Source organism: Onychostoma macrolepis, chromosome 19 (genome assembly GCF_012432095.1).
Source record: "Onychostoma macrolepis isolate SWU-2019 chromosome 19, ASM1243209v1, whole genome shotgun sequence".
In the NCBI taxonomy this organism is placed as follows: domain Eukaryota; kingdom Metazoa; phylum Chordata; class Actinopteri; order Cypriniformes; family Cyprinidae; genus Onychostoma; species Onychostoma macrolepis.
The window spans coordinates 9,717,255-9,853,466 of NC_081173.1; the positions used below are offsets into that span (position 1 = coordinate 9,717,255).

At 37.0% G+C, this 136,212-nt stretch overlaps 6 protein-coding genes across 10 annotated transcripts; 3 read left to right on the forward strand and 3 right to left on the reverse strand.

The window, feature by feature from the left end:
• The first annotated feature begins 67,425 nt into the window (after positions 1 to 67,425).
• Positions 67,426 to 70,192, forward strand: marcksl1b (MARCKS-like 1b). The gene is made up of 2 exons (XM_058752583.1): positions 67,426 to 67,721; positions 68,890 to 70,192. The coding sequence occupies exons 1-2, from the start codon at positions 67,635 to 67,637 to the stop codon at positions 69,424 to 69,426; spliced, it is 624 nt and encodes a 207-aa protein (XP_058608566.1). The 5' UTR covers positions 67,426 to 67,634; the 3' UTR covers positions 69,427 to 70,192.
• Positions 70,193 to 74,201: 4,009 nt separating this feature from the next.
• hdac1 (histone deacetylase 1) lies at positions 74,202 to 80,541 on the forward strand. Of its 2 annotated transcripts, none has more exons than XM_058754450.1 (14): positions 74,202 to 74,346; positions 75,124 to 75,236; positions 75,320 to 75,437; positions 75,600 to 75,674; positions 75,789 to 75,927; positions 76,272 to 76,413; positions 76,500 to 76,592; positions 76,697 to 76,805; positions 76,887 to 77,027; positions 77,111 to 77,219; positions 77,493 to 77,620; positions 77,781 to 77,939; positions 78,085 to 78,133; positions 79,775 to 80,541. In XM_058754450.1, the coding sequence occupies exons 1-14, from the start codon at positions 74,295 to 74,297 to the stop codon at positions 79,800 to 79,802; spliced, it is 1,455 nt and encodes a 484-aa protein (XP_058610433.1). In that variant the 5' UTR covers positions 74,202 to 74,294; the 3' UTR covers positions 79,803 to 80,541. The 2 variants fall into 2 exon arrangements, with proteins under 2 accessions (XP_058610433.1, XP_058610434.1); XM_058754451.1 differs by having other exon boundaries at positions 77,781 to 77,927.
• Positions 80,542 to 82,086: 1,545 nt separating this feature from the next.
• Positions 82,087 to 86,033, reverse strand: eif3i (eukaryotic translation initiation factor 3, subunit I). Its single transcript, XM_058753656.1, has 11 exons — positions 85,875 to 86,033; positions 85,482 to 85,574; positions 85,304 to 85,391; positions 85,072 to 85,137; positions 83,843 to 83,992; positions 83,631 to 83,758; positions 83,031 to 83,141; positions 82,858 to 82,947; positions 82,678 to 82,751; positions 82,482 to 82,574; positions 82,087 to 82,371 (listed from the first exon to the last, which is right to left on the reverse strand). The coding sequence occupies exons 1-11, from the start codon at positions 85,875 to 85,877 to the stop codon at positions 82,290 to 82,292; spliced, it is 978 nt and encodes a 325-aa protein (XP_058609639.1). The 5' UTR covers positions 85,878 to 86,033; the 3' UTR covers positions 82,087 to 82,289.
• A 760-nt stretch (positions 86,034 to 86,793) lies between these two features.
• txlna (taxilin alpha) lies at positions 86,794 to 97,300 on the reverse strand. 4 transcript variants are annotated; one of them, XM_058754517.1, is made up of 12 exons: positions 97,141 to 97,284; positions 96,475 to 96,638; positions 96,129 to 96,398; positions 95,114 to 95,205; positions 92,418 to 92,588; positions 91,952 to 92,146; positions 91,520 to 91,639; positions 91,271 to 91,345; positions 88,611 to 88,703; positions 88,338 to 88,433; positions 88,209 to 88,244; positions 86,794 to 88,120 (listed from the first exon to the last, which is right to left on the reverse strand). In XM_058754517.1, the coding sequence occupies exons 2-12, from the start codon at positions 96,623 to 96,625 to the stop codon at positions 87,980 to 87,982; spliced, it is 1,440 nt and encodes a 479-aa protein (XP_058610500.1). In that variant the 5' UTR covers positions 96,626 to 96,638; positions 97,141 to 97,284; the 3' UTR covers positions 86,794 to 87,979. The 4 variants fall into 4 exon arrangements, with proteins under 4 accessions (XP_058610500.1, XP_058610501.1, XP_058610498.1 ...); XM_058754518.1 differs by having other exon boundaries at positions 86,794 to 88,244; positions 97,126 to 97,300; XM_058754515.1 differs by having other exon boundaries at positions 86,794 to 88,244.
• Positions 97,301 to 97,687: 387 nt separating this feature from the next.
• Positions 97,688 to 99,800, forward strand: si:ch73-130a3.4 (uncharacterized protein LOC664763 homolog). Its single transcript, XM_058753965.1, has 4 exons — positions 97,688 to 97,846; positions 98,664 to 98,856; positions 98,934 to 99,035; positions 99,130 to 99,800. Exons 1-4 carry the CDS (start codon positions 97,767 to 97,769, stop codon positions 99,361 to 99,363), a joined length of 609 nt encoding a protein of 202 aa, XP_058609948.1. The 5' UTR covers positions 97,688 to 97,766; the 3' UTR covers positions 99,364 to 99,800.
• Positions 99,801 to 101,125: 1,325 nt separating this feature from the next.
• On the reverse strand, positions 101,126 to 119,730 carry kpna6 (karyopherin alpha 6 (importin alpha 7)). Its single transcript, XM_058753670.1, has 14 exons — positions 119,596 to 119,730; positions 115,162 to 115,295; positions 114,780 to 114,875; positions 114,475 to 114,574; positions 114,302 to 114,396; positions 114,090 to 114,221; positions 113,905 to 113,993; positions 113,650 to 113,749; positions 112,496 to 112,659; positions 111,538 to 111,616; positions 111,304 to 111,429; positions 110,961 to 111,088; positions 105,310 to 105,488; positions 101,126 to 104,756 (listed from the first exon to the last, which is right to left on the reverse strand). The coding sequence occupies exons 1-14, from the start codon at positions 119,597 to 119,599 to the stop codon at positions 104,569 to 104,571; spliced, it is 1,614 nt and encodes a 537-aa protein (XP_058609653.1). The 5' UTR covers positions 119,600 to 119,730; the 3' UTR covers positions 101,126 to 104,568.
• Between the last annotated feature and the right edge of the window lie 16,482 nt (positions 119,731 to 136,212).

Below are 136,212 nucleotides of genomic sequence, written 5' to 3' on the forward strand. Positions count from 1 at the left end.
TCATTCACAAATGTAAACCGTCCAAACCAGTTCTAAACAAATATGTTGGTGGATTTTGATGTGAGAGGACAATAAGGGATGTTTTTTTTTTTTTCACTGTAGGAAGCATTATTATGGATTATGGACTCATACTGTATATTGGCCAGAAATGACAGTTTAAAGTTAAAATGCCTTGATGGATTTGTTTCTTACAAACACGCAAGAAATTAATTGATGGACTAGAGTGATTACTTGTGGATTATTGTGATGGTTTTGTCAGTTGTTTGGACTCTCATTCTGACGGCACCCATTCACTGCAGAGGATCCATTGATGAGTAAATGATGTAATGCTAAATTTCTCTAAATTTGTTGTGGTGAAGAAACTCTTGAGGGTGAGTAAATTTCAGCAAATTTTCCTTTTGGATGTTTAGTTATTAGACTATAGTTAGAAACATTTTAAATCAGTATGCACACAGTCCCTCTGAACATATTAGTGCAGAGCACTGCACAGCATCTGCTGAATTACAGTCTGACAAACGTAATTATGGTCTACTTGCTTTCACAGGCTTGCATAGATTGTGTTGTAGAATGAAGAAAATGTTATCAACTTCAGCAAGGTTTTGTTGGTGTGTGTTTTGCGAGCGCTAGATATCCTGTGATTCTCCTATATCCTCTGTTTCACCAGGCTTACTGTTACAGCTTGGCACCGTTGCATTGTCTAAAGTTTGTCTCCACTGCAATGCAGCTCTGCATTTTGGCCCTGGGGGAAGATATATCTGGAGAAAGTGGTGACAGTGTTAGATTTAAACGAGGCTCAACAAGTTGTAGTGAGCTCTGAAACATTGATGAAGCACCACCTAAAAATCCCTGAATAATTCAGAGTGATTAGACAGGAATGGAATGCTTGTAGAGCTTTAGAGGTGCAAATCAGAACATCCAATTAGGTTCCTGCACTCACAACGCTGATAAAGCCAGGTGTGAATGAGTGGCGTTTTATAACCAGTGTTAATTGTACGAGGCAAACGACCCTGATGAACTGTGACTGCATTAACGTTACACTCCTGCTAGACTGTAACTATTATGAAGGTGTTATCTGATCTGCCAGATATGCAATAGCATGTGTGTGTAAGTGTGTGTGTGTGTGTGTGTGTGCGTGTGTGTGTGTGTGTGTTAATGTTCTCAGATTCATTCAGCACTTCTCTTGTAGTAACCTGAATATCGCACCCACATCTCCATCTACAACAACTGCAGCATAAACAACTGTGACTTTCACTCATTTGGCAGTGCTGACAGACATATTTGAACGGAAGACAGAAATTGTGTTTGGCATGCGGCTCAGTTGTCACAGTCACTGCAGGCTTCGCTGTTTTCTAAATAATAGCCGGTCAGTCAAGAAAGTGTGTGTCTGCTGCACTGCTCAAAGCTTGTCCTGCAGGAGGGAAAATCATGTATGTCTCTGTAAGATGACGATTGTTTCTTCTAGGGAGCAGTAAGATTAAATGGATACCTTAGCTGAAAATTAGCTGCCAAATAAATACATGTAAATGTAGCCTACTGTAAGTCTCTTAATTCACGGTTTTTCCTCCTGAGACAAAATGTCACTCTACAGTGAAATTTGATGTAAAGTGTGTCATCACAAGTATTTATTTATTCCTTATTTTAAAACACTTTTAACAGTAAAAGTTAGGATCTTTATTGTTAAACTATTTTATAAATACAGTATCAGATATTTATTTTTAAAAGCTTTAAAAATATTTTATTAATTCATTTATTGTTTTAAATTAATTTTACAGTAAATGTCAGAGATTGTTAGGAAGATATTTTCACAAATATTTGTAATAAAAATAAAAATACAAAGTCAGGTTTCCTTTTTAAACTTTTTAATTATTTTTAAGTAGTTTGTTTTTATAGTAAAAGTTTGATATTTTTCAAAATTATTTTATTTATAAACTTTTTGTTTCTTTAAAACTGAAAAAATATTTTTTTAAGTGTTTTTTTTTTTTCTTTTACTTAAAAAAAAATATATATTTTACTGTTATTTTTAGTCATTTTACCTGGTTTTTGTTTGTTTGCTTTACAGTAAAATTCTGAATTTCTTTTTTAAAAACACATTATTATTATGATTATTTTTTTATTTTTTTTACAGTTGAAGGTTTCCTTTTACTCTTTTAACATTGAATATCAGATATTTCTTCTTTCAAACATGTTTATTTAAAACAGTTATTTTAATTAAAGTTAAATTATTTAATTAAATTATTCTAAATGACATTAAATATTAAGTTAAATTACTTTTTGAACTTGTTTTCTATTATTTTTATTTGTTAATTTTTTTTTCCAATATTTTATAGTATAATATATTTAAATTGTTTTATTTTACTAATGTTTTGACTATATATGTAAAATTAATTGAAAACTTCCAAAACAAAATTATGTGACATCTGCATGCATTTTTAAAGAAACAAGGTTGATACATAAACAAAACAAAACCGAGAACCCCATTATTTCAGTTCAGCTATGAAAGAGAAAACTGAGCAATAAAACTTTTCTCTGAGTCTTCAATACACCAATTTAGTGTCAATCCCTCAAAAACACACTTTCCCCATCGCAGTTAAATTACACTTCCTCGCTGGACCATTTCCGGCCTGATTTAGTCAGCTTAGTCCCTGATTAAAGTTACAATCCCAAACAACTTTTTCATCGTTGTCTTTCTCAAGCTTAACTCTCTATTGGGCCACAGCATAAATTGGTTTCCCTGCTGGATTTCGTCCTCTAATTTTGGAAGTGTTTGACTTGTATTTGAGTGAGTGTGAGCGTCGGAGCGTGTGGGTTGCGAACACACCCTCCTCCTCCCTGCAGGCCTGAAGCTCAGCACCTGTTTGACATCAGCAGCTGTCATTGTTCCGCTCCCAGATGTAAGCGATACACAAGATCACCTTCTCCATCCCTCTGTCTCGCTGGCCCCTTCTCCATCTCCCCGCCTCGGGTCCCGATCGGTCTATATCTGAGAGGGGAGGAGACGGAGAGAGGGGCGGGCAAATGAAGGAGCGTGATAGATGGGAAAGGAAATTGAAAAAGGAAGAGAGGGAAACAGAAAACAAGAAAGAAAAGCAAAGAAAGTGGTGGCACATATGTGCATGTGTGACTGTGTGTGTAGTGGCCTCCTTGCTGAGTGAAAGCTGGGTCACAGCTCATGCTCCAGATGGCTAAGAGACGTGTGTGTGTGTGTGTGTGTGTGTGTGTGTATTATCTCCTCTACAAAAGCCAAGTGCTTCAGGCCCTGAGCCTCAGGTTACATTCACAAGCCTCTGACAAGAGCTCATCCTCAAAAATGCCCCTCTTTTCTCTCTCATTTTATGTCGCTCTGTATAATCAGGGGCTTTAGTAGTTATGAGATCCAAATGGAGTGTGTAGCTGAACTGTAATGACTCTCATTATTAACCAGGACTGAGCGAGAGAGAGCATCACGTAATGACTGCTATAAAATCAGCAGTAATAACAGCACGTCACACCACATAAAGCCATGTCGCCTTTTCCTCGCCTCCCAAAGTACGGCCGACCAACTTTTATACCCTTGTATCCGTTCTGACAGGCAGTCAGTGGAGGGTTGTAGTGTCTGCAGCACCGCTAGTGCTAGCCGTTCCAGACAGTGCCCGTGAGAGCTCGCTGGATGTGGTTTAGGGTGTTTTTGTCCCTTGTTCTCCAGTAGATTGATTCTTAATGAAATCCTGTCAGGCTGATATGATTATGGTACCTGAGGGTGGCGGCTGGGCAAAGATGGCTAATTAAGTCTATGAAAGCTGCTCTGTAGCAGAGCTAGCATGCTACGCTAACCGACAGGTTGAAATTCCATCCCTGTCAGTTTATCTTTTGGGACATCATCCCATTTGTTGACATTTAACCAAGTTAACTCTGGGCTTATGTTTTATGGGTTATTAGGGTGACCGTATGTCCTCTTTCCAGGACATGTCTTGGTCAGGATCTCTAAATTGCCTAAAATGTCCGGGTTTTGGCTTTGTTTTCCTGTTGCTTGCTGATGGTAATGACTGAAAAGTATTTTGTCCAGTAGTGTGCAAAATACATGATCGACCAATCGTGGTGTGTGAGAAGATGGGATCAACAGAGAACATTCAAAGGAATGCAAATATGCATATATTTATAAATGTAGACTCTAGAAAACATGCCAATAGGAAGTCAAAAACAAACACCCAGACAATTAAGGCAATTCAGAAACCCCAGCCAGGACATGTCATTGAAAAATAATATGTATAGTCACCATATGGGTTATTTATTTTCAAGACTACGCATCCTTGTTGAAAAAATAAAATTACAATTAAACCAGCTTTAGCAAGTTTACTGGTCTTTAGGTGATCAACCTGGATTTGAAGCTTGGCCTAGTTGTTTAGATGGTTTAGCTGGGTGGACAGTTGGTCCTCCATCCTGACCAGCTGAAAAGTGTCCAAAACTAGAGCTGCACAATTTGGGGGGAACATTTTTTAATTGTGATTCCCCCCTACACACATAAAAATTAGGAACAAATTGTAGGTTTTTGATACTGTTGATACTAAAATGCGAGAGCTGTGAGGATCAAAACTAAGTCTTCTGAGCTTAGGAAGAGCAAACTCTGAGCAATATTTTTTTTTCACTGGGATATTGATCAAATTCTAACATTATTACCCAATTTGTAGATTAATGAGATTTACTAACTTTAAATACAGTAGAGCGTTCACATTGACAGGAGCAGTGTACCAAACCAGTAAAAGTATAAGTAAGTGTGGTTATGTGAATATCCTGTAAATATATCAGGGTTTTTTTTGTTGTTGTTGTTGTTTTTTTTTTTTTTTAGATGAGCAAATCTGGGTTATTATTATAGTTAACTAAAATAACAGATTAAAACTTTTTTTGTTGATTAAAATATAAATACTGGATAAAAAAATCAAACTGAAATAAGTTGAAGTTGAAGCTCTAAAATTGATTACATGAAAAAAATAAAACTAAAACTAAAAACTGAAATAAAATAAATGTAAACCTAATTAGTAATTTGTTCAATCAAAACATGAATGAAAAAATAAAAAAATGAATGAATGAATGAACGACGATTGCAAATAGCAAAATCTAATCTATTTTTATAATCTAAAATTATTTAAAAAAAAATATATATAATAGTATATAAAAAATACTAAAACAACACTGGTATCAATACTTAAAAAAGTGTTATACAAAAATTTTAATCGAATTGAATCATTTTTAGTAACATGTTAGCTAAATATTGTGTTTTAATGACAATGGTTGGGCTTTAACATTTTTTGGGGGTGTAAAATAAACTGGTCTGTAACAAGCAAATCTACAGCCAGAAGCAAAGAGACAAAAACATTTATTATACTGCTGGCTGAAAAAGTAATGTACAGTGCTAATGAAAGAGTTCCTAAATAAGTTTTTCCTAAATTCTGGGCTGGTGGTTTGACGTCAGAGGGCTGCACTGAGAGCTGTAGTCTAGAGAATGGCAGATGTTAGAGTGTAACAAGTATCCAACCCTAAACAGAGGAGACAGGTGATGTTCGCTGGGCTGAGATCATATTCAGGGTGTGTGTGTGTGTGTGTGTGTGAGTGAGTGTGTGTGTGAGAGAGAGAGGGAAGAGGGTGTTGTGCAGATGGTATCTGAAGATGTGAATTAAAATACTCAAGCGTGTTGATGATCCAGCAGATGGGGCTTTGGTTTGCAAAAACAAAAGGAGTAAAAAGAGACAAACAAACAGTGACAACAGACAAACAACAGGGAGTGAGACGAGTCACGTTGGGCACAAGTGTTTATGTGTTTCTGCTCCAGACGCATATTAATCATCCTTTGAGGGAAAAGTCAAGAGTCGATTCAGAGCTCTGAGCAATGCCAGTGATTCACTGATGCATTGTGGCGGAGGTGTAGGAGATCGGATGGGGAAATATGTATGGGCGCTGCTGTGCAGTTGCTATGCGTTTGTGGATAGTTGCCAATGAGTTACTATGCAGATGCTATAGGGGGTTTTGGCTGGTTGTTAGAGCGTTACTGTGCGGTTGCTGGGGGGGGGGGGGTTGTCAGGGTATTACTCCAGGGTTTTTGCTATGTGGTTACTAAGGAGTTGTGGGTGGTTGGCAGGGTGTTGCTTTGGCATTTGCCCTCTATGTTACTATGAGGTTGCTAGGGTGTTGTGGGTTGTTGCCAGGGTGTTTCTATGCAGTAGATGGTTCTGTGACAGTTTTAGCATAATGCTATGTGGTTACTAGGGTGTTTCAGGTGGTTACCAGGGCGTTGCTATACAGTTTCTAGGGTGTTGGTGGTTAGTTGACAGTAGGTTAATTTGGTATTCGATTTCTCAGGTATTCTAAGGCTGATGATACATTGGGCAACTTTTTTTGAGCAATGCTGCTTAGGCACTTTCCCTGAGAATGGGTAACAAATTTGTATCTGGATCCTTTAAATCGGTCATGGGCCCTGTGTCTCACCTGGTTGCCCATTGATGGCAATATTGCCCAAAGTTGCCCAGCAACATTGCTCAAAAAGTTGCCCCGTGTAACATCAGCCTAAAGGGGTAATTAGCCCCTATGTTGCTATGAGGTGTCAAGGGTGACGTGTTGTCGTCAGGGTGTTTCTATGCAGAGTGTAGTTCTAGTGATAGCATTAGCATGTTGCTATGGGGTATCTAGGGTGCTGTGGGTTGTTGTCAGGGTGTTTCTATGCAGAGTCTAGTTCTAGTGATTGCTTTAGCATGTTGTTATGGGGTATCTAGGGTGTCATAGGTTGTTATCAGGGTGTTTCTATGCAGAGTCTAGTTCTAGTGTCAGTTTTAACACGTTGCTATGGAGTATCTAGGGTGCTGTGGGTTGTTGTCGGGGTGTTTCTATACAGAGTCTAGTTCTAGTGATAGCACTAGCATGTTGCTATGGGGTATCTAGGTTGCTATGGGTTGTTGTCAGGGTGTTTCTATGCAGAGTCTAGTTCTAGTGTTAGTTTTGGCATGTTGCAATGGGGTATCTATGGTGATGTGGGTTGTTGGCAGGGTGTTTTTATGCAGAGTCTAGTTGTAGTGTTAGTTTAAGCATGTTGCTATGGGGTATCTGGAGTACTGTGGGTGGTTTCCAGGATTTTGCTATCTGAAAGTACTCTGTGATTTCATCATGTCACTATGTGGTTTCTAGGATGTTGTGAGTAATACTATTTTAGTATTAATTGTATTGTATCATAGTAGGCTATTTAATAGTGTTATAAATTAGCTAAAATTTTAATATATTATTTAGTATTAATATTTTAATATATTATTTTAATATTTAGTTACATTTTTAGTGATTTTGGTATGGGCTTTTTGTCATTTTCATTATTTGTTTGTTTGTTTTAATATTTGTGTTTAGCTTCATTTTAATTTTAAATTTAATTTTAGTAATTTGGTACTTCAGCTTATTTATTTTGGTTGTAAAGACTACACTTTTAATTGTCAACATTTTAAGTTTTTAATATTTAATATCTAATATTTATATTTAATTTATTTCAGCATGATTTAAATTAACAAACACGCTTTTTAGTAGTTGTAATGTGTAATTCAAGTATGAGAATATAATAGCAGTGATATTTGCAGTGGTGAGTTTGATGCTTGTTTAGGGTCCTGTCAAAGAACCCCAACATTCACCCTTCCGGCCTTTTGTGTGTGTGTGTGTAATAAGATCACCCATTAAACGTGAAAGTGCCTTGTGCCACTCAGTTAGGTTTCTCTGGTAGCGTTCAGTCAATACGGATTATCCCAGAGTGTTTCATGGCTAGACTCCTGCCCTATTGTCATCGCCCTAAAAGCCCATTTTGTATTTGAGTAAACATATTCACCCCAGACTCACTGACCAGCTGCCCAGATTTGAAGCTGTCTGTTGTTTTCTCTCTCTCATCTCTCTCTTTCTCTATCATGCTCTCTTTTATTCGAACTGTGTCCCTCTGTCTGTCCTGCTAGCGTCCATATGCTTGGAAAGATTAGCTGCTGTTCTTTCTCCAGTGCCTTGCCCCCTGTGACACAATGACCAACAATAGCATAATGTTTCTCCCACTCTTGTTCTCTCGTTTTCACCCTCTTTCCCTTGTTTCTGTCTCCTCCTCTCAGTGTGGCACGGTGCCAGGCAGGACAGCTGTGATGGAGGGTTTGGTTGGCAGACCGGCTCTGCCGGGTTAATGCCCCCTCTATCCGACCACCCGCTGCTGGCCAGCCCAGCCTTCCTCCAATCAACTCCCCCTCTTTTTTTCCCTTTTATCCGGGTGTTTATTCCAGTAAGGACACTCGACCCTGTGGAGTAGAAAATAAAATCCCTTAGAACATACTTTTCAATGTCCCACAGTGGAATTCTGTGATTTCTGTCTCTCTTTTTTTTTTTTTGCTGAACCGTCATAAACATTTACATCGCAATGTCATTTCAGTCACATCTCTAATGAAGCATTGTGTTTAATAGTATTCTGTGGTGGAAATAACATTTTAAACATTTTTGGAACTCATTTGAACTCATTTGTCTTGCTGAGGCAAATTTTATAGTATTTTATGTATCCTAACAACACCAATTAAAGTATGCATGAAACCAAAATTTACTTACTTTGTACTTTGACTTGCTAGTTTGAATATATAGTACATATCACATGTATCATATTTTATCTCAAGCTTTTTACTGATTGTTTTTTCCTCTCTATTTGGTATTAATTTACTGTATCATTCATTCATTCATCATTCATTCATTTAATCACTCAATATTTTTCATAATTTACAGTAAAACTTTATTTTACTGCGTGCAAATAGCCTGTCTTGTTGGCAGAGGTTATTTACACTAACTCCGGCCACCAGTGTGTGATTGGACTGGTCAACACTACTAAAGACGCTTATCAAACATCAGTTCCAGTGGTTTAGATGGCAAAGCGTGTGCTTTTTGACTTGATCGACCCAAGTTCGAATCCGCCTTTTGGCTAACTTTTTTTTCTCCCTTTTCAAATCTCATATCACATCGGAAAGGCATTTATTTTCAATAAAAATGAAGGAAATAATCAAAAAGTTGAAAATAAATTATAGGGTATGGTTAGGGTAGGTGTAGGGAGGGATTTATTGTCCCAGTAAGGTGGCCTCCATTTAATAACTTGAATTAAAATTATATAATTTACACTCAATACGTTATTGTGTACTGTTTTATAACGTACTACAATACTGAGGTGCAGATAATTGCCACTATTTCCTATAAGTAGAATCTATTGCTAAGAAAATATGCTATTTACACTTACAGCAAATAGCTGCTATTTTATTTTATTTTGGATTTTCATATTTTTAAATTAAACTTCTGTATCTGGAAGGATGGTAAAATAATACAATATGTATTTAAAAGGCATTTCAAATACAAAAAAAAAAAGAAGCATAGTAAAATGTTTCCAAGACAGTTTTAATGTGACCTCCATAAAGAAAAAAAAAAAAAAAAAAAAGCTGAAATCTGTTAGTTTTAATAAAAATCCACCCCTGGGAGATTAAAGTGCCTGAAGTTGAAAAAAAACACCCATTCCATATTTTTTACTTTCTTCTCTCCACTTTTCCCTGTACCTCACCCAACTTCACGTCATTATCGTTTAAATTATTCGTTCGGCCCTCTCTCGCTCATATCCTCCGAGGCCCAGCTGAATGTATTCCTCCTCTCTGCTTTCTCTCCATCTTTTCTCCTCTAGTCTTTCCTCATTCATATGTATTTCTTTGCTAACTCAGGAATATCTTTCCCTCTCTCGTTTTCTCGACATCCATCATTCACATTTCCATCTGTCTGGCCTTATGTTTCATAATTCGTTATCTCCCTCTCTCCCTCACTCTTTCTTTCTCTTATTGTGTAGCCCGCTTGACACATTTGTCTGGGGAATGATGGATAACCTTCTCCTCTGTGCTCCAGCCACTGTAAACTAATCACTCACTTTGCCAAAACACACACACATGCACATCCACATATATCGCTCCAGTAGTCTCTGTGTTTACGAGCTTCTGTGTGTTGTCATGTTTTATTGTGGACTTTATAGATAATTTGGGCTGTTTGTTTAGTTGAGGAATGAGTGGTGAGCTTGGGTGGTGTAATGTGGAGAGGACAGAATAACTGTGGTTGTGCTGAGGAGATGTGGGTGAGTGAGAACATCAGCATCGTTCAGATGTTTGCATCTAAAGACATTAAATGGCTGCATGCTTTGCTTGCTTGTAACTACAGGTTCTCTTTTGTTTCATTATGTCCTGCGCTGACCAGCCGACAGCTGCACTGGCCCCATCTGTCCAAGTCTGTCCAGTAAACACACACACACTGATTAACAGTTTTCAATTTCTTTCCTTGTATAAACAAAGACACTCTACAACATACTGAAAAGCATTTGCTTTCTTCTTCCTGTGCCACTATCACTTATCACTTTCATTTAAACACACACACACAAACACACATAATAGCATACTGTACATGCAGTGAGTGTGCATGTGTCTTAATGTTTAACAAAAGGCCAGTGTGTTTGAGATCTTGGGAATCATGCACAGCCGGAAAATAATGTTTAACGCCGGCTTTTGGAACACAGCAGTAAAGTGACAGAAGCTACTACTATGCATATGTTGTATATTGTATTTTATACTCAAGAGAAGATTCTAAGATTATTCACATCTGTGGAATTAATGCATTTGAAGATATTGCTTATATTGTACACTACCATTCAAAAGTTTGGGGTCAGTAAGATTTTAAAAATGTTTTTCAAAAGAAGATTCATATGCTTATCAAAGCTACATTTATTTGATCAAAAATACAATAAAATCAGTAATATTGTGAAATGTTATTACAATTTAAAATAACCATTTTCTATTTTAATTTAATTTGAAATATAATTTTTTCCTGTGATGGTAAAGCTGCATTTTTAGCATCATTACTCCAGTCTTCAGTGTCACATGATTGCTAGAAATCATTCTAATATGCTGATTTGCTACTCAAGAATATATATATATATATATATATATATATATATATATATATATATATATGTAATTTTTTCAACCAGGATTATTTAATGAATGTTCAAAAGAACAGCTTTTTAAAAATATTAATATTTTGTAACATTATAAATGTCTTTACTTTCATTATTAATACCCTTGTTGAATAAAAATATAAATTTCTTAAAAATAAAAAATAAAAAATAAAAACTCTTACTAACTGCAAACTTTTCAACAGTTGTTTATGTTTTGTTTTTAGAAAAATTCCGAATTTTACATTGTATCATTTGTGGGGTATACTAGCTGTAACAATATTATCCATAATAATAATAATAATAATTTATTATTATTATTATTCACAAAAATGAATTAATGAAATATTACCTATTCATAAAAAATAATGATCCAAAATAATAATTATTCTAATCCCATACTATAGTACAAATAGAAATACAAAAAATATATATAGTAAAATAGAAAGTTGATAGCTAGCGTCAGTGAAGTCAGTTCTGAGAAATGCTGAGTTCATTCTGAGAAAACAGTACCAAGTGTTGCATTGCAAATGTCACAATGGTCTTTTCTGTCTAATGCAATGATATTCAGACATTTAAAAGTAAGTGTCGAAAGTGTCTAAATAGTTTTTCAGTTCACTGTGTGCATTGAAAAGGGTGTTAAAGAAAAACCTGCTCTATTTGAGTGGCCAGAGGAACAGTTCTGATGAAATGTAATTAGGAAACCCAATCCTGTTCTGTAACAGAGATAGAGAGAGCGAGACAGAGAAAGAAAGAGAAGTCTCAGCACCAAGCATACGCAGCAGATCAAACATTAAAAATAAAGCCTTCAATAATTCACTCGTGCACTTAAGAAGCATATTATATGTGCAGATGAAGGCCTGTCAGACATTATTTAACATTTGCAGATGTGAGAGGCCTGTTGTGTGTGTGTGAGGTCAAGCTCTAGATGACCCTGACTATTCCCCAGCTGAGAGGGCTGAACCTGTAGTTTTCTATCCTGTTTACCCTACAGGAACTGAGAACTGTGTTCCTCATTTATCAACTTCAGGGTCTCTGACACTGTCTCTGAATCTAATCGCCACATGCGCGTGTGCGTTTACGTCCAGACGAGAGACAAGGACACAAACCCAGCCAATACTGTGTGTGTCCTCAAATTCCCTGCACCTGTGGTTATGCATAAATTCTATACAGATGTGTTCATAAATGTACATATCCTGAAAGAATCTTTCTTTTTATGCAGTAGTGTCCTGATGAAGCTATTACTGGAAGTGTATTCCACCAAATACTGAGGTAGCATATGTACTACTTATTTAATAACTGTTTGTAGTTTCTTGACTCATGTATGAGTCTCTGGTTTCGCTTTAAGCAGTGAAGCTTGCTCAGCTTCCCAGCATGCTCTGCACATTTGAATTCTTCCATGCAGTTGCTCAATAATGTTTAGATCCAGCGCTGCCATTCAGGACACTTCAGGGACTCAGGGCCGTAACCACCACAGACATGCAGTCTAGTACTCAAACAATATGGGCTTTTCAATGACCAGTTCTTCAAGTTTTACAATTGATCCCCCAATCTTCAGTATTTGTTTCATGCTTGTGCACAACTCTCACAAAAGACTACAAGCAGTCATTGATTCTGGAGGAGGAAACACACAATATTAACATCTAAGAGAAGGTGCCAGGAGAGTTTGTCATTTCACATATTACTTTGTCTTGTGGGATTTACTGTCTACTTTATATCTCACAACTGCAACTTTTTTCATAATTTGACCTATGATACTTGAGACTCATAAAGTCTAGAATAAACGTATGGGATCAGTATTTTTGATTTTGAAAGAAATTAATGCTTCTGTTCAGCAATATTGCATTGAATTGGGAAAAAAAAAAGTGGTTCTTTTGAACTTTCTATTCATTAAAAATACTTCAAAATCCAGAGTTTCCACAAAAAAAAAAAAAAAAAATACTAAACCGCATAACTGTTTAACGCTGATAATGATGAGAAATGTTTCTTAAAAATCAGCATATTAGAATCATTTCTGAAGGATCATGTGACATTGAAGACTGGAGTAATAATGCTGAAAATTCAGCTTTGCATCATAGAAATAAATTACACATTAAAATATGTTCCAATACAAAACAGTTATTTTAATTGTAATATTTTACAATATTTCTGTATGCTGTATTTTTTATCAAATAAATGCAGCCTGGGTGATCGCCAGACTCATTTCAATAACATTAAAAACTTTTAAACAGTTCATATCTCACAATGTGTATTTCATAGTTGTGATTTTCATTTAATTTCTTCCTTTCTTTCTTTATTGTCTCTGTAAGGAGAAATTTGTCTTGAGCAATCAAGAGAGCAGATCAACTTTACAAAAATTACAAAAAAGTGACTTCTGTATGTTTTGTGACATTATATCTCATAATGTGACTTTACATCTAACAATTGCAATTTAATTTCCTGCAACTGTATATCTGAAACACTGTTTTCTTTTTGTTGTTGTTGTTGTTGTTGTTTTGTTTTTTTAATGCAAATGACTTTATTTTAAATTTGATCTAATAATTAACCGTTTATTTTTACCTCTCAGGCAGAAACTGACTTCCATTGTTATGCAGCTTATTAAAGCCAGTAAAATAAATAAATAAATAAATTTCTTGTAGGCTTTGCAACTTTATTTCTCATATTACTTAAAATATATCTAACAATTATTATTTTATTTTTACTCCAATTCAGCTTATTAAAGCCAGTATAATAAATATATAAATAAATAAACTGAAACACTTGTATGATTTTATTTCATTATGGGGTATGTGAACTGCATATAATATATGTGGTGTATTTATAAGCACCTTATGTATGTGTATGTGGTGTTATTATTTACTGATCCTAGCTGGGATTAGTACACACATGCATTATAATATCACGTCTCTTGAGACCCTCTCCATGACCTTTCATACATTGTAGGTATGATTTGTGCATCTGTGTGCACTTGTTAAAATGCCTCTGTCCTTTTCATTAAACTATTAATAGTCGCACCCAGCAGGAAGCAGTAAATTGTGTCACAAGTGTGATATAATGAATATTCTGAACTCTTTTGGCTGCTCTGTACGGAGTTTTCGAGGGCATTTACGCAAGGTTACAGCTGTCCACAGGCACACCACAAGCAGCTTAATGGACCAGAATAAAGCTCCTATTCAATATGACTTGCAACAGCATTAACCAAATTAAATCGCCTTTATTCACTAAACTTTGATCTATAATCGAGAAACCCAATTTTCTCCTGGACTGGTCAGCGCGAGATGTCTGCTTCATGTTAGCGAGTGATAGACGGAGGCCTTCGCTCTCCTCTGAGGGGAGTGAAGATTATAGACTGAAAATATATCGCTGAGATATAATTGCTGCGATATAAATTCTGCAGCTCGCTGCTGCGGTATCAATCTGCCTAGTAAAATTATACCGTAAAGAGTTTAATAGACTGAAGTGTGTGATTGGTTGGTGTTTTTGGTCTCGGTTGCTTACCTGGTCAGTGCAAGTCACCAGCATATGTTGCATTTTGGACGCTGGTTGCTTAAGGCTAATACTGACCGGAAAACACTAAACCAGCACTTACCAGCTTGAACCAGCATAGACGTTTGTGCTGTTCTTAAGCGGTCTTTTCAGAGGGTGGCGACAAGTGTTATTTATAGGTTTTTGGAGTTTTACAATTTTCTGTTTTAATTTTTACTTTAAAGTTTTAGTAATTTTGTTTTATTCGTTTTTTTCCTGTGTAGTTTTTATTAATTTTCATTACAGTTTTAGTTATTTTAAATCTGTCTATATTGTTTTTATCTTTTTTTTTTCTTCAGTTTTAGTTATTTGTGACCCTGGACCACAAAACCAGTATATTTGTAGCAATAGCCAACAATACATTGTATGGGTCAAGATTATCGATTATTAATTTTATTTTATGCCAAAAATCAGGATATTAAGCAAAGGTCATTTTCCATGAAGATATTTTGTAAATATATCAAAACTTAATTGTTGATTAGTAATATGCATTGCTAAGATTTTCATTTCATTTTGACAACTTTAAAGGCGATTTTCTCAATATTATTATTATTATTTATTTATTTATTCATTTTTGTACCCTCAGACTCCAGATTTCAAATAGTTGGATCTCGGCCAAATATTGTCCTATCCTAACAAACCATACAATGGAAAGCTTATTTATTCAGCTTTCAGATGTATAAAAGTAAAACAACTGATCCTTATAACTGTTTTTTGTGGTAAAGGGTCACATTTTAGTTTGAGTTGAAGTAAATAAAAATGGGAACTGTTTCATTTGGCAACTAACTAAAAAAATAAGCTGACATTTCATTTTTTTTTTTTTTTTTTTTTGAGTGGCCAGAGGAATTTTTCAAGTATTTTTTATTTTATTTTTAATTCTTTTTTTATTTTTAGTTTGCACTCTAAATAAATAAATAAATTAATTCTTTAAAATTACTGGATAATGTCCTGGCAGAAAATTACCAGTACATACATTCATTTAGTTTCATTTTGTTTCGTTTCGTTTCGTTTCGTTTCGTTTCGTTTCATTTCATTTCATTTCATTTCATTTCGTTTTGTTTCATTTCATTTCATTTCATTTATTTTTTACAATGTACACTACTATAATCAGAACTCAACCTGGGGTTAAATGTCTTGCTTAAGGTCACAAAAAGATCTCATTAGCGTTCCACTTCCTGAATTACACATACTCAGCATTGCAGCTGTACTTGAGAACAAGAACATTAATTAGCAAAGTTTACTAAGACCACTAGCTTTGTTCATACTTAGAATGAAACTATAGGGCTCAATATTACTGGATCTTTCACTGTCATGTTCTGTGTGTCTTTCAGTTTGATGTGTGTGTGTTTGTGTGTGTTACATGAGGCAGGCTGGCAGCTGGCGAAGCTGGTCTGGCTGGTCGGGGATTGTGGGTATTTGGGTATTCCCACAGGCTCCTGCAGCTGAGCCAAAAGTAGTGGAGGACTTCCCTGAAGCGAGACAGAAAACACAGATGAGTAGCTGTAGAGAGGAGCAACATGAGCCACAGCGGTCAGTCTCAAACATCCAGAGCTTTGAATGCTTGTGAAGATATATGGTGCACTGAAATCTGCCCTCTGGTTTATAGCGTCTGTCATGTGTGATGTCAAATAAACCGTCTTGACTCTGATAAAGACTTTAAAACAACCAAACCCAACCAAAAGTGAATTTAAAAAACTGTGCATTTAATCATTGGAATCAGGTCTCATTTCAATTCATTTTAATGGTAAAAGTTCATTTCCATTCACACTATTGCTTTTGGAAACAATATAATAATTATTATTATTATTATTATTATTATTTATTTAATTTACTTTTGTCATACTACTACTACTAATAATAAACTGAGTATTAGAATATTTTTAATCTTATATTTGTTGTTCCTATATTCTTTTTTTATTTATTTTATTTTTAATACGCCTATCTCAGATTGTAATTAGTATAATTATACTACTACTATTACTACTACTAATAATAATAATAATAATAATAATAAATTCAGTATTAAAAAATATAAATCACTTGTAATTTTCTTTTGTTCTTTTTATTTTTAATATGACTAAATCTCTATTATAGATTGCTTTGGAAAACCACATATGCTAAATTTATTTATTTATTTATTTTTTTTTATTGGTTACTTTGTTTTATGTATTTGTTTATTTTATAACAATAATTTTATATATACTTTTTTTTTTTTAAGTATGCCTGAGTAGCCTCTGTTGTAAGTTGCTTTGATAACAGAGTCTGCTAAATGCATAAATATAAATGTAATGCAAATGTAATCTCCATAACTTTAGAATAAGTGGATCCTCTTTGAGTGAGACGTCAGTGTTGTCGAGTATCATTATCTGTGTGGGAATCAGTAGCAGTCAAACAGTATCTAGAATGATGAGAATCTGACAATAAAATGAACATGGAGTGCTGTGCATACCCAAATCATAAATAAAACACATTGCAGACTGAACTCAAACTGAACTCAAACCAAGTCAGAGTTCATTTGAAGTGTTCAAATAAACAAAATTCACAAAATTGAGTGTGTGAGATCAGTGTTGACTTTCTATGAATTGAATTCTCACAATAAGCATCTGTCTCTCTGTGACTTTTAGTTTCAAAATGACACTCGTCCTGGATTTTCCAGCCGTTCAAGGCCGAGGCAGATGTGTGTGCTGGTATGCATGTGTGTGTATGCATGTATGTTTATTATCTCACTGACCCTGATTCCTGTCTCATAGTTGATGGATTCTTCCCTCCTAACACAGGAAGTGCTTCGAAGCCACCTCCCCCTTTCCCAGACTCCCATGCTGCCACATTCCTGACCCTGCTCCCTTGCTTTCCTTTCTCTCTACTCACATCCGCAATATTCCACTTCCCACTTCGAGTGTGTGTGTGTGTGTGTGTGTGTGTGTGAGAGAGAGAGAGAGAGACAGAGAGAGGTTGATAGAGGGTCAGGATGTTCTGGGTCTTTGCCGAGGTCAAAGAAACGCTTGAGTTTAACTCTGTCCTCACGTACCTGCTCCAGTTCTACAGTTCATTATGTTCGCGAATCAGTATCTTTGGATACTAATTTTTTTACAGGAAAAAAAAAAAAGAGATGAGATGAGATGAATTGAAAACACTTTCAAAATGAAGAAAAAAATTTGAGGAATTTTACCAGCAGTGACGGTTAGTTGAACATCAAGATAAACAATCTTATTTCAATATCAAAACATACTTGATTCAGAATGCACACAATGTGTACAAATGTCATTACTCCAGTCTTCAGTGTCACATGATTTTTCAGAAATCATTCTAACATGCTGATTTGCTGATTTACCAATGTCAAAAAAACAGTTTTTACCAGCTTCAGCAGATTTTTGAGTTTGCTCAACTTGTTTTTGTGGGAGATTCTCAAATTTTTGTTGTATAAACTTAAAACAATAAGTTGAGAAAACTCAAAAATCTGCTGAAGTTTGTTGCCTTAAAATTTTAAGTTGGCTCAACTTTTTTTTTTTTTACAGTGTGGAAACTGTGATGCATTTTTCCAAGATTCTCTGAATAGAAAGATTATTTTAAATAGAAATATAACTTGTCTTTCCTGGCACTTCATTTTAATGCATCCTTGCTGAATAAGTATTATTTTTTTTAAGAAACTGTAAAAATACTGAAATTATCATGAGTTTTGAAGACTTTAAATCAATTGTAAGTCATTTGAATCTGTAAAAATAATACAAGTTAAATAGTCAGAGGTTAAATTAAACACATAAAATAGAAGCCTACAACTGAATAAATGACACTGACAGCATTGTCGATGAAAGAAAGAAATGAAAGAAAGCCTTCTTTGGGATGTATTTGCTTAAATCATTGTTGTCTGCTCACGCTTATGCTAATACATTCATATCCACTGCATCACATGGTTGATAATATTGAAAAGTAAAACAGCACATTCCTCAAAGGAAAAATTGTCAAGTATGAGGAACAAAAGACCTGTATTCACCACTAGAGCACAATACGTCAAAGACTCAATCAGAAATGAAAATCTCGTTTGTTTCTTCCAGTGACTCATTCGCTATCTCAAAATCTCTATCCGAAGAAGATTTATGAGCCAATTTTTCTTCATTATGTCTGTGTCAGATTTATGAATGAAAGAGTGAGACGCTAAAGAGCTATTTAGGGGGAAAGCCACCTTCCTGTTCGGAAATGCATCACTTCCTGTTAGATTCGCAGCTGGGCCCTGGGGACACCGTGGTGATTATTCATTGTGAGTAGTTACGATGGTGCTATCTCATTTGCTAAGTACACAGACATCTTAAGTGGTGGCATCCCTTTATTTGCTCAAGGTGTCAAGTGAAAGTGAATGTAGAAATCTCTGATTTTTTTTTTTTCAGTTTCTGTTTTACAATATGTTGGACCTGTTCCAAAGCAGGGACCACTGAATGACTGACTGAAGGATTGAATAAATGAACAAAAGAACAGTGGAGAGTGCAGTCTGAAGAATGGATTGACATTTAGTTCACATACTTTCAGTTCTTTTCATTCATGGAATTATCAACAGCGTATAGTACAAGGTCTTGTGCTATACAGAGGCCCCAAAGAAACAAGGAAAGCACCCAGAAACCTCCATTAAATATGCCTGTGAATAAAATGTCATTTAGGTCTTTGAATGGTTATTTTCTGCCATATATGCCACACAATCATAACTGAAATGTCTGTATGACGTGTCAACCATTTATCACCTATTGCACGCAAGCAACGTGTAAAAAAACAAATATGATTACGAGTGTGTTCACATGCAGAGTACAGGTCCATTGGCCATGGATGTGACGTTGCAAAAGCTAATTATGTTTGTGTGCATGCATATGTTTGCATTGTGCAAGACAGAGCTTGTTTGTGCAAGACTAATGACACATGACACGGATGCATGCCATTCATTCAGTCAGGCAGCGGACGCACTTTTTACAGATGGCATTTTGGCTGCCGTCCTCCAATTCACCTAATCACAATGCACCAGTGCAGACAAACAAACAAGAACCAATGCAGGAACCGAAGCTCGGACAATAGTGCTTGTGATTCAAATCCAGTCCCGGACCAGTGAGCCAAGCTGAATCTGCACTATTGTCTGTGTATTCCAAAAAAAATCCTTAATCGGTATTTTTGGTGTCTTTTCTGGTAGAAATATTTAAATATCCTTAAAGGGATAGTTCACCCAAAAATGAAAATTCTGTCATCATTTACTCACTCTCAAGTAGTTCCAAACCTGTATGAATTTCTTTGTTCTGCTGAACACAAAGGAAGATATTTTGAAGAAAGTTTGTAACCAGGCTGTTTTGGGGCACCATTGACTTCCATAGTAGGAAGAAGAAAAAAAATACTATGGAAGTCAATGGTGCCCCAGAACTGCTCTGTTTCCCACATTCTCCAGAATATCTTCCTTTGTGTTCAGCAAAACAAAGACATTCATACAGGTTTGGAACTTACTTGAGGGTGAGTAAAAGATGACAGAATTTTCATTTTTGGGTGAACTATCCCTTTAATACAACAAATTCACTTGAGAAGTTAAATTACATTAAAAAAAATATATATGTATATGTTTTCAGAAAATATATCTTATAAAAAAAATGTATGCAATTTAATGGTGACTATTTGTTTTAAACCCAGTGGGGAAAAAAAGAAGAAAAAAATAAATAAATAAATTTTGTCCGTGCGATTAAAAAAAAAAAGTAAGACCTGTTCACACTAGGTTGAATATTTGGTGTGATAAACATTTTAATTTGAATGAACAGCTGGTAATGTATCTGTTCAGACCTGCATGAACATTCACGTGCCATCATGTGACACTTTTTTTTTTAAACAGCGAGGTGTTCTAATCTCTTTTCCATCTCACTGCACAGAAAACTGACTAACTAATAGAAGTCGTGTTTTTGGTCACATGACCAGAGCTGCTAAAACTACCACTTGGTGGTGCTCACAAACAGACTTTTCTAAAACTGCCACCTACTGTCAGAGAGCGATTCTGCATTTTCATTCAGCACATTTGCTGTTTTTACGAATTGGTCTGAAAAGACAAATCGTATGCAAAATCAGACCGCATTTTCATTCAGAACATTTGTATTGGCGTGAACAGGCCTTAAAGGAATAGTTGTTTCTCAAATATTTCAAATGAAAATTTGTTGAAAATGTACTCTGGCCAAGATGTAGATGCATTTGTTGACTACCTGGTCTCATGGCATAAATGCACTTTTTAGCGAGATGCGAAATATGTACCAATAAGTACATATCACTGCAGTTTCCAAAAGAAATTAACCCTGGAGGCAGTAAAACTCAGACACCTTTTATTCCTTTTCACACAAATTTACAGAGTTTCGATTAATAAAGCATAATTTTCGCACAATTACTTGAAGAATATCATGTTATGACTTCAAAACAATATTAATGTGTTGGGAGATTTGAAAACTGATGCTTTTGAACTTTAGCATCACACATATCCAGCTTCATATCTATGGGTGGTCACACTTTATATTAGGTGGCCTTAATTTCTATGTACTTACATCAAAAAATAAGTACAATGTACTTATTGTGTTCAAATTGTATTGCAAAACACTTCTGCTGCTATTGAGATGGGATACGGGTGAGGTTAGGGACAGGTTAAGTGGTATGGGTAGGTTTAAGAGTGGGTTAAGGTGTAAGGGTAACAGTGTAATTATAAATGTAATTACAGAAATTAATTACAGATGTAATTATAAAGTTATTATTAACAAAATAAGTACAATGTAAGAACATGTATGTACACAATACGTGAGGAGCTCCGATTCGAATCCCGTGTAACTACAGTTCGACAAAACAGTTCAAATCTGTATATAAGGAAGTTCAAATAGCATGGTTGCATCAACAAATGCGTTTTTATATCAGTTTTGCATTTGTCACCACTATCGGTTAGGTTTAGGGTTGGGTTTGGTGTAGGGCATATTTCCAACATGATAGATAGAGCATTAATTTTTAGTGACGGTTCCCGGATATTTGAATTTTGAACCGCCACAATACGTACCTGAAGCAACGTAATAAAAACACAGCAAAAATTGAACCCATGTTTTAGCGCCACTGAGTGGTCTCATGGCATACACGTACCTTGGTGCCATGAGACCAGGTTGGTTTGTTTGGGAAATTTGGAGAAGTTTAGCATTAAGCAATATCGAAAAAAAGTGCATCACCTGTTGTCCTGTCACATCAAAATTCACCATCATATTTATTTTGAACTGTTTTGGACTGTTTACTTGCTTGTAAACGGTGCTTGATCGGTGCATATTTATCTCCTGATTTAGACAAGGCGACTTTTCACTTGAGAAAGCAATATTATGGATATAGTACTCATAAGCAACGGTTTGAAGTAAAAAAAAAAAAAAAATGGTGGATTTGTTTATTACAAAGACACAACTTTTAACTTCTCAAGACATTAATTGATTGACTGGAGTTGGACTGGAAATGTTCAGTGAATTATTCCTTTAAGTTGTAATCATTCAATTATACTTCATTTTACTTGTTTTAGGATGTTTGAATATTTTTACACAAACGCAAGAGTGTTTATTTTGTGCTTCTTGTGAAGCATGTCAAGTAGTACAGTTTTTGATGATGCCGATGACCTTGGTTGAGTTAGTTAAAGTGGTGACAACAGCACACCCCATCCCATACTGAGGAACAAAGTATTAATAGCACAGCTATTACCATTACTAGTTATTATGAGTAATGTTTTATACATATGTTAGGGGTTTATTCTAATTTGGAGCAGAAGTAATGATCTGCTTGCCTTAGAAAGCACCACTTACAAGTAAGCAAATATTGACTTACTGTGACTCTGTCCTTAATAGCCTGTTGACCAAGTGCTATTATTCCTCTTTCTAGCATTTATGACACACCAGTTTCCTTCTAAAGTGTGTCATCTCTGGTTTTACTGGTGACCGATACATTTATGAGGCTTCCTTCCTCTTTCCTTTCCTTCTTCCTTTATCCATCCGTCCATTGGAGGAGTGTGTGAGTGAGTGAGTAACTGGCAGGGATACAGAGTGATGTTGAGGATAAATCTGAGTAGATGAGACGTGTTGACAAGACTGTGAATGAGTGTGTGAAAAGTCCTATGTGTGTTTTATGAGCACTCTGCTGAGCGCAATCTAAGGATCTGATTACTCTGAGAGGGAAAAAAGCCCTGCAGCCCCAGAATGACGGGTGCAAAGGGATCTGCGTTATCATTATCTACATCTGCTTTCTCTGACAGCCACACTCATTCATCCTAACTTTCCTCCGCCAGGCCCATGTATCAAATAACATAAACTCTATACCATCCACTAAGGTAAATTCAACAGCTGAGCTATTTAAAGGTGCTTTGTCTTGTGGTGGTCATGGACTAACACTTATTAGCATGGATGCAGCATCACACAAACGTTCTCAGTTGCCATTGCAGAAACACCCTATTGACATGTGTGCACTATAAAAGAAAAAAACATTTTTGTAAGTTGTAAATAAAACAGATTACTGGAGTACACTGTACAGTAAATATATATATATATATATATATATATATATATATATATATATATATATATATATATATATATTAAATCATGTTTAATTTAATGCTTTATTTCTTTATTCCATTTCTTTAAAATTGCTTCTGAAATTTATTAGCAATTTCGATTTCATTTTATTTTGATGGTCCCTTTAACACATTCTATTGACTATAACTAATGTTGCACCTACATTTCTACTAACTCTCATTAGAGTGTTAGTAGTGTATTAGTAGACTGGTAGGGTTAGGGTTAGATTAAGTTGACACATTCTTGCAAAGTTATTTATAGTCAGTAGAATATCTGTTGGGAGACCAACACAATAAGGAGTTAGTAGATATGAAGCAGACAGTCTACTGATACTCTTATGAGAGTTTGTTGACATGTAGTTGCAACATTACTTAGTGTCAACAGAATGTTTAAAAGGGACCATCAAAATAAAGTGTTACCGCAATTTCTGATTGAAAATTGAAAATAAATCACCCATGTACTATTATGCATCTATAGAGGGATAGTTCACCCAAATTTTTTATTCTGTCATAATTTTCTCACTCTCATGCCGTTCCAAAACTTGTATGACTTTCTTCTGCAGAATGCAAAAGAAAATATTTTGAAGAAAGTTTTTGTCCTTACAATAATATACTAATATTATTGTTTTGTACCCCATTGATATATATTTGGTTTTTACTGCTTGAGCTCTGTTGCTGCTTTATTAAATAACAGAAGTTGTTTAAAAAGTGTGGCTTATCATCAGTTTGAGCCAGTTGTACACTTCATTTATCTGTAACTTTCATGGATTCAGAGACTTAAAAATTATGCAATTACCAAGTTTTTGGGGTGTAATGTAACGTAATGTAACTTGTAGTGTAGCTATACAGTTGGCCATGAGTAATAAGTTAAGTAGTAACATTACTTTTGAAAGGAGTAGCTAGTAGTGATACACTTTTTGCACATATTTTAAAGCAGCTTTTCTAGGGCTAGATTTAAAAAGGAAAATCAAATATACTTCTTTTTTTTTTTTTTCCTGGTAGAAGATTGTGCGTTTCAGTGTTAGCTTCCCACTGTGTGTCGTGAGGGATGATGAGATTGCGATCATAAGGGCAGTGTACACTGAGGGTTGTGAAACTGCCATCGTGACATGGACAGGTCCCACCTCAGCTGGAGACAGAGAAAGACAGCAGGATGCATTATATGTAAGTGCCATATGGGAGAGAATGGACAGCTGTCACAGCTCTGAGAGAAGATGCCCAGAGGCTGAGAGGGTAAAGTTACATCAAATCACTGCCCTCCACCACCTTTTTGGACCTAGACTGAGATCATTCAAATGTAGCTGGTAGCAACCACCACGTTTTCACCATTTTTAATAGCCTCATAGGTTGTTTACAGTCTATTTGTATAAATATTCCAATCAAGATTTGATTAAAAAAAAAAAACACTTACTTCTGAAGAAATCTGAAGATCAGTTATTATTGTAAATACACTACTGTTGAAAGGTTTGGGGTCAATAAGATTTTCAGTCACACTTTATTTTAAGATCAAATTCATGCTATTAACAAACCTTTAACTATGACTTTTGCCTCAATAAACTCCTAATTTGCTGCTTATCAGTAGTAAGCTAGTTGTTAAGTTGAGGTATTTAGGGACGTAGAATATGGTCATGTGCTTCATAAGTACTAATAAACAACCAATATGTTAATAATAGGCATGCTAATAAGCAACTAGTTAATAGATATTTGTCCCTATACTAAAGTGTTACCAGATTTTTCTATGTTTTTGAAAGAAGACTCTTATGCTTGCTAAGTCTTCATTTATTTGATCAAAAATACAGCAAAAACTGTAATATTGTGAAATATTATTAGAATTTAATAATGTTTTCTTTTTTTGGTCACACTTTATATTAGGTGGCCTTAACTACTATGTACTTGCATCAAAAAATAAGTACAACGTAAAACACTTTTGCTGCTATTGAGGTGGGATATGGGTAAGGTTAGTGACAGGTTTGGTGGTCTGGGTAGGTTTAAGGGTGGGTTAAGGTGTAAGGGATGGGTCAACAGTGTAATTATAAATGTAATTACAGAACTTAATTACAGATGTAACTACATATAGGTATTTTTAAAAATATAAGTACAATGTAAAAACATGTATGTACACAACAAGTGCATTGTACCAAATGATTAATTTAAATGTAAGTACACAGTAGTTAAGGCCACCTAATATAAAGTGGGACCCTTTTTTTAATATATTTTAAAATGTAATTTATTCCTTAAGTTTTAAAATATATTAAAATGATGCAAAGCTGAATTTTACATTTGTGAGTGTCACATGATCCTTCATAAATCATTCTAATATGCTAATTTTGCTGTTTAAGAATTATTTCTTATCAGTGTTGAATAGTTCTTTGTTTATTTATTTATTTTTTTGGTCAGGATTTTTTGATGAATAAAAAAAATTCCAAACAACAACATTTATTTGAAATGGAAATATTCATTGTCACTTTTAATAAATTGAATGCATTCTTTAAGAAATGATTTCTTTAAGAAAATAAAAATAAAATCAAAAATCTTCCTGACCTCAATTTTTTGAACAGTAATGTAACTTTGCCATGGCATCAACTTCTTTAAAATCTGGAAGGATAAAGCTGTTAGCCTCAGCAAGTCATAAGATTTTAAATGATCTGTGCATGACAAAAGTTCAACTTGCTGTGTGACAGTGTGTGCGTCTGCATGTGTGTATGTGCATAAGCGTGTGTGTCTGAAACATTCTTTGGGGAAATGAAAGTTTAAGTAGGATAAACAGAGTCCATGACCCTCCCCATCCCAGAAAGAAGGAGATGGGGTGGAGAAAAACAGAAACAACGGATAGAAGACTCACAAAATTATAGGGGGAAAGAGAAAAGAAAATCTTGAAAGACAGGGCTAGAGGTCAGCTGAAGCACAAGAGGGAAGGAGAGAGAGAGAAATCCAGAGAGGGAGAGAAGAGGAGTGTCTTTTGACATTCGTGCCCAGTGAAGCTCACCATGACAGCTGGCATCTACACCAAGTGACACTGTCATTCCCAAAGGAAGTGGATGTGTGTGGATACAATCCTTTTCCTCCTACACAGGGCCTGAAATCACATCCGTTTGGAAACACGCAGCACATTTTGTGTCAAATTGCCCAACAAATTTCCTTTCTTCCAGGCTAATCACACCTCATGCGGGTCAGTGCACTTCATGTTGGGATTTTGTAATAATGGTTATATAATTCCCATCAGTCCAGGAGATTTTTGATGTATATTTAGCTGCCAGAGGCCTAACGCCTGTGGACTTTGGACAACCACGAGCCAGAACACCAGGGGATTTTGATCAACCAAAGGCTGGTGATTTATGAATTCAGAAAGGACCCTTATTCTGCAGGGAACATTTGGGTAATCCCAGACAGACCTACTTGTTGGGCTTGGGACTATGGGTGGTATTATTTAAAGCACCCATCTTGGCAGGACCCACCTCTAGGTGGATTACAGTGGGCAATGCTTTGGGGTCGTTGTCCTCAGCAAAGACTCTTAAGATGATGTTGTGCCATTTAAGAGCCTCAGAGATTGTAATGATCAGCAAAAATGATGCAAAAACACTGACACTCACATCTGCTGAGGGGCTGCAGAGTATGTGCTTCATCAGAGTATGTTTCTTCATAAATTACTTTGATATTTAGTAAATTACTTTAGTAGAACCCAGTCGTGTATTACTTTATTTCTTTGGTGGAACACAAAAGTAGTTATCACTGCACCACCTGCTTGACGTCATTAACAACCATTTTAATTATCATGGTTTGAATTATGGTTGCGCAACAAGATTTTCTCTAACAATGCATCGTGGTAGTTAACCAGCATGTCATTGTTTGGGAAATGTATCCCTGAACAATTTTTTTTTCCAGCTGATGCATGATAAAAACATTGACAGCCAAAGAGAATCCTCCTGACACTACAGAGTTTGAGCATTTAAAAGGGGTATCTGACAGAACTGCAGAGTGTGCTTATAATAATCAAAGTGATATTGTGCGTTGGTGTGGAGGCTAATATAATTATCGCTATAGTTAGTGGTGCTTGCGAAGCAAAGCACTTGTCTATTATTACTATTACTCTTCCATACAAACTTTGGCACATAACTTGTCCCACTCAGTTTGTGACAGACCCATGAATGAGGGGGTTTATAATCATGAGACTTATTGAGGAAATAAGCGATCAGGCATACAATGTTTGTACAGCGGGCCAAAAATTGGCCAAAAAAATCCCATAGCCTTAACATTCCGACCAAATTTGACAGGTCATAGCTCCAAGCGAGGATTTCATGGAAACATGTTGGGTCACCACATTTGAAGAGGTTGGTAAGCTGTGCAAGAACACACCTTGCAGTGGGGTATAAGCTGTACCCCTTGGGCACAGGAGCCGCCCAAAATTGGCACATAGACATACTATGGTGAAGGAACTGAGCACACCTCTTTTACCTATTGTAACTTAATATTGCATTGAACATAACTCTGTATCACAATGTCATGGAGATATGGGGGTGGGCACATTTTACACAGGCAACCAATTGGCCTTTTATTATCATTGTGAAGCTATCAAGCCATGCCCTAGCAACCATTTATGGCACCCTAGCAACCCAAACCTACAGAGGCATATCTTCAAATCCGAATGTCATAGAGATGTGGGGGTTGGTTTATGTCATTCAATCAGCCTTTGGAGTATTATCATTGGCAGCTAAGGCACTACCTAACAACTAAAGAGAGTACCCTAGCAACCGTTTGGCAAGACTTATATCTCTGCATCAGAACATTGTATAGACATGGGAGTTGGCTCATTTGACTCATGTTAGCAAACAGGACTTCCAATATTCTACTCATACTAGCAATGAATAGCTACATGCTAATATAGATTGGCTAAGTGCTAAAATATGATAAATAAAAAAAATGTACCTGATTGTTAAAACATGATAAAAAAAAAAGACCCTGCTAACCTAGTGCTGATACTCACATTTTCTTTAGAAAACGTGCATATCAAGTTATCTTTACAGTTATTGTCCTTGGTGTGAATGGGCCTTTAATTGTGAAATTATGTTTGGATACATGTTTAATTCATTAATGAATTGTTGAAATGAATCAGATCTTTCCTATGAATTAAATTATCCAGTTGACAGAACTGATTCATTCTCAAATCAGACTGGTATCAACTCTGTTCAACTCTCTAACACTCGCTATAAGCTTTTAGTCTTTATTGCCATCTACAGTTCCATGAAGAACCTTTTACATTTATGGAAGCTTTCCATTGACCAAAAGGTGGACAAAGGTTTAAAAAAAAAAAAAAAGGTCTTTTAAGAACTGTTCACCTAAAGGTTCTCTAGGGAAACCACGCTGGTTTTTCTAAGGCAGCAGTGTCCAAACCTGCTCCTGGGGGGCCACTGTCCTGCAGAGTTTACCCTAGTTTACCCTAATTAAACGCACCTGAACCAACTAATCAAGGTCTTCAGACTCACTAAAAAGATCCAGGCAAGTGTGTTGGATCTCATTGGAGCTAAAATCTGCAGGACGTTGGCCTTCCAGGAGCAGGATTGGATACCCGTGCTCTATGGCATTACTGCGAAAACCCGTCTCTGAATGTAATGTATTCATTGATGTGTCCAAAACATTGTGTAATATTTTGTTATATAATATATACTTACATATATTATATATGTTTATTTCTGTAATAATAGTGACATTTCCGGCAACAATTCAAAAAATCAGGCCATTACCACTTATTAATGAAGACAGTTCACAGCAATTAGCAACCTGCTCTCTAAATGACTTGTCTGGCAGTTCTAGGAGAATATATTCCCATGCCAGTAACCCCTGAAAGCGAAATGGGACGGAGACGTCAATTGATTTGCCACTGCAAGCCAGGCATCCTGTCTCTTTTCCACACATTCCTCTAAGGACAGAGGGTGAGAAAGAAGGATAGACCAATGGAGACAAAAGCAGAGACTGCTCCATCTTAAGGCTAACATTTGTGGGTAATTTAAAAGAGGAGGAAGAAGGTTTTTTTTACTCTTCTTTTTTTCTTCCTGTGGATGTCCTTTTTCTACAACTCAACATCTGGTGTTACCAGAAATAGAAGCACATCAACTGATAGGAGTAAGTGCACAGGATAAATTCTAAGCTGCAAAAACACTTTAAAGGTACTGTGGTATACTCCTCCTGAAGCCATATAGCTTTGCAGTTTTATTTACTCACTCAAACAGTGATAAAACAAGACTGGCTCTGGCCACCTGCAACTCTGCCGCTAGATTGATAGATTGCTGCTGGTGTGAATCTGTATTTCTTGAAGGCTCTAGTTTGTAGCATCTTCCACTGTCATTTCCCACTCCAGAGGACGCGCTCAGATCCGTCCTCCCACACACCCTGCCAAGATTCTCTTTAGGAATGCTGGGAGACGACAGACCTCCTGCAGTCCCTCTGTCACGTCCTCCATCTCTGCCTCACACTCACCCTCCTCACTGTCATCTGACCTGCCTCTATGACCTGCCTGTTTTAGTCATGTGGTCTGACTGTTTACAGTATGCATTATTCTGTAAGTATTTATATTCACTCATTTAGCGGTTTATCAGCTTTTGTCTCTGCACTGAATGTTTAAACAGCGGTTTACTTCACTCACCTGTTACACTAGTCTGGAAATGGGGAAAACCGTGGACTTGGCAACACTGTATGCTAACTTAAAATTGCAAGATATAAACTTGAAATTGTGAGAAATAAGGTCAGAACTGTAATATAAAGTCGCAATTAGCTTTTTTAAGTCAGAATTTCATTTCATTTCATTTGAGGGAAAAATCTGAATCGAGATATAAACTCTGCAGTTGCAAGAAGTAGTTATTGAAATTAAGTCATGGTATAAACTCACAATTCTCACAAAAAAGTCTGAATTGTGAGATGCTAACTCAAAATTGCAAGCTGTAAAAAAAATTACACGACAACAACTCTTATTCACAAAATCAGTCAAAAACGCAACATAACCGCATTTTTGTGACTTAGCATCACACTAAATGGACGTAGCATCTCATCCGTGAACCAGTTAATTGAGCGCTTGTAATATTGTGCCTGTTGTGCCTGGCGATGACGTGGGTCTTCAAAGGCTGAAAATAGCTGGCATTTCGCCGTGACCCACAGGGGCAAATATCGCAGATCCTGCCCAAACAGCGTCGTGGACGAGAAGATGAACACTAGCTCCCAATGCCTCATTCTCCCCTCAGCCCCCAAAGTTCAATCCATTACAGCCATTCGATACGTGAGCCCCATATGGAATCCGCACCGGTTGCCATGGCATCCGCATAGCAACCAGTGCAGTTGCTGTTGCTGTTGCCTCCAGTTACCTTTTGTAAGCGGTTTGGGGTGTGAAGGAGGGGTGACCGTGACTCGGAAGGGTTCAAAGCGCTAGATTATGGGATAGGAGAGGATGAAAAATGGGTCACAGTAACAATAGGAGTATACAAGTGACTGACAGCTGTTTTAAAGCTTGTCTGCGTGTCATGCAAATAATGTTGGGGGCTGCGAGGGGTGGCGAATGAGCCTCCCCTGGTCTCATCTCGTCCATATTGTGTGGGCAGGAAGCTGACTATGATTTGGAGACTGAATGGGTGCAGTCAGATGAAGAGAATGAGGCCCATGTGAATGGCATCCGTTCTGGGAAGGCACACACAAGTTGACTCCACAATCTCTGGACCCCCATCATGCCTTTCTGCGAATTAATCTAAGCAAGACCCCGTCCCGGGAGCCAACTGTAAATAACCAATCCCTTGGCTGATCCGCTGGGGCCAATCAGAGACAGAGCGGCACAGGCCTGCTGGCTCCATGTTTAATTCATGAGGAGACTTCTTATTTTAGTATGTACGTAAAGCGACAGAACTTTACGCCTGAGCAGGCAAAATTCCTCAGAATACACACACATGTACGGGCCAAATATTACTACAAAAGGAAAAACAAGTAATCAAATTCTTCAAATGATATTGTATATAATCAAGTTGTGCATATTATGACACTATTTCAATGATAATTAAGCACGTTTTATACTGAACATTACAGCGCTTCCTTTTTTTAAAAACTGCCTTTATGGTCATTCATAATGCATTATTGTAATTACTGTATATTGTAAAACTGTATATATCTATAGTTTTACATTTTTTGTTTTATTTATTTAATGTAATATTTATACATAATAATGCTATACACTCTCAGAAATAAAGGTACAAAAGCTGTCACTGGGGCGGTACCTTTTCAAAAGGTACATGTTTGTACCTAAAGGGTCCATTTTGGTACCTTAAAGTTACATATTAGTACTTAAAGTCCCCAGTGACAGCTTTTGTACCTTTATTTCTGAGAGTGTACACTTCAACTTCCTGTTTTATATTAAACATTGTATTACAGTTAATTTACATAAAATAACATTGTATTACAGAAAGGTTTTTAAAATAAAAATGAATAACTGCATGACATGATGAGAATTACCATTATGAATACAGGGAACGAGGAAAGAAAAGAAAATAGTAAAAACATTAGAATTTTGATGGATAATTTTCAGAAAAATAATGTCATCATATGCACAATGACTGAATACACACACACACACACACACACACTGCCATTCCAAAATTTGGGATTAGTAAGATTTTTAATGTTTTTTAAACAAGTTTCTTATGCTCATAAAGGCTGCATCTACTGATCAAAAATACAGGGGGAAAAAAATAAAATAATTTTGTGAAATACTATTGCAATTTAAAACAAAGCAGAATTGTCAGCATCCAGTCACATGATCCTTATGAAATCATTCTAATATGCTGATTTATAATCAGTGTTGGGACCTGTGACAGTGTTTATTTAAAATATACATTTTGTGTTGCAGTATGCACTACTATTCAAAAGTTTGAGGTCGGTAATCTTTTTTCTTTCTTTCTTTTTTTTTTTTTTAAAGAAATTCTTACTTTTGTTCAGCAAGGATATGTTAAATAGATTTTTAAAAAGTCATAATAAAAACGTATATATTGTTAGAAAACATTTCTGTTTTTACCAAATGCTTTTTAACTTTTTATTCATCAAGGAATTAAAGAAAAAGTATCACAGGTTCCAAATATATATATATATATATATATATATATATATATATATATATATATATTAAGCAGCACAACCGTTTCAACACTGATAATAAAGCATATTAGATTGATTTCTGAAGGATCATGTGACACTGAAGACTGGAGCAATAGCTAATGAAAGTTCAGCGCTGCTTCACAAAAATTAATTATATTTTAAATTATATTAAAATAGGAAACCAGTATCAGAAATTGCAATAATATTTCACAATATTACTGTTTTTTTTTTTTTTTTTTTTTTATGTATTTTTGATCAAATAAATACAACCTCGATGAGTATAAGAAACTCCATTAAAAAACATTAAAAATCTTACTGATCCCAAACTTTTGAAAGGCAGTGTATATATATATTCTGCTTTATGTTAATGACAACATGACAATGGTGATATTTTTGCTTTATAGAAAAGATAATTGGATTGTTTAATTATCGTGAAACAATTAATGAATGAATGCATGAATGCACAAATGAAAGAATGAAAGAATGAATAGTCCCAATGAATGGACTTCATTTTCTTAAAGCCAAATACAACTTTTTTTTTTTTTTATTATTATTTGCAGGTGAAATATGACCCACAGAGGTTTCATGAGATTCACTAATACTCTGTATTGTGTTAACATATTTGTGATGTTTTTCTGATGTACACATCCGTATCTTTAGCAAATGTTATTATTCCTTCTCTGGCTCTCCAAAGAAACACACACTCGCATGCACATTCTGTCACACTGAGAGGTAGGCACATAAACATGAATATTTCAGACTGTTTCAGATCACTCTGCATGCCCCCACCCCTCCCTCAGTCCGCTCCCACCACAGCATGAGAAGAGAGGGTCATGTAGTACTGTACATGTCTATATTTGCTATTTTACATATTTGTGTGTGTGTTACACAGTCTCACATAAAAGCATCTTCAAGAAAAGCAGTGAAAACAAAAGATCACAAACATAATTTGGGTTAGCGCATTAGCTTAACTAAAAGTCTGGTGATGTGGGATGATAAAAGAAGACTGCGATAAAACAATCTGTGCGTGTGTAGGAATAAGGTTCAGTAAGTGTGTGATGCAAGCTGATGAAAAAGCTGATGAAAAATCGCACCGATAGAGCACTCTTAGCCAATCACACGCCTCGTTCTCTGTGATGTCACCACAGATCTGTCACACTTGAAGACGGCACTTGAGTGCTCTTCATGTAACTGCATTCTACAATATTTTATTCATCTCCTCAAGAATCAATGCAGGGATTGGGCTAGAATTTTCCATGATAGTGCTTTGTGAACATCCAAAGGATCATATCTGTGTTCATATTACTGCTGAAGAGAGTGTAAGGGCAATGTGGTTAAACACAGATGACACTGATACTATGTGATCAATGGCTGATGTTCAGCCGTTCTCTAGCTGGGATGTTGTTTTAGTGAATGTACCTTGTATCCCGGGCCTCAGCCCCACCAACACCGGATACTGCTTATTATAGGAGCACACTCTCTCTCGCCATCTCTGTCTTTCCGCTCGCACACATTCACCCAACCCCCGTTTGTGACCACCATGGGTCACTTCCTCTTCCTGTGCCAGAAAGGTCAAAGGTCATTCTGAATCCACCCCGTCACTTTCAAAGTAAACAAAACTGGGGTTTCTCTCTCACCATGCACGTGTGTGTACATGTAGAGTGACCCCAAAAAGTGGGGACACTTAGAACATGCCTAAAAATGTATGAATGCCACTGCGTTAAAAAGCAACATTATTAAGTCTCGTTATTCTGCATTTTCTTCTTACATTATGATAAAGAAATACCTGACATTTGTTTTGAAGAATGACACTTTTGCCTAGTCACAACAAACTCTTCTGTTTTTTTCCAGACAAAGCATTGCTAACATGGTGCTTGGTTTTGTGTGGTACCATATCAAATTAGCATGTTAATGAGGATGTCGCAATGTGCCACGATTGATCACCCAGTCAGTGCTGTAGATTGTGAACAGAGTCTTAGCTAAGATGCATCCAGTCTCCCTGATGTTGAGATCTCCCTGTGTGTATATTGTACTGATTTTATATTGTATAAAAAGAAAAGTGTCAAAAAGTTTGGAACCCCACATATATATATATATAAAAGAATACCGTGGACACAAATTAAGAATTTCTTTCTACAATTTATTCATTTGTTTGCTGATTTTAGTTAAATCATGGCCAGAGAACAAATTAGTGCAATGCAGCTATGGTTTAACTAAAATAAGAGAACTTTTTAATGCAATGTGGTTATGATTTAAAGGGGACATAACACACAGTTTAATCTTGAGTACCTATAGAGTAGTATTGCATCCTTCACATCTCTGAAGAGTCTTTAGTTTTATCAGAATTATAAAAAAATAAAAAAGATACAGCTGTACCACTTGTCTCCATCTGCAAGCTGTGACATCATAAATATTATAAATATAATATAAATATAAATAATTCCCTTAATGCTGGGTTCTTTGGGAAGCTGAACAAGGTTATCTTTCCCTCACAACCAAAAACACAGTTCTTTGGTGACATTTGGCACAGAAATACTTTGTACGTCCAACTCATTTTTTGAGACTTTGGTCATGTTTAGCGAGAATCCAACTCTTTATTATTATTATGCATCGTGGTACTTGTGAATGTGCAGCATAGAATGACACGGAAGAGAAGAATTGTTGGATAAAGTCGTTATTTTTGATTTCTTTGCACACAAAAAGTATTCTCGTAGCTTTAGTAAATTAAGGTTGAACCACTGATGTCAAATGGTCTATTTTAATGATGTCTTTACTGCCTTTCTGGGCCTTGAATGTGGTAGTTCCCTTACTGTCTATGGAGGGTCAGAAAGCTCTCATATTTCATCAGAAATAGCTTAATTTGTGTTTTGAAGATGAACGAAGGTCTTACGAGTTCGGAACGACATGAGGGTGAGTAATTCATGACAGAATTTTCATTTTTGGGTGAACTATCCCTTTAACTAAAACGATAGACTGAATTTGTGCAAACATGGCCACAATTAGTGCAACATGACAAGGTTTAACTAAAACGAAAGAACAAATTAGTGCAACGTGGCCACAATTTAACTGATGAATTTGAATGCCATTCCAACAAACTTGAACCAATTAGTCCATGTTTTAACTAAAATGAGAGTGAATTAGTACATTGTGGTCATGGTGTAAAACAAAAAGCTAATTAATGACAATTTAACTAATTGGTTTGAGCACCATTCAAACAAATGAAAACAAATCAGTGCAACATGCAAATTAGTAAAACTTGGCCATGATTTAACTAAAATGAGGGAATTAATTAGTGCAACATTGTCACAGTTTAACTAAGATGAGAGAACAAAGTAGTGCAACGTGATTTAGCTAAAAACAAGAGAACAAATTAGTGCAACGTGGCCACATTTTAACTAATGAATTCAAATATTATTTTAACTACTTTGAACTAGTGTTGTTAAAAGTACCGACTCTGGTACCAGTCAGTACTGAAATTTTTGAAATCTTCCAATTTCCCACTAACATTTGAGCACTGTTGAGTGGATTCATAAACACTGCTGATTGGCCGTTGTGTTCACGCACTCAACAGATATGACTGTGATTGGCTACGATGGTCATCGCTTAATGCTCTTTACTAACTAAAACAAGAGAACAAAGTAGTGCAACATGGCCATGATTTACTAAGTCATCATAACAAATTTTTATGTTTGTGGCCACATTATCTATTCATTCATTCACATTATGTGCAGTACTCTGTAATAAAGAACAGAAGAAAAAAAAATCACTGTCAAAGGATGCGGTGGAATTTGTAGTTTTTGAAGGAACGCACATTTGGGAATTGTAGTCCCAATATCAACTGCAACACTCCTCCTCCCTCCCCTTTGTTCAGATGTCAGCCCCCTCTAAACATCCTAATCACCCCTCTACAATCCACCACAAGATTTAGAGGCTCCCCGACCTCCTTTTTTACCCTGTCCAGCCTCTATCCCAAAAATCTCTGTGCACAGCTAGCAAGACAGCATGGCTCTGCTAATGCTACACAGGCTCAAGTGACCTCTGCGAGCCACCTAATCCAGCTGAACACTGTCTAGACTGTTCATTACATTCTAATCACGGCCGTTACACGCGCCGGTCCGCCTGGAGGAGCGCTGCCTGCAGGGGGAGATCGGGGAAGGGTGAGATGGGTGTGCATGTAAATTTGTGCATGTAAACACACATGTGAGCTTAACACTTGAAGTGTTTTGAATAAATGATGCTAATAGCCACATTGGAGGAGATAGCGCAGACTTAGCCAGCTGGGCTAACAAAATGGCTCCTCAAACTCGTGCAAATGCAAACTACAGGTTGAATTAGCATTTAAAGCCAGTTTATTGGCAAATTACTTATTAGCCCCTCAAAATAATCTCAGACTAGCATGCTAGTCATGTTTAATCGAATTAGTTATAGTGTTGTAGTGGTAGCTAAATGTCTGTAGAAAATAATATTCAAAATTCACTTCAGTCTGTTAGGATCAATTTGTGTTGGTTTGGGTGTTTTGGTTTGGTTTGGTCTGCTGCATTAGCAGAGCCAGGTGTAACAAATCTCTTACTCATTTTCTGTAAAGTTGTGATATTGTACCTTTTTGAAAGTTTAAATCAATTTTTTATGGTCTCTTGTATGATTTATTAAGGTATAATTGTGCAGCAGCTGGTTGTAAAATGATTTATTGTGTAGCACATTGCAGCTCTAATTCTACATTATTTCATCTAGACTTAAAATACTGAGTACATTATAAGTGAAAGGTAGCATAGTGTATTTTATGTGCACAAAACACATCTAGACAACACACAGGTTTGTTCCTATCGATTGCTATAAAACTGAACATAAGAAGATATTGATGTAAGCACATGTCAGCCTATACCAGCTCCTGCCATGTGTGTGTGTGTGTGTGTGTGTGTATGAAATATTTATGCAGGCAGGCAGATGGGAGAATGATGCTGAAGCTTTTTTGACCCCCCTTCTCCTTCCTCTCTTTCCTCCCCAGTGTATCTTAGATTTTTTCCCCTTCTCTTTGGCTGCACTGCCCTAATCTCTCATTTTCCTGCCGCCGTCAGTGTCAGCTGTCACATCAGATCACATTATTGGGAAGTGTGTGTAGGTGAGGCACCGTTTAGAGACGTGCCATGCACAAGCGAAGATACACAGTGCCATATCTCTGTCTCTTGCGCGCACACACACACACACACACACACACACACACACACTGCATGTGTTGCTGTGAAATTAATGAGGTCCTACTCAACCTCAGATATCTACTTTTACTCTGGCTCACTGGCATGGAAAAAATGCTTACTTTATTACTTTAAAATGAATAATAATAATAATAATAATAATAATATTTTTTAAAAAGAAACATTATATAAAGAAAAAAGTCATGTTTAAAAATAAAGTAATGTAATGTTCAAATAAGCAAAATGTGTGACATTGATGATGTGAATATTAGCCACATTGAAATATATATCAGATTTGATAACTATCATGTCAAGTGGTATTTATTTTAAACAAACAAATAAATAAATTTATGTATGTATTTATTTATTTATTTATCCTTTTTCAAGCAAAACATACAGGAAAACAAACATGAACTCAAATACGAACAAGAAGTCAGAAAGTATTGTGACACTTTGTGGACTGACAAAACCTAATTCAATAACATATATACATATATACGTACATACACTCATATACACTCCTTTTAAAACTTTGGGGTCATAAGATTTGTACAGTTTTTTAAAAGTCTCTTATGCATTTATTTGGTTAAATATACAGTAATATTATGAAATATTATTACAATTTTAAATAACTTTTTTCTATTTGAATATATTTTAAAATGTAATGTATTCCTGTGATGCAAAGCTGAATTTTCAGCATCGTATACTCCAGTCTTCAGTGTCACATGATCCTGCAGAAATCATTCTGATATGCTGATTTGAAACAAGTATTATTACTATCAAAGCTGAAAACAGTTGAGCTGCCTAATATTAAATAGAAAAGTTGAAAAGAACAGAATTTATTTTAAAATGTCACTTTTGACCAATTTAATAAATAAATTTAGGCCTGTTAATTAACAAATTTAGGCCTGGACAGGATCTTTTCAAAATCCTAAAACTGCAAAATTACTAAAACATGTCCCATTGCTTTTTGCTTGAATATAAACCCACATGTTTACACTGTTTTGAGTGTGTAGTTTGTATAACCCCACGCCACATGCAGAAATACCTTCAGGGAGAGTCAGGCAGCGGTTATCATATCACCCTCCAGGTGAACGGCCTGCTATCAACCCCCTGTGGCTTTGATTTAGGAGCAATGCTTACTTTTGCTAATGTGGCCGTATGGTGGCCATCTCCCTGTATCCTCCCCTTTTATTTGCCCCACACAGGTTGCCCGTCACTCATCACGGTTCTTTGACCCCATACTGATGAGATGTGACCACCCACCGCTGAAAAGCCTCTCAGGAATCCAAACCCCCATCTTTGGTCGGCGCTGTTTGTTTCTGATCAGCTGGCTTTATTGCCAATTTGTCTGTGTTTGTTTGGAGTTGGAGACTTCTCAGCATGCTCACTCAGCTGTCTTACTTTGCCATCAAAAGCTGTTTTGACATGAGCCCATAATACTGAATCTACAGTAAATACTTTTTCATTGCAGTCTTACATGCAAACAAAGTTCTTTTTCTGCGTCGCTTTGCATAAGCGTGTCGGCTAAGTGCCTTCAATGTAAATGTTTTTCTAGTTGTGTATGTTTGTGTGTGTATGGGATGTTTGCGGAGAGGAGAGCCCTGTCCACGTTTGATTGGTCCCAGTGGCAGTAATTATGGGCGTCAGGGGGTTTCTGATAGGGTAAGTACATGTCTATTGATCCAGTGTGATTTGCATCACAAAACGCAATAAGGAGCCTAATTGGTGCTTGATAACAAACACATGGCTGAGAAAAGCTCTTCATCACATAGGCCTATTTGTTTATTTCTTTTCTTTTATTTGTGGTGACACTACTCCCTCAATCCAAAGTGCTTCAGAGTCACTCAGGAATGCAAAGACGCCACGTGCAGTAAAAACGCAACTGGCCTTTTAGTAGCAGTGAGCTTTTGTAATTAGTGGTGTTTGCTAAAGCAAGCATTTCTATTATTATAGCTCATACTTACAGTTAGAGATGTGAACAAACCCATAACATCAAGTTTTGTAGTTTGCAAACTGGCAAAAAAAAATAAAAAAATCCCGTAAGACTACATTAAAAAGGCTCCACTCACATCTAGAGGTCCATAAATTGCTAGAAACACACTAGCAACCGCAGCAGCATGAAAAACGCTAAATGAAGAGTTAATTTGCAAAAACAGATACATTTTTAACAGTTTTCAAAAATCATGTTTTTTCATTGTGCATTCCAATTAATCTCAATCAAACTACAGTTGGGTTGTTTTGATTAGGTAAAGAATAGCTAAAAAATACTAGCTAACAAAATAAAACACACTAAAAACATGATAACATGATTTTTTTTTTTAAACATGATTTTTGAACATTTTGATTTTCCAAATGAACTCTTCAAATATATATTTTCAAATTTATTTCAAAATAAAAAACAGGCAAAAATATATTTAAATAAGTATATTTTTACCAAAACAACGTTTTAAACACATTTTTAAAACATTTAAAAATATATTTTGCCCTCCGTATATTTTAATCTAAGAAAATATATTCACATATGTCACATTTCCTAAAGAATATATTTATTTTACAAAAATATGTTTCAAAATTTACAAAAAAAGAAAAAGAAAAAAAAATCCAAAAAGATAAATTTATATAAATATATGTTCTACCAATATATTTACTAGCCATATATACAGGTGCATCTCAATAAATTTGAATGTCGTGGAAAAGTTCATTTATTTCAGTAATTCAACTCAAATTGTGAAACTCGTGTATTAAATAAATTCAGACTGAAGTAGTTTAAGTCTTTGGTTCTTTTAACTGTGATGATTTTGGCTCACATTTAACAAAAACCCACCAATTCACTATCTCAACAAATTAGAATACTTCATAAGACCAATAAAAAAATAAAAAAAAATTTTTAGTGAATTGTTGGCCTTCTGGAAAGTATGTTCATTTACTGTATATGTACTCAATACTTGGTAGGGGCTCCTTTTGCTTTAATTACTGCCTCAATTCGGCGTGGCATGAAGGTGATCAGTTTGTGGCACTGCTGAGGTGGTATGGAAGCCCAGGTTTCTTTGACAGTGGCCTTCAGCTCATCTGCATTTTTTGGTCTCTTGTTTCTCATTTTCCTCTTGACAATACCCCATAGATTCTCTATGTGGCTCAGGTCTGGTGAGTTTACTGGCCAGTCAAGCACACCAACACCATGGTCATTTAACCAACTTTTGGTGCTTTTGGCAGTGTGGGCAGGTGCCAAATCCTGCTGGAAAATGAAATCAGCATCTTCAAAAAGCTGGTCAGCAGAAGGAAGCATGAAGTGCTCCAAAATTTCTTGGTAAACGGGTGCAGTGACTTTGGTTTTCAAAAAACGCAATGGACCAATACCAGCAGATGACATTGCACCCCAAATCATCACAGACTGTGGAAACTTAACACTGGACTTCGAGCAACTTGGGCTATGAGCTTCTCCACCCTTCCTCCAGACTCTAGGACCTTGGTTTCCAAATGAAATACAAAACTTGTTCTCATCTGAAAAGAGGACTTTGGACCACTGGGCAACAGTCCAGTTCTTCTTCTCCTCAGCCCAGGTAAGACGCCTCTGACATTGTCTGTGGATCAGGAGTGGCTTAACAAGAGGAATATGACAACTGTAGCCAAATTCCTTGACACGTCTGTGTGTGGTGGCTCTTGATGCCTTGACCCCAGCCTCAGTCCATTCCTTGTGAATTTCACCCAAATTCTTGAATCGATTTTGCTTGACAATCCTTCACAATCCGCGCGCGTTAAAATAGTAGCCTACTGTCAGGTTTTACTAAAGACGTGTAGTGAAGAATTAGCACTGAAAAGGCATGGACACGGTTATTTTTGCACCTGACCTTATTGAATAGCATTTGTAGGAGTTTCCCTTTCAGATGCAAAAATTATGGGAGGAGAGTATTCAAATTAATCACGCAACGCGTTTAACTAACGTTTGCGCTCGTCAAATTACTGGCATTTGCGCCATTATTTAATGCCCAAAATAGCATGTCTTAAACTATTTTGCGCTTGAAATGGCTGTAATTATTGTTGCTAGGAGAGGCACCGCAGAGAACAGAGAGCGCGTGGTAGAAGTGAGAGGATTTTTTCCACATTAATTTATTTTGAATGCCAGAAGAACACATTATCCGAGCATATCGTTTGCCAAGCCATATGTTATTTTTAATTTGCTTCAGGAAATAAAAGATGACTTTGAACCCTCAACTAGGAGTCACGTGTCGCAATACCAGGTCTATCAAAACTTCTAAACCTTCATTTTTTGGTCTCTGGTTATTTTCAACATACTGTGGCTTCTTTATTTCGTTATTCTTTATTTGCCACTATGCTAATTTGCACTGCGCTTGGTATATTGCGTTGGTCGATATGTAAACAAGTTGCGTCTTTGTTCTTTAATTTGTGCTTTGTTAGTAAATCACCCGCAGAAATTTTCATACTCATCGGCGCTCTCGCGCTAATTTGCCCTGTTTAGTAAAACTGGCCCTAGTAGGCTATTCCATCGACATTTGCATTTATCGTGTATATAGCTATTGTAATACTGGAAATATATTTTCTTGCCAATAGCCTATATTTGTTATATTTTTATGTTTCAAAAATATATTTCACTGTTTGCAACATATATTTAAAATATATTTTTTGAGGGGGAAAAAAAATCCATATGGGTAGAACACACCATTCATATAGAAACACTCAAGAAAAAAACACAATGCCTTGGCAACTCTCAACACCATCCTAACACTATGACAGGGAGTTTTACGAGGGCTACCACCGGCTTTCTTCATAAAATTTAAAAATTCATACAAACAGGAGCTACAGGTGGCCATGATACCAACAATATGTCTGCCTGTCTGCTGTTCATGTAGTATGTACAACTTAAGTTAATAACCAAAGAAATCCCTGATTGTCCTTTCAGAAAGTATTGTTGCTGTCCCGTACTCGTCCCGCTGTGGTATCAGTGACAGACTGTGACAGAGGGGTAAGTGGTGTCTCCTCTTCCAGTGCTTGACCCTGTGCTGAGAAGCACTTTGATGGGAACCAATTACCCCCAGACAGCACCTGTCAACACACGGAGAGAGCGGACACAGATGAGGCAGATATTCACCTTTACACCCCACACACAACAAGAGCTCGACCCCTGCTGCTCATGTGCTTTACTATCTGTCTGTCTATCTGTGTGTGCGTCTGTCTGTCTGTCTGTCAATCTGTCTGTCTATCTGTGTGTGTGTGTGTGTGTGTGTCTGTCCGTCTGTCTATCTGTGTGTGTGTGTCTGTCCGTCTGTCTATCTCTGTGTGTGTGTACCTGTTTTTCTATTCAGGTGGGGACTTAAACCTGAATACACACAGACTCATGGGGACTCGTGTCATGGTGGGGACCTAAATTGAGGTCTAAATTGAATAAATCACACAGAATGAATTTTTGAAAATCTAAAAATGCAGAAAGTTTCCTGTAAGGGGTAGGTCTAGGTGTAGGGTTGATGTAGGATAGAATAAGAATATACAGTCTGTACAGTAGAAAAACCATTATGCCTATGGAGAGTCCCCACAAGGATAGCAAACCAGACGTGTGTGTGTGTGTCTGTCTGACTATATATGTGTCTGTCTGTCTATCTGTGTCTGTGTGTGTGTGTGTGTGTGTGTGTGTCTGTCTGTCTGTCTGTCTGTCTGTCTGTCTGTCTATCTATCTATCTATCTATCTTTACAGAATGAGAGTAGTCCATTGGTTTACATGTGTAAATGGGACCGTGGGAAGTGAATGGCTCTTTGCAGTGTGTTTACAAATGCTTTGTGCTCCAAAGACTCCTCGTATTGAAAGTTCAGGCCTTGACCTTCATTTTCACTAGCCGCTGTGTAATCTTCTTCATTATTCAAACTTTTTCCTCTGTAACCCCTGGAGACCACTCAAATATGCTTTTGGATATTGTTTTAGATATTGTTGTATAATTATCGTTGTCAGTCTGTTCTGACCGAAGCACCTAGTGTTGCGTTGTTTGTATCTTTTTCACTTTGAATTCTCTATAGGTAAGCCTTCTCAAAAGTGCACATCTAGTTGTTTTTGAATTTTAACAGTGGCCTACTTTATGGCATACATTGTGTGTTTTCGTGTTTGTGTTGTATGAAGAATCCTCACACGCTTAGCATGCAGAAATGTAACGGCAGAAGAGAAGCTTAAAGCCTTCAAGCAACACTGTTAGAAGAAGACCCAAGAGAAAGACTAGGCAGAAGCTCCATGCCTTCTGAAGTCTACTTTCAGGCATTAAATTTACAAAAGAGAGAGAGATAAAGAGAGAGCTGCCTACCACAGCAGAGTAGCCGCCATTTGCGCAGAATTAGGTCAACACTTTCTCCTCCACTCCTTCCCTTCCCTACCTCCCTCCCTCTTTCTCTCCCGCTTCTCTCCGCTCGTCTCTTCTCCTCAGCCGCCCGATTATAAATTCTCTTTCACATCATAAGAGCAGCTGGCAGTGGAGTAGGAGAGAGAACAGCAGAATACAACCCCTCAAGTCTGTCTCCCTCACGTGTGAGCTGCTAGTGTCTTTAATACATGGAGGAGAGAGAGTCGCTTTCAAACCCTGCTACTCGCCATCAGCACAGCGGGCACAGAAGCAGGTGCGTGCTGGGCAAAAGGAAAGAAGGTTTTACAAATGAGAAAAGACACCAGAGAAACTGCAAATAACAAACGATGCATAAATAATACCATTTTTACTTTTTATGTAGAAAACGTGAGTGGTGTTGCCAATGCAAAACTCATTGTCATGCGGTTTCTGCTGTTTTTGGTTGGTTGGTTGTTAGGTGGTTACTTACTATCCGCTTGCTGTTTTGTCAAACTTCTTGGCAAATTGCTGAGTAACATAAACCAGGCAAGGTCAAATTTCGCTGGGACAGCATTTGTTACATCAGCCCACTATCATTTCAAATGTGTCTGTTCCTATTCGTAAAAACCTGCACAATACATCAACCTCACAAAGACTCTCTTCAGAAACAGAGTATCTAACGCCTGAGGCTCATTGAAATATCTGCCGTAAACTCGGCACATAAAAATACATAAATATACTGTACTTCCAGCATGCATTGGAGCTTTGAGAGTGGTGAAACCTTTAAACAAGGGAATCATGGCAGAAGGAGTCGAGTGAATAAAGAGGCCTGCGCTGATCATTAGAGTATAAGATGGCGCCGTGTCTGAAAGGCATGTATGATTTATGAGAGCTGGCACAGCTGAGTGCAGTGTTGGGCGATCTGTCATCCCAGTCCCCCTGTTTTTTTCTCTTCCTCGCTCTCCTTCTCACTGTTTTCCTGCCATAAAGGAGAGATGGACTGAAACACCAGGTTAAAACAGCGTTTTCAAAGGGTCAGGCACTGGGACAAACACGATGAGGCCGCTTTTGCACACAGAATTGAATTGAGATGTTTACATAAATATTCTATCGACCGTGGCAGCAGTAATTCATCAAATGATGATCAATGATGGAGAAGAGCATTATAACCGGGCATATATCCAAACACACTGCAGTCAAGCATACTTTCTGCATTTTAAAGAGCTGATTCGGGTGCTTGGTTCACAGTCCCGATGTAGTACGCCAGATTGCGCTGGTCTGCTGTATCCTCTACAATCTAGTGCTCAGAATCACTCACAAATATGTATTTTTTGTGAGCATGTTTGTGCCATTACAACATTTCACTGCAAAAAATGCTTTTCTTACTTAGATTTTTGTCTTGTTTCCAGCCAAAATATCTAAAAATTCTTAAATCAAGAAGGATTTTCTAGACAAGTAAAAATTATTGTCTTGTTTTCAGAAAAAAAAAACAAGTCAAAATTAAGTGAGTTTTTGCTTGAAACAAGCTAAATAATCTGCCAATGGGGTAAGCAAAATAATCTTGTTTTCTGTTTGAAGCAAAAACTCACTTAAATTTGACTTGTTTTTTTTCTGAAAAAAATACCATTTTTACTTGTCTGGGAAATCCTTCTTGATTTAAGAATTTGTAGATATTTTGGCTGGAAACAATAATTTTTTTTTGCAGTATTGCATAATTCTCTAATTGAATTGGGAGCTAAAATAAGACGCTATAAAGCACAAATTCTCAAACTCCCTTTCTGTCTGCGATATGCATCAAAAGGTCATTATAATCAGTTATAGAGATGTGGTATTCGGTCTTTTATTCATCTGTCTTTATTTATCACACATCTCATCAGGCCTTTGTATCTCACATCACAGCGTGGGTTCTTCTCGACTATTAGGAAAGAAAAGGGCAGAAAGAAAAAGACAGGATGGTGTGCAAGTGCAGAGAGAAATGGAAACTATACCTTCCAATTCTTTGGAATAATGCTGTGCAATAATGCTGTGGCTATTACACAGACAAGCTGAGTTATTTTACATAACACGTGTGATTGCACATGATTGCAAACTAGATTTTTGTTTAAATGGGAGTGCTGCTTAGCCGTGCAGAATGAGAGTGTTGTGTGTGGTTGCCAGGTTGTTTCTGTGTGGTTTTTAAGGTGTTTTTAAGTGCTATGCACTTGTGCTGGATGTAAATAGTGGGATATTCTAGTCTGTATTTTAGATACATTTGCTTACCTGCCACGTCAACTCTGAACATTCAGAAAATAGCACAACTTTCCTCAATAAACCACAAAATTTGAGGTATCATTCATGTCTGTGGCACAAATAGTGGGGGGAGAGTATGAGCAATAGCAGGAGAGATTTTTGCCTTAGCCAGCAGCACTAGTAACTAAAACTGGCTCTGCTTTTATTCTCTTTGGCACTGGAGTCTCACCTGGCCGTTTCATCTTAAACATCCTGTTCACTGGGGATTCCTGGGCGGATATGTTTGGAGTAGTGAGGTGGAAATGTGGGACATGGGAAGCATTCCAGTTAAAAATGAACGCCTACTCAGCCCACGCTGTTTTCAGATGCTAGCGCTGATGCTAATGTAGGTCAGAGCTGTCCATTCTTGCTCCTTGGAGGCTAGTGTGTAGATTTAGCAGCTCACTGTATATTAGCATAGATCTACCACCATAGGGTTTTATTTATGGGGGAAATCTCACTGATTTTTTGTACAATCAGTGGTAAAATTATCATTATATCTACAAAAAAAAAAAATGCCTCAAAGTGCCAAGCTCTGTTGACAGCATCTGCATTAACATTTTTTGTTTGCTTTGACAGTTTGAGGCACCAGTTGAAATTATTTTTGGTAATCAGTACTAATATGCCACAGATGCCATCTGTAGAGCTTGTAATGAACCAGGAATATTCTTTAAAAACTAAATTTCTGGGTATTTCTTCAGGCATTTTTATGTTCCAGAAGATGATTATTAATATATGTACAGATTTCAACATATTTGTTTTTGTTACATGAAGACATGTTGTGTTGTGTTGTGTTGTGTTGTGTTGTGTTGTGTTGTGTTGATGATGATACTTTATTGTCAGACAGGTCTGAAATTTTTCTCGCGTAATATGTTTAGAACATTCAACACCAACAAATACATTTAATCTACACAGTACAAAGACATCACACATTATACATTACACTTACATAAGTATTACATTACATCCTACATTACATATACTATACGTTTGAAGCTAAGACATCCTTCATTACATATACTACACCCTACACAGCACCCTCACCTCTTATACTCATGATTTCTGATTGAGTGTCTTATTCAACTCAAGGATAGCCTGATGCACAAATGAATGCTCCAGCCTCACTCTGTTGAAACTTGGGACCCTCAAGTTCCCAAGTTCCCAACTCATTGTGCAGGACGTGAATCAGCGAATATATTATTAGCTAGCCTTAACAAGTTGTTATAATAGGCTAAATCATATAGCTTCTCGAGAGGCTGACCAACAATCCTTGAACAGATTTTTATGTAATTAAACAATTTTGTTTTTAACTTAACCAATAGACTCTTGAACCATATAGAGTTACATTATTGCATTGCATAAACATAAAGAAGAGCATAAGAATATTCCTACTCATTCCGAAAGACTTAAGACTTACTCTCTACTTTACTCTTTTACAGAGAGTATCAATATGATCCTTCCAAGACAGCATATCATCCACCATCACTCCTAAATACTTTTACATTTGACCTGTTTGATTTTTTCATTATGAATAACAACAGGTGATGTACAACCATCAAGTCTAGACCCAAATATGATTTATTCAGTTTTACTCGTATTGATAACAAGATCATTATTCTCACACCATTCTACTAATTTTGTCACACCCCGTTGATGTAGCACAGGACTGTCTGAAGCATTCAACAGGGATATTAAAACAGTGTCGTCTCGACAATCGCCTGTATATAAAGAAAAAGGTATAGCAGAACTGACACATCCCTGGGGTACTCCAACATTTGTTATAAAGCAGGTGACAATGTTTTATTCACTTTAACTCTCTGAACTCTATTTGTGAGAAATGAGATATACCAGCAAATCAAATGGGAATTTACACCCAACTGTACAAGTTTTGACACCAAAATATCGACCTGTATTGTATTAAACGCGGAGGAAAAGTCTAGGAACAGAGTTCTTACACCTGTAGTAGGTTTTATGTTATGTTATGTTATGTTATGTTATGTTATGTTATGTTATGTTATGTTATGTTATTTATTTATTTATTTATTTATTTATTTATTTATTTATTTATTTATTTATTTATTTATTTATTTATTTATTTGTTTGTTTGTTTGTTTATTTGTTTATCATGCCTTCATTTATATTTGATGTGATTTCAACATATTGGTTTTTGTTATACGAAGACATGTTATTTATTTATTTATTTTTAGCATACCTTCATTTATATTTGATACTTTTCAAATGCCTTTTATGTACTCTTATGTATAGAATTTTTTTTTTTTTTTTTTTTATGTACTGGGCCAATTGTTTCTATGAACAGCCATCATATAAATACAATTCATTCATTCATTCATTCTTTTATTTATTTATTTATGTTTTGAAAATTGTCTACAAATACAAAACAATCTAAACAAAGATTGAAATACATATGAACCATTTTAATATTTTTTGAAAAATAAAGAAGTAAATAAATTAATTAATCTCTACCAAAAACTTGATGAAAAATCATGGTTAATATTACTTGTGAATTTTTTCAATTTCCAATCAAGATGTGATTTTGTCAATTTAAGTACATGTAATAATTTATTTGATTGTTTTATGATACATAATGTTGGTTGGCCATTTTATTCCAAAAATGTTTAAAATGTCATTTCCACTGCTGGCATTTCCATCCCAAAATGCTGATAAACACAATACATCATTTGAGACGTGGTGGAAATGACACTATGGTGTAAAACGACATCTTTATCATTACTTTCATAAACAATTAAACAAAAAACGGCAACTCTCCTGCAACGCATGTATCTTTAGACACTGATATCCACAGGTCCGAAAGTGTGTATTATTTAAGAAACACCTTTATAGTTGTGATTTCCTCAAGCCAAAGATCCATTTTGTGAAGGTAAAACCAGTAGTTAGTGCTTTGAAGGTGAGATGGGCTCCAGTAGGGGGTGTGTGAAGCAGTCTTGCCCCCAGCAGCTCTGCCGTCTTTGGTTGCTCAGCATTTACAAGCTGGACCATCTCTGATTGGCCGACACATCAATGGGTGATAAGCATTTACTGACTTGACAGTTCCTGATTGGGTGAGCTCAGCCGTGTCTGGGCTTTCCCATTGTAACTCAGACAGTGGGGTACGTCAGTGTGGCAGCCGCATTGGGCTGGTGGCATTTAACAGCCAAAACCCCTCGCTCATCAGTGATGGGAAGATAATTCAATAGAGGAACAAGGAATCGATTCATTTTCCACCATGTAATTTCTGTGGTATTAAAGGCTTCTCTATAAACACGTTCCTCTTTATCTCCACAAACAGAGACCCGAAATGTGTGTGCGCTAGTCTGCAACACCCAAACCTCGATCCCAGCTGTCGGCTTGTTACCCAATCCCTACCCCCACTCGCCATCCCTCACACACACACACACACACACACACACGTACCCCTCCTATTGTTCCTATTCAACACAGGGACCAGTGTTATTGACTCAGCACACACACTGACCACTGCCCGGCCTCGCTTCAATACTACCATCAACAACACACCCCACTAACACTCTCCGCCATTCCCCTCATCCCTCTCCTCACACACACACACACACACACACACACCACCACCAACTGGCACATGGAGGGGGAGGGATGGATGCCCAAGGGTGAGAGTACGGAGTGAAAAGGAGAGAGGAGATATGAAGGACAAAATAGAGAGAGCATTTGGTATTACCAGACATCCGAATAATAGCGGATTGTCAGTCAGATGAGTAAATAGCCTATATATAACTGTCGGGCAAATGAGATGATGACTGCGAGATAGGAAGGTGGTGGAGAAGTGATGAGATCTCGATGAGACGCAGGCAGAGAAAGTGAGCGGGAGAGGGCCAGTGTGTAAGCGGTGACTGGACTGAGTGATTAGACTGTGCCGGGTGAAGGGGCTCTAATGGTCGCTCTGTGAGCGGGGGATCGTGACTAATGAGAAGGCAGACAAAGCCCCCCGCATGTCTCCCATGGACACCACCCCGCCGCAGAGACACACCGCTGAGAGAGAGGGAATGTGGGAGGGGGCTGCTCTTTAGGAGATTTTACATTCAATTATTTTGGGGGGATTTATTGATTGCTGTTGTTTAACTCTATAAAGCCTGCTGTGTTATATCTGATATGCAAATTGGCCTCGAAATTATCAACATGTTGAAAACTTTGATGATGTAAACAACCCATGCCTTCTGTCATCTGATCAATAGTTTATACTTTATTATACCTTTTAGTATAATCAGGTCGTGGATCATGTGTCTTTTTGTAAGAATAACTTTTATATTGGTAGTAAAATTTTAATGAGCACTTGCTCAACCGAAGAGTCTTGGGTTTACTTGATTATCCATACACAATTTTTTTGAAAAAAACATGTTAAAATGTGAGTATTAAATATGATACATCAGGCTTTTAAGAAATGTTTATTTGTTCATCTCTCACAGTCATCATTGCTTAGCATTATATGTTTTAATCCCCACAATAAAAGCTACAGAGCTTTGATCATAAATGTAAACATTTATATATTATGAGATATGAGTGACAAGTGATATTTATAAGCATTTTGTGTAAATAGCTTGTTATAAAGAACTTTTTGGCCATATAAATAACAACATCTGCACCAAATTGCATATTTTTGCTCACCTCCATATTTGGCTGTATTATATAAGCAATAAAAGCCTGATGTATCAAATATTATACTCAACAAAAATAGCATATGCAGACTTTTTAAATTTTTATATTTAAAAAAAAAATAATAATAATAATATTTAGTCAATTTTGTCTAAACTGAAATCATGAATTTCAGGCTTTACATGGTTAAAAATTTTCTTCTAAGATTGTTCATATTTTGATCATGATTATCGATTGTAATCAACACTTTTTTTTTTCTTGCAGCCTTAAAATGCACCATTCATTAAATTCTTCATTTTTGAGATAGATGATCCATATTTACTACCATCAATATTCCAATAGATTTGATTTAATTCTCAGTGTACCTGCATTTATAAACAGTTTCTTCACATATGTTACCAGTGTTTAATCCAATGGAAAGAAAACTCACAAATGAGATCTCTGTAATATCTCAATTTTTTCTCCTAGATATCAGTAAGATTAAAAGGAGAGCAAAACGATTTCATCTACTTTTCAACTTTTTCTTCCAGAGAAACAGACCTCAATGACCTCACATGTCTCCTCTAGAGTTTCAAAAGAGTTACAAATCTCAACAATGTCTCACACTGAGATCTGATTTGTAGAGATACAATCAAGTACAAGTCTGCAATCTGAGATTTCAGTGTGAGGCCAAATAGTTTGAGCTATGCTGCTCGTAATAACCGTGCTGTTCTTTACTGTCAACAATTGTTTCACTTCAGTGTATTTTTTCTCTGAAGGAATTTTAAGAGAAACATCTAAGATAACATTTAGACAATGTAACACTAGAGCTCAGTTATGTCTCGTGAGCTATGAAATCTTCCTCTGGGTACCATTCACTCCTCCCTTAAAATGCTTGGCATTCCAAGAGAATTCCAGAAATTCCCTAGAGTCCATCAAAGTGTTTCACTCTATGTTCCGAACACACATATTCACAGCTGATCCTGTGCAAGTAGGCGGATTTTATTGACATTACAGTTACAGTATTGCTTAATACCGGAGAATCACAAACAAACTCCGGCAAGAAATCTTTTCTTGCAGAGAGATATTGATCAAGCAATCCAAAAAGATTCTCTCCCATGGATAGGCAAATACAAAACCCAGGACTTAAACTGTAACAGAGAAATAGCACAATGAGGCTCTGTCAATGGCTAATTATGCAAATAGTTAATAGAGCTATTTAGTCATTCAAGTCCTTTTGTTGAGCTGTTGAATGGTTTACGGTCATTGCCATTTATTTATGACTTGTAGTGAAGGAATTCATGAGCTTTTATGTTCTTATCAGCCTATCGAACGCAAACATGGCCTACTTTAAATTGTATAGGGTGCTAACGAGCCAAGACTAAACGTCCATCAGTCCTGTTTTTCTTCAAGAGAGAGATGAATATAGTGGCTCACTGTGCCAACACATACTGTAGCGGCACTCTTTGATCTCAGGCTCATGTCCTGCTGTGCTGTTTCCTTTTGGACTATCTAACATTTTTTATAGCTATATTTTTATTCTTTATAGCTACAATTTAGCAATCACTGTAATCAATGTCTTCATTAAAGGAATAATTATATATATTATGCAGTATATATTAATGTATTTCATACATGTGTAAAAATATTGTTATATGCAATTTTTTAAAGCACATCACGGTTCAAAAGTTTGGGGTCAGTGTGATTTAAAAAAAAATGTTTTGGCCCAGCAAGACTACATTTATTTGATCAAAAATACAGTAGTTTGCAAACATACACATTGCTAAGTATTATTACCGTTTAAAATAACTGTTTTCTATTTTAATATATTTTCAAATATAATTTATTCCTGTGATGCAAAGCTGAATTTTCAGCATAGTTACTCCAGTCTTCAGTGTCACATGATCCTTCAGAAATCACTCTGTTATGCTGATTTTCAAGAAGCATTATTAATGTTGAAAAAGTTGTGCTGCTTAATATTTTTGTGGAATCTGCAATACTGTTTTCAGGATTCTTTGATGGATTAATAGAAAGTTTGAGGTACAGCATTTATTTGAAATATTTTATAACATTATAAAGGTCTTTACTGTAATTGTCAATCAATTTATTGTGTCCTTGCTGAATAAAACTATTAACTTTAAATAATAATAAAAAATAAAAATAAAAAAAACTTACTGACCCCAAACTTTTGAATGGTTGTTCATATCTCTTTAATATAAATATGCCAATTTTGATGAAACTTTTTTTTTTTTTTTTTTTCTGTATACTGTACATAATTAGATTTTACTTGCATTAATAATACACCTTTTCTGTCCCTGGGATGTCAACCCAGTTACCATTATTGTTACCCCTATTTAAAGTACTTTAAAGCGAGAGAGAGAGAGAGAGAGAGAGAGAGAGAGAAAATCATAATGACATCATCATCCTTTCAGGGAGTGAACTCTTTAAGAGTAAGCAAATGTGATCCTAAAATGTCAAACCTGTTACCATAATTTTTTATAGCAAGCAATTGATATGAAAAATGGATTTCAGTGGAAATATCAGCATATAATATTATTTCTAATAAGTCCTTTGTACTTTCATAGCCTTAAGCACAAGCTTTGCCATTTAAAATTACACTATACAACTGTCAGCCCTGTTACTTTTCCCAAGGCATAAATAAATCCCAATGTTTTAATTTAGCTTGAGATGGCGCAACACGATTTATTATCACTTAGTGACATTATTTGTTTGACTGAATGTTTAAATTTACTTAAAAATCATCTTTCAAGTACCAGTTTCATAGCATGACCCAACTATTGCAGTATGCACATATTACTGTTTTTTTTCTGCACATTGATAGGGCTTCTCATCCTGTACTCTGAACATGCCTGCACCCAGCCCCTTTTTATGATTTGATGAGCCCGAACACAATCCACAGACGTTATTAATAACCCCAGTAGGACGGTGAGATTCCAACAGGGCGTTTTGACAATATCTGACATCAGGCAATCTTATCTGAGAAGCAAAGGATTGTGGGAGGGACAAAACAGGGATGAGCTTGCGGCAGCCTTCCTGCTCGGGACTGTCAGTACATCTCGCTCACTTCAAAGACACCAACTTCACAAAGCCCGACTTGTTTAAGACTTGCTCCGAAGCCGGAGAGCTCAACCGCTTTTGCATCTCCCCCCACTCGCTGTCCCATAAAGAGAGTTTTAATGACTGTCTCACAAAGCATACTGTTGTACCAGCTCCGCACAATCATTGTCATTTAAAAGGGCTTGAACGTTTAATTAAATCTATAAGCTATGGTAAACAGTCATTTGGATTGAGCTGTTGTCTAATTAGGGGACTGTATTGACAATGAGTCTATGACCATGGCTTTTAGAGAGGTCAAACCCGAGTGCTGGCAGAGGAGAGCAAGTGCGGATTACCCAGAACACACTTTGCCACATAAGCATTCGTCCAATTCTCAAATTCGCCCGGGTCACCGCTGATCAACCGAAACCTGTGCTAACGAACGTGCTGGCTGGTGGTGCTCAGTCTCGCACCCCTGTGAAGAGCGGGGTTAACGAGTCCAGATTTTAGAGGCAGCCAGCATGCGGTCACTTTGAAGCAGCATTTGCATCCGCAGATACAGCAGGCCTACAACCATTATGAAAATAGCAAACTGTTGTGACAGTCCCCAACAGGGCTACTTCCTCAGATCCTCCATGTAGCCACTTCCTCTTCTGTGCTGACTATTTTTGTGATGGCACTGTGCCGTACCGAGTGATAACAGCTGTTTTGTTATCGCAGCATACGCGATAAGTAAGAGGAAATCATCCCAAAGGCTTTAGTGTCATTTCAGGGTTAATATGCAGCCATGGTTTGTGATGTCCTCCAACGCAGAGGGACAGGGCAGCTTTCCAGACATCTCCTGGCTCATCTCTCGAGTTGCTTTGCCATGAGGGTTGCTCTCCCTCAAATTTTGGTTGGTGACCTACTTTGGCTGCCGTTCACATTGAGTAGAGAGAGAACCTTTGACATAGTTTTCATCTGCACAAAAGAGCAAATAATGGCCCACTCTCACTGCTTCGGTTGTTCTGCATTTGCAAAGGGAGCACTGGTGCCGCTCATCCTCAAAACTGAATGCTGCTCATGAGGAACGTTACTCACACTTTATAGAAAAGGACCAGTAGTGCAGTTTAAAAAATGCAATTAACTATGCATGCTCTGGAAAAGCAGAAAACGGCCTGTGTTTTCACTGACTTGAGAGTTGAAAAATGATATAACTTACGACATAACGTATACACAAAAAAGCAACACAGACACCAATTATTATTTACAAATCTAACTAGTTTTGAAAACAACTGTCTTCAAACCTGCTCCTGGAGACCCCTGTCCTGCAAAGTTGATTTCAAACCTGCTTCAACACACCTGCCTGTGATTTATCAAGCAATTCTGAAGACATTAATTATCTGGTTTAGGTGTGTTTGATTGGGGTTGGGGCTAAGCTCTGCTAGACAGTGGGTCTCCTCATGTGAACAATGTGATTTATGTGCTAACTCTTGAAGCAAAAACTCTTGAAGACAGATGTCACTACCTGTGATTTGCAGCTGGCCAGCATATTCCACTCCTTATTTGCATAGAGTTGAGCATTTCTCAACTTTTCAATACTCTCTGCACTTTCTCTGGATTGTTGATCATTTATTATAATGAAAGCAATCATGTTTTGTGATGCATCAGTCTCAGTCATCTGAGATGGTGCCAGTATAGAGGAAGTTTTTCCAGCCTCTTCATAAGAAATGCATTGAATTGGACACTGGATCAGTCCTCAGCATCCTTTTTTGTAGAAAAGAAGTGTGATAGATTGAAAGAAAATCTCTTTGGAAATTTCAGTTGCCTGCAGGCTTAACCTTTTCAAGCTCACTAAAGTTGCCGAAGGCTCTGTTCTTTTTCCATCTGCAAATATATTTAGGGTGAATACAGATGTTACAGATATCATTAACAACAACTAGAAGTTGACAATCTTAGGAACCTGCTACACTGTAAAAAGTGATAAGTTGACTTAACTTAAAAAAATTGAGGAAACCCGTTGCCTTAAAATTATTAATTAAATATATATATATATATATTTTTTAAGTTAAGTGAACTTGACAATTCACTTAACTTATTTTTTTAAATTATTATTTACTTAATAACTTTAAGGCAACGGGTTTCCTCAATTTTTTTAAGTTAAGTCAACTTATCACTTTTTACAGTGTAGATAGTGCATCATGTGCTGCCATATGTAGTTGTTTAGAAACGTTAGTGAACATTGTCAGATGTCAATGACGGTATCCATAAAGAGATATATGCCCACCAAGGCATCTCTGAGGAAAAATCCAGGCATTAATGGGTTAAAAGCTTTGCTTACTTTACTTTTAATTACTTTTATTTAGCAAGGATGTATTAATTGATCAAAAATAGCAGTAAATATTTATAATGTATACATTTATAATTTTACACACACACAAAAAAAAAAAAAAAAATATTCAATTTCAACAATGATAAAAAATAAATCTTGATCATGTGACACTGATGACTGGAGTAATGATGCTGAAAATTCAGCTTTGTCATCACAGAAATAAATTACATTTTAATGTATTACAATAGAAACCTGTTATTTTAAATTGGAATAATATTTCACAATATTACTGTTTTCACTGTATCGTTGGATCAAATAAATGCTGCTTTGGTGAGCATAAGAGTCTTATTTCAAAAACATAAGAAAGACACGATAACCCATATTGAGCATAGAGAAGACAAGAACAGAGATGAAAGTGTCTCTTATTACTGCCTCATTACTGCTCTTGGCAGGAGAGACGATGCACTTCACCCCAGAATCTTTCAAACACTATCCCCTCGCTCTCTTAATACACACACACCGCCATATACAAGAGAGGGTTACTGCTCTGTTCATTTGCCATTAATTAGATTTAGCCTTTGTCAACCAAAATCGAGCTTATCTCTCTGTCCAGAAAGTCCACAGCGCGGTCGCCAAAGCACACTATTCTCTATCAGAGCATTCAGGCTCAAAAGTCACGGCTCCATCATTTAGATGCCTGCCTTTTCTGCACGTCGCCGGTCACCCCTCCATTTTGTTTCTTTGTGCTGCGATGGAAAGGAAGGCTGTGTGTTCTGCACTCATAACCGAGCTGTGTTAAAGCAGTGTGTCAGCACTGTTTTCTGCTCATAAACAGCTCTGTCTTCTCTTTACACTATCTTTATCATTGTGCATCTAATAGGGGGTTATTATGAACAGACAAAATAAGCGACAGCTGGGTGTGAATGTGTGTGTACGGGTTTAGTACGGGGGGAGAATCAGTGCGGTTCAGTAGGGCAGAGCAGGCCCACTGGCAGTGCAGCTGCAGCATTACTGGGTCAGTGTGCCATCGTGTTATTCGGCATCACTGTTCTCTCTCTCTCCTCCCTCCCTCCCTCGTGCTTTCATGTTGGACATCACCCTTAAAAATGCCAAACTGTGCTGGGCAGTGAAGCGCCGTGCGATGCGGTCAGCGGGAGTGCTTTCTTCTTTTCTGTCAATGAAGGTGTCTGCAACCTCCAGGGTTAGAGAGAACTGGCTGGTTTGGTTCTTGTATGCGGTGAACACCGAAGAAAAAAATGATGTAGAAACACTTTCCACTCAGAAATTGCTATAGTACATTTCACAAACATTATGAAGAATCTGCAAGTAACATTGAATTAAAAGTTAAGTTTTGAAGTAGAAAGACTTTTAGTAATCTTTGTTTTATTTACAACTGTTATTCATTTGGTCATTTTGTCTCGTCCAGTGATAACAAAGTGAGTGCGTAGCCTGTATATCTGCTTGCACAAGTTTTAGCACTCTACACACGCCCACACGTAAGATCACACATTCACAAATTGGGTTACACAATTCTGTGTCCACAGCGCTGGTAAACAGTGAAGCGCTAGTGCAAATCCTTTCTGACACGTGAGCGCACCACTGACCTTATTACTATGCCAACAGCTGTAAACAGGCTTGTTTATGTGAGCCGCGCAAATGCACGTACCCAAAACACACGGCGTAATCGAAACTTAACAACAGGTTGATATGTTTTAATAAATCAGTTGTGCACTGCAACCCAGATAGTCTTACAAACAAATCATCATTTTATATGTGATCAACAATAAGTAAACGCGACTGGTGTTTGGACGTGTAAAAGTATCCAGAATGACTGATTGAGAGTGGCTGCTAGGGTTTCTAAGGTGGTCTAAATATTTTTAGGTGTTCTGGATTGTTGCTATGGTGTTGTTAGGGTGTTCTTGGTAGTTGCTAAGGCATAACTGGTATGTTCTGGTTCTAATTTGCTAAGACATTACAAGGGTGTTTCTATGGTGTTCTAGGTAGTTGCGAGAGCATTACTAAGATGTTTCTATGGTGTGCTTGGTGGTTGCTAAGGCTGCTGTGAGTTGTTGTTATGTCATTAGTATGGTGCTCTGGGTGGACGCTAGGGCAATATTAGGATGTTTCTAGTATATGTTTGGTGGCTGTTAAGGCATTACTTTGGTGTTCTGGTTCTGATTTGCAAAGGCATTTCAAGGGTGTTTCTATGGTGTTGTTCTGGGTGGTTTCTAGGGCATTACTAGGGTGTTTTAGGATATTTGGGTATCTGAGGCATTTTTAGGGTGTTCTGTGTGGTTGCTAGGGCATTACTAGGGTGTTTCTAGGATATTAAGGTATCTAAGGCCCGGTTTCACAAACAGGGCTTAGCTTAAGACAGGACTAGGCCTTAGTTAAATTAAGATATTTAAGCAACTTTTACAAAAATGCATTAGAAGGAAACATTACAGGTGTGCATCTTGACACAGAACAATGACACTGACATATTTTAAGATATGTCAGAGTAAGATATTGGTAACACTTTATTTTAGGGTCTTTTAACTAGTTGCTTATTAGCATGCATATTACTAGAATATTAGCCATTTATTAGTAGTAATTAAGCACATATTAATGCCTTATTCTACATGACCTTATTCTACATTCCTAATCCTACCCAATACCTAAACTTAACAACTACCTTACTAACTATTAATAAGCAGCAAATGAGGAATTTATTGAGGGAAAAGTTGTAGTTAATAGTGAATAAGTGTTCCCTATTCTAAAGTGTTACCAGATATTTTCAACTGAGACAGCTCAAACATGCATTTTAGTCTTGGACTAGCTTAAGCCTTGTCTGTGAAACCAGGGGGTAAAAATGATGGGTTGTTTTAACCCAACTTTGGGTCAAATATGTACTAATCCAACTTTTGGGTTAAAAATTCTAAAAATTTAACCCAACAGCTGGGTTAGTCCATATTTGACCCAAAGTTGGGTTGAAACACCCCAGCATTTCATAGCGTGTAGAGTGTTCTGAGTGGTTGCAAGGGGTTAACTAGGGTGTTTCTAGGATATTAGGGCATCCAATGCATTGTTAGGGTGTTCTGAGTGGTTGCTAGGGCATTACTAGGGTGTTTCTAGGATATTAAGGTATCTAAGCCAGTGTTGGGGTGTTCTGGGTGGTTGCTAGGGCATTAGGGTGTTTCTAGGATTTTATTGGATGGTACGGCGTCTAAGGCATTGTTAGGGTGTTTTGGGTGGTTGCTAGGGCATTACTAGGGTGTTTATAAGATACTAAGGTAGTTACTAAGGCATTAGTTCTGGGTGGTTTCTAGGACATTACTAGGGTGTTTCTAGGGTGTTTAATTGCTATGGTATCACTTGGGTGTAATGGGTCGTTGATGTGGTATTACGAAGGTGTTTCTAGATGTTTCTGGCAGTTAATACTTAAGGTTATGGTATTTGTTAAAATTACTAACCTTATATGACCCTTATGTATAATAAATATCCATATAAACAATAATAACAATCTGAATTAATTTCACTGTAATTTTTGCTTATGATTGTAAAACTCAAAAATAATCATTTGTTATGCAAACTATCTTTGATCGGATATGTCTGCTGAATGTGGATGTGTTTCCTATAATGGCTCATTCACTTCCTCATGTGCTTGTGTGTGTGGGTGAATGTGTGTGTGGGGGGAGCTCTGCCCCACGCAGGAAAATAAAAATAACCTTTAGATACATTTGAGTAGATTTAGCCCACGTCCTCACGTTTCTCTGTTTCCTCTCCCAGTTCTAGTGCAAGATGAGAAGTGGAGAGGAGAAACAGACCGAAAATTGGGGAGAGGAGCAAAACCATTAAAATAAGGAGATTGGTGATGGACCGAAGATGGACAGAGATTCTTTTTTTCATTTTTTTTTTTTTTTCATTAATGGCAAGGGGATTTGGAAGGTGGTTGGCCTGTGCACCTAAATCCATTCTGCTCACTGTCCGTCAAAATGGCAGTGGCTGGAACACTCTGGCTGGCCTGCATGTTATCTCCTGACTCACCTGTGTCTGCATTGTGCTCCTTGTATCAATCTCTAGCCTCAGGCTATTCGTGGCAGTGTCTATACACAAGGATAATCACAGTTCTCAGAATTACATTGTGAATACAGTGGTTTCATGTGGTAGATGAAACCAGAGGTGTGTGAGGTTTCTGAGAGAGAGAGACAGGGAGAAGTCCCTTTTACGCCTGACATTAACATGCATTTTGTATCTGGATAGTATGTGGATATTCTTGAGCTCCATTGCATTTACATATTGCATTTCAAGATACAATCTTAAAATATAAAACAATATTTATGGGTTGTGTTTTGTCATTAATACCTAATCTTCTACATAATATTAAAAACATTGAAAGATAACTCAAAATAATAATTTGCTGAATACAAAAACCATTGACAGGTCATTTAAAAACATTTAAACATTTATATAATTATTTATAAAAACACTGAAGGATAATTCAAAATGATAATATATAATATTTTATAAATATTGTATAAATATATTGTATATATAGAAATATCTGGTCTGTTGTGTTTCCCTATAGATTCATACGAAAAAGATACTACTATATATTAGTGGGGAAAAAATGAAAAAGAAACCCCCAGCAAAAACAAATAACTGAGGATTTGCAAAGGGAAAATACAGGTTTGAAGTGTAATAATTATTTGGATATTGTTTATTTAATCAGGTGATCAGATTGCAAGATCTATGTTTATATTTTCTTTTTCACATTGCAAGAAAATAACTTTCTAATAAATAAACTTACTATTACTTGTAGCAGAACCTCTGTATGACATCTTACTGATGTAGTTACATGCAAATAGTGAAAATTCATTCGCTTTAACTCATATTTGTGCAATATGGTCAGAATCCATCCCTGACCACCTCTGAATGTGGTTTCATTGATTCGATCATGATACGTTGTGACCTGGCTTTTAATGCAGTTAAATCCGAATATGTTCCAATCACCAAAAACCAGGTGTGAAGGGAGCCAGAGAGCAGCAGCATGTGAAAGACATGCATCTGTTCACAATGCACGGACAGCTTGAGCAGTGTCGTAATTCAATTCACAGTATCTCTCCTCCATGCAGTAAACAAACCATTTTTCTCATTTGGAGATTGCAGTAAGACAGACGCTTCAGTGTCTCCATGTGAAAGGACATGAGGGCCATTGTGTGGTTCGTTAGTGGTCAGGAGAATGTGTGATAGGTGCTAGATAATAACATTTAAATAACAAATCCACCTTGTTTTGTGATTTAAACAGCTGGGTTATCGAGAAGGGCTCGGCTGTCGCGGAATGAGCGCGCAAATACGAAGTAAACACTATTAGATGGCCAACAGTCGCCTCTAATGTAATATAGGACCTTCCGCTCAATGAATAGCTTGGTACTTACTGAGGCAGAAATGCCCGTGTAAATTTGATCACACTCTGTTTAATGGCTAATTGGCATATTTGCTGGAATTTGCTCTCTGGAATTTCCCAGATACTGCTGATGCAGCCCATTGTGGGGAGGTTACACAAAAAGGGAAAGTAAAAGCAGAAACTGACACGGCTGTGATGTGACAAGCGAAAGTGAAAGCCACGCTCTGAGAGTAAATGTCGCAATAATGAACTCATCTGAGGGATTCCCAGTGAATGCCACGATGCAGAAAGCACCTTAGGCTTTTACCACATGTCAGTTAGCTTGCAAACACAGGTGGGGTGCGTATCTGCCACAGCATCACGAATACTTCTTATTGTACGTGTGGGGACAGCAGGTGTTTTCCAGGGTCAGTGTCAATGCGGAACTAACATTTGCCAAGTGCTGGTGCACTGAAAAACAACATGTTCCTTTCAAGGGAACTGAAGGGAATGTTTGATGGATTAAAGTCCCTCGTTTTGGGACTTTACTGTTGGTAATGATGAAAAGTCCTGGCTTAAAGGGAAAGTTCACCAAAACATTGTAGATTAGGGAACATTTCCCTCAATAAAATCCTAATTTGCTGCTTACTGATAGTAAGTAAGGTAGTTGTTGTTACGTTTAGGTATGGGGTATAGGATCAAGGGATTTAGAATATGCAGAATAAGGCATTAATATGTGCTTTATATGTACTAATAAACAGCCTACCAACAACTAAGTAATAGTGAATGGTTTTATAATCTAAAGCGTTACGAAATATATATTTATGGTCACACTTTATATTAGGTGGCCTTAACTATTATGTACTTACATCAAAAAATAAGTAAAATGTACTTATTGTGTTCATATTGTATTGCAGAACACTTTTGCTGCTATTGAGGTGGGATACGAGTAAGGTTAGGGACAGGTTTGGTGGTCTGGCTAGGTTTAAGGGTGGGTTAAGGTGTAAGGGATGAGTCAAGAGTGTAATTATAAATGTAATTACAGAAATTAATTACAGATGTAATTACATATAGGTATTTTTAAAAATATAAGTTATTTTTATTAGTTATTAGGCCACCTAATATATAGTGGGACCCTATTTATTTATTTAAGAAAAATTCTTTCTAATATAGAACACAAAAGAAGATATTTGAAAGAATGTTCATGCTGCTCTTTTCCATACACAAGATCATATAGTGACAATAGGCTGTTAAGCTAAAAAAAAAAAAAGAAGCTGCATGAAGGTAGATGAAAAATCAGCTTTGTGTTTGGAGCTCACCAAAATTTAAAGAAAAAAATGTGAAAATTAAAATTTACTTGCTCTCATGTCATTCAAGACCTGTATAACTTTGTTCTGTTGAATACAAAACAATTTTGAGTTTTTTTGTTTGTTTTTCTCCTTACCATTCGGGTCTAAAACAACATTAAACAACATCGACTTTCACTGTATGAACAAAAAAGACCCACGTTTTTCAAAATGCCTTCTTTAGGAACATCTTGATGACAAAATTATCATTTTTGGTTGTCCTGTCCTGTCCTGTCCGATTCTGCATATTCAAATTTATTACAAAACACTTTTTATGTGATAAACTGATAAAAGATGTTTTAACTGCATCAAGACCTGGAGAATGAGGAGCTGCACGTATAGGGTAACGTTTGGTGCAGCTTTCTAAACTTTGTTTCCAGACCATATAGTTTATTATTGTGACATGCTATTCAGGCCTTATACGAAACATCTAAGAAAACGTCCCAGAGCTGAGTGACCCTTTGGCCTTTGACCCTCCAGCACACTAAGGCTCAAAGCTAAAGTCAAGATTATTTTCTTGCCTTCATCTTTGCCCGAGTTGAACATCTGTCTCTTAAAAAGCCATGCCATATGTTGCCATTGTCTCCGGAGATTCTTATCTCGTCTTACTGATCGATGACGGCGGCCAGATTAAAGCAGCAGTCATGTTTTGGATAATGGCAGAGTACGTTAATGAGCTAAAAGTCACCTCTGGTGAAGAAACTCACGAAAACCAGAATATTTTTGAAAAAAAATACTAAAATAGCACCATTCTTTTGCAACACAGAACTTTTCACAGCTGGCAAAACTGTTTAGTCAAATCTTTCGATTAATAGGAAGAAGAAAAAGGGATGTTTGTGTAAAGTTGTCAATGTGTGAAACTGTATTGAGTGAGTAATTTGTGATACATCGATTTATTAAGCAATACAATGTTACATCTCTCTTCTGGCTCTTTCTCCCTATCCTTTCCCTCCCCTCATCCCAGCTTGTGATGCTCATCAGTTGCCTTCTGAATGGAGAACAATAGGGCCTTTTGAGGATATAAATCTCACTCTGTGTTCAGGCATGAAATCTGGGCAACCAAACAAAAAGGGCCATTGAGTGTTGTGAAGAAAAAAACAAGAAAGAGATAAGATGCCCCACGTCGAGTATAGCAGAAACCAGTCAACTGCCCCTAGGCCGTATCTTAGAGAGAGAGATATGCTATTAAGCATCAGAAATAGACAGAGTTTGGAGTGGGTCACGCACCTCCCCTTGATGTCCTCCCCCGTGCTCTCACTTCCATCGGGGGCGAAGTTTGCTCAGAGGACATGTGCCGACTTCTCTTCCAGACAGCTGAGTTTAAAGTTTAAAAGTGCACTCTGTCTCAAAGCTCTCGTCTCTCACACCCGGAGGAGACCCTGAGCACGGTGCCTTCTGCTGAGTCATGGAGTATTGCCCTTGGTCTTATACAAAATAACATAACCTATATAATTATCGTGGCTTGAATCGATCACACGCTAGAGCTCACATGCTCCTGAGAACATGTTGTTGTTTAGCCCGTGTTTCATGCACGACACACAGACATGTTTTCGGTTATCTGCCCATCTATCACTGTGGATGGAACGATTCTCTCCACAAGATTTTTCAAATCTTGGATACACAGAAAACCACAGCCTTTTATCTTAAAGAGAGTCAGCGGACAGAATGTATATATGTATATATAGCATGTATCAAAATTGTAAATATTTTACCTTTTTTTTAGTCATGAAGTCCTCTAATAAGGCCCTGTCGTTAGACTATATTTTCATATATTTTTTTTCACAGTTCCTCCTTGTCTTGTGATTCCCAATTGTGAGAGGGAGTTTAGAAGTTTTAGTAGCACCTCAGAATGAAACTTAAGAAGTTAAAACTGTTAAAGTTTGATTCATTTATATGAGTCTTTCACACATTTGATCTTTGATCTCTTGCAACTTTTGTCATCACTCAAGAATATCAGATTTCCGTGTAACATTATTTATATTTTAAAGATTTTTGGAATGATTGAATGAATGAATGAATGAATGAATGAATGAATGAATGAGTAAATAAACAAAATATACACTACACCAAGGTTTGGGTAAGAAAGACATATATATTTTATTTAGTAAATTATTAGCTTTATATAACAAAGATGCAAAAAATATATATCAAAAGTGACAATAAAGACATCTGTAATAAAAGATTACTATTCAAATAAACGCAGTTAAAACATTCTAATACTATTGTATAAAAAACTGTAACATTACGATGCTGAAAATTCACTTAGAAAAAAATAATAATAATTGTAATCATAATTCACAATATTACTGCTTTTGCTGTACTTTTGATCAAATGAATGCAGCCTTGGTGAGTATAAAAGTCTTCCTTCAAAAACATTGAAAAATCTTTCTGACACCACATTTATGAATGTACATGAATTGCTGTTTAATTTTATGTATTGCTGTTTTCGCATCAAAATTAAAAGAAGTAACACCACATGGAAACATGTCTTGATTGTGTTTTAGTTCTTACATGACACATGTAACCAAAGACTGATAAGTATTGAGATATCGCCACTGACATGGGCAGCACATCAGCTCAGAAGCCGTTTAAAGGCACCAAGGGGGATCTGGGAATCTCAGAGGAATGTGAACTCTGCTCACTTGACCTAAAGGTCACAGTGGTAACCACTGAGCCTACCAAAAAACTCTGCTTTGGTTGGGAACAATTCTGAGACTTGAATGTGTCATTTATTCTTTCCTTGGCAAATTTCCCCCAGCGTTCCCTGCACTGGACTCTGTAAAGTCAGCATCTAGTTTCAATTGAGTCCATAATGCTTTAGGGCAACCAACCCCCGCATTCACACATCACCATCCTCCTCTCTCGCTCCCTGCTGTGGTCAAAACAGTCACAGAGCTCAACGGTGACTGAAAACCAGCTCTCATCTGCCCTGCCCGGTCTGATGGGCCTATCATTGGCATATCAACACACCCATTGACATTCATATGCGAGATGTTGCTCCCGCAGGAGCTATTTGTTGTCTGGCCATGCATCTCCACAGGGATTGAAACACCAAGCCAAAGAAGACTCTCTGCTGTATGGAAGGTGTGAACTGCAGGCCTCACTGTGGAGGACACCAGCCATTTACTCTTCCCTCCAACTTTCGAATTATTTGATGACAATAAAGGCCTTTCAGCCATTAGGAAAGGGGAAAGCGAGAGTCTGACGCATGGATGATGAGGTGATGTGTCCTGACCCGTCATCAAGAAAATGAACCACATCACAAAAGCTCTGGGCACAAGAAAACTCCCCCCTCCTTCTCTTCACTCCATCACACCCAACCCCCAACTCGCTCCCTGGAGAAGAAGAGGAGACTGTTTCAATATATGAGCTTATTCATTACGTTCTCTCATCTGACACGCACAAAAAACGTATTCTGCCCCGATCCCCCTCCCTGAGGTTCTGGACATTCTGAGAAAGTGGCGAGATGCAGATGCGGTGAAACATTCTTCACAACCGTTTGCATGCCTCGCATTCCTCCACAAACAGTTTAGACTTTATGTCATTTACAAGGCCGAAGAGAAAAAAAACAAGAGGGGTATGTGACGAGAGGAGAAAGAGAATGAAAAATGGGATAAAGATTAATATGTTGTATAATATATATCGGGGAATCCTTGGTGGCACTTTGAGAAGATCTGATTATCAATATAAACAGTGAGAACCAATAAAACAGTGTTAGATCTTAGCCTCAAAATGGGTCACAGGTCTGTTCTCATGATAAATGCAGATAACAAAATGAACTAACCATAAAATCGTACAGACAGGATCATAAAGTATATCGGCTTATCAACTTTTAAAAGGGTGGAGACATCTCTTCTCATAGCTTTTCTTAATGCCAAAGGTCATGAGTCCAATCAAACTTTATGGTAGTTTGGTGCAAATTCATGTTACTTATTAATGTGGCTAACATGAAAACATTATTTGCTGCAGTATTTATTCCATGTGTTACACTTGTAAATCACACTTTTGCTGTTGTTTATTCACATTTATGCTTATGCCATGTTATGCAATTCATAAATTTCAAGCAAAAAAAAAATATTTTTGACATGCATTTGTTTCTAATTCATCACTGGAGTGAGCTCATGTATTACTATATCAGGTATAAATATTGTTGAAATTAACATTATACACATCTATCTATAAGACATATCTATATACACTATATATCTATATACACATCTATCTACAAGAAAAAAAAAATCCTCAAATTGTATTAGCCAGAATGTAAAAGACATTAAAAGTGTAATCTAACAGTTAATTTAGTTCTATAGTATTCACTATTGAGCACGAACAGTTTAATGAAGCATACAGGTTGTTTATCAGAGAAGTAGGTGAAAGTATGCACTGATATTAATTATTAAATGGCAGTGTCGTCTTGAAGACAGACAATCGAGTATAATGCACTACAGACACATTCACCAGTACTAAATGCTTCAGTTTTAGAGTGTAGTTCAATGGGTTCAATTAAACTGAAACCCCACTGCTCCCAGTAACCAGAGAATTCAACAAGTCACACTGTCGCTTCCATCTTCTTTCCAGTTTGATGCCATTTTTTATTTCTATGGACCTAATGCGAAATCAAAAGAGGTGGGACATGGACCTCTCGATTATGGGCGGGGTCGTGTCTCGGATTGGTTCACGTTACCGAGACACGCCCATGGGCGGGGCTTTGTGTTATCTTGAAGCGCTGTTCACTAGAACTGGTAGTAGTAGGTTGCCCTCGACGCTCTCGGCTGGAAGAGAAGAGTGGATCATCTCAAGTTTTCCTTATAAAAGGGGAAAAAAAAATCACCAACTTTCCTGCGCCTTTGGATGCACGTTACGCCCGTTGGTCTGGATTAATTTTTCCCACCTACCTGAATTTGAGTTCTTTTTAATTTACTTTAAAACCACATCAAGAATAATGGGATCCCAGGCATCAAAGGGAGGAGTGGCTGTGGAGGGGAAAGCCGCCGATGCTGACCCGGCTGCCGTCAAGACTAACGGACAGGTAATTCATCTCCATCTGCGACACACCCACATCTGACCAACAAGTGCTTCAGCGAGAGTTGCAAAACCACCGTCAGCGATTTAACCATCACTCAGAGTGTGATGAAAAACAGAGAAGACGGTGATTTGTAGTGAAAAAGAAAGAAATGCTAGTTTACCGTTCATTCATTGTCTTATTTATCATTTCATGTCTCGTGGCACGCGGGAAAACCGAGCGATTTCATCCGAGAGGCATTACGCAAATCACACTAGGCTGATCAGACAAGGTTTTCTGTCTCGCACTAAAAAAACGGATATTTTTTTCTACAAGTTCACGATTTATTTCTGTCTTTAAAGTCCGTTTCTAGCGCTTGGAGACGGTCGGTGTTGTTGCCATGCGATCTCCATTAATGCCAGTGTAGGAGGATGCTGCACGTATTCACTATGCATGGGTTATCAGCAGGGGGTTGCGATCAGTTTGGAAAATTTGGTTGTAATTGGAATTTTAGAACATAATATATTGTTTTTAAATCATGTTTACCCCTTTTTCATGGTATTTCATATATTCAGCTAGATACATTTTCATGTTTTTGTTTAGTTTATTATTTATTTACTATATTTTTTTCTCTCTCTCTCTTTAAAGTCTAAATATTTTATTTCTTGATATTTGATCGGATTCTGCTTGATTTTCTTTCTTTTTTTTTTTTTTCTGTGAAGCGCGTGGAGTTTTGATTTGCAGACGCTCGGGCTTTAAAGTCTAGACACTGAGGCGAGAGTCCTCTTTGGTCAAGCTTTTGGGGTTTCATGCGACTAAACCCCATTCTTATCAATGAGTGTACTTATATTTTATGTTACTTTTTAAAATCGACGTTTGTAGTTATTCCACCGTCGATGGATAAATAGTGAATGAAGCTCAATGAAATTCACTCGATCTCAGTCTTTTGTTCCAAAGCTGCCGTCTCGGCTGGCATTGTGTGAGTTGTGTGCGGCTCTATCGCCCTCGCTCGGCGGTGTGCGCTACTGCAAGGCGTCACCTCGAAGACATGCATTATTTACGTTACGAGTCACTGATGTGTCCGTCGACGATTCAAGGAATGCCCTGCTACATATATAGTAGACCCGTAGTAAATATTCATCCATGTTGGTTTGTGTTGCATTATTAAACTGACAATTCCATTTTCCTTTCTCAGGAGAACGGCCACGTTAAGACCAACGGCGATGTCTCTGCCAAAGCAGAAGGAGATGCCGCCACCACCAACGGTTCTGCAGAGGCAGCCAAGGAATCTGAGGCTGGAGCTGGCGATGCCATCGAACCCGCGCCTGCCGCTGAGGGAGAGGCTGCTAAACCCGAGGGTGAGGCCACCAAGGAGACCCCCAAGAAGAAGAAGAAGAAGTTCTCCCTGAAGAACTCCTTCAAATTCAAGGGCATCTCGCTGAAGAAGAACAAGAAGAGCGCCGAGGTGAAGGAAGAAGCCGCCGCTGAGGCCGCTCCGGCCGCCGAAGAGAAGCCCGAGGAGAACGGGGCGGCTGCTGAGGAGAAAAAGGAGGAGGAGGCCAAGGCTGAGGAGACACCCGCCCCTGCTGAGACCCCCAAGGCCGAGGAACCCGCCGCCAAGGCTGAGGAACCTGCTGCCCCCAAGGAAGAGGCTGCTGCACCTGCTGCAGAGCCCACAAAACCAACAGAGGAGACCAGCTCAACACCTGCACCATCCGAACAGAAGGAGTGATTGTACTTCACAAAGGACTTTGTGAACTGTTTTTCCAAGAAAAAATATATATTTATATATATGTGTATATGTATACATATGTATATATACATGGATATATGTATATGTATATATACACATGTATGTGAAAAAAAAAGACTCCTCGTGCCACTTTCTTCAAGATTAATAACAAATGACAGACTAGATTCACTAGTTCACTTCCCTGATAATGGCTCAAAGATCTGGATTTCTGAGCGAAGGCCGAAACCTCTTGGAAGCAGGATGTCAACGCAAGAGTGAGTTGAGGATGGGATCAAGGAGGAGCATCTTTCAAGCCCACCACCGAATAGATGCGACTATACCGATGAATTGCGCAAGATCAACATCACCACATATTATAATGACTGTTAAAAAAAAAAGGAAATCAAAAAAGACTTGCCAACTTTCTACATTCCTATATTTTAACCCAAATTTAAGTATTTTGTGGTGTATAGAGAACCATTTTAAATATCCAGAAGGCTTTGTCTCGTTTGTTTGAAATCGCATTTTAATTTTCATCTTGGCTTTAAAAAAACAAAACAAAATAAAAACACATTTGAGCTTGCTATGTTCACATTTGAAGTTTTAAAAGAAGCAGAGTTGTTATGTGTTAAATGTGAGCCTTGATCTGCTTTTTGGTCTCTGTAAATACATTTGACCAGTTTTGTTCTTTATTTTGCTAATGTTTAAAGATGTTACTGGTTTTATTGTAAAGTTGATAATGGTAAATAAATGTTGGTTACCTACAGATGCTCACTTTGTGTTTGTCCTTCTTCACAGTGGCTGTTTTCCAAGGTAAAGCCCCCCCAGAACATATTCATGTTTGGTCACAAGTCACTCATAAGCCACTTTACCTACACTTAGACATGTAAAATGAATACACTTGGGAAAATAGAAAACATCTTATTCATACTTTTACGATATATAGGTACATTGCAAGAAGCCACACTGAAACCTATTCAGTAATGTGGAAGTGTTTACATGTAATGTAAGAAATGTACGCCACTTCAATTAAAAATACCTTAATATAAGACTGTATCACCAAAGAAAAAGCATAATTCCCCTCAGAAATGACCAAAGCTGGCAGTTCAGTAGACTGGTGAAAATATCTAACTAAATAATCAATAGTCTCTTGTATTTCATGACATGCTCATGCTTCGAATTTCATTCATGGTTCATTGAAGCTCAGACGATTTTGCCATGGCAACATTTTATTTTTATTTAATTATTAATTATGTCCAAATCAGTTTTATTAAATAATTTGCACTTTTCTTCCACAATAATTGACTTGTGAAGAATTTTAAGCAAGGTATGGTATCTGAGGCATTTGATGATAGACCGATTCATTTACGAAAATAGACGTGTAAATTAATAAGTAAATGGCTTACTGCGCAGATTTTTTTCCTACCCGCCCTTGAATGAGTAACTATCACATTTTAAGTAAAGAAGTATAATATTCGTCTTTTTTCCCCGTCTGTGTCTGGATGGTAGTGGCAACAGATTTATCGCTGGGGATTGGGTGATCAAATATAAACATATGGCGCCATCATGTGTTGAATTTAAGTATTACAGTCATACTTGCAACATTTTCTGGTTTCACATGAGCAGCACACAGGTGACCTATGGACAAAGTGCAAATGTTTACACATATTTATTGCACTTAGGTTTCTGAAAAAAGGTGTTTTATTGCATCTCTCTTCTGACAACCTGTCATATTTGTGTTGAGCGGCACCAATACTAATAAAATTTAATGTTTATCACCCTGTGGATGATGCTTTTTGTGCAGATGGTCTTATTTAAGCACTGAATTACAATATATAACCATCTGTCTGTACTTTTTGGGACTTTCTTCCTTCACTCTTTATCTTCTTTTTTCTCAGTATGAATAAGTTAATAATTTTACAGGCCTATGCATCATCTGGCTGAGATCATTCTAAAATAATTGGATTAAATAAATGGGGGAAAAACATATCTGAGAGTGTACTGATTTGTCTATGTTCAAATTACTCAAAACCCACCATTTGAGGTTGCTTTTAATGTGATTAATGTGGTGGTTTTATTATATTGCTATTGTTATTTTTATGCGTTTGTTATCGTGGTTTTGTGATTTTTATCTCTTTGTTAGTATACTTTAAAAAGAGCTCTATAAGTAAAATTGTATTATCATTATTTTAAATTCAGATGCTTTCAGCTAGATTATATCACAACAATAACTTTGATGGATAAGATGTACAGTATATCCAACTTATTGTTTTAGGCTAACTTGTTTTGTTCTTTCTAAAGCAGTTTATTTATTTAAATGCAAAAGCAACTTGCGTATTCCTACTACAGCACTGAAAAAAAAAAAAAAAAAAGTAAAATAAAATAAAAATACCTTCCTTTAATTGAGTGTAAAATATTGATTGAGATCTGTATTACATAATCAGGCTCCAAACAATAAATATCTGTAATTAGATCATATTACATTTTGAAATGTTCGTAATCAGAGTTACTTTATTTATTACATGTTATGCACAAATATGTTATATATTTATTACATGTTATGCATGAAAATGTATTGATTTCTAGCCACTGACAGGTGGCCATTACAGAAATTGTTTCACTTTGAAGGAGACACATGGCAAAAACATTACTTTACAGTATAAACTTTGCTTGTGCATCTCTATCGACTGCATAAGATTTTACATTACGTCTTAAAAAATAAATAAATAACCATTTAGTATCCTTGATATCTCAAAATTGCATATCTAATCAACCCCTGACAAACATTTGAATTATTATTTGGATTAGTAGTCAATGAGTCATTTAACCATGTATGTGTGTTTGGAAGGCTTTTGAACACATTGCAATACACAAAATCAGTGAAATCCACGCATGGATGCCAGAGCAACTGCAGTAGTGTAGTAAAGCTTTATTTTTTATATTTATTTAGTTTTGTGAATTGGTAGTGTATTCGGTTTCAAAAATGCACTTGTGATATCTTTTTTAGACAGCAATCCATGCTTCTGAATTTTGGGACAAAATCACCCCTCAATCAATTTGTAATTCTGGATATGTTGATAACATGTCATCAACATAGTCAGTGACCTTCACTAATTACTAAGTCTTGAAAAAAATATTTCAAACCTATTGAAAAAAAAAATAAAATCTATAATTTATCAACACATTTGCATAGTCACAGTTTTCTGATGTCGGTTAATGGTCACACCAACATCCAGGTAAACAAATAAAATATTTAATCTTATTTTGTGTTTGTGCGCAAGTGTTTTATATTGATTGATTTAACTTTAAAAGTGTGTGTGTGTGTGTGTGTGTGTGATTTAATAAAATATTAGCTTTTAATCAAATCACAAGGCCTTACAATTGCTTCACAAACCCCAGTTTGGAAAACCCTGGTGTAATGTAATGTTTAATTAACTTTATGTTGTGGCTAACAAAAAAATGTCTTTCTCTTCTTGTTTTATATCAGTATGGTACAATATATTCCCATTCAACTCTATATGATAAATGTTGTCAAAAGTGATCTAAAAGTAATCAAAAATAGTTTGAATACATTACCTTAAATGCCTTATGTAATATGCTAGATTACATTACTAACTACAATTTTCATAATGTAATTTGAAATTAGGTTTGGACTACAATTTTTAAGTAATCTACCCATTGCTGGGTAATAACGTATTGCAATCTGGATTATGTATTCAGATTCCAAAAAATTACTTCTAATTAGATTATATTACTTTTTTAAAATGCTAATCAGATTACAGTTACTTTTATGGATTACCTGATTACATATTATTCACACAATGGCAGTAATTAATATTCGCAACAGAATAGAGAATGGCCAAGCAGCTAAATGCGATTTACATTAATTTGTGATCCAGGCTTCTTAAATTCAATTATGCCATGTCTGAAATGAATAATTACGCAAGTTACTAAACACTGCTGATGTATAACTGAAAATATTCAAAACCTGGAAGACCTTGACCATGTCTTTGCTATTTTCATGTTCATTAATGTTTGTTTAGGTGATGCAGGGATTCCCAAACTTGTCAGTCAAACCATCTGACCTAAAACTCACTTTGAAGACCCCTTGAGATTTAAAATTAAAATTGAAATAATTGAAACACATTTAGGCTACATATTCACAATTCTCTGAAGTTGGTTAATGGTCACACTGACATGCAGGTACAAAAATACTACTACTACTACTACTACTACTACTAAAAATCTTACGTTTCACATGTATTTCATGATGTTGATAACAAAGAATGAAATATATTTAATTTGTCTTTTTTTATATCAGTAATTCTATTCAAATATATAAACAAGTTAGATCAAAAGTAATCTAATGTAATCCAAAAGTAGTCCAAATACATTATAAAATGAGTATAGATTACATTACTGACTACAGTTTCCATCAGGTAATTCGTAATCATTAATAGATTACAATTTGTAAGTAATCTACCCAACACTTTCTATCAGTTATCATTTTTGCGGGAAAAGCCTGTGATTAGCCTACTTACAGACTTAATTTCTGTCTTTTTTGAGGTAATAACAAGATAAGAAAATGTAATAACAAGTAAACTATTAAAAGTATTCCGTGATTGTTATATATTCGGTCTATAGCCTATATATTAGCGGACGTTTAAACAGCTGTGAAGTGAATAGAACTAAACCTAAATACTTGATTAAGACAGCAAGAGAAATGATTGGCGGAGACACGCAAGAGCAACGCCCTCCGTGATGGAATCTGAACTGTGATTGGCTAAAAGCTCCCGGAGACAAGTTGCTATTGAAGTTCCTCAGTGCGCAGAAAGCCCGGCAGGCGCAGGCTGTAATTGGAGGGTAAAATGGCGCTGACTTCTCAAGGAACAAAGAAGAAAGTTTGCTATTATTATGACGGTAAGAATTGCATTTTTACCGGCGATATATCGAGCTGTTATTGTCAAAGAAATGAAACGCAGCGTCTGCTTTGGAAAAATTCTGCATAACGCTAAAGTTGCCGAGTGCAGGGTTTAGCCGCACGGCGCTAATGCTAGTGTTAGCTTAGCGTGCTAGCTGCTCTTCATCCTGTTGTTCTTCATCACTGTTAGCATCAAGACCTCAGCATGGAGTTAACACCAGCATAATTCACACACTTTTTTTAGCAAGTGCAGTATATCTGTGTGCACTTTACCACCCGTATTCTTTATTTTTCGCCAATAGCGCCGATAAAATTATCTTTACGTTATGGACCGTAAGAGTTGAGATGAATTGAGCTCGCTGCTTTTATTCATGTCTTCACTGCTAGCATCAGTGTCACTCCGAGCGTGTCTGAATGATGCTCTACTTTATAGCGCAAGCTGTTTTGTCTTCGTTTCCCCCTGTTTTTGCTCTCATCTGCCCTTATAGTCACGGATGAACATCATGTTTAGGTTTGAGATGTAATATTGATCATTTTGAACCGTGCAGCTGGCTTTGTCTAGTTCAAGGCCTGTTGCAAAAATTGATTAACGTTAGTCCATTAACTCGGCAATAAGTAAAAAAAAACATTTTCTTAAAGAGCATATTTTCATAAAACAAATTAACTTTTGATGGATCATCTTTAAGAGTATGTAGTAACGTAATATTTTGTCTTATTTTTTGTGTATATATATATATGTGTATGTATAAAATTTTATATATTTCCTTCTTTCCCAGGCGATGTTGGGAATTACTACTATGGCCAGGGTCATCCTATGAAACCCCACAGAATCCGAATGACCCACAACCTCCTGCTCAACTATGGGCTGTATAGGAAAATGGAAATTTATGTGAGAGAAATTAATCACTACTTTTTATGCTTTATTATAATTAATTTGGCTATGCTGATTTCTTGACTTGTTTGCATGTTCAGCGGCCTCATAAAGCCAATGCTGAAGAAATGACCAAGTATCACAGTGATGATTACATCAAGTTCCTCCGTTCCATCCGCCCAGACAACATGTCTGAGTACAGCAAGCAGATGCAGAGATGTAAGTTGTTGTGTTTTGTTTTCCTTGCTCAAGATGTTCAAATGTGAGGTCTTAAATATAAAAAAGACCTCAGGAGGGTTTAATTGTGATGCAAGTTGCTTTACTTTGGACTTTACTTTTGTATCTTGGATGTACAGTGAACATGCTTTATCGTCTCTGCAGTTAATGTAGGGGAGGATTGTCCTGTCTTTGACGGTTTATTTGAGTTCTGTCAGCTCTCAACAGGTGGATCTGTTGGTAAGTGTCTTTTTTTTTTTTTTTTCTCCTTGTAAAGTTTACAGAATCTTTTCACAGTTTGGTACAGTTAAGTGTGTGTGTGTTTTCTTAACCATATATCCTAATCATTTTTAGCTGGGGCTGTGAAACTCAACAAACAGCAGACAGACATTGCCATTAACTGGGCAGGAGGCCTTCATCATGCCAAGAAATCTGAGGCGTCTGGATTCTGCTATGTCAACGACATCGTGCTCGCCATTCTGGAGCTGCTCAAGTATGCCCTTTAAAAGAAACCACTACAGATAACAATACTTTTTTTACCTAATTTTTCTTTATGCACACACACACTACCGGTCAAAAGTTTGGGATAATTAAAATGTTTTTGGGGGGAAAAAGTGTCATGTTCACCCCTGCTGCCTTTTATTTGAGCAAAAATACAGTAAATCAGGAATATATTAAAATGTAATTTATAAGTTGTAATTATTCAGACTTTTGACTGGTAATGTCTATATTTCATGAGATTTTTCAGTGAGCTATTAAAGAAACATTTGTGACCGCTTTAAAAAAGAAACAAAAAGTCTTTGCCATTTCAACCAAAGGCCTTGTAAATCTGTCTAGGTACCATCAAAGAGTGCTTTACATTGACATTGACATTCATCACGGGGATGGAGTTGAGGAAGCTTTCTACACAACAGACCGTGTCATGACTGTGTCCTTCCACAAGTATGGAGAGTATTTCCCGGGTACTGGAGACCTCAGAGTAAGTACTTTTAAGTTAAATAAATACTTTCTGGTTAAAAAGGAGTGCTAAGCTAAATATTATCTTTTTCCCCCTCTTTTTATCAGGATATTGGTGCAGGGAAGGGAAAATACTACGCAGTGAATTACCCGCTCAGGGATGGTATAGATGATGAATCCTACGAAGCCATATTCAAACCTGTAAGTCTGTAAACCTTCCCAGGTGTTAAAAAGTCAAAACATTCTTGTCTTAATTAGCAGTGAAATTGAGTCTTGAAAATCTACTGTTTCTGAATGTCCTGCAGATCATGGCCAAAGTGATGGAGATGTACCAGCCCAGTGCTGTGGTGCTCCAGTGTGGCGCTGACTCCCTGTCTGGAGATAGATTGGGCTGCTTTAACCTCACCATCAAAGGTATCAAACGTAATCAATCCACACATACATCTCTAAAGTGACTTGTATTTGTGTCTAACCAAACCCTTGTGGGTTCCTCAGGTCATGCGAAGTGTGTGGAGTACATGAAGAGCTTTAACCTGCCCCTGCTCATGCTGGGAGGTGGAGGCTACACCATCAGAAACGTGGCCCGCTGCTGGACCTATGAGACTGCTGTAGCGCTGGACAGCACCATTCCCAACGGTGAGACACTCTGATTGTGTCAGACTTTTCTGTTTTGTTCTCTCTGTAGTGAACACCATTAACTTGTTCTTTCGTTCCAACAGAGCTCCCATACAATGACTACTTTGAGTATTTTGGACCTGATTTCAAGCTTCACATCAGCCCCTCAAACATGACCAATCAGAATACAAATGACTATCTGGAAAAGATAAAGTAAGTGGGATGAAGGGCCACTCATGCTCCATTGAAGTAAGTTTGAATGGAAGTATGATGGCAGATCTCATTTCAGATCATGGATGCATGATGTTTTGGACTGGGTTTGTAAATATTGGATATTTTGGGTTGTTTTGCGTTTAAAAAAAAAAATTTGTTTAACTCGATGCTCATTTTTACATGTAAAAAGTTAATTAGTATTGTACATGTTCAGTTTGAACTTATTTCTTCTCCTCTAAGTGTTTTGTATCTGTCTCTTATTTTTCTATACAGACAGCGTCTGTTTGAGAATCTGCGGATGTTGCCTCATGCTCCAGGGGTTCAGATGCAGGCGATCCCAGAGGATGCTGTTCAGGAGGACAGCGGAGATGAGGAGGATGACCCTGACAAACGCATCTCCAGTGAGTGCCACCTTTATTCATTTGTTCGCATACTCCTGAACATGGAAACTTCTTGACTTGTCATTGTGGTCCTTTTAATGCGTACTGATGCAGACAAATGTAAGTTTAGTTTGAGGTCTGAGTTCTGCAGAGCATGAGTGCTTGTTTTTCTCATCTTTAGTCCGAGCCCACGACAAGCGGATAGCCTGTGATGAGGAGTTCTCAGACTCTGAGGACGAAGGACAGGGCGGCCGGAGAAATGCAGCAAATTACAAGAAGCCTAAACGAGTGAAGACTGAAGAAGAGAAGGATGGAGAAGAGAAGAAAGGTGAGCCAACAGGTACAGCCGGTTTCTTTCATTTCAGACTCATTCATATCCTAGCAGTTGTACTTGTGAGGTTGCGCTTTTCACATATTGTACAAAAGCACTGTATTATAGTTAAGAGGTGTCAGATTGACACACTGTCCCTCTCGTTTGATGCCAGATGTCAAAGAAGAGGAGAAAGCTTCAGAAGAAAAAATGGACACAAAGGGGTAAGTTATCTCACATCATGGATTATGAAATGTGTGCTCACTCTGAATTGCAAGGATTGCTTTATTGTTGGTTTTTATTTTTTTTTTTTAAATCCACTCAATAGGCTTTTTTTTTATATAAGGGTTTACTAAATGTCCAGTTGAAATTTGAAACTTTTAAAACATGAACATATACAGTATCTCACAGAAGTGAGTACACCCCTCACATTTTTGTAAATATTTTCTTTTCATGTGACAACACTGAAGAAATGACACTATGCTACAATGTAAAGTAGTAAGTGTACAGCTTGTATAACAGTGTAAATTTGCTGTCCCCTCAAAATAACTCAACACACAGTCATTAATGTCTAAACCGCTGGCCACAAAAGTGAGTACACCCCTAAGTGAAAATGTCCAAATTGGGCCCAAAGTGTCAATATTTTGTGTGGCCAACATTTATTTTCCAGTATTGGCTTAACCCTCTTGAGCATGTAGTTCACCAGAGCTTCACAGGTTGCCACTGGAGTCCTCTTTCACTCCTCCATGACGACATCACCTTGCACTCCTCCACCTTCTGTTTGAGGATGCCCCACAGATGCTCAATAGGGTTTAGGTCTGGAGACATGTTTGGCCAGTCCATCACCTTTACTCTCAGCTTCTTTAGCAAGGCAGTGGTCGTCTTGGAGGTGTGTTTGCGGTCGTTATGTTGGAATACTGCCCTGCGGTCCAGTCTCCGAAGGGAGGGGATCATGCTCTGCTTCAGTATGTCACAGTACATGTTGGCATTCACGGTTCCCTCAATGAACTGTAGCTCCCCAGCAGCACTCATGCAGCCCCAGACCATGACACTCCCACCACCATGCTTGACTGTAGGCAAGACGCTTGTCTTTGTACTCCTCACCTGGTTGCCGCCACACTCTTGACATCATCTGAACCAAATAAGTTTATCTTGGTCTCATCAGACCACAGGACATGGTTCCAGTAATCCATGTCCTTAGTCTGCTTGTCTTCAGCAAACTGTTTGCGGGCTTTCTTGTGCATGCAGCCATGCAGACCAGTTTGATGCAGTGTGCAGCGTATGGTCTGAGCACTAACAGGCTGACCCCCTTCTGTGAGATACTGTGTATATAAGTATTACTGCACTATTTATTTATTTTTTTAATTGGTCAAAAGTGACAGTAAAACACTTTTTGTTACAAAATATTTCTATTTCAAATCAATGCTGTTCTTTTGAACTTTCTACTCCAAATAATTAAGAAAAAAAAAGTTTCATGGTTTCCACACAAATATTAAGCCGAACAACTGCTTTTAACATTGGTAAGAAACATTTCTTGAGCAGCAAATCCGCTTATTAGAATGATTTCTAAAGGATCATGTGACACTGAAGACTGGAGTAATGATGCTGAAAATTCAGCTTTGACATAAGAATAAATTATTTTAAAATATATTTAAATAGAAAATGCATCTTTGTAATTTTTTCTCTTTTTGATTAAATAAGTGTAGCTTGGTGGGCATAAGAGACTTCTCAAAACACATCTCACCAACCCCATACTACTTAACTATACTGTATATTGCAGTATTTGTTTTCTTTTTTGTTTTTTTTTAATATTTGCGTATATGGATGCTTGATTTTTATGTAATGTTTCTGATTTTTATTTACAGGCCAAAAGAGGAATTAAAAACCGTCTGAGAAAAGGACATGTGGTCCTCATGGATGCATGAACTTGTCATACACCCTCCTCCTCTCAAACGTCAAACCCACATACACATCCTAGATGTTAGCTCTAGTCCTGAGCTAAGGACTGTAAATTATTTTGTATGACTCATTTTACTATTTGTAATCTAATGAAGCGGTATAAAAGTTTTTACATTTACAAGTGTGAAATGACAGATGTTTCTCTTTCTTTATTTTCTTGTGCTTTTGAAACCATGTTTGTTTGCCTCCCACCGGTAATCCTTATGTTACTGTTTACCGACAATAGCACCTCAAACAGGACCAGGATAGCACATCTTTTGTTTTTGTTTTTTGTTTTTTTTCTCCCATCATGGGAATCTCGCCTTTTTTTTTTTTTGGTTTGGTTTTGTTTTTTTTTAATCATGGATTGACACACTTATTGGCCGCTCTTATTTAGTTTCTCTGTGGATGCTGTTTGCGAACGGTATCATTTACCTCGTTTTTAAGCGTTAAATGTTTGTTTTTATTAAGATGTCTGTCTTGATGGCTCTGTATTGAACCCCCTGTCTGGTGGGGCATGGCAAAGGCTTGCTGTATTGCTGTTAGATTCCAGATTCTTTTCTGTTGTGGTTACGCTAGCACGTCAGTCACACGGCTGACCGGATATAGCCGTTTGGAGTTCCAGAGTTCAGTGGTTGTGAAATGTCCTTATTATAAACAATGACTTTTGGTAAATAAAAGAGAAATTCAGGTATATTGTGGTTTTTCATTAATCTTACACAAACACTATTCATGTTCACAGCTTGTCTAGTGGTAGCTTTATAGTAAGTATGCGTGATTATCATTGCTCAAATTAGGTGGTATATCTGCAAATGAAATCAAACATTTTTAACACTTTACACTAAGGCTGTTGATTCGCACTGGTTAGTCCAGTAGGTATGACAGCATTTCATGTTCATTTCTACTATGCTAAATTAACGTGTGATAAATACTGGTAATAGTAATTAATTGTATTTAAATACATCTGCTGAGCTGGGTAGTAACTCATTACATGTATTATTTCGAGATACTTGTAATCGGACTACAGTTACTTTTTTTTACTGGTTACATGATTACATATTCGCAGAATAGTAATAAATTATTCATAATTTATCAATTCTTTCAAATGTTCTTTTCTAAAACAGCCTACTGCTTAATATAGACATTCAAAGAGTCTTCCAGTTTAGTGGACATTTCAAACAAAGACCATTCATTAGTCAGGTGGCTACACAGCATTTGACCACTGGATTTACAAATATTTCAGCTTTTAAGTATTTGAACATTGCTTCAACTACTGATGAACACATTCATTTTTATTTTATCTCAAAGTAGGTTATTAAATGATGTATTATTACTTTGGATGGCTCTTGTCTTTCAAACACATTAAAATATACATTATTTCTTATTTACATGCAGGCGTTCCCAAACTTTTTTTTTTTTTTTTGCCATCTGAACATGTTTCACTTAATATATTTACTTGAAGTATCTGAGATCTTAAATATTTCAGTAAGTATCACATTTGTAAGTTCACGGTTCTGTTGGTTAATGGTCACATGACATACAGGTAAATAAAATGTTTTAGCTAGTGTTTTATTTTGATGTTATTTTAAAATGACTTTATATGCATGTCGCTCAGTAAGTCCCATTTTCAGAAGACAAAATTTTAAAAGTAATCTTGCATTACGGATCTTTATCAGAAAGGGTTTAAACAATGGTTTTCATACTTGTTCAGTGAACCATAAACTATTCTTGCACATACACCTGTCAAACAGTTCTTAAAAGACGTTATAATAACTTGGTATTTTAAGATATCTTTCTACTGACTAAATAAAAAATAAAAAAAAAACACCAGAAGATGCCCAGGAGAACATCCCACAGTCCTGCTGCAGAGACACGAGGACAGCAGATCTGACCAGAACAATAAACCGCAATTAAAAATAAAATATCTGTAATGTAAGATACCTAAGACAGTGCTATAGGCGGACAGGTTGTAAACTATGTGTAACCATGTAGTGTACATATGACATTTCCTTTAGTGGAACAAAAGTGCTTTGAACTTTTGGTTGGTTTCTAAACTTCCTCTAAAACATGCAGGTGAGTTATTGACAGCATTTCCATTTTTGGATGAACTATCCCTTTAATGTGTTCATTGAACAACAATTAACCTTGATTAATTCTAGAAACAAACATTTCTATTTCAAATATTTCTACAGTGATGGAACCAACACGTAAAAAGACAAGCAGTAACCAAACAGGCCACTTTATATCTCAAACCCAGTTTATTCAGAACGTTCAATGAATTAAATACACATCGCATGAAATGCTTTAAATGCAATGTTTGTATGCAGGTGACCGTATAAAACACAATCTCCATGTTCAGCCTTGTGAATTCGATCAGGTGTTACAGCTATGATCAAATGGTGATCTGTTCTGGATGTTGGGAATGCTGACGGTCACTGGTTATTACGCCTCAAGCTCAAAATCAAAATACGGGGAATCAAAGTAATGAATTCTGACATAACCATCCTCTCCTCCACTGCTGTAACTGTGGGTGCAAGAGTAAAATCGTTAATAAAATCATGAAGGATAAATATAGTAAACTAATGACTGATAAATCAAAGTAAATGTTATAAGAAAACAAATGCAGGAACGAACCTTTTCCCATCTGGGTGGAAGGCCACACAGTTGATGGGGCCGAAGTGTCCCTTCACACGACCAAACTCCTCTTCATAAGCCGCATGGAAAAACCTACAAGAGTTTATTTTAATCAATGCATCTTCAAGATTTTAAAAACACATTTAATAATTCCTAATTATTTTCCATGCAGAATCACAGCTGTAACAGGACTAACCTGGCCTCGAATTTGCCGATCCTAGTAGAAGTGGTTGTGACTTCCATGGCCTCCTGACCACCTCCCATCACCACCTGAGCAACACAGAACATCCCCGCTATTGCCAATGTAGAAAAGGACTTGCTTGCAGTTAAATTAACTGTAGCATGGGAGAATCTACAGTAGATTTCAGAAACTTACATGGTCCATGATGGGCGAGATGGCAGCGGAGTTAACAGGTCGTTCTGTCTTGAAGGTTTTGATATGGTCGAGGTTTGTGGAGTCAAATAACTGCACAATGAAGGAAGCCATATGTGAGTCAGACTAACCCAGTACCATTCCTGACAGTTTACCAGATAGTTTTCAACACAAACCTTGGCAGTACAGTCTTTGGAGGCACTGATGACCATCGTAAGATCCACAGACGACTGGATGTCGTTAATCTGTTTGGTGTGTTCCTTCGCCTTCTTCAGAATCTCCCCTGACTGAACAATCACACATTAGACAACTAACATCTCTTAAATCGGTAAGATTTCAAATGGTTTTGAAGCCTCTTTTGCCCACCAAGGCTGCATTTAATTGGTCAAAAATACAGTAATACTGTAAAATATTACAATATTGAATAGCCATGTTCTCTCTTTTCTTTTCTTTTTTTAAAAAATATTGTTTTTAAAAGTAATTTATTCCTGTGATGCAAGCATCGTTACTTCAGTCTTCAGTGTCACATGATCCTTCAGAAATCATTGTAATATACTGAGAGAAACATTTCTGATTATTATCATCATCATGTTGAAAACAGTTGTTCTGCATAATATTTTTTTGTGGAAACATGACAAAAGATTCTTTGATGAATAGAAAGTTCAAAAGAACAGCATATATTTGAAGTTTTAATGCATCCTTGCTGAACAAAAGTATTTGCAAAAAGAAAAATCTTACTGACCCCAAACTTCTGAATGGTAGTGTAAGAGACAAACCTTAGCACTGAACTGGTTAATTTCTCCATTTTCATGGCCGGCGATCACAAACTCTCCCAGCGGACCCCACACAGCACTGGTGATCTTTGACTCGTTGCAGGGAACAGACAGATATGGCTGGTTGTCCTCTGTAGGAGAGAAACAAAATATTATATATTTTTGATAGGAAGCATCACCAGTATTGGTTTAATCAGCAGTGGTCAAATACTAACCGATTTGTTGGGGGTCTCGCAGATCGAAATAGTTGAGAAAGCACTGGTAGCCCATCTGCTTGTCTGTGGAAAACATTATGATGTTCCCACTGAAGTCAAAGCCGCACGTCCTCACCGCCGAGCTCGTCTCCAGCAGAGCCAGCTGCTTTCCTGAGGAAGTCAACACACAAAGCTCATTCAACAAGACTAAAGGTGTGTGTGTGCTGCTTGTTGACAAAGCTTTGAAACTGATGATAAATACATTTTTATATTTTTATTCATTTATATTCATATAAGTGGTTTGTAAAAGAAAGCTCAACTTACAACAAGGTACAAATACAATAAAGACATGATGCTAAACTTCATACTAAAAACCCACTTTTTTGATGAATATTTATATTTCTGAATTAAAAATCTTTTGCAGGGCTTAAATTTTAATGTGTATGTGGTTTTTACTGTCTGGAGATTGTATAAAATATATTGTCTAAATTATATTAATATAATTAAATATGAATATTTTAAAACAATTGTAAAAAAGGGTGAAATTGAGAAAATGCAGAACTATATTAATATTTTAAAAACAATATGCAGGTGGTATGACTGGAGAATGTAAAAAAATATTAAAAGGCTGAAATTATTGGGAAAATTAAGATCTACAGTTTATAATTATTATTAATAATAACAATAATAATAATAATAAGGCTCTGTGATTTAGATTTAAATTTAAAATATTACTATTTTAAACCAGAAAAACAATATGCAGGTGGTTTGAATGTCTGGAGATTGTATATTAAAAAATAAATAAAGTCTTGAATTATTGAGAAAATTAAAAACTAAATTATTATTATTTATTGTTATTATAATAAAAACAATATGTAGATGCTGTGACCATCTAAAGATGGTAAAAAATTAAAAGGCTGAAACTGAGAAAATTAATCATATAGGTTTAATGATTATTTATATTTTATTTGGAAGAAGACTGGTATGCTACTTTATAAATATTATCTAAAATAAATATATTTAATATTTAAATTACTGTATTAATAATATTATATATATTTTTTTAAATAAAACTATTTAACATTATTGTTTATTCATCAAAAAGAACACTATGGAAGAACAAGACTAAAATTCTTGACAAAATTTAAATAGTTGTTTAAATAAGTTAATGTCGGATTTTGTGTCACGTGTGAAGAAAAGAAGAAAATAGAGTGATGTGTGTGTAATTGATATTGTACTAAACTGCCAACCTGTCTCACAGTCCCAGAGTCTGCAGCTGTTATCAGCAGATCCCGTCAAAACGTTCTTAGTGTCCCCTTCCATACACGTTAAGAAAAACTTTTCCAAAAACAAATGACTAGTAGTAAAGAACAGTGCAGGTGAAATATTCATCTATATCCAAATGATTTTGGTAAAAACAGAACTGAATGAGCCTGATCTAGCATTGCTCCAACAGTACAGCAGATCTTTCAGAAAGGATACAGTCAACATCCACACACCAGACGGCACCTGTGTGTCCATTGTAGGTGCCGAGCCTTTCTCCATTCACGGAGTACCACGCATTCGCAACCTACAACGACAACAATAACGTTACAAGTAAAACATAACGTTAAACCCCCCAAAAAGTCTATGAAGTTTCCCATTGTAGTTTATCACTTACTGGATCCTTGGCTACTGAGAACAAGAGATCTCCTTCTCTGTTGTATTTGATCTGAGTGATGGACCTCTCGTGGCCCTGGAGAAGAATGGGTTTCTATGCGAAATATAAAGCATGATTGTGTTAATGTTCATTTAATACACGACAAGCGATTATATCACTCACTGTAATTACACAAGACTGTATGCATTAATGTCTATAAATGTTCTCGCTCTTCCTCATATTGTCACAATTCGGTCACAAATGTAATTTCACAATCATATGAAGGCTCTAATATTTGGCCAAATCTAATACTTAGCATCTGGTAAGTTAGCTAATAAAAACCACCGGTCAGCAGACTTCCGGTGTGTCCGCGATTCATTTAACAGTTCAGAAAAGGCACAGATCTAAGCTTACCATTATCTCCGGTTTTGTATCGACAGAATATAACCGAAATTATATTTAAACCTGCCGTAGAAAAAAACAGTACGCGGTACGCGTGCTCAACTGCGCCCGGTTACAAACGGAAGAGACGGACTTCACTTCCTGTACAGACAAAAACAGGTCCCCTCTGAACAACAAACAATTCTAACGGTCCGGTCTTTAATAACAACAGAAAAAATATGATGCATTAAATATCCTTAGTTTTACTTGAGGTCATAACCAGCATGTCAGTTGTACGAGAATGAAGTTGTAATGAAACGTTTATTGTTTTGTTCTGTGTCTCGAACGCTTTTTTGGACGCTTTTAAATCAAGAGTACCAACAAATTCACTCTCACGCGTTCTGAGTTTTCCTAATACAAATAAATAACACTCATATATATACTTACTAATTTAATACTTAATTTACACAATATAAAAGCTTATTTTCACTTCAATAATAATTCGTAATATTTGAAAACATTACGTTCAAATTTGTGTTTCTCAACCATGCAGGTAAAGTTATTAGTAAATGTTATCATCATGTCTAATATATCAGTTTGTCAACAATGAATAAAGAAATCACACTTTAAATTTTCTTAGTATTTTAATTCGTAAATAAATGTATACAGGGTGTAGGGGGGGAACAAATCAACAAAGATCTTTGGTACCTCCTTATTTAATGGCAATGTAAAATTTGAATGACCAGCAAATAAAATAAAACGAATTTCACACACATACCAGTTCACAAACGTTTTGAAAATCTAAATCTTGACTGACTGGAATGGAATATGAAAGGGTCTACATGGCCAACCGATGACTTGATGCACATCAAAGCTCAACACTTTTGTACTTCACTTACCAAAGGTACTGAAGGGGCACAAAAACGACAAGTTCTCAAAGTATCGGAGGGAACAATAAAATTCAAGAGTGCTGAAATTTACTGACATCACAAAACTAAGTCACTTTGTGTGGAACGTACATTCATTTCTCAGCTTGTCAATGCTTTGCTCACATGCTCAACACTGAGATGACATGAACAGAGCTAGAATTGCATAGAGTGTCCTTGAATCTTCCTGTTTAATCTGATGTAACTGGGCTTTTTTTAACATTTTGAATATGTTAAACATTTATTAACACACACACAGTCACACAACTGAACATGAAAACGATCCAAACTGAAATCACACACTGAATGAGAATTCCTCATTGGTCATGACATAATTTAAGTGCACATTCCTAATTGGTAGTTAACGGAATGTTAAAGCAATGCATCTACAATGCTGGATATATTAAATTAAAGAAGCTAGTGGTGTTTAAAGATGGTGTAAACTTGAGTTAAAAGATACGCGACAAATTCAAGTGTTGTGCAAAAGCATAAAAGAAAATCTGGGTTCAGATTAACACGAACCTTAAACTCAAAAAGCAATGTTAGTCTTAACTCTACATCTACAATTCTAAACTCTGAGTAGTGAAGATGAATAACAAATCATACATTCTTTGTTTGGCGCAAACTATGATTTAATGGGAATTAAACCGAAGAAAGAGGATGGCTGGAAAGTGTACAAGCAGATTTTACCTGATACAACAACTTAAGGCGAGAAATTAAATAAAAACACCCAAAGAAATAGCATCGCATTACAACTGCTGTTTCACGGTAAATAATTTTTCACCGAATTCAGCAATCTGCCTGTTAAGATTCTTTACGTTTTATCAGCCAAACAGAAAGGAGACAAGCATTTAGTGGACAAACACTGAGCATTCCGACACAGCAGCAACATCCATGCCCCTCTAAATGCAAATATGGAATTTTCTTGGGAATAGGGTGGGATAAAGCAAGCCACATAAAAACCAAAGATTATAAACGCAGCATAGGAATCATGTTGAAGGCACAATCTTCCCTGACACAATGAAACCCCCCAGGAGCAGCCAAGTCAGCGGTTCCGCTGTGGATGCAGATGCGGAAAACAACACACGCTGCCTGCCGATGGAGGGTCGGGGGTCTGGTAGAGGCGGGAAGGATTGTGTGTGTCCTGGCCGCCCAGCAGCAGCAGCAAGACTCAATCCTGGGCTGAGCAAACCTCTCTGTGAGTCTCGGCCTCTAGATCTGGAGCGCAGTGGCACGCCGGGCTACAAGCGGTTTGTGGAGTCTCTGCGCTGTTCTGATGGACAGGGCTGCCCTCCTCCGAGTCCGTGGCTTCTGATGGTGACCCCGTCTCAGTTTCTGGCTTACTCTCAACACCTGTGGAAACACCCTGAACCTTCTTACTCAGCTCGTTGCGTTCTATCTGTAATGCACGACAGAGCTTTTCCAGTCGCTGCACCTTCACCTGCAGGCTTTCGAAATCCTTGTCTCGTAACGTTTTCTACAGTGTACACCGAGAGAAAAGATATAAGATTTTTAGCTGGTGTAACAAAGCTTTAACTCTCAAGTACGAACTTGCAAAGACAACAATCACCTCCTCTGCCATTTCCAGCAGGGCTTTGTTACTACTTTCCCATCGTGATCTGTACATGGTGGTTTCCTTCTCCAGCTTCTTAATCTTCTTTGTCATCTGTGGGACAATACAAATTCAGATTAAATCACCATCACAAAGGCTTTAGAGATTTAGGTTTTGTGTTGGGAAGTATGTAGCAACGCCCAAGATGACCTACATTCTATGCATGAACACAGACTAACAGTTTCTTTGCAGGGATGTGAAGTCCACAGCATAATTATTCAAGTCATTTACCTTTTCCATCTCTTGTTTGAATGTTGTGAACACCTCGTTGCTTTTGGAAAGTGTGTTTTGAAACTCTTCAAACTTCTCTGTGTACAATGAGAGCTGTAAAAGACAACAAAAACATTTCAGCCTCAGATTTACTTCAGTTAAACACATGAAACAGTAACGTGTTTCTAAATGCCACTTGACTGTGTAAAAACCACCATCACAACGCAATGGAGTTTTGGGTAGATCCTGGATTCAATTTAGATCCATGCAATGCAATGCCATTTTTCAAAAGTTTGGGGTTGGCAAGATTTCTTGAAGGGATGGTTCACCCAAAAATGAAAATTCTGTCATTTATTACTCACCCTCATGTCGCTCCAAATGCGCAAGACCTTTGTTCATCTTCGGAACACAAATTAAGATAATTTTGAAGAATTTCTGAGAGTTTTTTGACCCTGGATTTACAGCAACGGAACTACCATGCTTAGGGCCCAGAAAGATAGTAAGGACATCATTAAAATAGTCTATGTGACATCAGTGGTTCAACCTTAATTTTATGAAGCTACCAAAATAATTTTGTGTCCAAAGAAAACAAAAATAACGACTTTATTCAACAATTTCTTCTGTTCTGTGTCTGAATTCGGCGCATATTCACGACAGTACCACAGTACATGCGTGTGGTGCTGCTGACGCAGGAGCCGGAAGAGAAGAATTGTTGAAAAGTCGTTATTTTTGTTTTCTTTGCACACAAAACGTATTCTCGTAGCTTCATAAAATTAAGGTTGAACCGCTGATGTCACATGGACCATTTTCCATACTACCTTTCTGGGCCTTGAAAGTGGTAGGTCCTTTGCTGTCTATGCAGGGTCAAAAAGATTTAATGAAAAATATCTTAATTATGTTATGGAGGGTCAGAAAGCGCTCAGATTTGCTAAAAAAATATATTAATTTGTGTTCCAAAGATGAACGAAGATCTTACGGGTTTGAAACGACATGAGGGAGAGTAATTAATGACAGAATTTTTTGGGTGCACTATCCCTTTAATGTTTTTGAAAAGTTTATTTTGCTCACCAAGGTTGCATTTATTTGACAAAAAAAATACAATAAAATAGTAATATTGTGATAATTGTTACAATTTAAAAGAACTGTTTTCTATTGTAATATATTTTCAAATTTAATTTATGCCTGTGATGGAAAGCTGAATTTTTGAATTTTTTGTAACATTATAAATGTCTTTACGGCTACTTTTGATCAATTGATTGCATCTTGCTGAATAAAAGTATTAATTTATTTGAAAAAAACAACTAATAACTGGAGCTGTCCTATAGGTGCATGATCTATCACAGTGGTTCTCAAACTGGGGTACGTGAGGTGACAGATGGGGGTACGCGAACAAAATGCTGAGCTTTGACATTCATTTAATTCTGCCCCAGCTTAAAGTAACATTATAACCGAGCATGTATTTCTCACAAGCAAAATGCCGCTTCTAATATAAAACTGGAAAATCAGAGTGCCGTAAACGGTCAAATGACATCAAATTACCTCATCTTTTGCGGTCAGAACTGACTGCATCCACACAAGCAGAGTGCGTATTATAGGATGCCCGCAGAGTATGCTGCTTTAGCAAATCACGCTGCTGTTCATTGTATCTTCAAAGTAGATTTGTAGTTCTTATACCATGAAGAACAAATATTGACAAGGACTATAGAGATCGATTTAAGAAACTCTTCGATACAGAAACCCTGTGCGAGTTATTGTTTTTCATTTTTAAAATACGACCAAAATGCAATTTTCCCTGAATATTCAAACGATTGCAACTATGACATTTATTTTATATAACAGTTCAATAAAAAAGGTAATATTTAGTGAAAATTGTACATTTTAAATGTAGCCTACATTTTAAACAATATTGTCAATTATTGTTTGTTATATTTTACAACAAAATAATAATATTTCCAACAAAATCCACGACAGAACTGGTGCGTCTCCAAGCAACAGCGGTGTTTCGTTAGTGAAGGAATCTGCAGCTTTTAACGATTCGAAGAGTCAGTGATTAATAACCCATTCATAACTACAGCAATTTGATCGTTACTGCATGAATGAATGAATGAACGAACGAACGAAAAGAATAACATGATGCTTCGCTCATTAAGACAGTGACTTGCTGCCACCTACTGGCGATTCTAGTTTTAACTCTACTAGTTTCACTTCGTTTTGGAGAACGTTGCTCCTGGAGTGCCGATGTCCTGCAGAGTTTAGCTCCAACCCTGAAAAAAACCTCACCTGTCTGTAGCCCTAGTAATTCTGAAGACCTTGATTAGCTTGTTCAGGTGTGTTTGATTGGGGTTGGAGCTAAACTCTGCAGGACATTGGCACTCCAGGACCGACGTTGCCTACCCCTGATTTAGTGCTTTATTTATTACATTAATAATACACTTAATGGCATGTTAAGAATATGACATTAAACATGATATACAATTAATAATAAGGCTAGAAAAACTTTAACTCCCTAAAGGTTAAAAAAAAATGCACCTGTAAATCAATTTAAGGCGGCAAATATTGTCCCTTAATGGAAAATATATGACTGCGGTCTAAGTGGGGGTACTCAGAAGAATGTTAAATGCCCCAGGGGGTACGCCACAGTAGAAAGTTTGAGAACCACTGATCTATCCTATGTTTCTCACCTGCTGTTTCAGATGGACTTCCTGTTGTTTCATAAGCTCATACATCCTCTGGGACTCAGCTGCCTCTTTCAGGAGCTGAAAAAAAAAGAAATGACAAACCATATAAATCTTAATTATTGACTGGAAGCTATTGCAAGTCTCACAGTAAAGTTTTGGTACATTCATCCCCTGAATTATTAAATATGCTTTCTTCTGTAACCTCAGCTGACTGCATGTTTGCAGTACAGTTTTAAGGATGTAGAAACTCACAAAGTCTTTCTCCTTCTGATGCCTATCCTCCGAGTCCTTGAGCAGTGCCTGTGCCTGATGAAGCTTCGCATCTACCAGCTGTTGCTGCAGATCTTTCTGCTTGAACACCTTGTCAATATGCTGAGAGAGAAATTGTTTAATTTAAACATATAATTGCATTATATAAAACATAAAACCAAGTTTCATCTGCAAACAAATTATGTTACTAGTCACATTAATATGAACATAAATCAACATTTGAAAAGTGTCCAAATACTTTGTCTTCATTTTGAACAGCACTGTAAATTGTCTATTGTTTATAAATTGAAGCCTAACAAATAGTAGCACAGCTGTAATTGATTTACAGACAACCTCTGTTAAAAGGCATTACACATTTCTTTTCCCTTCTAGAAGTGCTCTTTTCTCTTCATCCTTTATTTTCATATCTCTCACCTCCTCTCTGAGCTCATACTGTTCAATAAGCTTCTTCAGTTTGTCAGCCAGCTCCATGTTCTCCTGCCTTAGGTTTGCATTACGCTCGTTGTGCTGCTCCATCTGAACTTGGATGTCGTTCAGAGTCACCTGGAAATGTGAGGTCACTTCCTTCCTTTTCTCCTCCTCCAATCGGGCACGTTGCACACCATCCTCCTGCCAAGCACAGCAAACATCAATCCATTTATCTCATTTTGGAAAATATGAGGCAACAAGCCTCTGGTTATGTGAAAAGAGGAGTTGGAGCAGATGAAACAATACGTTGAGCAGCAGGGAGGGAAAACTGAGAGGTAATCAGAACAGAGATCTGCCTTGGCAATTTAAATTTTGCATGAGGCAGGCACCACACACATTATGAGTTACGCAAAACCCTCTGAGCGCAAATAACAGATATCATGTTATTTGGATTCATATCAAGTTAGTGTACCTTAAGTGTGCGGTTGTGTCTCTGCAGTTCTCGACAGAGACTCTCCAGCTTGCTGCGTGCCAGGATGGCTTTGCTGTGCTCGTTTCTTAAGTGGTCCTTCTCCTGGATCAGCTGCGTCTGCTTCTTCTGCAGAACCCGCATCTGTTTCTGAGCATTACGGTGCTCCTCTAGCTAAAAGAAGCATAGGATTATTGTAATTCGCTATATTACTATATTATTTTAATCAGAAAAATGACTATTAAAGGGCATCAAAATGGCAGGTATTGTTTGAATTTTGTGATAAAATGGAGAGGTGAGATTTTTTTTTGAGAGCTGAAACTTTGTTTCCTATCACAAGTAACAAAGCTCTTTGCGAATAATGGACTTGCTTTTATATGCCGATTCAGATTACAGGCCAATATTTCAGTGCATCCTGGGGAATTACAGTGGTGATAGCATAAAGATGTGACACTTCTTCAGAAATGCATCACTGAATTAATGTGGAAATGTGCGCAGAGAAAACCCACGCATTTCCTAGTACTGTATTCATGTAAACAAGCTCAAGCCCAGTCAGCTGAAATCAGGGTTCCCACTCTTTCATGAACACCAGATTCAAGGACTTTCAAGGACTTTTTAAAGCACCATTTATTTTATATCAAGCAGCTATCAAATTCACACCCCAGCATATGTAGTGTCATGAAAGACCTTACTGTACTTAATATTTCACTTACACTTAACATTTACATTAAAGATCTCAGAGAAATAATGTTTTGAATGTGTAGGTTTCACAAATTTAGACAAATACAATTTCTAAAATATTGATAAAATATGCATCAAATCTGGGTTTGCTGTAGTTCTCTTTACAAGATTTAAATTTGAAAATTTCTCAATTTTTAAATTAATAAAAAGTGGCTAAATGTTGTAATAACATGGTAAACCTGTTAACATTAAAAATTTGCACATTCTCTCAATAGAGACGTTACTCATTACTAAATAAATTATTTTGTAAATCACGTTTTATTGTAAATCCCATTTTTTCATCTTTGACCTAGAGCAGTGGTGCCCAACCCTGTTCCTGGAAATCTACCTTCCTGCAAAGTTCAGCTCAAACCCTGATCAAACACAGCTTAACAAGCTAATTAAGATCTTCAGGAGCACTTGATAATTACAGGCAGGTGTGCTGAAGCAGAGTCGGAACTGAACTCTGCAGGCAGGTAGATCTCCAGGAACAGGGTTGGGCACCACTGACCTAGAGGAATGCAGGTGCTCAAACATGAACATCAAACAACGCGAATCAAAAAAATATAAAGAAAAGATAGGAATAATATAGGACTTTTGCTTTTAAACTGTAAACGCCTTTCACTAAACTGTTTTTCCAATTTTTCATGTTCTACATTTTCTAGTTATCTCCATGTCGCAGTAAGTTTTAGGAGCTCATTTTTAGTCCATATCCTATGCTGAAAAGTCTGTCTTGCAGAGATTGACTAAAAATGAGCTCCTAAAACTTACTGCCAGATTCTAGAAGATACATTCTTCAAACAGTGGTACAAGGATGTGGTGCTGGCCCTTCAAGAGTCACTCTCAACTTATGTCTATATAAAGCCTATAAAAAAATTGTCTTTATGTATTTCACAACACTTCAGCATGTTATTCTTATTAAGTGATGGTCATTTTGTAGGATTTTTTACCCAAGCAAAGTCTCGGAGAACCTGACACCTTGTAATTCTGGAGACTCCAGGAAGGTTGTAGTTCTGGAAAATGGTGGCGCTGGAGACTAAATTGTTCCTGATGGTTTTACACCTAATTCTTCACATTAATTTTTAATTCTTTTGCAGTTAACATGTGTCTTTTCTTCTCCACCTGTTTTTGTCTGACTCCGCTGACCCAATGAGCATTTCGCTGACCAATGGTCATTCCTCAACTTTGCAATTTCTCTATTGCATTAGTTTTGAATATTTCTCAAGGGGATTTAATCATTTTTAACTTTTCAGTCCGAGTTAAATCTCTTTTTTGGCTCATTTAATCTGTAAAAGAAAACCTGCCTAATAATTTTGCACTTCCAGCCTTCATGGACAATTATAAATGATTAAATACAAAATGAATAGTAGTTATTAAGATTGATGTAGTTTGGAATTGGTCAAATGTGCTTGGAAAAAAAAAATATGATCAGAATATCAACGTGCCTAATAATTATGCACGCGGTGTAAGATGAGCTCACTTTACACAGAGTAAGCATGATCACGAAATCGAAAGTGCACAGCGAGCACTCATTCAAATGTGATTTCAATACCCTGCATATTGATTATGGTGTGCGAAAATTAAATACAATATTAGAATGTTTGTGGGGAGAACAATTTGACAGGACAATTTTTTAAATAGCGCCATAAACAAAATTTATTTAAAGTTGAATTCAAGCACTTTCAAGGACCTATGTTTGTGTTCAAGTACTTTCCAGGCCTTGAATCCATATGTCTGCAATTCAAATACTTTCAAGGACTTTCAAGAAGCGTGGGAACCCTGTGAAATGCTAAATCAGCTCATCAGGACACAACGGCAAATCTTTTTATTGTTTTATTTTTATCCCTCAACTCCATTTATAATGCTAGTGAAGGTTTTTTACACCCAAAAAGGTAGCATTTATTTTTCCATCTTCTCATCTTCTATTTATGCAACACATGACCTGAGATGTTGACATTTTTGATATCGTCATGTCTTACCAGCTCAGCATACTTCTTACATAGACCACCCAGCTTCTCCTCTGGAGTGCTCAATGTGTTGAGGGTCTGCATAAGAAGGGTGATCTCCTTGCCTAAAATACACAAGCAGAAAACAGATTTCAGGTTAAGAATAGGGCTGGTTATTGAGACCGATTTCACTATTTGATTTGATTCCAAAATCATAAGCCCTCGATTCAATTTGATTTAGATCATGATCAGGAATATTTCAGGCAAATCAAGTTACGCAAATTACATAATACACGACTATAATATTAATGGTTAAATTGACAAGAAAGCCCAAATTCAATTGCTATTGTTTTAAGATGTTATAATCAACACTCAAATAAAAAACTGACAGTTTACATTTAAATTGCTAATTTCAACTTTCTGATCATATAATTATGTTTCTGCTCCAATTCACCATTGAACTTTATTACTGAAATATAAAACATGAACGATCTGTGTCATAAAAACTTGTTTTGGGAGACAATCTTCAAATAATGTTTGGTGAAGCTTTATTCACACATCAACTGAAAACAGCAAATACTACAAAACTGATATTGGAATTTGTTAAAATTAATATTGAAATCAGGTAATCAATATTTTCAGCCCAGCTCTTAAAAAAAAAAAAAAAAAATTACATTATTGGATGATTGGATGTGTTTGGCTTTATATCACAATACTCCATTGTGAATGGAGGTAGAAGAACGCATTCTGATTGCCCAATTGTATTCAGATCAAGTGTATGGGTTCACTTTGAATTGCACAGAATCACAATGGAAGAGGCTTGATATGAACTGTCCTTTTCTAAGTGATGCCATATTACTGTCATAAAACAGGTACTGATTATATATTTAATTCTAGTTGTTTTTTTTTCAGGAGTCTTTGATGAAAAGAAAGTTAAAATATAAATATTTCATTACATCATCATTGTCTTGTCACTGTTTAACTGTGCCAGATAATGTAAAGCCAAAGGTACGTGGTGTTGCACGTTCAGGCAAACACATAGACTCACCCAGTCCCTTCACTTTCTTCTTGTCCTGCAGCTTTTTCTGGTCCTTCTCAGTGCATCCATTGCCATTCAGTTTGGCCTCCTCCTGCTTGCCGTCCTCCTTCTCAGACAGCCCGTTCACTTCCACACCGTCAGGCTGGCCGCTGGTCACCGCCGCATCCTCACCGCCAACACCACCATCCTCATGACAATAGGTGCTGAGGATGTCCTCCAGCTGTCTGCTCAGTTCCTCAGCCATGTCACAGGAGGCAGAATTCGCTCCAGCCTCTGCCACTGAACACAAGAAACATGGAAGATGAGTGAGAAGAAATACAGCAATGAATAATTGGACACACTAGGATACACCTACAGCCTTCCTCTGCCTGAGAATTGGTTGGTGTGCCGTCCGGCTGTGTTACGCCTTCTTTAGGGCTATTGGTCATCTCAGATGCAGTGGTGCTCTCCTCTGTATCATCTGCACTGCTATCAGCTACAGGATCCTCCATCTCACTCCTCTGCATTGCTGATCTAATACTAAAAGACACACCAACACACAGATAAACGACTAAGGTTACAAGACATATTGCATCTAATAGCTTGAAAAGTTTCGGTTTCAGTTCAGTTGCAAATTTACAACGAATCTGCTGTGTGAGAGACTGGCAAAACAAACGAAGATGACTGGTTATCTCACTACATATACAATATCATAGTACGCTAATCACTAAACACCGACTTATCACACTTTGGACATTCAATCGATTGTCAAATGCTTTGTGCAAGTTTCAGTCAATAACAACTGACAGACGTCCAAAAACAAAGAACACGTGTTACTTTTAACTGATGGTTTATAACTGTAGATAAACATAAAAGTATAAGCTGTGTAACATCTCGCTCGACTAGTTTAGCAGTCATGGCTAACCAAACGCTCAGTTAAACATCTGCTAACCGACTCGACGCGCTCTACCGTTTTACAGTTTCACAAAACAAACACATTAAATGCATCTGTACCGTCAGCTAATACCGTTTAAAATAATACCAGTGTTTTAGTTTAGCTCCAAGAAACCACTTCTGATGTTTGTCACCACTCTTTACCCTTCCCACTAGCTGCTTCCAACTGACACAGGAAATGCCAGGAAAACAATCGAAGATGATTGGTCGAACATTTGCAAACTTCCGGTGTATAAATGTTTTATTACTGTGCTTTATTATTTATTTTTCGTTGTTTTGTTTTTATATTAGCTTTGAATTCATATTTATAAAAAATATATTTCTCAATAACGCCGAATTGGGCGATAGTGATGGCAAACCGAGGCTTTTCGAAGCTTTGAATCAATTGAACCAATTGATCCGCGCTAGAAACACCGCAAACTAGTTGAACCTGCTAGTCAAAAAAAAAAAAAAAAAATACAAATAAAAATAAATTAATAAAATAAAATAAAAAATAATGTAAATATGAAATTACACAAGTTTGAAATGGTTCGAAACCAGAATCCTAATTTTCTGAAATCACAAGTTCCGAACCACTGATTCAGAACAAAAGATTCGAACTAAATTTTTCGAAGCTTCATGTTTCCGAAAGCGCCTATCATCAGCATAGTGGGTCAGTGTCGCCGCCATATTGGACCGGGCAGCTCTTTGTCAGAAGACTGTTCTGGGGAAAATATGCCTGATTCGTGTGCTGCTTGGGGCTGTAAAAACCGCCGCACAATCCAAAGCAGATACCGGGGAATTACTTTTCACAAGTAAGACTGTTGATTCTGGTTGTACCAGGTCATTTTTACAGTAACAGAGCTAGACTATTAATTGCTAACGATAACAGTCGCTAACTGTGAAAGCTGAGACTGTATAAGTCATCTTAGAGGTGAAGTGCTTCTAAAGTCTCAGGCTGTATTATAGTTTATATAGCGATTTATTATAGTGGTCCAATCAGCATGACCCATCTCGCTTTTGAGCAGCGCCACCAAGCCACGTTGCTGTGTACCTAAATCTTTAGCTAAAACACATTACCGAAATGAAATGAAGCTAAGTGAAACTTTGTGCATTTGTCAGATATGACTCACGTTTCAGGTAAAAAAATAAATAAATAAAATTTGTGTGACAAGTTAACTTTCCTTATTACTTCAGCTGATAACACAATAACAAGGTACACACTGATTTTTCATTGTTTATTACTTACATTATTAGTTATCAGAAGTTTTTAATACTATTCAATATAGTATAGTATACATGAAATGCTAAAAAGGCTTTTGCTTCATTCACTTTACTGAAAACTTGGAAATGTCTAATTACTCTTCCAAAAACTTCACAGCTGTACTAAATAAATACTGACACCATGCAAGTTATTACTGTTTGGAAGAAATTGTATACAGTGAACCTGTTGAAACTTAAGAGTATCCCTGGTTTATATTGTAAACCGAACTGCTTAAAGACTTTTCATCTATATTGGCATTTTTCTATAAACTGACTTTAATGACAAGTAACTTGTTTCGGGTGAGTGACTGACATATTGTGCATCTAACGATTGTTAGCTGGCTGTCTAACTTTTCTCACACTTTGAAGGTTTCCTAGGGAGAAAGCATTAAGGAGGCAGTGGGAATTAGCTACAAGAAGGAAAGGTTTTTCCGCCAGCGACTGCTCTGTGCTCTGCAGTGAGCACTTTAAGCCACAGGATGTGGACAGGACTGGTCAAATTGTCAGGATTCGAGAAGGAGCTAAACCGTCTGTCTTCAATTTCCCAGCTCATCTACAAAGAGTAGGTTTACGAATATATCATATGATTTTGATAGCTTGTTTTTAGGATCGGTTTTATATTTTTTTCTTCAACTTTAGCCAGTGGCACCCAGGAAAACAAGAACATCAAGGAAAGCTGAAGAGAGGCCGCCAGTGAACTGTTCTCAGCAGTTACAAGAGACTAAACCTCTGCCTAATGTAGTGAGTATTTTCTATGAATTGTGCACCAAAAAGCTATGTTTTGAGTGATGTATTATAAACATAGCATAAAAATTGTCATTTTCCTTTCTTTTAGGACCATTCCTATGCATTGCCTGCAGATCCTACTGATCTAAAGGCCCGACTCAGTGAAGCCTTGGCTAGAGTGGAGAGTCTGGAGCGAGACATGAGGAACGTGAAGAAACGAGAACAGAGGGCAAAGAACATGGTGCTAGCTCTTCTAGAGGACCTGAATGGAAAGAACTTCATAAATGACGAGTTGAAACACAAGCTCAATTTCTACTCAGGGAAAATGAAAATAAAAAGTTGAACTGTATGGCGGATGAGTTCCATGGATGCCAAGCCTGGCGTTAAAATGATGTTAGATATGTTGATATGTATATTTCATTTGTCTATAGTTCCAGTGCAGTGGTTTGGTGGGAAAAGACTTTAGTCTTCAGTCTTGTGTGATATTAATTTATTTTGTGACAATTTGTCAGCTGTAGCCTGGTCATGTTTTTTTGTGTTTTTTAAATATTGTGCATAAAGAAATGGATAAATATGAAAAAATGTATATTGTAATACATTTTACAATAATATTGTCTAAGAAGAAATATGTAAAGTGCGCAGTAAATTTAACTTTTTTTATTAAAAAAAAAAAATTGTTTTTCTGACTGCATTATTGTAATACAGTTAGCATTAAACTTAAATTCAGGAACTGTTGTGGTAACTTTGATTTTGAAAAAATAAATAAATAGTGCCATGGTTCTTCAGTGTATTTGATGGCTTTTTGAGTTTAGATATGGGGGTTATAATTTTAAGAAATATGTTTCAGGAAATATGTTTTTGCAATCTGGAAAAAGTGCAGTACTTTATATGCCATTATAACAAAGCAATGGAAAACATTTTATAACATACATTTACAACTATTTCCATATATGGGACCTATTCTATATCTATCTATATATATCCCCATATATCTATCTATCTATCTATATATATATAGAATAGGTTCCATATATGGAAATAGTTGTGTGTGTGTATATATAAAATATGTATACGTGAGTGAATTGATTATATCCTTACAATGGCACCTGTTAGTGGATATATTAGGCAACAAGTAAACAATCATTTCTCAAATTTTGTGTGTTGGAAGTAGGAGAAACTGGCAAGCGAAAAGATCTGAGTGACTTCGGCAAGGGCCAAATAGTGATGGCTAGAGCAAAATGGCAATCTAAGGAAGAGATGGCAGCAGGATGCACTCTGGGAAGAAGGCAGGCTGACGGAGGCAGTGTTATGCTCTGGGAAATGTTCTGCTGAGAAACCTTGTGTCCAGCATTCATGTGCATGTTATTTTGACGTACCATCTACCTAAAGACTATTGCAGAACACAAACACCCCATCATGGCAATGTGGCCTCTTTCAGCAGGATAATGCATCTGGACGTTTCTAGTCAGTCTGAAGACCTTGATTAGCTGGTTCAGGGCAGTGGCCATGGACACCCATGATCTAGAGGATCTGCTGCATATGTCTTGGTGCCAGAAACCACATGCCCATTTGTAGGTGCTTTCAGCAGTAGACAGGGGTCATCATGGGCACTCTGACCGGTCTGCGGATACTCAACCCCATGCACACGTCTTCTGACAGAAAATTGGGTGTTGGTCCCATCTTCAGCATCTGAACTAAGTCAGCCTGTTACATCCACTATTTGAGAACAGAGTAAATGCTTGTGTACTATATTAATACTGACTTGCAACTCTGAAACCACTGCAACTTAAACTTGAAAATGAATAAACTGACAAAGGATTTCAAACATATTCATATTTCCCTTTTTTTAATCACTCTTGACCATTTTGTATTTGCACTCCATATAGGCCTTTACAACTGCTTGTGTTTTACCAAAGAAAATCAAAAGTATTTGGGAAAAGCAAAGACAATTTAAAGCAATATAGGTCTACATAAAGCCACATTTCTGTGAGAAAGTAATGCAACTAGAGAAAACCCACAAATGCCATAAAACATGTTTCTTTTCTTCTTAAACATCTGTATTAATCACTCCGATATATTGACAGAAGTACATTTACAAACCAGAAGGTGTTTTATTCTTTTATTTGTATCTGGACAAAAAAGAAAAAAAGAAAACAAAAACATTTGTTCAGAATTGTTAATGTATATGTTTGTGTGACATGTTCAGTTTGTGTGTCCGTCACTCATTCATATCGTCGGTAAAGTCAAGTCAGTCACAGTATGGGCAATTGTAGGCAGAGGAGGAAAAAAAAGAGAAGAAGATTTAAATATAAATACATTTGAAAGGAAAGAAATTACCAAACCAGGATACAACATCCACCTGGGCAAGTCTTAATATTGTGTATGAAAAGTACTTAAACATGTAGCATTGTAAACACAGGTGAGTCAGCATTACTAGACACAGCCATATGCATCAGCTCCAGGTTCGGAAGAGACAAAAGTCTCCAAATGTCAACATCTACAAGATCTAGGACGGAAGACCATAAAGACCCAATTTTACATACTTGTGGCCTTTTGTAAATATTTTTGTTTTCTGCACTTCTCAGAAGTTATTTTAAGGAGTAAAGAGCAATGCAAGGACTGCAACTTTAAACTGTGCCAATATAACAATATAACCGTTAAATTTCTGGTTGAATTGTAGTTCACAGAGATACACGGATCATATAACACCCAGTTTTGTTTTGAAAAAAAAAAAAACTTTTGGCTTCTTAAAGTGAATGTCCTTAAATGAGAACAAAACATCTACGAAAGAGGCCTGAAGTGATTTGGATTTGCTGTAATTGTGCTACAGTTAATTACACAGGGAAGTTAGACTTGAAACAACATTGGGTCTACATGGTCAGCTCGTACGCTCATAAACAAGACAAACACACACAAAAAACCTCAACAAGGGCAAGAAAAGAACTTACAGAGTTTCTCCTTCAATTGTTAGCAATTTTTCTCACTTCCTCTATGCCAACAGAACAACGTTCAAAAGGAACACAAGCTAAGCAAACAGTACACACTGAGACAGTATTTCAACATTGCATTGGCCTTGGTTGAAAGTATTAATTAATCCAGCACAATAAATTATGCATTTTTATCTTTATAACTTTGAGTTTACCAATTTGGTGTACAAATAGCAGACCATCACATCTCTACTGAAACTGTGGCAGACAATGTAACCTCTAATTTGTAAGATAAGAAAATAGAGCAGCAATATTTGCACAACATGTGCGCACATTCAAGTAAACAAAAAAGAAAAAAAAAAAAAGAAAAAAAATTCAAAGACATTGATACGCATCAGCCTCTTGTCTTTGTTGGTCTGATTGGCACTTTTGTGAATAGGAGTGCATTTCCATTAAGAGATCGTTTCTTTGCGTTTTTTTGATCAACACACCCGTGGTCTTGTAGACCATTAGATATATTTTAATAAGCATAGTTTACTTCTCTTCCCCCTAAACATTTCAGTCTATTTTCCCATTTCTCTGATGTGTATGGAAATCTGGATGACTGCAGCATCCTCATTCTGAGATGGACTTCCTGTAAATGCAGCAAATGTTATCTAATATCACACAGAACTAGGATTTGAACCAATTTAAAGTTGATACTGTTGTCAAAGAACATCAGATCGTGGAGAGGTACGTTTTCAAAGAGTTAAATTCAAGTCTTGACTTCAAAAAGGTTCTTGAACCAGAATTAGTTTGGAAACCTCCTTTCGGTTATCAGTTCTGATCAGGAAATTGCATCAGATTGACATTTATAGAAGGAAAAGGCTTCTAGATACTAGTCAACCAAACACAGGATGCTGATATAACACATCATCCGTCAGTCAACGTCTCGCTATGTTTTCATAGATACAGGCCCGTCCTAAATCAAATGACCCCTAGCATTCACTCAGAGAAGCATCCTTCGGTCAGTGTACTCTGGAGGTAGAGGAAAAATGCTTCCATAATGACACGAAAAGTTTACTCACAGTTTTAAAGTAAACCACAGTAAATTTCGTATGGGGCGAGGGGTTAATATTCAAACTTTTCATTCAATCCACAGCAGTCCAACATCAAACCCAGGTGTGTTTAACTAGTGCATCAACTCAAAAAGTGCCAAACGGTGGAACAAATCAACGTGAAAAAAAAAAAAGAAAAAGGATTTGGGAGATTATGGAAGTCATTTCCCCTCTGTTTTATGCTAATCTGTTTGTGTACATGTTTATGAAGTGTATGCTGGTCTTGTATGCATGTGTGCAAGGTGTGTGCAAATAGAACATAATATCTTATATATATTTTTTTTTTGCCCATATATTTCATTATTTAAATCAGTATTCCTTGCCATACCTACAGCACCTGCAAAACTACAGAAACCAGAACTACTCCATCTAATGAGTGCAAGCTAATTGTTGAATGAAGATCTGGCAAGGGATACAAAATGATTGTTGAACACCATGCAAAACCCCAACATGCACATACTGAGGGCTGCGCTGAACAAACACCTCGAACCACCCAGAATTACTATGCGCCAATTAATGACGAGAAAAACAGAGCAGAATTAAGACTCCATCATGTGCATCAATCCGGCCCTCAGATGTGTGTATTTCCACCAGAACACATTTCAAAGTTAAAGCCTTTTGATCAAAAGAAGAGTTATTCATAACACTGCACACCACGAACATCCTACAACTAGATATTTCACCTCTGACTGTTTTTAAAAAAAAAAAGAAAGAAAGAAAACTGGGCATCATCTTTACTAAATGGGCTCTTTGGGCCCCACTTTTCCAGTCATTGTCTTTAAACAATAAATGACTTTTTTTGTTAGGATACTCTTTTACTAAAATACCTGGATTATTTCAACACCACCCACCACCACCACGTCAAATAGACTCTACATAAACTCCACTCCCAGCATGTTCTGAAATGATGAATACTAATACTAAGAGAAATTAAACCGCTTCACAAAGGCTTAGAAGAGTGCTTAAATCCTCATGAAACGCATCTGCAGATATTACGGTAGAGTTTCATTTATAAAGCACGGCCATATCAAACACAACCAGGCTCGTTTAATTACCAGGATATGAATAATGAACAAAAAGAGGAATTCTATAACCGCAAAACGAAAAACAAACCAGGATCAAAAGAATAAGATGAAGATCTGGGTTTTCTGATTTTAAATAAATGAGAAAACCATTCTCTCATCTTTCAGTGAAAGGGGAGAACTGTAGCATACCTCCGGTTAAAAAAAAAAAAAAAGACACAGCGCCACGATTTCTACCTGAGGGGGATGATTATATAGCTGCATCACTGAGGGGGAAACAAAAGAAACTAATATCCAGCTCTCTTGTGGGTGACGGGGCAGTGGATATGTTCCCCCGTATGAGACACCTCAGTGTCTAAATAAATCAGTCTGGGTAATGGGTCGAAATTTGGTTCACTCAGATTTCAGTGGTTGAGCGTTTCTGACGTATGTTTTAATACCGGTATTGGGTGTAGGGATGGGTGTAAAGGTAAGGGGCGGCCGGGAAGAGTCAGAAGGCTGGTTATAGCTGGAAGCCCTCCATGGGGGCCTCCTGCTGCGGGAAAAGAAACTGCTGCTGGTTCTCATCCACCTGTGGTGCCAGACTGGCATCCTCTTCCTCTACTCCAAAATAGTGCTCGATGAGGTCAAAGGCTTTCTGGTAGATCTCCTGATTTTCATGACTCTGTAGGAACTCGATTTTGTCCAACCCTGACAGAAAGAGAAAGAGAGTGAGAGTTTACACACACACACACACACAAAAAAAGAAACACCACCTTTTATTCACACTAAATTGATCAAATAGTAGGTTTGCAACAGCATTTATTTGAAATAGATTTTTTAAGGTACCCAGAAAAAAAAAAAAAAAGTTTTCCGAACAACATTGTTTTTTTTTTAATCGAATGAAAAAAATGAAAATTTGAATGTTTTCTGAAGGATCATGTGACACTGACGTCTGAAGAAAATTCAGCAATTTTAAAATATATTAGCATAGATGTTTATTTTAAACGAATAATTTCACAATATTTGTTTTCTTTTCTCTATTACTGATCAAATAAATGCAGTCAAAGTGAACATAAGAAATTTTCAACCCATCCCCATCCCCCACCAAAAAAAAAAAAAAAAAATTAAACCCGAAACTTAACTGACCTATCTACAATAGGCAGATTGTTTTGACATTTCTCATCATATTTGTGATATGTCTCTGAAAATACATACATGCAACTGTAACATAAAATTGATGGTTTGATGAATATAATGTTACCATAGGCTTCCTCTATCAGACTGCAGTAAGGGTTGAGGCCGCTGCCGTTCTGTTTGGCCTCCTGCTCGCCCAGTCTGAGAATGTTCTCCAGACCATTCAGAGCCACCAGAACGATCTTGGAGTCCATCACAGTCAACAGATCACAGAGAGGTTTAATGCAGCCCAAATTCACCAGATACCTACAGAAAAAAACAGATGAGGGATTTTATAAGCAGCAACATGTGTGTCATCATATTCCGTCTTAATTCAATAGGAAAAACCACAATCAAATAACATTGTGCTTGGAATACTGCCCTCGAAAATTAAGTGCAATGGCTGCTTTATTTTTGGCACAGAAAATAATGTATTCCCCCTTCTGCTGCTTTGTGTTATTCGTGGAATGAATTAATTTGTAAAACTAGACATGCACCAGTACGACTGGGACAATATTTGTCCTTCAGTACTTAATTTCTCAGAAAATAAACATCATAATTTAATTTCCCACAATACAAATAACTGAAGATGAGGGAATTTATATTTGGCAAGCCATACCCATCAAATCGCTGTGTGTAATAGAATCTGCATTTCAGATTTAGACACACGTTTAGATTTAGACAATGATGCCATGAGCACGAGCCAAACATCCCAAGGTCAGCAAGTGAACATCAACATTAAGCTAGCAACTGGCACCAGTTTCCTTTCTTGTTCACCGATTCTAGAAAACATTTAAGCAATGTGAAACGTGAAAGGACAGGAAAGCAAAATCAATTTTTATTACAGCCAAAATTATCTTTCAGTCTAAAAGTAGACTAAGAAACATCACAAATAAAGGATCAAGTAAAATTCCTTGAGCACAATCCAAAAGTAAAGCATACTCATAACACATCAGTAATAACAACGTCAAGTCATAACACCACACTTATGTAACACTCGAGTTAAAAATATGTCTCGTACATTATAAATACGATTAGATGAGATCTTAGATGGTAAGTTGTTGCTACACTTACGCCAAAGGAAGCACTCTTTAAGTATTCATTATAGGATGATATATTTAATGAAGCACTGTTTTGGCTGCTGCAAAATACCATAAGTGTATGTCTGCTAAAAACTGAAGCCATTTTCTGTAAGTGTGCATAGTAATAAACACTTTAAGCACACTGCTACTTCCAGACCGTGTGATCTCACTAGACAACATGAAAACCACACTGCAATTCAATCTGGATAAACACATCACAAGTGCTCCCTGGTGAAGAAAACTACTCCAATATTAGCGCTTGAGTTGTGCCATGCTAATAGCCTTCTGAGAAGGCCCAAGTTGGCCAGACGAAGATTGGGGGAGCACTTTAAATGGGCTGTCATGCTAAACTTAAAACTATCTTGAGAATTTGTTTCTGAGGTCAGCTCTAACCCGATTATGTCTTGATGAGCATGGAGCATTATTCTCTGTCAACCAATGGTGTCATGTGACTTGACTGCCTGTCTTGAAAAGCCAGACACATTGACAATCAGCATATTATGTGCGCATGTAAAGAGGGTAAATATTAGAGATACACCAGTCGACTGGCCATCAGTCAGAACCAGACTTTTTTTTTTGTTCCAAACACACAACCGATTTATGTTTTGTTTCATTTAATTTCATCCAATCTCTGTTCCGGACTCTGCTCCTGCACATAAACTGCATTGAAATAATTTCCCAGAGTTTGTAATAGAAATATTACAAAGTATGTAAACAGGATGTTAACAGAGAGACGGGACAAACTGAAGACGGACACAAATACGAGAGCAAAGACACACCTGCATAGAAAATCCTGTAGCAGGCAGAACAAGCTCTAAAAAAAAATCTAAATATTGAACTGGGGGTGGAGGTTTATATGAATGCATCTCTGAAAGTAAATGACTGTCCAGAAAATGTTAGATGGCATTTACCATTATGGCATTATTGTGTAATGCCTATTAAAGTTGTAAAGTCGTATTTTCAATTTCACAACGCTAAAATCAGTATTCAGACATTCATAAAAACAACTGCCGTTTATGCTACATGCATGTAGCATCTTTCTTTGGATCAAGGTTAAAATGCAATGTTTGCTTCTAATTTCAAATGACTACAGATATTTTTTCTTTAAGGCCAATTTGGCATGTAATAGAACAATAAATATTGTTCATGTACTCTTTTGTTCTTTGTTGTCTCTTGATTAGCAATTGGTATCAGCCCATTCACTAATTAAAAAAATAAAAAAAATAATAGGTAATCAGGATTAGCCATAAAAAATATTTTTTATATATATATATATATCCAGTGCATCCTTAGTAAATATGAATTGCAAAGCCAAATGTAGGCTTACAATTACGTCCATGACAAATAAGAGCATAAATTAAGAAAAAGGAAACATCTACTTTAAAAGTATTTTTCTTTTTAGACTTTTCATTCAGTTTTGAAAAATGTTTATACCATTTATCAAATATTTAAACTGAATTACTCTAAAATGTCATGTGGTATAACCAGCAAGTAAAAAGTAACAACATATTTTCCATACACACTTTTTGGTTTTTATATTTCCAAGGAAAAAAGGTACTTTTTATAATTCTCTGGGAAGTCGCACCACATGACATTTTACCAACTGAGCTAACCTGGCCTTGCCATAATGTCAAATTATTTAATTTTAGGTGATTACTTAACCTTGACACACAGTGATACGGGTCTGCAGGGGTCCTCTCTATGAAATCAGTTCATATATTGCTATTGGATCTGCATGTTTTGGCGTTTAACTCGCCAAAAATGAGCTCCATGTCAATGACCCGATTCACAAAGTGATGGCAAATGATACGGCAGTATTTGTGACACTTTAGTCAGAAGTCTGAATGCTTAAAGGGACACGTCACTATTTTTGAAAATGGGCTCATTTTCCAACTCCCCAAGAGTTAAACAGTTGAGTTCTACTGTTTTCGAATCCATTCAGCCGATCTCCGGGTCTGGCGGTAGCACTTTTAGCTGCAGCTTAGCATAGATTGCAGAGTTTAGCTCCAACCCTGAAAAAAACCTCACCTGTCTGTAGCCCTAGTAATTCTGAAGACCTTGATTAGCTTGTTCAGATGTGTTTGATTAGGGTTGGAGCTAAACTCTACAGGACATCAGCACTTCAGGCACGTTGCCTACCCCTGGCATAGATCATTGAATCGGATTAGACCGTTAGCATCTCGCTTAAAAATGACCAAAGAGTTTCGAGATTTTTCCTATTTAAAACTTGACTTCTGTAGTTACATCGTGCACTAAGACTGAAGGAAAATGAAAAGTTGCGATTTTTATAAAATGATACACTTCAGCCTTTAAACCATTTTTCTAAGAAAATGGATGAGACAAAAGTATTCATTATTATATTAATTTAAGCCATTATCAATAAGTTATATTAATTAAATAAACATTTTACTGTTTAGATTTTTAGAATGAATCATCTTCTTATTGTTCCACCAGTTCACACTTACAGCTCTGCGTGTTTGCAGTGTAAAAACTCGAGTCGATTTTCACATTGGTCTGAACAAAAACAACCCAATGTTCCTGCAATACTGCAGTTCTAGGACTGCATAGGACCCTATTTTTTGGGACAGCGCCATCTATTCCAACAGAGGAGACCTGATTCAAACATCAAACAAACAGATGCATGACTAGACTAGATCCATGGAAACTATAATTTTTTATTGTAAGAGCTAGCGTGAACTTAAGTGTTCCAGGGGGTGTCAGCAATCTCCATTTAGCCTATTTAATACAGTTCAATGTGCTGCTGGATGTTGTAAATTAGTATTTGTATTCAAATTATTTTACATTCATTAAAGTACTAATAAATCACACTAATTTGTACCGCAATTGTTTTAACGTTTACTGCACTTTAAGTGGGTCACACATCAGTGCTGCGGCTAATGAACTGAAGTCTTGCACATACACAAGTCTTTCTTTCCAAGAAAACCAAATTTAAAACCAGAATATATAGAATATATTGAAATAAATTAGGTTAAATATTTCAAGAGGGTAACCAATGGGTAGGGTTAGGAGTTGTTTAGGACAATAATTAAGTGTATACAATTAAACCACTACATAATTCCTTAAACAATAATATACAGAATTGCAAGTGCTATAAAATAGTATGAGCCGCTAATATTTATATCCAAATAATATCCAAAGCGACTTACAAATGAGGACAATGGAAGCAATCAAAATCAACAAAAGAGCAATGATATGCAAGAGCTATAACAAGTCTCAATTAGCTTAACAGTACACATAGCAAGATTTTTTTTTAATTACATAAATAAGAAAACAGATAGAATAGAAAAAGAATAGAGCAAGCTAGTGTTAAAGGCCTTTTTTGCTTTTGTTAATTGTATAATAAATAAAAAGAAAAAAGATAGATAGAATACAAAAAGATTAGAAAAGCTAGTATCCTTTTTTTTTTTTTTTTTTTTTTAAAAGAAAACAAGCAGTATATGAATAGAGTTGCAAGTCTAAAAGGGGCACTTAAAAAAAAAATAGAATTAGATTAGAGAATGCTAGAGTTAGAGGGTTAAATAAAGATGGAAGAGATGTGTTTTTAGCCGTTTCTTGAAGATGGCTAAGGACTCAGCTGCTGGGATTGAGTTGGGCAGGTCATTCCACCAGGAGGGAACAGTTAATTTAAAAGTCTATGAAAGTGATTTTGTGCCTCCTTTGGATGAACAATAAAGCGACGTTCACTTACAGAATGCAAGTTTCTAGAGGGCACATAAGTCTGTAGTAGTGAATTTAGGTAAAGGGGTGCAGAGCCAGTGGTGGTTTTGTAGGCAAACATTGAATTTTATGCGAGCAGCTGAATTTTATGGTAGCCAGTGCAAATTGATAAACAGAGGTGTGACGTTCTTCATTTTCTTACATTCTTTTTAGCTCATTAAAAATTAACCGTTTTCCGCGGTAACGGCAGAACACAAAGCTGCCCAGCACTGGACTTTGAAACATGCAGCGCTCATTTATTTATAGCCTTCTGAAGTTTAATCGACATTCTGGTCTGTAACCAAATTTAAGACCCCTTGAAATCATAATTAAGACTTTCTTGTACAATTTAAGACTTGTGACTTTAAATTTCATACAAGTAAATTTAAGACTTTTTAAGGACCCGCGGGAACCCTGTATTACGCAGCGTCTCTCACAAATGTCTCCATGGTTGCAAGACAAGCTCCTCCCTGTGTAAGCAGGTGGTCACATTGGTTAGGTTGACGGACGTTAGCCTATTTTCAGGTGCTGCGTACTATCATTGCTCCTGCTGCAGCCATGGTACAGCAGCAAAGTTCCTTGATTATTATGCCGGAATGAGAGTATAGTTCTTAGCCATATCAACTTTTCATTTTCCATCAGTCTTAGTACACGATGTAACTACAGAAGAGTCAAGGTTTAAATAGGAAAAATAAATCAAAACTCTTTGGTCATTTTTGAGCGAGATGCTAACGGTCTAATCAGATTCAATGATCTATGCTAAGCTGCAGCTAAAAGTGGTACTGCCAGACCCGGAGATCGGCTGAATGGATTCGAAAACGGTAAAACTCAACTGTTTAACTCTTGGGGAGTTGGAAAATGAGCCTATTTTCAAAAATAGTGGCGTGTTCCTTTAAGATGCTTAAAACAAGCCGTTTGAAAGCTCACGCTGAGAGCTCACCTGATCTGCTCGGGTGTGCCACCTGACGTGGCATTAGTGATCGCCCACGCCGCCTCCTTCCTGGTGCGGAATTCAGCTTTCTGTAGGATATCTATCAAGACTGGGAAGATGTTTGCATCTATTACGGCCTGCAGAAGATGATGATGATGACAGGTGAGAAAAAGAACAGAAGATTAAAGTCATCCTTAAATCCAAAAATAAATCCTAAGTAGACACTACAAACAAATTCACTCCTTTGAAGGTTTGAGGCCGCAGCCGTGTAACCCTGCCACACATGATAAACAAGCTGAGCCCTGCGAATGTGCCTCTAGGTAGCAGATGTGGAGTGTGGGTCATGGTGTACCTGAATCTGCGCTCTGTTTCCTGCTGTGATGTTGGAGATAGTCCAGCAGGCCTCCTTCCTGATGGATTCCTTGGCGCTACTGAGCAGGTGCAGGAGACAGGGGAGAGCTGAACAGTTCAACACCACCTAGGGCAGAAAGAATAGGAGCATAAGGAGACCATCCATCTCCTGTTCGAAACCAGAGATAATCATACATGAAGACGAATAAACACATCTGTTCACACACAAACACACCTGTGTCTGAATGTCATCTCCTGTAACAATGTTTCCAACGGCCCTCAGAGCAGGAGAGGCCACCTTGTAATCGGTGTGCCTGCAAGAAAAGAGGAAACTGGTCAGCCATCAAGACCAGTACTTCTCAACCTTTATGAATCAAAAGGTCCCCTGTTGTCCAACACAATATTTGAAAGACCCCCCTGATACAGATCTTAGTCAGGGTAGAGCCATATTTAATTTTTGACAGGAATGAAAACAAGACTGTGAGGGATAGAAGTACAGAGCGTTCAATAGATTGCACTGTTGTTTAACAACGTACCGATTGTTCAGCTGAAAAAAACTCCTTTCTGAAAAATGTTCAAGTAGACAAACACTCCATAAAACAGTTTTGAAAGACACGATTTTATACAGTGCAAGTCTGTCCCCTCACAGGTTCATTTTCATTTATTTTAAATTAAATATGGCATGTAACCTGACTAAAGTTAATAGATATTTTCTGCATTGCAGCCATTTTCAGACTTAACATATAAACATATTAACATATAAAATGAATGAACCATGACTCATTTTGTGATTCCAGCAGTTTGAAGATTTTTTTTTTCCCAATAAAAACAATTAATTGTAAGCAAAAAAAAAAATCTGTATAATCTTGATTTTATCTGTTTTGTTTAGCACTTTAACTCAGAGTAGTGTTTGATTATTTTAGTACATTAATAATAATATAACCTGCCATAAAATCATTGCATGAATAGCATGAATCATTTTAAAAACATCCATGTTCGAGTTTCCCAGAAGTAGTCTTGTCATACTTTCCCTTTTCATTATACAGTCAAATGTGGTGGATTTACACAAGTTCACGTTTTTAGTTATGTCCTGCTGAATATTCAGTTTCACTTTGAAATATGTCATTATGGAACTAAATGTTCCAGAAAACCAGTTTCAATATGACCTAGAAATGACAATGTAGCTGACTCACATGAGCAGCTCCACCAGCCTCCTGCAGACCCCTGAATCAATAACTGCCTGGATCTTCTCATTGGGTCCATCGGAGAGATAGGACAAAGCCCAACAGGCATCCGCCAGCAGGTCTGAATCACTGCTGAACAAAAGACGGGACAGCACAGGCAGGCATGGAGACACCTATAAGAGCAAAAGACAGCTTTCAATATGAAGTCTGTGGAATATGTAAATGGAATTTATGTCTAGAATGATGTATACAAATTTTTTTTAAAAACTGCACAATGACATGAGTCATGCGTGTAAACACACTTCTTTCATTTGATACACTACTGTTTCAAAGCTTGGGGCTGGAAAGATTTTCAGGTCACAAATTATTTGAATTTATTTGATCAAAAATATAGTAAAAACTATATTGGGAAAAATTATTACAATTTAAAACCACCGTTTTCCATTTGAACAATCTTTTTGATCATGATGTTTTTAAATTTGCAACTTATTCCTGCAATGACAAAGCTAAATTTTCGGCAGCCATTACTCTAGTCTTCATTGTCATGAGACACTGAGACTTATGACACGCAAAAAATCTTCAGAAATCATTCTAATATACATGTTGTTCTACATATACTGCTTATTATTTTGTGATTATTTTTATCCAGGACCATTTAGTGAATAGAAAGTTATTAAAAGTTAAAAATGAAACAGAAATATTTCATAACATTATTATTATTTATTTATATATCATGATATCTTCCACAACGTTTTTTTTTTTCCATTAAAAATGTTTTAAAAAATAATAAATGTATTTACTGTATCTTTTGATCAATTAAATGCACCCATGTTTCTTTATAAAAAAAAATGAATGAACCTGCATTCAAGTCAGTTAAGCATTTCATAGTAGGGTGTTTTGGGTAGTTGCCAGGGTGTAATGGCTGATTGCTAGGGCACTCTTACTTCATAGCTCAAGTTAAACAAGCTCACCATAAGCCTATAGGATATACTGCAGATACTGTATAAAGAGTGGCATTGCTGTACATTTATTTATTATTATTTTAGTATCACATTTGTACCCAATTTGCTTGTACCCGTGACATCTCTATCATCCTGTAAAGTGTAAAGTGCTTACTTAAAGAAAATAAAAGTGTTGTCAAGGGACAGATAAGCAGTACAGACCTTTTCAAAGTCTGGGGGTGGACTTTTGCCTCTGCAGAGGTTGGACAAGGCCCACACAGCATTCCTGGTCATTGTGAGACGGGTTGATTTGGTCAGCAGCCTGGGGATGAAAAAGTATCATTAAGGAAACAATCAATCCTTATCTTCAGCAAAAATGTTTGTTTCTTCTGCAGATGATGTTAAATTCACTGCTACATCAGATAAATACCAGTACTGTAGCCTCATATAAGGTGAACAGAAAAACCGAGCACTCACATTAGTAGAGGAGGAAGGATATTACAGTTTAGCACATAATCTCTGCACACAGCGCTGTCTCCCGCAATGTTCCCCAAAGCCCAAACAGCCTGTCACATGAAGATTCATTAACATACCCACATGGGATTTATACTCATTTAGCACAAAACAAGGTGACTTATCCCTTGCAGCTTTATAACTTGTACCTGCTCCTGCACATCTTCAAACTCTGAATTGAGAAGCTCAATAAAGACAGGTACGGCACCGGCCTCGATCACAAACTTCGTCTGCTGAGATGTTCCAGATGCAATGTTGGTCAGTGCCCAAGCGGCCTCAAACTGAGGGGAAAAAAAGCACATACTTTCAAGGATCTGACTTTAGAGCTGGAGAAAGTAGTTTAGCTTTCATCATATCTCACCTGTAATGTGCAATTTGTACTTTTCTGAAGGAACTCAACAAATCTATTCACAACTCCTGGTGTGCTTATCACCTCGTCAATAGGAGGGTTTGGTTCTGAACAACACAAAGACTGAATTATTAAAACTCTTCCACACTTCTAGGCAGCTCCAGACATGTTTTTGTGTCAGATACCTTTGGAAAGTAGTTTTCTGAACCTCTGTGTTGTGACCAGTTGTAATTCATGATCTTCAGAGAAAAGCATTTCAACCATGTCTCTTGTAATTACTCCATCCTAAAACAAAAACAGGACAAACTTGGTCTAGATCAATGACCGTAATTTGTTTTCAGCCCAGGTTTGCACCTCTGAGAAGTCCAAATCAATAGCACTTATTGAATTAAGGGGTCATAATGCACTACTAACAACAGTCCCAGTGTTACCTCTGCCTGTAAGTGACATAATGGCAGAAGGCAAACTATGCATTTGGGTTTGAACTCACTGGGGCTGTGGTGGAGGAGATGAAGGAATCCATAAGTGGACTGTCAAACATCCCCCCTTCTTCACCAAGCAGCTCCACATTTCTCCTCTTAAACAGCTGCCAAGAGAAAGAGAGAGAATCAATGGTGCAAACTGCATCAATTGATGTGACAGTTAAAGTTAACATGAAACAGCGTTCACAGATCATTTAACTTCTTTAACAGAATGCAATTTAAACTGCAACAGGAGAGTCAATAAGAAAAGGATGTAGTATGGGATAATATTACAAAATTGTTCTATTTCAAATAAATTGAGTTTATTATATTTTCAGGTTACCTTTAAAAGACAGTACATGTTGCAGAGGAAATGAAAAGGAAGAAAAAGAAAGAAAAGTGGACAGTCACCTGTTGCTCTCGTTTCTGTTTCCTCAGCTGAATGCCTTCCTCCTCTCTTCTCCGACGCATCTCATCCAGGTTGAGTGCTTTGTTCTTGTAGCGGTTCATTCTGAAATTATCCTTCGCAGGACTTCCTGAAGGCTCTGCAGAACAGAACGAATCAGCAACGGTTTATAGACATATCCAAAAACACAACGGATAATTAATAGTCTGCTTTGATTCTAGATAAACCATGATAATCAACCTCCCAACCACTCTCTCGCTGCATACTATCCATCCTAAATAATATGCACGATTAGCATTAGTATTTTTCAAATCTCCAGTCTCACTGATAAAACATGAGTAGTACAATCCAATGAAACAGAAAAAGGTTTTTGTTTTGTCTACTTTAGATTATGTGTGACATCACAGCTCAGATATAAGTTTCCCAAGAGCACTTAAAGCTTTTAATTAGAAGCAGGTGTCCACATAATCTTGGCCATACAGTATGTTTTATTACATAAGTGCATGACAAAACAAAAGCCTACTATTTATTCATTAAAGAATCCTAAATAAAAAAATATCAAGGTTTCCACAAAAAAAAAAAAAAAAAAAAAGTAAAAAAATGAAGCAGTGAAACTGTTTTCAACATTGATAATAATAATAATAATAAGAAATGTTTCTTGAGCAGCAAATCAGCATATTAGCATAATTTCTGAAGGATCATGTCACAATGAAGACTTAAGTAATGATGCTGAAAATTCAGCTTTACCATCACAGGAATAAATTACATTTTAATATTTATTTAATTCATTACAACAGAAAACAGTTATTGTAAATTTTAACAATTTCACAATATTACTGTTTTTACGATTAAATAAATGCAGCCTTGGGGAACATAAGAGACTTAAACATTTGAAGTTTTACTTTTGAATGGTAGTGTATATAAACAATCTTTGTCTAAATAAGAATAAATATCTTGATTTGAAGTCTGCGAATTGGGATGCAGAGCCTGTTTTCAAACGGCCAATGAAAACTGCATAGTTCATATTTCTGTCAATGAGTTGCTAGTGAGGAAACGACGAGTGCAAGACCTGCACAAGCTGTCCACGGTGGACAAATATGCTCATGTCTTTGGTCATCTTGACAGGAAAAACAAAACGGCTGTGACAATTTCAATTGGTGTGCAGTCTGCAAGAGCGCACATGTCGTCAGTAACGAGACGAAAATGAATGTGGAAGTGCATAGCTTATTAAACCCTTCCCTTCAAAACATAACAATGAACGTTGGAGAAATTGTTCAGCAATCTCAGCAGCTATCTCCACCTTCATTACTCACTTTGGTCTGTTTGTGCTGAGCACAACACACTTGAACAGAGCCACCCGGAGTCAGTGAGCAAAACCACTTTTAGTGAGGGCGTCTAAACGCTGTTTGCATGAGCAAGCAGCTAAAGCAGCCTGTCTCAGCATTTGTGCGGCACTGAGAGCAGAGGAGGCTACGAATGATGACTGGCTAATGCTACTGAATGCACATCAGGGCACTAACAGACAAAGCGCCTGAGGGTACAGTTTCTGATCTTGGATCCGCTCCCATTCTTTCTGTATGATCTTATTGTAGTCTCTCAAAGGGGGAAAATAACCCAAAATCAGCACTGGCACCATGTGAAGGCCTCCATAACCTTCAATCAGTAAAGATCTGCAGTTCTGGGGCAGAGAGCTATCACAAGTTTCAGCTTGACTGTTAGAAATCAGGCTTCCTGATGGGTGAGGCCTTCCTCCTAACTTATAGAAGGCTACATTCCAATTTATCTGCTCATGAACAATATTATAGGCCATGGCTTAAAGGAACAGTTTGCCCAAAAATGACATGTCACCATTTACTGTTGTTTCAAACCCATATGGGAAGAATTTTTGAATAATCTACACTCAAAAGATTGAAGTCAGTAAAATGTATTAATGTTTTTGAAAATGTGTCTTATGCTCACCAAAGTGGAATTCATTTGATCAAAAATAAGTAAAAATATTAATATTGTGAAGTTATTACAGTTTAAAATAACTGCTTTCTATTTTTATACATTTTAAAATTTATACCTGTGATGCAAAACTGAATTTTCACCAGAATTACTCGTTTTCAGTGTCATATGATCCTTCAGAAATCATTCTACTGTCAACTATCAATGTTGAAAACAGTTGTGCTGTTTTATATTTTTGTGGTAACTGTGATACATTTTCTTTTTCAGGATTATCTGATGTTCAAAAGAACATTTATCTGAAATAAAATCTCTTGTAACATTATAAAAGTCTTTACTGTAGCTTTTGATTACTTGAATGAAATATTTTTAATTCGGTAAGGATAACTTAATATTCAAAACAGAAAAATAAATCTAAAGAGCAAACCCTCAACTTATGAATTGTAGAGTAACTGGTTGCTGTTTTCCATGTAACTAAAATAAATAGGGAGTGGGAATTGGAGCTTTCAAGGGTACACAAAATCAAGACCATATTTTTGCGTCATGAGCTAAACTTGAGAACTTGATCAATCAGATTCATAAATTATATTCAGACCAAATCACTGGGGACAAAAAAAAGAAGAAAAAAAAGGGGGGTTTTCATAAATTGAACATGCTAAGTAAAGCAATGACAGATGTCAAGATTTTCAGTGAACAAATTATTTTTTGTTATTCTGGAGTATGACAGCCCCAGTTCACTTTCATTACATTAGGTTATGTTCTCCATGGAAGAAAGACAGTCATAAGGATCTGGAACAACATAAGAATGAGTAGGATGTTCATTTACAGATGAACTATTCCTTTAAGAAGAGAAAGAACAGCAATGACTCTGTTCTACAAATTTAGATGGGATGACAACTTGACAAGCAAGCTGTGGCTCTGCCCGACTCAAGCGCTCCATTACATAGTTGCCCATCACATGGGCCTCACAAATAGCAGAGTGGGCTGGGCCCCTGTCGCAGAACTATTTTAAAGAAGTGTGTTTGCTATGGCTTAAAGACGGAGCACCAGGGAAAAACAGCAGACGCGATCAGGGTGTAGACTATCCAAAGTTCAACCTGCAAAATCACTCACTGCTCTTTGACTGAACAGCTTTTGTAGCTTTAATAAGGATCTATTTATATAATTTACACAGTACTATGCAGTGTTTTTACATTCAGCTTCTGTAGTATGTCTCACCTGAATACTATTGTTATATGTACCATTGTATGTATCTGTACTTGTAATTTGTTTATTTGTTCTTATTTTATTGCTGACTGTTTACTTGTCTTATATAATGTTTGAACTTTATATTAGATAAGCTAGTAGTTTTTTCAAGAAATTCACTATTATCTGAATTTTTGGTGTTGTAACAACCTTAAAAAAACAAACAAAAATAACATTGGCCTGTCTGGGAAAAAAATAAAAAATACAAAAATAAAATCCACAGTGTTGAGCAGAGTGTAAAAGAAATGGATCTTCTCAGTATCAAATTTGCACCATGGAAAGCAATAAAAAGCCAAACTCTCAGACTTAAACTGACCCATACTCAAATTGCAAACTGAAATGCCACAGTGTGTGAAAACTTCTAAATTGTCATGGAAAAGCTGCCAGGTATCACATTAATTTCCACTGTGATGATTCATTGAAATAGTAGCCCATAAGACTGGAAAGACCAAGTCAGCAGCAGTCAGATTCTGACACCCTACCTGACCGTCCTGTCTGTATCGTCCCTGTCCCAACCTCTTCCTCCCTTCAAACAGGCCATTCAATAGTACTCTCTAAAGCTGAGGGTCCAAGTAATATTTAACAGACATGTACCATGAGTGAGGTTTTATTACTCCTCCTGACAACACAGCGAAGGGGTTACAAAAAGAAACAGCCCAACTACTACATTCGATGTGGTAAACATATACGGATTTAACACAAAAACTACCAGCTCTCAGGGTTGGTCACATGTTACAGCTGACTGGTGAACTCACTGACATTGGAGCCAATGTGATTGTTTAGTCCGTCTAAATCCAGTCAGGTGTCTACCTAAACAGCATGCGTGACCGTCGTTTATGTACACAATAGCAGTTCACTAGGTTCTTCAACATGTAATGTCACAGCATTTCCTCTTCATCCACTGTGTAGACTCAAATATGAGACGATGTCACAATCTCTAACTGAACATGCTAAACATGACCAAGCGTTTAACCGGCAAAGACTCAAAACCTCCTTCCACCTCAGTCAACACCCAATATATCTCACAAGCGTCTGTTATAAAGGCGTTTTAGCTTCAAATATCTGTTCTGAGGCTCACTGGTAAACACATATGTCGAGTACAGCGATGTGCTAAGCTAACTGGCCCTTTACACTCATGCTTCAACTGACATGATGTAGCTTCTCACGGCTTTTCAGCTACAGATTTGATCCCTAAAGACCGCAAATAACAGAACTAACGCATCAAAAAACAGTATAGGTTGTATACTTACCCATCGTGCTTTCTTTACTGATATACGATTTGATGACTGGTTATATCGACGCTGTAATCTTAACACTCTCCTTGTCTTCCAGAATTTGCTCCTCACAAACAATATGTCGGTGATCTACGGAGAGCCGAAGGAGACAAACGCGACGACGGCGTTTCCAATTTGAATTCTAAGAAACGCTGAGCCTATCATCATCAGTGTGTGTCAGAATTAAACCGACACAATATTATATCACTGTTATATCATTATAATATTTTTATTCTCTAACGTAGGCCTATTTCTGGGTGATTTACTAGGCTACATAATAACAAATTAGGAAAATATAATATATGATATACTAGGATAATAATATTTCTTCCTAAAATATTCAATGGACTATTTTGCTAAATACGCTTGTCAGTACACAATATACACATATTTTCGGCAAAACTGGCGGAAGCATATTGTGCATATTAACACAAACAATAACAAGAGAAATGTTCAATTACTAAGTAGGGTGAATTCAGGTAAAGTGGGCCACTTGTTGTAAAACATATAATTTAGATCCCAAGATGTGTTTTTTCTTCTTCTTTTCTTTACTTTTTCTTTTTAATTTTTGTTCATTTTAAGGTCCAGCTATAATATTTCAAATTTAAATACAGTTCATATAAAGTGTTATTTTCAAGATATATACCATTAAACATTTTGAGGTCATGTACTCCAGACAAATTTATTTTCAGGTAAAGTGGGCCATCTGGTCTGGTAAAGTGGGCCATCCCTTATTTATCAAAAATGATTCTGCATCTTAATTTAAAATCACATGATTTATTAACATATATTATCAGACAAACATATTTAACAAATACAAAAATACATAACTTGCAGGTGATAAGTAAAATAAATCATGTGTAAATCCTCATCTTAATTCATTTATGAAATTTTCCAAACAACTAAAACAACATGTTATATTGACACTAACTTTGATTAAATCTGAATATCAAAATATTCAGAAATCAGAATATCGATAAAATGAACTCTACAATATGTTAAAAAATGTGACCATAACACACAATAGCCTAAAAAAATTAATGAGGAGCATTTCAGGAACATTTCAAATGGTAACCATATGTAAAAATGTTTTTTTCTGTCTATGTTGTCTAAACACTTTAAATTAACTTTTTATATGTGTCCATATTTTAAAGCTTTATATTCTACATCTACATTTCGCTCCTCTCATCCTTTCTTCACTTCACAGATTGAACTCGATGCCTCGTCTTCCTTTCTATTCACTCTTTCCTTTCTTCCATCTCTGACTTGAATTTCCTGACTGCAGACTAATTTCTGTTTTCTAAAAAAGTAAACTATACGTGTCAACTATAAAATAACCAGTTAATGTCAATTTATTTAATGAATTTGAGTATAATTACTGAAGGTTAAAGGTCAGCCCACTTTACCTGAAACCCACCGGCCCACTTTATCTAACACATTCAGCCAAAGTGGGCCAGCAATATTTAAACACCTGACAAGAAAACTGACAATTTTGTTCTTTGCATTTTATTCCATGTAAACTGTGGAAACAAAAACAAAACCCGTCCCAATAATATATATATATATATATATATATATATATATATATATATATATATATATATATTTTTTTATAATTTAGTGAGCAACCTAATTTAGAAGTGAAAATCTTATGTCGAAGGGTTTTCTTTCTTTCACCATGACACAGTCCTCCTTTGAGGTGTGGCCACACCCACCAGTGTCATATTACATCAACCAAAACTATTTTATCATTTAGAGAAATAGTGTCCCTTTAATTAAGAACCATTGTTATGCTCTGAAAGTGCAAACCCACTAAGCACAGTACAATCAAACTTAAATGGCCCACTTTACCCGAATTCACCCTACTAAGAAAACGAAAACATAAAAAGGTGCAAAAAAAGGATAGCCCGTAATAATAATATTGAAAAGGAAAAAAATGTCAATTACTTTTTATCAGTATGATATCTAATAGCCTAATATATTTGTTTAAAGTCATATTAAACATCTAATTTTATGTAGGCTACATGGAATTTCCACAGTAATATAAAAAATGACTTTATATATTTATTATGGCCGTTGAAACATAATTATAGGCCTATCACTTCTTCCCAACCGCATAACTCCAGAAAAAAAAACTGTAATAAAAATCGATGTAGCCTAATCTATTATGAAAATAGGCTATCGAAACACATATTCTAACGTGTACTTAAAACGTATTTATTAATGATTAAAAATTCATCATGAGCTGCATGTTCTCCAAGCTATTGACAAGATATTGCTTACAAAATAGGCCTGATTCAACAGGCCTAATCGAATTGCTTTATAATTAGGTCCAATCAGAAAATTAATGGATAATGCAATATTTTTTTGATAAGTCTTATATAGTCTATATTAGAACTTAGTCTTTCTTTCTTTCTTTCCTTTATTTCATTTCTGCATCAGACCCTTTAAATTTACTCTGCTCTGAATGTGGCAATATGGAGCTCACAGTGCATTGTCTTTGCAGCCTTGTGACTCCATTAATGCGCTCGGCTTGGCACAAATTGAATGTGACGCAATAACAGAGTGTGCAGCACCTGCACTCAATTCTCTGTGAGCAGGTAGCGATAAATTATCGTACAGCTCCAGTTTTTGGGCCCCTGATGGCATTGCTTTCAATGAACACTTGGGGGCAACGTTGGATTAACTCAGTGAAGGCCCCAAAGGAGACGTGCCACACCGAGAGATTTTCATCGTGTTCCTGAGACACTGTGGCTTTACATTTACATGCATAGAAAAATAGCAACTAAGCTTGGTTTAGTGTGAAATAATCAAATGTATAAGGTCTTTACATATGCAACCCTTCCAGTGCTCCTGATGTCAGCTTTCCTGCAGTGGTTTACAGTTTTCCACCAATTCCTAATTTAAGGATCATCAAACCTGATCATGTGTAGCTAGGCAGTTTAAAAGAATGGGAAAATAATACAGGGTCATTTATCAGTGCCAAGTTTCAAAAGGTAAGCCGTGACCCCAAGAAATTCCTATATCCGGCATAAGCAATAAGTAAGTTTCAGTAACAATGCTGCCACACAGCTCTTATTGTTTACACAAAAATGAGTTTTTCTGTATTTATTGGACCCTGTAGTTGCCATTTCTACGAATAGAAAGATTTCAATCTTGTATTCTGATCAAATTTGCTTTTCTGCCCTAATACTTCATTTTTAGAGCCATAAAATCAAGGAAGGAAGCAAGGCTTTAGGAATATTTATAGAAATATGAATTGTTCTCCTGCATATTTATTTAAGCCTGCCAGTGCTCTCATACATCTAATCAATAACCAGTCCTACATAATTGTGGTTATCCGCACACATTTACACTTGACAGTACCGCTGTGGCGTCTAGCATTAGAGAGCCAACTAGTAATTAAGATTAAATACAGATTAAGTTCCCTTTAGACTTCATTTAATTATACCATGCCGGCTGTTCTCATTTTCTATTGTATATGCATGTTTGTTGATGAAAAGCAACATCGTAGACCACGTAGTTTGCTTGTTAATTTTGGCTAATCAAGCCTTCAATGTATCATTTGCAAAATAACAAGATAACCATCGAAAGCACTTTGGAAGGCACGTCAGTGAATGCGGTTTCTAATTTGCTGATTCAATTATACGGCATATGCTAATGACCAGCCTCTAACGTACTCCAGAATGAGAGTTGACTGCTTGTCACACAGACGTCTATCTTTGGATCCCTTGCAAGCAGGGCTTTGTGTCTTCCTAATAAAGAGAGATCCAGATAGCAGAAGAGGGAGGTGCAGCTACTCAACAGAGGTGTGTGGGCACAGAGAAAGTGATACGTCTTTATTAATAAACCATAAAATTAAATTCACACCGTTCCTCGCTCCCCACCTTCCTCTTTATCTGTCTCTCTTCATGTGGAGCCAGCAAGGTGGCACAAGAGATAGCACACTGTAAGCATATAGTTGAGAAATATGACAGCGAGAGATGGTCCAGCTGTGCCAGATATCACAAAAGCATGGTGCTAGTTTTGCTAGTTATGAGAGTCACTCGCAACCACCAGGCACCCAGATATGACAACGTGAGCCGTCATTTTGAGTGACAGACTTTGATACTATAATTGGGTGTTTTTACAGGAACTTCCAGGGCTTAGATTTAAAGGGATAGTTCACTCCAAAAATGAAGGTTTTGTCATGCTGTTGTTTTGTTTCTGTGGAACACAAACGGTGAATTGTTAAAGAATCTAAAAATTCACTTTTGCATTCAAGGACAGTTCATATAGGCACCATGTCTTACAAGCCATTCTCTTGTGAAAAAGAAGTACACTTCAGCATACTTTTAAAAAGTGTACTTACTACAGAAATTATATAGGCTACTTTAAAACAATAGTGCAAACTGAATGGAATTGCATGTTAATTGCAAATAAATGAAAATGTATTATGTTAAATTTATATTAAATGCAATTATCTGAACTTTAGAGTGCTTTTTTGACTGACTAATGTAGGACTTTATATGTAATTTCATATTTATATTCTGAATATTTATATACTGACAAGCTTTTTTATATATTTCTACACTAAAAAACTTGGTGTAGAAATAAATTTCACTCAGAAACTGCTAGTAAATTTCACAAAGATGCAGCAAGTAACACACTAAATTAATTGCAAAATATTGAAGTAGAACACTGAAATATAGCATTTTCTTGTAAAACCTACTCCAGTAATTTTTATTTAATTGACAACTTTTTTTTCTTTTACAATGTATTGAAACATGTATGTCATGTATTTAAATGTATTTGTAATTACACATTTTAATCAAGTGCTTTACATGTGCTTTAATATGTTTATTACAACTTGTGTGTTATATCTCACATCTTTAGTATGAGAACTTTATGTGAGGAACAGACTGAAACTTATGCCTTTATTAAATGATAATCTTCCCTGTTTTGATAAAAAATGATGCATCAGTGTATCATTTCAGATTTTCAGTGATAAACAACTTAAATTAAGTCACACATATTGACTGATAAGATTTGAAATATAGTAAAAAAATATATATTGTTTTATTTAAAGAGCTTTTCTGTCCTATTTACAATGAATTTCTATAATGGACTTTTTTTTTAGAGAGCCCAGGGACTTGAAAAGTGCAAAGATGTCGGTACACGATTGAAAAAATTGAAGGATTACAAAAAATCAGCTACATAAATATATAATGCATATTGTTTCTTTTACCAAGAATAGAAGCATCGATTTTCACTTTAACAGATTTTATTGCCATGATTAAAATGCACAGTGAAAGAAAACTTTCTCCTCAGGCTACATTGTCAAAGCTCACAGCTGTAAATAGCACTTTATGTAGCAGGATGCGACAAAGTGAGGTTTACATTGGAAAACACTTAGCTATGTTAACTGTCTCGAATCAATGCAGCCCAATTATTGTACACAAATGAAAATTGATAAAGATACTTAAGGAATTGTCACCACTTTGCAGGCATCTACAACATTATTATACAAGGACCGGGCAAATTCAATAAATCACAATTTATCAAATTACAGTTTATATTTCCTCTCATAAAAACTGAGCATATTTATTCAGTTGATAGAAACTCAGCCAATATGACATACTTTATTGATAAAATGAGAAATAAACACAGATATGCATAAACTCGGAGTGCATTGACTGAAAGAATACAGCGAGTGCGTATCAAAGGATTGGCTTTAGGCAATAAACATGCTAATTTGTCAAGAGTTGGTAAGAGAGAGTCTATTTGGAGGTCCGCTCAAGCCAAACACATAGAAAGAGAGATGTGTGTAAAGAGAAGAGTGCTAGCTGCGGCCCCTGAAGGTGATCTCATTATTACACTGAGCTGCACTAGTCAGGCGGCTGTGCACATAAATCCTCATAGTTATCCTGGATCAGTGGACATGAGAGACCAGGAGGCCTGGGGCCAACATCTCCTTCTCCCTCACTAAATCAGTCTCGCCCTGGACCAAACCCTGGTCCTGCCTGATCACTAGACCCTTAGAGACAGGCCAGTCCTCATAAATCCATACCGAGAATCCTTTGTCACAAGTTGCAGGGCTTTTTCAACATTATGAATCGTCAAATCTGAGACTCTGTGAGCCTGAGGATCAATGGGACTATAAATACTAATACTGTCAAAGTAAAAGGTCTTCTGATACCATAAACAAATCCCCTGAGAGCCTTAGTGTGGATGTTATTTATAGTTCAAGGAATCATTCAGACAGAAATGAAGATTGCGTCATTATTTACTCTCCCTCGTGTCATTCTAAACTGTACAGCTTCTTTCTTTCATGGAAAATAAAAGGACACATTTTGAAGTATGTGCTGGTTGCTTTATTATACGCACTTACGGTGAGTGGGAGCTTTCAAGCTTAAAAATGACACAAAAGCATCATAAAAGTAATTCATACTCATGCACTTTCAAGTCTTCTGAAATCATAGAATTGGTTTGACTGGTGATCAGACTTAAATTTAAGTTTTGTAATCATGGCAGAAGTCATTTAAAGTTGATTCAGTCCATAATACCAGTCATTAATCAGAATGATTCATAACTGATCCAGTGAGTTCAGCTGTCTGATTCAATGATCTGGTTGCAGCAGTTCATTGAATAACGAATTCAATTTCAATTTCAGTTTCTCACTCAAACGTTATTCAGGTAAACAGACTGATGACTGTAGAAGTATGGCTGTGGAAGATTTGTAATATAGTGAATAAGTTGCATATGGACCAGTTTTATGATGCTTTTGCGTCCCTTCGGATGCATGTTCGGCCTCCATTCGTTGTACTTGGATGGAAAAGAAAGAGAAGGGGGAATTCTATAAAATCTTGCTTTGTTCCAGGGGGGAAAAAAGTAGTAGTAAAAACTATCATTCAGATATCCTGTCATCTTTCTTCTATGGACAAGACAACATTTTGAAGAATGTACTGCTGCTATGTTACATGTAATTACAGTGAATGGGCACCAGTTTACACACTTTAAAAGACACCCAAAACCACCATAAAAGTTCAGATGACTCATGCACTACGTTTCAAAAATCATATAAATGGTTAGTGGGATGGAAAGTTTTGTAATCATGAAAAGGCATTTAAAGTGGATTCAGTTCATTCTTTTATCAGAAGGATTCATATATGAATCAAATTGATTCAGTGAGTTTAATTATCTCGTTAAATGATCTGCTGTAATGATCAGTCCACTGGAGGCAAGCGTAGTGAGAACCCAAGTGCAGTTGGAATACAAACAGACGAAGACTTGAAACAGACTTGACGTGGCATGAACAAACTTGAATAAACTTGGCTTGACTCAGCCACAGCAGGTTAAAACAGCAGTACACGACCTGGAATAATGGCAACAAGATGGCTACTTATAGCAAACAATACAGGTCACGTGACAAGAACCAGCCAACCAATGAGAGAGAGGATACATGACTACGACTAGGAAAGCATGACACAAACAGGGACCATGACTAAACTCCAAAATAAGACATGAAAACCTGAACATGAAACAAGAAACAAAACCCCACATGACGTGAGCAGACTGTGGCTTAGCTGGCGTGACGTGGCGTGAGCAGGCTGTGGCTTGGCTGGCGTGACGTGAGCAGGCTGTGGCTTGGCTGGCGTGGCGTGAGCAGGCTGTGGCTTGGCTGGCGTGACGTGAGCAGGCTGTGGCTTGGCTGGCGTGGCGTGAGCAGGCTGTGGCTTGGCTGGCGTGACGTGAGCAGGCTGTGGCTTGGCTGGCGTGACGTGAGCAGGCTGTGGCTTGGCTGGCGTGACGTGAGCAGGCTGTGGCTTGGCTGGCGTGACGTGACGTGGCGTGAGCAGGCTGTGGCTTGGCTGGCGTGACGTGACGTGGCGTGAGCAGGCTGTGGCTTGGCTGGCGTGACGTGACGTGGCGTGAGCAGGCTGTGGCTTGGCTGGCGTGACGTGACGTGGCGTGAGCAGGCTGTGGCTTGGCTGGTGTGACTTGACGTGACGTGAGCAGGCTGTGGCTTGGCGTGAGCAGACTGTGGCTTGGCGTGAGCAGACTGTGGCTTGGCGTGAGCAGACTGTGGCTTGGCGTGAGCAGACTGTGGCTTGGCGTGAGCAGACTGTGGCTTGGCGTGAGCAGACTGTGGCGTGAGCAGACTGTGGCTTGGCGTGAGCAGACTGTGGCTTGGCTGGCGTGGCGTGACGTGAGCAGGCTGCGGCTTGGCTGGCGTGGCGTGACGTGAGCAGGCTGCGGCTTGGCAGGCGTGGCGTGACGTGAGCACACTGTGGCTTGGGCAGGCGTGGCGTGACGTGAGCACACTGTGGCTTGGCAGGCGTGGCGTGAGCAGACTGTGGCTTGGCAGGCGTGGCGTGACGTGAGCAGACTGTGGCTTGGCTGGCGTGGCGTGAGCAGACTGTGGCTTGGCTGGCGTGGCGTGACGTGAGCAGACTGTGGCTTGGCTGGCGTGGCGTGACGTGAGCAGACTGTGGCTTGGCAGGCGTGGCGTGACGTGAGCACACTGTGGCTTGGGCAGGCGTGGCGTGACGTGAGCACACTGTGGCTTGGGCAGGCGTGACGTGAGCACACTGTGGCTTGGGCAGGCGTGACGTGAGCAGACTGTGGCTTGGCAGGCGTGACGTGACGTGAGCAGACTGTGGCTTGGCAGGCGTGACGTGACGTGAGCAGACTGTGGCTTGGCAGGCGTGACGTGGCGTGGCGTGAGCAGACTGTAGCTTGGCAGGCGTGACGTGAGCAGACTGTGGCTTGGCAGGCGTGGCGTGGCGTGGCGTGAGCAGACTGTGGCGTGGCTGGCGTGGCGTGACGTAAGCAGACTGTGGCTTGGCTGGCATGGCATGAGCAGGACTTGGCTTGGTTGGCGTGGCGTGAGCAGACTGTGGCTTGGCTGGCGTGGCGTGAGCAGACTGTGGCTTGGCGTGAGCAGACTGTGGCTTGGCGTGAGCAGACTGTGGCTTGGCGTGAGCAGACTGTGGCTTGGCTGGCGTGGCGGGAGCAGGACTTGGCTTGGTTGGCGTGGCGTGAGCAGACTGAGGGGTTTCCAAACCAAAAAATATCTTTCAAGAAGCTTTCTTTAAAGTCTACTTGATATGAAAGTTCACAAAAGTCAGCCGCATATTCCTCAATGGAGTGATTACGTTGTGTTGTGTTGTGTTGATGGTGATCTGGTGTTTATGAAAGCTGCTGGATCTGTCGTAGGTGAAGATGAACAAGACGATCTGCTGGGTTAATTTTGAAGGTCATGTATTCTGTAATGATCTGTCCACTGGAGGCGAGCGTAGTGAGAAGCCAAGTGCAGTTTTATTTACAAAGTGATCCAAAGTACAAACAGAAAAAGACTTGACTTGAAACACACTTGACCAGCGATAGACTTGACGTGGCATGAACAGACTTGACTCACCAACAGCGGGTTACAACATCAGTACACAACCTGGAACAATGGCAACAAGATGGCTACTTATAGCAAATAATTCAGGTCACGTGACAAAAACCAACCAATGAGAAACAGGACACATGACTAAGACTACCAATCAGAACATGACACAAAGAACAAGCGAACCAATGGCATGAATACATGAGGGCAAGGGAAGCATGACACAAACAGGGACCATGACTAAACTCCAAAATAAAAGACATGAAAACATGAATATGAAACAAAACCGAAACCCCATGTTACATCTGGTTGCGGTGATTCATTAAATTGCGACAAAAATTCCAGTCTGTTTTAGTTTTATGATGCTTTTATGTCCTGAAAGCTTCAGTCCCCATGGAAAAGAGCGATGAGGACGTTTTTCAAAATTTCCTTTTTTTTCCACTGAAGAAAGTCAGGAATAACAAAATGAAGGTGAGTCAATTATTACAATCTGTTTGTTTTTGGATAAACTGTCTCTTTAAATGTAATTCTAGCTCATGTAGTTTGTAGTATCTTGATCTCTCAGGTCCCTTTATGTTAAAATACATTGTCAGATGACTTTTCTTCATTTTCCCCCAGCTTCCTTCGAGCGACCTTCGTTGTGCTTCACTCAACCAATTTATTATGTTTAATTGACAAACTAGATCAAATTGCTTTGGAAAAAAAACAGTGTAAATTCCTCTTATAATGAATCTCACTAAACAAATATTTCAATACCTGTGAGGTTTTCCAGACTGTTCTGTTCAGTATTTATCTTCATCTGACTTTTAATTGTTTTTCATCTTCTCGACTCCCCGCAGATTCTCCCACCATGTGCAATCTGTGCCGAGGTTTTTAATCATTAAAAGGTCTCTTTTTTTTTTTTTACATGTTCCTGTCATAATGGTTTTGAAACAGTCATAATGTTCTTGAGAGACACTGTTTTGTTGTGACAAAGATAACAGGTTTGTTTTGACAAAGAAAACAGACTGTTGATATTTACATGAGTTCAAATAACTCGAGTTCTGAAGTCATTGAACATCAACTCATTTGCATTAATTATTGTAGAACATAATACAAAATAGATTAGTGTTTGATTAGCATTTTAAGTGTCCCAATGTATCAGAATATTTATTATATGCAAAACCGATGGACGCCATCACAGCCAGGAAATATTTTTCAAAAATATTTCATTCTTTCCACCCAAGTTTATATTCAGTTTGCGCACAGGTCTGCACATACGAGAAAAGAAAACTGCTTAAAAGTAAAGATAATCACTTTTTGGAAATATTATAAAAGCTAAAAAGAAGAAATAAACCCCCGATTACCTGAAAAGCCCACAGTCAGGTATATTCACTGTAATTACTGTGGAGTTTGAATATCTTTTCAGCTTACTGCTTTCTATTGCTGCTGACTCTGCGTTGTGAGCGAGTGGGTGTGTGTTTATGTGTGTGTTTCTTTGGGCGTGTGTGTGTGTGTGCATACCCAGGTATTAGAGGACTAAAACACAGTCCTCTCGTCCTCTTAAACACAGTGCAGTGATGGATTATGGGATGTGTGAATGATGAGTTGCTTGCACTGGGCTGTTTGTCTCTCTCCGCTGTGGGGTGAGTGAATGCAGCTTCCCTACCAGCACCAGGCCCTGCATGAGTCCCAGACACTGTCTCAGCCCAATGTCTGCCAGACACCTCCAAAAACAGTCACACCTCAGGTTAGGCTCAGCAGGACACATGGAGAAAGCAAGAATATCACACTGAGTTGAAAAATAACACCCTTCAATATTTCCTATCTGTGACTGTATACTTCACACATAAACAAAACCAAAAAGATACATATGAATTCACATTTAGATATCACAGATATGTGCTGTGAATCAACACTGAGAGCATGTTATTTATGAATTAATCTAAAATACAAGAATTGTCCAAATTGTACAGATATCACAAAACAGCATTATATACAGTGGGGCAAAAAAGTATTTAGTCAGCCACCAATTGTGCAAGTTCTCCCACTTAAAAAGATGAGAGAGGCCTGTAATTTTCATCATAGGTATACCTCAACTATGAGAGACAAAATGAGAAGAAAAAAAAATCCAGAAAATCACACTGTAGGATTTTTAAAGAATTATTTGCAAATTATGGTGGAAAATAAGTATTTGGTCAATAACAAAATTTAATCTCAATACTTTGCCAACAAAGGGTATATAACAATGACAGAGGTCAAACGTTTCCTGTAAGTCTTTTCCTGTAGCTCAAATAGTAGAGCATGGCGCTAGCAACGCCAAGATCATGGGTTCGATTCCCAGGAAAAGCAAGAGCTGATAAAATGTAAAAACTGTAACTTGAATGTAATGTAAGTCGCTTTGGATAAAAGCGTCTCATAAATGTAAATGTAAGTCTTCACAAGGTTTTCACACACTGTTGCTGGTATTTTGGCCCATTCCTCCATGCAGATCTCCTCTAGAGCAGTAATGTTTTGGGGCTGTCACTGGGCAACACGGACTTTCAACTCCCTCCAAAGATTTTCGATGGGGTTGAGATCTGGAGACTGGCTAGGCCACTCCAGGACCTTGAAATGCTTCTTACGAAGCCACTCCTTCGTTGCCCGGGCGGTGTGTTTGGGATCATTGTCATGCTGAAAGACCCAGCCACGTTTCATCTTCAATGCCCTTGCTGATGGAAGGAGGTTTTCACTCAAAATCTCACGATACATGGCCCCATTCATTCTTTCGTTTACACGGATCAGTCGTCCTGGTCCCTTTGCAGAAAAACAGCCCCAAAGCATGATGTTTCCACCCCCATGCTTCACAGCAGGTATGGTGTTCTTTGGATGCAACTCAGCATTCTTTCTCCTCCAAACATGACAAGTTGAGTTTTTACCAAAAAGTTCTATTTTGGTTTCATCTGACCATATGACATTCTCCCAATCCTCTTCTGGATCATCCAAATGCTCTCTAGCAAACTTCAGACGGGCCGGACATGTACTGGCTTAAACAGGGGAACACGTCTGGCACTGCAGGATTTGAGGCCTTTGTTACTTTGGTCCCAGCTCTCTGCAGGTCATTCACTAGGTCCCCCTGTGTGATTCTGGGATTTTTGCTCACAGTTCTTGTGATCATTTTGACCCCACGGGGTGAGATCTTGCGTAGAGCCCCAGATCGAGGGAGATTATCTGTGGTCTTGTATGTCTTCCATTTTCTAATAATTGCTCCCACAGTTGATTTCTTCACACCAAGCTGCTTACCGGTCCGTGTATCATCTGATCATTCGTTTTTTGATTTAATATTGATAGTAGAAAAATGAGAAAACGGCACCTATTTTCGTTTTTTCGTTTGTTCAGAGAAGCGCAAAAACAAGATTTTGTCTCGATTCTCATTTTTTGGTTCACGGGGTAGAAAAGGATAAACGACTTCAAAATTCGTTTTCCCCTTGTGGGCGGTCATGAGACGCCCCTTTCTGCCGATTGGTCAACCAAATCTGAACCCGTGACGTCATCAGTCTTTCCTCTATTCCGTTCAAGAAAATAATAGTCCTCTGCTGCTGTATCAGTATACCGATTCTTAAACTGTACGGGGCAAGTCCTAGATCGGGCTTTCTTCTGTGCAAACTAAGCGTTTTACAGAAATATTTATTTCAGAAATTTTAATCAGCACCAAGCCTGTTTTATTTAGCTGTGCAGAGTTAAATCAGTGTGAAGCTGCACTGTGCAGAGTGGATGAGAAGCACAGATAAGAAAAGACAGAAAAAAAAAACAAAGACACCAACAGGTTTTGCTGTATTGGAAAAGATTATATAATCACACCTTCATTCCACACAGAACCCCAATATAGAACAACAGGCTATTTAAAAGTGTTGCCAATTTGGTGATTTTGTCGCCAAATTTAGCTACTTTCTCATTGTTGCTGCGACTTGTATTGATTTTTTTTGCGACAAGGAGCTATTTTAGCTATATTTAAATAAAAATAGCGATTTTTTTTGGAGATTGTTTTCCCTCTCACCTCTCACGTTTGCTCTGGATCATGCCAATAGATGCGTTCGTCTTTAAGCGGCGATGCGCAGAATGGTCAGTGTATGACATCAAAGTACCGCGAGAGCCATTCGAAAGCATAGGATCCATCTGCTCTCTTATCGCTCTCGCGGTACTTTGATGTCATACACTGACCATTCTGCGCAGCGCCGCTTAAAGACGAACGCACCTAATGAGTCTGCGTGCGCAGTGAACACACATCAGTACATCTGCCATTCAGACATGATGACACACACCACCATTTCATTAGAAACATCAAGATGGTGGAGAAAAAATATGATTACATAGGGCACCAACTACTCAGTGCATGAACATCTTGTTTTAACCACAGACACAAAAGTTATACCACAATTCATGCACAGTCATGTCAACCAGATACTGAGAGACACAGTTGCATCATCGTGTCATGTGTGCTGGGATGCAGTATTTTGCACTTACTTTGTAGTAATTTGAGTGTGTTGGCTGAAATAAGTTTGTATGAATAAAGGTTTTGTTTTGGGAGAATCATATTTCTTATCTGTTGTATTTGAGCAGGACCGGGATGCGCTTTGGTGACACATGAAACAAATGCCCAACATTATGTGTCTTTACATCATTTCCATCATGTTTGATGTGCTTGCAGATCACAGGAAGAATTTACTGATTCAAATGTGTCCTGTAGAGTTACAAGTAGGCCTAAGCATTTCCTAATTTCACTTCAATTTTTATTTGTTATAGGCCTACTTCATCTTTTGTTATATATTTGTTTATACTGTCATCATTTGTAAAGTAGATATATATATATACTTTCTTTTACCAAATTTACCTGTATTTACTTTCTTTTCATATTTGGCGACTTTTTTGGAAAAATGGAGACTTTTGAGGGTGGTTCTAGAGATTTTCTGAGGGAGGGGCTTGGCAACACTGCTATTTAGGCTATATATTTATGTACTCTTGGTTGGCTTGAAAGGGGTGTTTGGTTAGGCTAGTTCTTCATTTATTGAATGAGGAGTTTGTTATCCTTCAGTGACTTGTGTTCTAAATAGCTACTGAACGTAAACAATTTAAGCACGTTACAAATGCCATTCCAAAAAGTTTTATAAATCTATTTATAAATCTATACAAAACTTTTGTTTACATGCCAGATGGATCATGTGAACTCTCATCACTTCTCTTTAATGGTAACGACCTCAAAGCTTCCCAACAAACGTATTCGTTCTTTGTTGTCTATAGACTGGACTTGCTTCTGTGTAGATATAAATTCTATTCTTTGCATCAGCTGGGCATGGCTGCACTGTAAAAAAAAATCAGAATAATTTTGTAAAAAAATACAGGAAAAAAAACTGTAAACACATTTACAGAACACAACTGTAAAATTTACAGTATAAAACTGTAATTTGCAAACAGGGAAATTTGAATGTAAACCACTAAATTAAACAACACACACTGCTATTAAAATCTGCTTTGTACCTTTAACATACTGACAACCACCATAATAAAAAGAGGTGGTAAAAGAGAAAGCCACATGAAGAATCAGGTAGCTTCGCCACACACAGAAGTATATACTAATACATAGAAGGTGCACAGGGTCATTCATGCAAACACAAAACACCATCATGGTAACACACATGATACTTAAATAATGCAATAAACTTTCATTAAACAACAGAAGATGTAACATAAAGCCCAAATGTACATAACTGATAACAAAAACTATTAAAAAACATGATTATTTAAACAAAATACTTTCAAATGTGGAGTGTCACGCAGGGAATTCTGGGAATATCAGTTTACAGTTTTTGACTGTAAATTATACATTGATTTGTTATTTTTACTTCTAAAAACTGTACAATTAACAGCATTTTACTGCAAAATTACATGAAATGTCTGGTTAGATCTTGTACAGTTTTCCCCTGTATATAGTACAGGAACTCACTGTTATCATATTAACAGTTTTTTTCAGTAGCGTTTTTACAAAATTTTACAGTTAAAATTACACTTATTTTTTACAGTGTGGTTATGATATGACAGCTGTTATACCCTACCCTGCTTAATTGTTTGTTTAATTAAGTAAATGATTACTTAATTCATTTCAAAATAAATATTTTAAACACTAATACGAAAAGGAAATAATACAATTGGGTATAATAGGCCTATAACGTTCACGCAAGAAACTGTCATTATGACTGACAAACGGAGAACAGAGATATTAAAATACATACTCTCCTGAGTTTTATAATGTAGTCTTGTATTTTATTAAAATTGATTAGAATTTGTATCTCAAAATATGCGCTCGTGCACGGCGCGAGCTGCTGCCCACTCGCACATGGGAATGTGAGATTTTAAGAAAAGTAAAAACTTGCCATTTTGGTTGTTTCTCACCAAACCCATATGATATACCCTCAGAACGCTTGGAATATACACCACAAGTTATTTTACGACAGATTTGCATCCGCTTCAAAAAGAAAAGGGAAAAAAAAGAGAGCATTCTCTGCCATTAAATGGGCAAGTGCGAGCGGGATATTGTGTGTGTGTGTGTGTGTGTGTGTTTCGAAAAAAGAAGGTAGCTATAGCCTTTAGAACAGGTGAGTTGCCCTAGTTCACACAGTTCCAATACACTGCGATGGGTTAAATCAATAAGCAGACACACGGGACTACAGTCAAGCACAGACCAGTATTGCAGTGCACAGGAAATATGCAGCAGTCATTTTAAAGCAGTTTATTTAATTAATATTGAGTATTAATTTATGTTCACTTTTTTTCCTCAACAGGGGAAATAACTAAATACTCTAATTTGTTTTTTTTTTTTTTTTTGTGTACATTCAAAATAACTACAAAATGTCATGCCTTTGAAAAAAAATAAAAAATAAAGAAAACAACAGCATGCAACACTTTTGGCGCGTCTTGGTCTCCCTAAACATCTTTCTGTCACAAGCCACCACAGGAACCAATCCACAGTGATACTTGACGCGCCTACTTTTAAAAGTCTACATTTAGATTATTTGGCCTTAAATGCATCATATAAGTCACTTTGGAAAAAAATCACTGTATGTATCATGATAAAAAAAAAAGTGCCTTTACAGGCACTTTATTTTAAAAATATGGTAGGCTATAGCAAATTATTTTGCGGATTACTTTAAGAACCGCTGGTCTACACAGAAAAAAGCCTTGTCTAGAGACTGCCTCGGCACGAGTTG

Excerpts from the sequence above, each read along its gene's own strand:
- marcksl1b (XM_058752583.1), top strand. The coding sequence starts at position 67,635 with ATGGGATCCCAGGCATCAAAGGGAGGAGTGGCTGTGGAGGGGAAAGCC. Across the intron at positions 67,722-68,889 it reads CCGTCAAGACTAACGGACAG|GAGAACGGCCACGTTAAGAC; the intron begins GTAATTCATCTC and ends TTCCTTTCTCAG.
- hdac1 (XM_058754450.1), top strand. The coding sequence starts at position 74,295 with ATGGCGCTGACTTCTCAAGGAACAAAGAAGAAAGTTTGCTATTATTAT. Across the intron at positions 75,438-75,599 it reads CAGCAAGCAGATGCAGAGAT|TTAATGTAGGGGAGGATTGT; the intron begins GTAAGTTGTTGT and ends TCGTCTCTGCAG. Across the intron at positions 75,928-76,271 it reads GCCATTCTGGAGCTGCTCAA|GTACCATCAAAGAGTGCTTT; the intron begins GTATGCCCTTTA and ends AAATCTGTCTAG.
- eif3i (XM_058753656.1), bottom strand. Across the intron at positions 83,759-83,842 it reads GCGAGACCCCCAACAAATCG|AGGACAACCAGCCATATCTG; the intron begins GTTAGTATTTGA and ends TCTCTCCTACAG. Across the intron at positions 83,142-83,630 it reads TTAACCAGTTCAGTGCTAAG|TCAGGGGAGATTCTGAAGAA; the intron begins GTTTGTCTCTTA and ends GTGATTGTTCAG.
- txlna (XM_058754518.1), bottom strand. The coding sequence starts at position 96,625 with ATGCAGAGGAGTGAGATGGAGGATCCTGTAGCTGATAGCAGTGCAGAT. Across the intron at positions 95,206-96,128 it reads GAAGAAAGTGAAGGGACTGG|GCAAGGAGATCACCCTTCTT; the intron begins GTGAGTCTATGT and ends TGTGTATTTTAG. Across the intron at positions 88,434-88,610 it reads TCAAACAAGAGATGGAAAAG|ATGACAAAGAAGATTAAGAA; the intron begins GTAAATGACTTG and ends ATTGTCCCACAG.
- si:ch73-130a3.4 (XM_058753965.1), top strand. The coding sequence starts at position 97,767 with ATGCCTGATTCGTGTGCTGCTTGGGGCTGTAAAAACCGCCGCACAATC. Across the intron at positions 97,847-98,663 it reads CGGGGAATTACTTTTCACAA|GTTTCCTAGGGAGAAAGCAT; the intron begins GTAAGACTGTTG and ends CACACTTTGAAG. Across the intron at positions 99,036-99,129 it reads CTAAACCTCTGCCTAATGTA|GACCATTCCTATGCATTGCC; the intron begins GTGAGTATTTTC and ends CCTTTCTTTTAG.
- kpna6 (XM_058753670.1), bottom strand. Across the intron at positions 112,660-113,649 it reads CACCCCCAGACTTTGAAAAG|GTGTCTCCATGCCTGCCTGT; the intron begins GTCTGTACTGCT and ends TTGCTCTTATAG. Across the intron at positions 111,430-111,537 it reads GAGATGACATTCAGACACAG|GTGGTGTTGAACTGTTCAGC; the intron begins GTGTGTTTGTGT and ends TTTCTGCCCTAG.